Consider the following 144,179-nt stretch of genomic DNA (forward strand, 5'->3'; position numbering starts at 1 on the left):
TTCCAGCTAGACATTGAAAACATTTTCAAACTATATGTAAGATGAACATGGAGCTAGGGCACACTGAGAGCCCTATGTAGGAGAAACAAGGAAATTCATATTATATTCTGATGCAAACTCAATGGAGGTGATTTCTTAGATGAATCATGCTCCCATGATGGCTAATGCCAAATGTACTTTGGAGAAGACTTCCATTCTCATTTCTACATCCTCCCAAAGTTGCAGAAGGTTTACTACAATAGACACACATTCTGTATTTCAAATGCCCATTTCATTCTCACATATATATTAAAATGAGATTCTCTTTCCAAGAGAAAATTGTGTGGAAAAATACTAGCACCATGTGCTTCCTGCTTCCAAGGATCATTATCATTTGCTTGTGTTAGGAATTTTAAAATGGGAAGTAAATATGTCCAACATTTCTCTTCTTTGTTGGAAGACTTTTTCAATTATGATAAAGACAAAATGTCGAGATTATTTTGGTTGTATGTTTAAATATCAGTCTAAAATATAAATTTTTTTACATCCTCCATTAGGTTCTCCAATATTATTGAGAATTATCATTAGCTTTATTTATTATTGTTATTTTAGCTTTGTTCTTCTTTGCATACAAAAGTGTAGTAGTGCATGACAATTTTAACTCTTTTAGTTTATTATTATATATATCTATGAGATGGGATATAAATCTCCATCTATTGTTTACTACTTTCATTTATTATAACATGTCTCCATTGCTTTCACTTAGTGTACTTCATTTTCTTTCAGTTACTATACTAATAGGCTTTTCCTGAGACTTTTTCCTTTCATTAAAAAGTTTGAGATCAAAGATTATTTTTAAATTTGAAATAGTTATAGGTTTTCTTCTCCATTCACAAATAGCTCACATATCTTCTTCACTTTTCTCAATTCTAACATTCAAAACAATAAAGTGCTTTACTCAAACCCCAAAACCTAAACTGGAAACCCACTCTATAGAATGTTGCTTGATTTACCCTCTAAACCTAAAATATTCTATAGATATTTTACAGGGAAAACAATGCAAAGTTCTCTAATATTTCATTTTTATTGATTGCCAAAAACTTACGATCTATGGACTTGACTCCTTTCCCTGCCAATTTGGCCATCTACTCTACAAATCTTTTCTTTCATCATAGCATTTAGCTCACATTGCCAGTAGTTTTAATTTTCCTTCAAATTATTTCTTTCATTTCCAATACAGGTTCTTTGTTTCTATATTATGTTTGTTTCTAGCTTTAAATACATACCATACATGGTATAAGTTAAAATTTTACAAATTTTAGTATTATACCAAAATTTCTCACAAAATCCAGAATAATTTGTAGCATTCAACAAATTGTTTACTTTTACATTTTATATTTGTCTCTCTGAGCACTATACTAGGCATATAATAACAATAAAAGTTTAGTATTCCAATTCTATTTCTTATCAACACTTAGCAATATTTATCTGTCAGATGTTTATTTCTTGAATTCATGTTCCTGTAAATTGACTTCCCTCTATCAAAGTGGTGATAAAATGGGTAGGATTTATTTATTTTTGTGTGTAGCCTGTAGAATGCATAGATTATGTTTAGTTATTTTATAGTTATTAAAGTTGAAAATCTATTATCCTTTATTCTAGCTTGGAAAAAATCAAGGGATAACACATCAAAATTCTTCCATTTACTAGAATAAGTACATTATTGACTAGAATGTTCAAAAATTTTCCCCTTTGAAAAAACAAATAATTTTTTATACTATTGACTACTGTAAATTTTCTTATTGTATGTGGTTTAACAAATAGTGTTATTGAAGAATATTAATTTAAACTAGATTTGTGTTTCAGAGTTTATTTTGGTGAAGTATTCATTCCTCCCTATGTAGAGTCGAAGTATCCCTCTAGTGACTGGGTCTTTTCTTATGCAAATATTATTAATCATTCAATTTTATGAAGTAGTATTAGAGTCAATTATTTCTAATCACTAGCTTCCACTTTGTTGAATATTGTACTTCACTTCTATATCTATTGTGAGTTGATGGTTGTAACATGATTTCTTCAAAAGTTGAATGGCATGTTGTTATTTGTGTGTTTTATTCTCATTGAATCTTATGCTTTTAATCTTTAGTAAGCACTTGGATTTTAAGTCATGTTGCTTTTTATTAGACTTGTATTTTAAGTCATGTCATATTACTGCACCATGATGAGTATAGGAATATGCCTACTCTCCTTTTCAATCTAGTGGGATTCTTCCATATCATCCACTGTTCTCCTATAATGTCCACGACAAATGCATTGGGAACTTATTCAACACTTTGATTCATCTAGAAGGTTATATTAAGTTTCTTCATACAAAACAACTTTTCATAGCATCTCATGCCATTTCTTAAGACACCTTGCCACTGACTGCACCTACATCTGTACAATCCATTTAATCAAACTTTTGCTTCTATGCACTTATTGTCCCCATTAATTGATAAAATCTTTTGAGACATTGACTAATGACCATAAATCACATCTTCATTCAAACCATTATAAGCTTCTCACCTAATATTCCAACCTATGGACAACATTATAATACAATAAATAAAGCATCAACAATACAATGACTGAATTTGTTCTATCTATTGTCAAGCTCTATGCATATCATGGGAAAACTAATATCAGTGCTATAATAAACTAAACTAGAGAGGCATGTGATAGATGGAGAAATCTATGAACCTATAAACAAAGATATGGTACAATTAACAATTGACAAATTCTTGCATGATAATAACATGTTTAGACTCAAATCATTAACATACAATGTGGGTGATTTCTTTTTTGACTCTTTCCATATCTTATATTCCATATGTGATATAGCTCAACAAAAATACATAATGGTATCATCGACCATTTCTTGCATTACCTTGAAAATAATTATTGTGAGGCTTTTTTTTCTTACAATTACAAACTAGACTCACAAAACTTGTATGAATTGCATGGCCTAACTTGTATAAGTCTATGTCTAGTCATCTACAAGAAAGTCAAAGTACTTGCACTTCAATGATGGTTTCAAGAGCAATGCATATTCTATTCTATTCCTGATCAAGACCCTCTACATGGACACTTTGAACCACTAATCCAAAAATGCCAATTTCTCCTCCACCAAGGCACTTACTTGTCTACAAATCCTTCACTTCCTCCTCCATTCACCAATATTTTTTCAAAGACTTGTTAAACTTCTCAGTTTTCTTTGTGCAAAAATGCATCTTCAATATCATATTGTGGTGGTAGTCTTTTCAATGCAATTTCCATTTTGATGGGCAATGAGTTTGATCATCATCATCTTCGATGATACATGGCACAATCATTTTGCAAGATGATTCTGAGTAGTGACAAGACAACATTGGAATGCAAAGAAACATGTATTCAATACAATCTTGGCATGAGTTGTGGTGTTGCAAACTAGGAAACATTCATTGCACAAATTGGATCCCCACATGAACAAAGTAGGATTAAAGCAGCCAACTTTTATTTTGAATGACTCTCCTATATATTGTAAGTGATGATAAGAACTTGGTAAAAAATTGATGTTACATGGATCCCAGAATATTGTAAGTGTAAACAACCATCAAAGGTATTCAATATTATGTTGCACAAGATCAACTATTTACACACACACACACTATAGTGCACAAGGAGTGGAGCCTATATTGCAAAATGCTAAAAGCACCCAACATTTGTCAACTATAGCATTGGAAAAGAAAACTCCAAGAGTCAACATGGATGGTATTAAGTGAACCATCCAAGCTAGTACACATGTGCATGATACTTCCTATATACTAGCAATAGAAGCTTCAAATAAAGGTTTTACCGAAAAAGACAACATGCAACCAGATGGACTAAAGAAATCTCTTACAACCATTAATAAAATCTCACACAAATCACTATGCAAAATCAAACAACAAATATGTGTAGTTGGTACAATCACAAGAGACTAAGGTAGAAGAAGAAAATGAAATGTCCCCTTTTGGGACATTAGGGTTTATATCCTTACTGTAAATATATTTTCTCCTTTTTGCTCTCAAATTTTGGATCATTCCTCTTTTTTTCTCTTCATATTTTTCCTTACTTATGATATATCCCTCAATGTTAAAATTTCTCTATGTATATAGTTTTCATTCCTAGGAGTCACATATTTTCATTAATTATATTAATAATAATAATAATATAATATTAATTATATACTTATATTAATAAGCTTGATATATTATATTAATAATAATTGTATTATAATACACACTATTCTAATAAAATATCAACTATAAATTATATTACTATATTGTAATACTTTATTTTAATAGTATCATATCTTAATCATATTATTATTTATTTATAATTATATTAGATTATCATTTTATTAATTTCATAATTCTACATTGCTATTATAATGCGAGGATATTATATATAATTTTACACATAAAATATTATTACTTTAATATTTTTGTTAGTAACACTTTATATATAATGGTTTATTTATTATTTATATTACATGTTAGAATGAGGACATTACAAAAAACCACAAATAACAATCACTTCTTGCCTTGAACAGATTTAGGACACACCAAAACATAAATGTGCAATTTTTGCACAACTTAATTTTAAGAAAGGTATGAGAGACATTAGACCAAATACATGGTATAGATATTCCCTATTACTCACACAAAGAAAGACTTCATCAAAAGGTCAGATATGCAAGTTCTATACTAAGCAATTACAATAGTCCAAAAGGCCATCCTATTCATCCCTAGAGAACATTCGAACAAATAGGCCTCTACAACATACAACTATGCTTTAAGAACTAGAAGAAAGACTAGCTTCATTGCAAATTACATTTACATAGATATGGTAGCTAGGACACAAAAGATCTCAATACAGTTTAACTGGAATAATTATCAATGTACCAATGGTAATTAATCTAATACAAAGTGTATTGCCACACCCAATAAATGACATGTGGACAATTTCTATTGCATTAAATAGCCATTCAGAGTATACAAATGCATATTAGAAATGAATAGTATGACCAAATGCCATTTTCAATGCACTTCAAGAGCTATACAACACAACACTATACAAAATAAAAAATGTACAGATTAATAGAACTTGGGAAGATCACTTGACACCTTCTGAAGATCAAGTACTAGAAAATACTCCCTCATCAAATCATGATGACATTGATGTTGACAGTTCCTTAGAAATTGAAATAGATACCTTAGTGTATGGGTTTACTAAAGTGAGAACCATTCATGCCTTGCAAGATAAAGTAATAGAGGTAGCACCGACAAAAGGTAAGCAACCACTAGGAATATTCCAAGATGAGCATGTAGAAGAGATGACCTTTCCCACACTATTTTTTAGTGAACCACATGATAAAGAAATTGAGAAAGGATTTTCGTACCAAAATATATCACAATGGGAATTACAAAATTCAAATCAAGCCTTCGCATATCATACAACAAAATTGTTCTTCAAAATTGTCAAAATACTAATAGCTCAAGTTTTCTCAACAATATGCATAAGAATTTGCAAAGGAAAACTAAATAGTACAACACCAAAGGAAAAGGATCTCAAATGTTAGCCAAACCTTGAAAAAATCCTACAATTAGACATTGGCTATATGGATTTCAAGAAAATTAGAAACTCCCCATACTATTTTCATCATTTGAAAAAGAAAGTGTTTGCAATGATACAAAAATTAGGTCCTCCAAAATTCTTCATTAAATTCACCAGTGTCGAGCAAAACTAGTCTCTACTAACCATAACACTAAACCAAGTATACTAGACAAACTATATAGATTCCAATGAAAAAGGAGCTCAAAGACCTAATGACACTGACTTTTCTGCACTAATAAAAAATGACCAAGTCACTCGCACCTGGTAGTACAAGAATGAAATCAATTTAATGAATCAATTTCTCTATTCCAATGATACATTCTTCGAAGAAATAACTGACTACTTTTCAGTAGTTCAAAATCTCAAAATTGAGGAAACAAACATGATCATTTCATGCTATGGGTTAAGAATGCTCCAATCTTTAGAAAAAACCCTAATGCTAGCATTGAACACTTTGTTGACAAGTCTGTAACATACAACTCAGATTTCTTAGATGAAAAAATCTCCAAGCTACATAGACATCACCATACTAGACAATGTAGGAAAACAAAAAAGAGGAGTTTTCGCTTCAATTTCTAGCAACAGCCAATGAGAAGAACAACAATACTTGAGCCATGTAGTGGAGATACAGAAAAAAATCATCTTGTTGAACAACTAAGATGCACCCTAGAAACCTCAACCTTTGATAGTACTATGTCCTTTACAACTTTTTTGAAAGCCTTGCATCTAATCAAGACTAAATATATCTTGACAATACGGTCCACCTTGTTAAGACGAACAATTTTTTTGAAAAGGATCCATGCACACATTTGGAACAATTTTTTCTCACATCAAATCCCACTATTATGGTAAGCAAATACAGATGCCTAATTTGTTCTAAATAACTATGTTGTAATAATGTATTGTAGCTCATACATGACAAAGGGTAATAACTCAATGACAAATGCATTCAACAAGATTTGAACAGACCATAGACAACATAATGCTGATGCTATAAATATGATGAAAGGACTAGGTAATGCCTTGCTAAACTTGCAATAGATGACATCTCAACAAACATATCGTTCTTCGCCTCCCTCTTAACTATAGCTCACGAAAATGTACATTCATAGACACTTCTTGCACCAATAATCACACATTCATTTTAGAGCCACAAAAACTTCTTGATAGTGAACCAGATGAGTCACACAATATTTCTTGGAAAAGATTGATTGATCACTACATTGCACACCCATTGTTAATGGCCACTATTTTTCTAGCACAATTTGTTCCTGAATATACACTAGTAGAAGGCAAATGCACTCGATGAACTAGACCACAAATTATAATATCCATAAGATATAACAAAGAAGTTGATCTTGAAAATTACTATATAGAGAAGCTTATGATTTATGTACCATTTTCCATCGATGAGAAAATGTTGAAACATACTTACAACATATGGAAAGATGCTTTCATTGCCAATGAACAAACAATACAAATTAATGAAAGAAAGTATACATACAGTATAAATGAGAATTAGGGGGGGATGGAAAATGCTATTAATGATGTCAAAATTGCAAATGGAAATAGCCAAGACATAAATGACATAAATATTTGGAATCATGTAATGAAATAAGAGTACCACTTACAACTAGATTTGGAGATAGTGCACCCGAAGTTATGCATGAGGAATCTCAAAAGGCAATTTGAAATTTTGTCAAACTAACTCTTTCTTAACAACACAAAATACTAAAGCCTTCAGAGGAACCTTAATAAAGAAAATAAAAGCCATTGTAAAAGGCATACTATTGAGGAAAAAATATATAGATACAATAATACTACATCTATTCCTAATGAAAGGTGTAGGAACTGGAAAGACCTTTATTGCAAAGGCAATATACCAAGGGTTCCTTCGTATATACAAAAACACAATCAAAAGTGACTCAGACAAAATAAAGGGCCTATTATTTGCATATATAGGAAAAAAAACCTATAATCTAGGATGGCACAACTTTGCACTCTACACTACTCATTCCATTTAACAAATCTGTTGCCAATCCACTAAGTTCTAAAAGATTGGACATGTTAACAAAACAATATAGTCAATTGTAAATCATTGTCATTGATGAGGTCTCCTTGGATAGAGCAAGGTTGCTACACTACATAGATAAAAGATTTCATGACATAATACAAGTGCCTACTAGATACTTTGGTGGTTTAGAAATCATTTTCTGTGGTGACTTCTACCAAGCAAAACCTAAACATGACTGCCCAATATTCCAAAGTCTAATAGATAAAAATGACCTATTATCTTAAAATTTTTGGAAGCTAAATGTAAAACTCTACAACCTATATACAAAAGTGAGACAAAAAGACCACACATTTATCAATATTCTAAATCACATTCGCACTAGATCCCAAACAACTGATGACATATCATTCTTGAATTGAAAATGCTTGTGCCCACCACCCATCAACCCAACATTTTCATTTTCATTTATAGAAGAAAGGATGTCAATGTACACAACCAAAGGATACTATTCTCTCTCCTTGGAGAACTACTTACGATTATTGCAATTGATGAACATGCTTGCTCTATTGCAATAAACCATTCGCACTAGAAAACAATACCTTTGGCCAAACAAATACAATTAAAATAAGAGATTAACATCGAAATCTATACTAGAAACCATGACATTCAAGATGATATTATTTATTAATTAATGGAAAGTTCAAAGCATACTCAAAAGATACTGATCTAGACATTATTTGGCTACAATTCAATGACTCATGCATTGGTAGATCCCAAGCCAGTCGATTGAAAAATCTTACCCAAACATACATAAATAATGGATGGGTGCTAATTATTTGACTTGAAAAATCACTCCAAAATTAATTTAATACTATGTACAAAACCACTATTAAAAAATAATTTTTGATACAATTAGCATGCACTCGCACCATTCATAGAGCACAAGGACTCACTATGCACAACCTTAAATTTGACCCTCTAGGATTGCACCACCATGGCCTAACATACCTAACCCTATCTCAAACAACAACCATTAACTCACTATTCTTGATCAACCCCTCTCACAATAAAAAACTTCAAGGTGAAATCAAAAGTGATAGAAGAAATGATGCGTTTGACAAAAGGTGTTGCTTGGTTGCTTAATAGCCCCCATTGGGCCCTCAAAAATATACCCTCTATTACAATATCTACACTGAATACTCATTATTTCCAACCACATTTAGAGGACATCCTACATGAAAAAAATCTAATGTCATCAACCATTATTTTTCTACAAGAAACACATCTAAAGATGCTACAAGTCAACAATCCATTGCCAAAATACAATTGTTTCACAACACACCAAGTCTATGGCATAATGAAATGCATTGATCAGATAGTACATGTGTTAAGCTATACACTACTAAGTGTTGTCAATGTAGAGGCCCTAGTTATCTCCTTACTCCTAAACAACCAAACAATATTCCTTTGCAATATCTATGCAAGACCAACTACTACACTCACAAATACTGTTACAGCTATCAACAAAGTAATGACCCTTGTTTCCACCCAAAGCCTTATCTACATTGTTGGAGACTTCAACATTGACATCTCTACAAAGTCAAAAAATACCAATTTGTTAAAAGATACTATGCATTCATAAAATTTGCACTTGTTGCAAGAAAAACTAGTGCCTTTGCCAAGTATAATAACAAATCACTTCTGACCAAACACTTACTCATCTACACCACTAGTTCAAAGATTAGAAGCACACTCGACTGATCATGATATTCTAGTGACTTCCATTGCTACTATTCTCTAGGCACCATATGTAGTAAGCAAAATCAAATTGTCCAGCACACTTATACTTTGTGCACTTCACATAGTGCACATTGACATAGGCCCAGACAGAAACAACTTGTCATTTATGCATGATAATTCCAATTACATTCTCATATTGTAAAATCTAATAAAGAAAGCAAAAAAATTATAGGCTCTTGTTAATCATGAGTGCAACACAACATACATCATTCACATTGGTCTCCTTGAAGCCATACTTTGAAGAAGACATGCACTAGTTAAGTATGAAGAGTACATTGTAACCTCCTACATAAATCTATCACTCACACTTGCTTTTGTAAATCACCTTCTACCTAACCTCCTTAATCAGTATTCTAACATAATCTCTCCATTCTATTGTAGCCAACTAGGCATTACTGAGCAAGACAAACACGGTCTTCAGAGCATCTATACAGGAAGGAGACAAGCAAAACAAAGGTATAGCTACCAAAGCCCATATCTATAACTTATGCAATTGATATCCATTCTAGTGAGCTTATGAAAAAATAAATCATGAATTCTAACCTTTGTTTAAATTAACTTGCTTTGACTCTACTATATTTTCTTTGCTTACATGCATGGGTACTCCAAAACCATCACCTCAATGCCACATGGTTTTCATACAACACTAAAATTAGCATCTAAACGGTAAAGTAAATGAATCTTACTAAAAACTAGCATACCTAGATATGTTGTAAATTTATGTTCCACATAATGTTCTTACCATTTAGCTCTATTATCTATTGTCCTCTACACACTAATATTCAAGCTTTCTCTTTGTTCTATAGATGCACAACAAAGAAGGATAGAAATAGTCAAGTAAGTAGCCCCCTACAAGAACCCCTTCTAAAATGGTAACAAAAAATATTATAAAAGTGTCTCTTAGCAAGCTCTTTCCTTCCTATTCATAGTACCATTATGTTGTTTCTTTTTTGCCCACCATTATCCATACTAATGTGCAATTTTACATTGTCTTGTTCCCCTCATTTTGTAGCTACACTAAATACAAAGAAACTAATTCCCATACAAATAGGGATGCAACTGACTCTTTTGAAACCTAGTAAGAGCTCATAGTTTTGCTGTCCACTTCAGGTTTCATTTAATCTCTACAAACTCTAGTGCTTATACTTTAATATTCTCTTATGTCATAGACAATTAAGCATGGCAACCCCACACAATGAGCCTATTAGACCATCTCCACTAAATAGCTACATGGAGAAATGGTATTAATTTAAAACATTTTCTACCTATACTAACCAAAACATTATTTCCTCATTTTATATAGTCATTATTGCTTTCTCCATTCTACTTTCTATCTAACAAATAACTCCATAGGAGAAGGCCATGCACCATATCCCTTGGACCCTAAAAATGAATCAATGATACAATGATAGTCTACTCATTCTTGTTGTGGTTCCACAACACACGCCCCATTCCCTCAGAATGGGGACCCCCTACTTTTCAGACTCTCAAACTCATAGTTCAAGATTCGAAAAAATGTTAGAGTCACAAAATCATAAAAGATCAAAAAAATTGAAAAGTCAAAAAAACCAAAAAATCAAAAATCAAAAAATTCCAAAAAATTGAAAAATAAAAATGTCATAAAATATATAATTTTTTAAAAAAAATATTAAAAATTATAAAATTCAAAAAAAAAGTGCACACCACATAAGGCGCACGTACATGCCACCCACAAGGTTCGTGGCATGCACTTGCGCACCTTGTGGGTGGGTGGCGGTTATAAAAACCCCTACCTCCCCTTCCAAACCTTCATTCTCAAATACATTACAAATCATCGAGTGCACTCTAGTGTAATTAAGGTAAGTGTGCTAAGCATTTCCACTACACCAAACATCTCCTGCACTTCGACAGTGTGTGCCATGTTGTGCCACATGCAAAATGTCACTCATTGAAAACATGCCAAGCACTGTGCGCACCGTATGCTGTGCACATTTCACCTCCCATGCTTCAACCATGCACTCCATGTTGCACCACACGCGAAACATCGCTCGTCGCAACATGCACCACCGTGCATGTTGCATCACATGGAAAACATCACTTGTCGCAACATGCACCACCGTGCACGTTTAATCTCCATATGCCCACTTCACATAATGCACATACTTTAACCATCACCCTAGTGCAATGCATCGCTTATGTCCACACATGCACATGTATTTCATGCTTCGCAACTCATGCTCATGCTTGTGCCTACATGTGCTCTCTTGTGCCTCACGTGCTCAACATAAAACCCTAACCGCCTCACACTCCCAAGCGTGTCGTACCCACCTTCAAGCCATGCTGCGTGGGCTTCATGCCAAAATTTGATCCACATCATTTTAATGAACCATAATATATATAATATATATAATAATAAATAAATAAATAGAAAGGAAACTTAGTATCATTTTTAAAACAAATTTCGCTAACAATTAATTCGAGAAGAAATTTAATGCTTTTACTATTTTTATTATTATTTTCAAGTGTTCATTAGTTTGAACTAATGAACACTTTTCCTCATGTCGTGCAGATATTATGGTATCCACTTGTGGAGAGAAAATGGCACCCAAGCCTATTGTATTCAAATTCCAAGGCATGCTGTCAAAGTTGAGATTTCATGAAAATCATGCAAAAATCAGGGACATCAATTTGGGGCACACAGATTTGGGAGAATTCCTTAGGATCTAGAATAAACTGATAGAGAGATCAGCACTAATATCTGCCTTTATTCCTTTCAATTTGGTAAGTGCAACTTTGCATCTCGTATTAGTGCAATCAGTGGAGTTGATTATGGCACTTGCACAACATTTTGTTTCTGAAGAAAGAGTGGTAAAAAATGTAACTAGAGAAGTTGTATTAGACATGTGACCTGACAACATTGAGAGGGTGTTCCACCTCCCAAGGGTAGACCAATTAATTAAACTTTCCTATGAAGTAGTAGAGAGATGGTATAGGGAGCACCAGAAAGAGGCGACCAAAATTATCCAATCATCTTATCTCATTGAGAAGCATCCTCGGGGCAGGATCGTAGGAAAGGTGGACATGACTAGGGGATACATGAAGGACAACATTGGATATTCCATCATCCTTTTGAGAAGAGTCATGGGTTTACCACCAGTTGGCCACCTTAGTGCCTTCATGGTTAATTTCATTAAGATAGTCAAGATGACAAGGATGCCTCTAGACTGGGCTACCACACTAAGTGAGAACTTGTGTGAGTAGTTGGGTGCAGTTAACGAGAAGAAGAAGTTCTATATGACTTCTTACATGGTTTATCTTCTTGTACTAGGGGTGAAAAACTACCCAGGTTTGTACAAGAGAGGTAGTATGCATGATCCTAATGCCTGGCCCTATATTGTTTACCCTCAGTTGGTGAGGAAGAAGCTCTCAGCACAAAGCAAGGAGTATAGAATCGTGAATGATGCATTCATTTTCGCAGTCATTCAATTCATTGAAGGTGATTATCCAAAGAGGATATCTAAAGAGGCAAAAGCATAGGTAACAACTCTTAGTGCCTACTTCATCCAATTCAAGATATTCACATATCTACAAGTAGCTAGTGCCACTATCAACCCCAAGAAGGTCCCCAAATATCCTAGTGAAAAACTGGTGCTATTGGAGATTTCTTGGCAAATTGAATCTGCATATGAGAGGGTGAAGAGACAAAGGAGACCCTATTGGGCATGGCCCCCTAATCATTGGACTGTATCAGGTCAAACAAAAGCAAAATATTCTATCTTTTGAGTGGGAATGGGATAATTATTCCCTCGAGGAGTAAAACTCCCCTAGGCTCTATTCTGATAATATCGGGAGAGTGGAGAGTTTGGTTGGCAAGGAGTTCCATCATGAAGAAGAGGAGATAGATGAAGAAGAGCAGCCACCCTTGCAGAAAAGAACTCAGCTAGCCAGAGCTACTAAGCAAGAAAAAGAAGTACCAGGACAAATTTCCATCCACCCTAGTAGGACCCTTAGAAGTATCTTCTTATGAAGATGAAGTACAATAGTGGGTGGATGAGTAGGATGAAGAGGGTGATGACATTTTTCAAATGTTAGATTTTGATTTTATGCTCATCGGTACAAAACTAGTTGGGGATAAGATTAGGCATACCCTTACAGATGAACCTCAACAAGAAGACTAGATGTAGATGTCACCAGATTCATAGGGTCTTGATCTTACTCCCCCATCTCCACCACAAGTCATGGTGGTAGATAAGGGCTCGATTACTCCTCCACCCCAAAGTTCAAAAGAGGAACCAATTTAGAAGGAACCATCATGGGAAGAGGAACCAGAACAAAGGGCCACTGATGAAGTGTCAAGGGAGGAACAAATGGTGGAATATTCTCAACCACCTTCTCTCAAGACACTGTGGTCCAAACTACTGGGTCCACTAAAATAGAGGTCACAGAAGAGGAGCCTTCATAATAGGAGACAACTCTGAGGAGGAGTGATAAGGGGAAGGAGGTAGTAGAACACACCCCTTCATCCTCAAGAAGAAGGTCTTTAGATAAGGGCATCCCAAGGTGGCTCCAAAAGGAAGTAATGGAGAGTACTAGGCCTAAATTTTGTGCTTTAGAGGAAGAAATTTTTGAGATTGCAGAGATTTTGAATAAACCTGAGTCTACATCACATGAGGCAATACCGTTGGCATTTGTCACTAGTTCATAGAACCAGGATTTGTTTGTAGAAGTAGCTATCCCTCCTAAAGACATAGATAGAGAAAGTCTTGGTCCTAATGATTATTAGTTCAAAGAGACCATGCTTGGGAGACCTACATGGGATATAGTCCGATTAATTATGAGCATGGGGATAAAAGAAATCTTAAAGAGCATGGGGTAGGATGAGGTCAAACTCCAAACACTTCAAATGTAGATTGAGATCCTAAAGGGATATTTGGCCAAAGTGGTTGGTCCTCTTGATCTTGAGCACCCTGAGGACACATTGAATATTGTTCTTAAAGAGGTGGGAGCGGTGCATATGGATCCATTTTTTAAAGCCTATCAGCAGTGGTGGGAAATTATTGAGGAGAAAGGTATTTTGATTATCATAGGAAATTTGAATTTACTGCATGCTACGCAGGGGAACATGAATAAAATTGTAGAAATTTTGTAGCAAGACTTTAGCATCATGGATGAAGTAAGGGCCTGGAGTAAGGATTTAAAAACTTTCCAAGCTATAAAGGGACAAAGTTATAGTATTTTGATTGATGTATATATAGGAGAAGAGTTAGATATGATCGATGATTGGATAGAAAAAATAGTGGATAGCAATAAAGTAATGGAAACATTACATGAAGAGATTCATCGGCTCAAGGACCAAGCCCAAGAGCAAATTTTGGAAGTAGAGAAACACTATAGCAATGCATGCTTGGATATTTTTGAAGATGAGGAATGAGAAAAATTGTTACCTATAGAGATAGTGGTAGATAATTTTAGGAAGATTTTTGTGAAAGCTGTTGATGATGAGGACATTCGACAAGCCTTCAGGACTGAAGAAGCATTGTTAGAATTGGATACCAAACTCAAGGATTTTGTTGACACCCAAATTGAGGTAGACAATTATAGACAAAAGGTCAAGGACAAATATGAGGCTTTGGATTTACAAGATGCAGCTAAAATTACTGATATTATAGAGAAATTAAAGGACAAACATCAAAACATAGCTTTGGGATGAAGAAGAACAAAACCTAGATGCCAGAATTTCAATTTTGACACTTAGTAAAATTTTGAAATTTTGGACCATTTTGAGGTGCGTAGGTCCACAGGTCTATAGCTTTGTAGGTGAGCATGTTTTAAAAAGTTCTACCAACAATTAACTGCTAGTTCCAAAAATAGAGCTTTCCATACATCGAAAACACATTCTAATGACAATTTAACTCCTATAAACAGCTTGTGAAGGATCAACTTCCAATTTTGGCACTTCCAGACACTTCCACTTCGCCTCAAAGCTTTCTCTCTCATATTTCTTTTTTTTTAAACATGTAAAAGGCTCATGCATCTAATTAATGAATAAAATATGGATGGAGTCCTTCTTAGCACCTATTAGATTGTAGTTTGTTTATAATTAGATTTTTTTTTAATTAAAAGCATTTTATTGATGGAAGAATACCTCTAACTCTCAACACAAATTGAGGAGACAATTTCTTATAAATACCCCATTGTAATATGTAATGAGGGCTACTATTATTTTGCAATAAAAAATATGCTTTTGTGCTCACATTTCAAGTGTAGTAATTCTTGCCTGAGTGTGTCATTGTTTTGTGGATTTATTTTCATGAAATTGTGATTGAGCCAAAGGTTTATTGCTTTTTTTTTGGTTGTGCATTTCATTAGTTGTGGTGTTTATTATGGTATTGACAAATTCTGCTACATAATTAGGTTGAGAATAAATCATAGAATTGTGCTTACGTAAATTTTCATTTCACATGAGCGCACTTTCCATGGCCTTGTGATCTGATGAAGGGTGAAACATCATATGCTCATTAAGTTTCTCATTGATGATTGCATCAGTGGAATTAGGGAAGCACTATTACTTCTTTCATTAGAATTAAGGAATTTCAATTTCATGTTATTTGCTTTGCTAACCCCCTTCTTAGTGTAGGAATTCATACTAGTTGCATTGTTAGATTGCATTCATAAAAAACATAAAAAATACAAAAACATAGCTCTTTTTGTGCATTATTTTGAAGTAGCGTGTAGATTCTTCATCTCATTCCAAAATCAAAATGAACTAGCAAAGGCCTCTTTTTGAACAATCAAATTTATCTTCAACTAAATGGATTCTAGAAGATTGCAAGATCAACCCAGAACCTTGGAGTTGATTCACAAAATCAGCTTTTCAAGAGAGGAGGGCCACACTTTTGATTCTCAAAAGAGGAAGGAAAATTTGCCAAAGTTTCAAAATTTTGAACCTTTTTGAAAAATTCTACACTTCACACAAGTCTAGAAGATTTTTTGAGTTTTGTAAAATTCAGGTGTGCAAGTGTGCAGGTCTATAGGAACGTAGATTCACAACTACGTAGGTGCATAGGTGCGCAAAATTCTATGGTGTATAAAATTTAGCAGTGTGAGAAAGTGTACTTTTGCAGAGGTGTGCTTTTTCTAGAATTGATGCAAACTGGAGGGTTCCAATCTAGAATTCCCTTTTCAACAAGCATTAAGGTCTTCACCAAGGGGACATGAGTTTCTTCAGTTGACCCACTTCCACAAACCACATAGTGATAAGGGAGTACCCTGAATTCAACCACTTCGATTCAAATTTTCATCACCTTCTTCAAGTCCACCTCCACTCCAACCACCTAGTGGACCACCACATACTTGCATAGTTCCACCTCCATAGCACTCACCTTTAGGTCCGCCAAATCCTCTGATGACCTTCTTCACAAATGTAGTAGACTTACCAATAAACTTGAGAGGTGCAAGTTCCATGACCTCCCTAAGAATTCCAAGAAGTTTTGTCCAAGGTTCATCTATGGTGAAACTCAAACTGCTGAAGACCACATTAAAGTGTTTGAAGAAATTTACAACTAAAAGTAGATTTCCAATGAGGATGTGGTCCTTCATTTATTCCCATACTCTTTGGGGAAAGTTTCTTATAATTGGTATGTCAATTTTCCACCTAGACGTATCAAGGATTGGAATACTTTCAAAAAATTGTTCCTGGAGCAATTCAAAATATTCATCAACCTAGCTATGATGCATCAACAATTCATATCAATCAAAAGGGACCCAACTAAGATAGTTTCCCATTTCAACCATCACTTCCATATTGCATATCACAAGCTAGAGGTACCATACACTATACCAGTTGAAGCAGCTATTCAAATTTATCTGAATGCCATGGACCCACTTACAACTATCTTTCTAAGAAGACTTCCTACAGTAGATATTGACACATTAGAAAAGGTTTTCCTGGAAGTAATAACTTTTACCAAGCAAGCCAATTATAACAGAGGAGGATTGATGCTTCCACCCCAAGCTATTATGGCAATGCCAACATACCCCATTAGAGCATCTACTATGCCTAGTCAATTCATACCATAAAATATGGTTCCACTACACTAGGCACTTGCTCCATAGAACCTTCCATTAACTTATCCAAGGCATGAGCCTCCTAAGACCGCTTTCTTCAAGAAGGCAATGTTTCCTGTAGAAATAGACAATAACTTCATTTCAGAATTTGATCACATGAAAAAGACTATGTCACAAATGAACAATGAATTGACTCATCTTAGGTTACCACAAGGACCAAATAAAAACTTTCAAAGAATTAATGCCCATCCCTACAACAACTATGGTCAAAGTTACAACAGGAACTTTAACAAAAACAAAAACAATGTGAGAAACAATAATGGGGGAAACAGCTTCAATCCTCCTGATCATAACAACAGCTTTCAGAGACAGAACCATCAGTGGAACACATGTCCAAATAATGGAAGTATTCCTGCTAACAACAACAACAACAACATTTAGTATGTGGATGTTAATCAGTATGATGACGATCACAATGCACGTAGCAATGACATTTCACACTATAATGGGAATCTAGAAATGACTCAAAGCTCTCAAGAAAGTGATAATTCTACTCCCATGCAACTTAATGCCATGTTTTTGGAATCCTATGACCCCACACAAAAGTTGCAGGTAGAAGAATCGGTCAGTGAAGAATTCTCATTTCCATTCAACCAAGAACCTGACTTTCAACATGAAGAAATGTTTGCCTTTTGTAGCGATAATCAGAATATGCACAACCTAAGAAGTAGAAAGGAACCTTTGATAGATGGAATTCCTCTAACACTACAACCAACTCCTCCTAATCTAATGGCAAGTAATAACCCAGTCCTGGTTAAACTACCAACTAGGGGGCAACAAAATCAAAACCAAGCCAATGTACCAACAATATTGAAAAACCTTGCTTGGTCTACCGAGAGGTATAGTGTGGTGGAAGACTTGAAACAAAAAAAAGCCAATATGTCTATGTTTAATATGTTACAAAATTGTCGACAACAATGAGAGGCACTCATGAAGACTTTGGACCATATGAAGACTTTCCACAATGTGAATACTACCCCTCAAAAGTTGGTGTCACAACAAGTTAATGCTGCAAAGGCATTTCCCACCATGTTCAAAGACAAGGTGGAGGTGATGCCATTTTTGTTCAGTATAAGGATATACAGGAAAAAAATTCATAATTTCCTTATTGATTTAGGAGCTTTGTGAAATGTCATGCTGTTATCTATAGCACAAAAGCTAGGGGTTACCCTTCAACCCACTAACTGGGTAGTGACACAGTTGGACAAAATAGAGGTCAAAGTCATAGGTGTATTGAAAGATGTACATATATAGTTGATAGTCAACCCTTGAATTCAAGATGTCATTGATATACATGTGGTTGATATTTTAGAAACGTACGAGTTGCTCCTTAGTAGAGAATGGACAAAGTGTCCAAGGGGGTGGTTTTCCACAGATTTCACCCAGCTTTGGTTGCCATGGAAAGGTTTGAACAATCAAATCAAGATAGATGTGGAGCCCAAGTTAAAAAAGATGATCACTAATTACAATGCCCCTAATGACATAGCCTTCTTGCAAATAGATCTAGGCTCCTACAAGGTCATGGTTTTCAATACTATGTCAATCGAAAAAGCAAATGACCAAGATATGGACTTCACAATTTCAGCCCCAAAAGATGAGGTCATAGCATAATTCATAGACTATATGATGGCTAACCTACAATGTTTAGGAGAAGAGGCTGATCCCAATATTCTCCTCCTTCTGAGATTTTGTCGATTACATAAAGTTAGTCATTCTGAGTTTGAATGTTCATCATGTGAAGAAGCAATTGCTAGAGTGTTGACCCAAATGGTCAAAGTAAAGAAAGTTGATGATCCACAAAAGGAACCTACCAAAAATCATACTCCTATAAATGTGTCTAATACTATTGAAGAGATTGAAGGGGAAACTAAAGATTTGAATGCATCATATAGTGATACCTCTTTAGATGGTGGAGGTTTGTCTTCTTTCTCCTGGAATGATTAAAGTATAGAGAAGAAGGAGATACATAAAAGGCCAGGGACGAACTTTAGTGGTTATTCATCCTTTGGAAAAATTTGAAGAAATTCAAGAACTAATAGGGGAAATTCAGGACAACTAGGAAACATGCACACCTCCTCTATTGGGTATTCACAATCAAGAGTCATCAAGTCCGCCTCTTGGAAAATTACAATGGTTTCCGAAGAAACAATCCTTTAAAGCTCAAATAAAAAAGAAGTTAAGAACAAGCAAACACAAGGTTAGAAAACCCCAAGAAAGCTCAATTTGGACTCTTTTCTTTGATAGTTCCAAGTGCAAATCAAGAGCTGGTGTAGCTATTGAGCTAGTTCCCCCAAAGGGTAAATCTTTCTATGCAACATACTAATTGAATTTAGATGCACTAAAAATATTGTGGGATATGAAGCCTTGATTTGAGGACTTCTCTTTGCACTTGAGAAAGGAGTTACAACTCTCATCATTGAAGGAGATTCTCAATTGGTCATCTGAAAGGTAAAATCGTTGTACTCTTGCAATGATAAGAGATTGATTGCTTATAGAAAAAGGGTATGGGACTTGTTAGATGACTTCCAAGCTTTGAACATAAAGTCTATTCCAAGAAGAAATAACATGGTAGCTAATGCCCTTGCTATCTTAGCAAGCACGTTGCAACCCAATGAAGGAACAAAGTTGAAACAGTTTTTTGTCGAACTAGTCACTGCTCCATCTATTCTGGACAATGTCACAAACTTTCAAGTTTTTCAAGATGGTCAAGATATACTAGAGTTTATCATGTGTAGTGGTCACTTTAAGGGACAAGAAATAGATGACATCCCTGATGATGAATCAGAGGATACTGAAATTCAAGATGAAGATGGAATCTTGAACCTAAAGACCAATACTATTCCAAAGGGGATGGTTGAATTAGAATGTATCTTTGATTGTGATGAATGGGCACTCAACAGAAGAGTTCTAGAAGAAAATGGGACTAATGAATGTGATTCATACAATTTAGGATCATACAATTTAGGAACAAACAATGATCCCAAGATGATAAAGATTGGGAAAGCATGCAATTTGCAAGAAAGGGAAGACATGCTCAAATTACTCACTAAATATAAGGATATCATTGGTTAGAGCTATGAAGATCGGAAGATGTATGATCCTCAAATAATTATGCATGATATTCCCCTCAAACCAGATGCCAAACCTTTCCAAAAAAGGTAGAGACCAGTTAATCCCATCCTCGAACCTCTAATACTGAAGGAAGTCAAGAAATTGTTGGATGCAAAATTTATCTTCCTTGTACATTACTCCACATGGGTGGCTAATCTAGTTATTGTACATAAAATGACCAGAGAGATTTGACTTTGTGTAGATTTTTTTAAATTGAAATTAGCCTCTCAGATGGACAATTACCCATTGCCCTCATTAGATGAGGTCTTACAGATTGTGAATGGTTCAAAAATGATGTCTTTCTTGGATGGGTATTCGGGTTACAATTAGGTCATGGTTGAAGAGGAAGACAGACTGAAGACCACCTTTACAACCAAATGGGGAACCTTTTCCTATAGGAGAATGCCATTCAGATTGATTAATGCAGGAGCTATATTTCAACATGCCATGGATGAAGCATTCAAGGGATTGATCAATAGATGTATAGTTATTTACATGTATGATTTTACTATCTTTTCAAAATATCAAACTACACACATTGCTGAATTGAGACAAGTGTTCAATAGGTGTCTTAAATATGACATATCTCTCAATCCCAAAAAGTGTTCATTTGGGGTCACTAAAGGAAAACTCCTAGGTCATATCATTTTGGAAGCTAGCATCTCCATTGATCTTGATAGAGTTGAGGCCATTTTAAAGTTGTCACCCCCAAATAGTCGGAAGGAACTAAAGTCTTTCTTTGGAAAGATAAATTTTGTTCAAAAATTCATAAGTGGATTTACAGAGGTTGTGTGTCCACTTAATAATTTTCTTAAGAAAGGAACTAAAATGAAATGGGCCAATCAAGTTAAGAGATCATTCGAGGATATTAAGGTAGCCATTTCCACGGCTCCAGTATTGGTCAGTCTTGATTACAACCTTCCCTTCAAGATATATTGCTTTGCTTTAGAACATTCGTGCATAGGGGTTTTGACTCAAAAGAAGGAGAAGGAAGATGAAAGACCTATTTCTTTTATGAGTTGCCCACTGAGGAATGCTTGGTTGAATTATTCTAACCTCGACAAATAGTCTTTTGCCTTGGTCAAAGCAGTGAAGAAATTTTTCTATTACATATTGAGAAGTAAGGTGTATGCTATTGTACCTGACCCAACAATGAAGACATTGTTGATGCAAAATGATCTTGGTGAAAGAAGGGGAAAATGGGTGGCGACAGTTCAAGAGTTTGACCTTGAGATCCAACCTATGAAATTAGTCAGAGGTTGAGGATTATCAAGGATGATAGCTAATAACCAAGGCGGGAATGAAAAGGAGTTCAAGTTTGACAATAAAACAAATGAGGATGACTAGAAGAAAATGATAGTATCTCAAATCAATGTTGGCCAAGTTGTGGTGATATACGTTTGATACCAAGATATAATCTATTACCTTCTACAGAATCAATGCCCAAGTTGGATGAATAGTTCATAGGGCAAAGGACTTAAAATGAAATGTGATTCCTATATGCTCAAGACAACAAATTGTACAAAAGGAACTATGAAGGGATCGACTTAAAATGCTTAGGACGTGAAGAAGTGAAAGAAGTCCTAGAACAATTCCATGACAAATATGGTATAGGGCATGGTTCGGCAAAAGCAATGACTCATATGATTTTGAGGTCAGGATACTTTTTTCCCACATTGTTTAAGAATACTTTTGAGCACGTCCACTCTTGTCATGTCTATCAAACAAGTGCTAATAAAGAAAAACACCCAACAATGCTATTACAACCTATGTATGAGATATGTCCTTTCGCAAAGTGGGGGATAGATTTCATTGGTCTGATTAACCCATCATCATCAACTGGACACATCTACATTCTTACAGCCACTGATTATTGCACAAGATAGACAATAGTAGAAACTTATAGGAATTGCACTGCCAAAGTGGTAATAGACTTCGTGGAGGAGCACATTGTCACCAGATTTGGAATGCCATTCACTCTCGTGTGTGATAATGGATCTACTTTTGCATCAATATTTATGACTCAATGGGCATTTGAGAATAAAGTTATCATTAAATTCTCTTCAATTTACTACCCACAAGGAAATGGAGTAGCAGAATCTACAAACAAGAACTTGATCATAGTAATAAAGAGATTGTTGAAGGCGTAATATGCCTTATGAATGGACTGAATAAGGGTCAAGAATGCTTTGGGAACTTCCTTGTATTTTCTTGTCTATGGATAGGAGCCCATATTTCCACTTAACCTTAGAATTCTTATTCTGAAGTTGATGAGTGGTTATGCTAGAGATGCTGACTGAGTACAAATTATATTGATGAGTCTTCTAGAGATGGATGAAAAATGCACAGTTGCACTAGAACACCTAGCTAAACATCAAGCTATTGTGAAGAGATGGTTTGACAAGAGGGCCATGACGAAGTCATTCAGGATTTTTGACCTTTTCCTATTATGGGATAAGGTGAAAGAAAAGCTGGGAAGTCATACCAAGTTTCAATGCTTGTGGACTGGTCCTTATTGGATCACGAAAATCCTCGGAGAAAACATTTTTAGGCTCAGTTCCTTATAGAGGGAATTTCTTCCCTTGCCTGTAAAAGGGAAAATTTTGAGCATTATTTTGAAGCCTAAAAGGAAAAAAATTAGCTAGATTTTATTTTTGCATTTAGCTTAGATTTTTATTTCTACAAGTGTGCTTATTTTCTGCAAATGTGTTTTACTTTCATGTTGTGTGTTTGCTTTCAGTCGCATGTTAATTTTTGTAGTTGTGTCAGTCCTAGGGGGTAAGGTGTGCTTGAGATTTTATCTTGAGATATTTCATTAACCACTCTTTGGTTCCAATTTTAGGGAGAGGTATTTCTTTGTCAAAATATTTGGATGATTGTGTGTTTTATACCAACTAAGCAACAAACATTTCTTTTGGTAATAGGAGACTTTCAGTTCTAAGTTCAAGATTCCTAAACCAATGAGCTCTTGACACTCTACAAACTTAAGAATCGATCATCTTGGCTATTGTCCAATTAAGTTTGAAGGAAACAAGGGATGATTGAAACTATAAGTGTTTCATACAGGAAGGGTCTTCTCGAAGGGTTACTAAGATTATTGTTTGGCATGAGAGTTTCTAAAAGTTCTAAAAGAAGAATGCAAGGGATGTTCACAAAAGATCGAACCCAAGAAATGACACCAATATCTTGGCTACACAGTCTAAGCATAGTTAGGATATAGAAGGAAAAAAAGAAGAAGAAAAAAACCAAAAAAAAGGAAAACAAAAAATAAGAACGATGTTAAAATTGAAGGATTCTTAAAAATTTGACACGACAAAGGATGTGTTTTTAAAATAACATATCTTGTATCTAAAATATTGCTTTATCAAAGAGCGACATTGTGAACTATATGGAACGATTATTCAAAAATTTCCCAAAGTGTAAAAGAAGGTGGCATTTTGCTAAGAGCCCTCAAACTGATTCTCTGATCTAGTCAAGCGGTGATTGATAAACAACCTTTTTGAAGTTTCTAAATGGATGAGCCAGGAGGAGTCGAAGATTATTTCTGAGTTGTCCATAAACTTTGATAGATTGCATCTTAAGGTGTCAAAAGAAATGAATACACTAATCACACACTGAGCTTGAAGGTTTTGAATTTTGGAGTTTTGATTGCAAGGTCATCCAAAATACACTCGAGATGTTTGAAGTTTGGTTGATGTTTAACACATGTTGAAAGGGTGTTTGCTAATAAAGAAATGCATTTTTCATTTTCTTCCTTATATCAAGGCTATTTGTTGTGGTTCCACATACGAGACCCCTACTTTTTAGATTCTTGAACTCACAGTTTGAGAGTTGAGAAAATGTTAGAGTCACAAAATCATAAAAGATTAAAAGAATTGTAAAGTAAAAAAAACCAAAAAATCAAAAATTCAAAAAAATTGGAAAATCAAAAAGTCATAAACAATATAAAATTTTAAAAAATATTTAAAATTATAAAATTCAAAAAAAATAAAAATAAAATAAAATAAAATAAAAAAAAGTGTGCACCACATGAGGTGTGCGTGAGCGCCACCCGCAAGGTCCGTGGTGCGCACTTTCTCACCTGCATAGAGGTGCATTGCACACCCTGTGGGTGGGCGAGGGTTATAAAAACCCCTACCTCCCATTCCAAACCTTCATTTTCAAATACTTTTCAAATCATTGAGTGTGCTCTAGTGCAATTAAGGTAACTGCGCTAAGTATTTTGACTACGCCAAACATCTCCCACGCTTCGGTCATGTGTACCATGTTGTAGCGTGCACAAAAGGTCACTCTCCTTGAGCATGCCAAGTGTTGCATGCACCATATACCACGCACATTTCACCTCCCATGGTTTGGCCAGATGTGCCATGTTGTGCTGTGTGTAAAATGTCACTCGTCGCTACGCACGCCGTGCGCATTTCATCTCTATGTGCCCACTTTGCACAATGCACATACTTCAACCTTTTCCTCAACATAATGCATTGCTCATGTCTATGCTTGTGCACACATTTTGTGCTATGCAATGTGTGCTCACGCTTAAACCCTCATACGCTATAAGCCATGCACACTCAACATAACACCCTATCTACCTCACACTCTCGAGTGCGTCGTGTGCATGTGTGTGACCACCTCCGAGCAGTGTCGCGTGTGCCAAACTTTGATCCACATCTTTTAATAAAACCTTAAAAAAAATTTAAAAAATAAAAATAATAATAAATAATAATAAATAAATAGAAAGGCAACTTAGTTTCATTTTTAAAATTTTTTGTTAACAATTAATTGGAGAAGAAATTTAATACTTTTACATTATTATTATTTTCTAGTGTTCATTATTTTGAACTAATGAACAATTTTCCTCATGTCATATAGACATTATGGCATCCACTTTTTGAGAGAAAATGACACTCAAGCTCGTTGTATTCAAATTCCAATGCGTGCCATCAAAGTCAAGATTTCATGACGATCATGCAAAAATCAAGGACACCGACTTGGGGCACATAGATTTAGGACAATTCCTCAAGATCTGCAATAAACCCATTGAGAGATCAACACTGGTATTCACCTTGATTCATTCTAGTTTGGTAAGCGTAGATTCGAATCCCATATCTGCGCAATCAACAGAATTGATTATGGCGCTTGCACAACATTTTCTTTCTCAAGAAATAGTGGTCAAAAGCATAATTGGAGAAGTTGTATTAGACCTATGACCTAAAAATATTGAGAGGGTCTTCCACCTCCCAAGGGAAAACCAATTCATTAGACTTTCCTATGAAGCAGTGGAGAGATGGTATAGGGAGCACGAAAAAGAGGCGATCGAAATTATCTAATCATCTTACCTCATTAAGATGCCTCCTTGGGGCAAGATCATAGGAAAGCGGACATGACTAGGGGATACATGAAGGATGACATTGGATATTCCATCATCCTTTTGATTAGAGTCACAGGTTTACCAACATCTGACCACCTTAGTGCCTTCATGGTTAATTTCATTGAGATAGTCAAGACGACAAGGATGCCTCTAGACTGGGCCACCACACTAAGTGAGAACTTGTGTGAGTAGTTGGGTGCAGTTAATGAGAAGAAGAAGTTCTATATGAATTCTTACATGGTTTATCTTCTTTAGCAAGGGTGACAAACTACCTTGGTTTGTACAAGAGAGGTAGTATGTAGAATCCTAATGCCTGACCCTATATTGTTTACCCTCAATTGGTGAGGAATAAGATCTCAACACAAAGCAAGGAGTATAGAATTGTGAATGACGCATTCATTTTTGCAGTCATTCGATTCATTGAAGGTGATTATGCAAAGAGGTTATCTGAAGAGGCAAAAGCACAGGTAACAACTCTCAGTGCCTACTTCATCCAATTCAAGACATTCACATATCTATGGGTAGCTAGTGCTACTATCAACCCCAAGAAGCTCTCTAGATATCCTAGTGACGAATTGGTGCTATTGGAGATTTCTCGGTAGATTAAATCTGCATATGAGAGGGTGAAGAGATAAAGGAGACCCTATTGGGCATGACCCCTAGTTATTGGACCATATCAAGTCAAACAAAAGAAAGATATTTTGTCTTTTGAGTGAGAATGAGAGAATTATCCCCTCGAGGAGTACAACTCCCCTAGGTACTATTTTGATAATATTAGGAGAGTGGAGAGTTTGGCTAGCAAAGAGTTCCATCATGAAGATGCCATAGAAGATCATTGGATGAATGCCACAAATGACTATGTTGTCTGCATAAGGGATTATTGTAGGATGAATTTGTATCTAGCAGAAAAGGCTCTCAAGCTCAACATTCTAGAGGAAGTAAGGCAACAGGATTCATGGGAGCTATTGCACCCCCTATTCAACTTAGACAAAATAGGAGAGAGACCCATCATGAACACCAAGGTTGACAATGAAGAGGGCAATGATATTAATCATCGGGCAAGGCATGTAGTCAGAATGACCAAGGGTTGGATCAAGAAGCCCTTTCAACTTGATCCAATACCTGATACTATTATCTTTCATGCTCAATCCTACCTTGAGAGAGGTAAAGGGAGGAAAGTGACAATTCCTACCTTTGCAACCTAGTCTCCCATTAGGCCAGAGACAAGATACCAACAATGATCGCCTAGTTGGGTACTATCATCCTCTAGAGAGGAAGTGAAAGAAAAAAAGGAAGAGGGCCTACCCTAAGAGGATTCAAATAGAACATGGTGAAGCGCAAGTACCTCACTAGCAATAGGAAAAGAGTGTACAAGAGTCTGAGGATATTGGTGCTTCTCAAGTCTAGGATGACCCTCAATTGCCTCCTTTTGTGTCTAGTCAATCAGAAGAGGGAGAGAGTCAACAAGTTTCCATTCCTCCTTTGTAAGAAGAGCCAACATCCCCTTTGCCTCCACAAAAAGAAAGAGTATCAAGATCTGAATGAAGAAAAGGCAAAGGGTGACTAGGAGAATGGTGCCTTTTCCATTTTTTCTTGAGACCATTTTAGAAGGGGAAGAGGAGGAAGAAGAGGATACAGATGAAGAAGAGTAGCTACCATTGCAGAAAAGAACTTGGCTAGCCAGAGCCACCAAATAAGAAAGAAGAAGAAGTACCATGGGAAAATTGCTATCCACCATAGCAGGACCCTTGGAAGTCTCTTCTTCAAAAGATGAAGTACAATAGTGGGTGGATGAGCAGGATGAAGAGGGCGATGATGTTTTCAAAATGTTAGATTTTGATTTTATGCCCGTTAGTATGTGAACTAGTTGGAGATAAGAGCAAGCATACCCCTACAAGTGAACCTCAACAAGAACACTAGACGTAGATGCCACTAGATTCATGGGGTCCTGATCTTACTCTCCCATCTCCACCACAAGTCATGATGGTAGATAAGGGATCAGTTACTCCTCCACCCCAAAGTTTGAAAGAGGAACTGGTTCAGAAGGAACCATCATAGGCTAAGGAATCAAAATAAAGGGCTACCGATGAAGTGTCAAGAAAGGAACAAATGGTGGAATATTCGCAACCACCTTCTCAAGACACTAAGGTGAAAACTACTAGGTCTACTAAAATAGAGGTCGCATAAGAGGAGCCCTCGCAATAGGGGACAACTTTGAGGAGGAGTGATAAGGGGAAGGAGGTAGTAGAACACACCCCTTCATCCTTGAGAAGAAGATCTTCAGATGAGCACATCCCAAGGTGGCTCCAAAAGGAAGTAATGAGGAGTACTAGGCCTAAATTTTGTGCTTCAAAGGAAGAAATTTTTGAGATTGCGAAGATTTTGAATAAACTTGAGTCCCCATCACATGAGGCAATACAGTTGGTGTTTGTCACCAGTACAAAGAACTAGGAATTATTTGCACAAGTGGTTGTCTCTCCTGAAGATGCATACATAGAAATCCTTGGTCCCAAGGATTATTAGCTCAAAGAGACCATGCTTGGGAGACCTACATGGGATACAGCCTGATTAATGGTGACCATGGGGATAAAAGAAGTCTTAAAGAGCATGGGCTAGGATGAGGTCAAACTCTGAACACTTCGAAGGTAGATTGAGTTCCTAAAGGGATATTTTGTTTAAGTGGTTGGTCCTCTTGATCCTAAGCACCCTAAGGATACATTGAATACCATTCTTAAAGAAGGGGGAGTGGTGCATATGGATCCATTTTTGAAAACCTATCAATAGTGGTGGGAAAGTTTTGAGGAGAAAGGTATTTTTATTATCATGGGAAATTTGAAGTTACTGCATGCTACGCAGGGGAATGTGAATACAATTGTAGCAATTTTGAAGCAAGAACTTGACATCATGGATGAAGTAAGGGCCTAGAGTAAGGATTTACAAACTTTGCAAGTTATAAAGAGGCAAAGGTATTAGATTTTGATTGATGTATATACAGGAGAAGAATTAGATATGATTAATAATTGGATAGAAAAAATAGTGGATAGCAATAAACTAATGGAAACATTACATGAAGAGATTCATCGGCTCAAGGACCAAGCCCAAGAGTGAATTTTGGAAGCAGAGAAATACTATAGCGATGCATGCTTGGATATTTTTGAAGATGAGGAACAAGAAATATTGTTACCTATAGAGATAGTGGTAGAGAATTTTAGGAATATTTTTGTGGAAGCTACTGATGATGAGGACATCCAACAAGCCTTTAGGACTGAAGAAGCATTGTTAGAATTAAATACCAAACCCAAGGATTTTGCTAACACCTGAATTGAGGTAGAAAATTATAGAAAAAAGGTCAAGGACAAATATGAGGCTTTGGATTTACCAGATGCAGCTAAAATTACTAATATTATAGAGAAATTCAAGTGCAAACATCCAAACATAGCTTTGGGATGAAGAAGAACAAAACCTAGATTCCAGAATTTCAATTTTGACACTTAGTAAAATTTTGAAATGTTGGGCCATTTTGAGGTGCGCAGGTCCACAAGTGCACATTTTCGAAAAAGTTTTGCCGACAGTTAACTACCAATTCCAAAAATAGAGCTTTCCATGCATCAAAAATGCATTTTGACAACAATTTAACTCCTACAAACACCCTGTGAAGGATCAGATTCCAATTTTGGCACTTCCAAACACTTCGACTTTGACTCAGAGCTTTCTCTCTCATATTTCTTTGTTTTTAAACATTTAAAAAGCTCATGCATCCAATTAATGAATAAACTATGGATGGAGTCCTTCTTAGCACCAATTAGATTGTAGTTTGTATATAATTAGTTTATTTTGTTAATTAAAAGCATTTTATTGCATGAAGAATATCTCTCACTCTCAACAAAAATTGAGGAGACAATTTCTTATAAATACCCCATTGTAATATGTAATGAGGGCCACCATTATTTTGCAATAAAATTATGCTTTTGGTGCTCACATTTGGAGTGTAGTAATTCTTGCCTGTATGTGTCATTTTTTTGTGGATTTATTTTTATGAAATTGTGATTGAGCCAAAGGTTTATTGATTTGTTTCTAGTTGTCCATTTCATTAGTTCTAGTGTTTATTATGGTATTGATGAATTCTGCTGTGTAACTATCTTGAGAAGAAATCATAGAATTGTGCTTACATAACTTTTCGTCTCACATGAGCAGACTTTCCGTGGTCTTGTGATCTGATGAAGGGTGAAACATTATATGCTCATTAAGTTTCTCATCGACGATTACATTAGTGGAATCAGGGAAGTGTTTCTCCTTCTTTCATTGGTTATTTACTAATCTCTTTGAAAGCTTAATTTGCAGGTATGTCATTTTCCATAATTTATGTCCATTAGGAATTTCAATTTCATGTTATTTGCTTTCAAGTTTTGTTATTTTCTTTTCTAACCCCCTTGTTAGTGCAGGAATTCATACTAGTTGCACTGTTAGATTGCATTCATAAAAAACATAAAAAATACAAAAACATAGCTCTTTTTGTGCATTATTTTGAAGCAATGTGCAAATTCTTCATCTCATTCTGAAATTAAAATGAACAAGCAAAGGTCTCCTTCGTGAAAAATCACATTTATCTTCAACTGAATGGATTCTACTAGATTGCAAGATCAACCTGGAACCTTGGAGTTGATTCACAAAATCAGCTTTTCAAGAGAGGAGTTCACAAGAATTCCTTCCATTTAGCATCATGCATAATGACAGCTTAACAATTCTCTCTTCACCCTCACCTATCTTATAGTTTGTTTCCTCCACAATTCCCTAACTTTATAGACATTCTTACATGCTTACTTTCACTCTTCTATGCATTTTTCTTAAGACCATGGACACAAACAATTGGGAGAGAGTCAGTTCACAACTTGTTTCTCAATAGTAAGATAGTTAAGTTATATTGCCCCTTGAAGATCTCTATCACATTCAACAAACTTTATTGTTCTCCATACCTATGCTTTGCGACAATTCTAAGAAGCTAGAAACGAAAAGCCTATAAAGTGTGGTAGCCCAACCTTGACCCAAATGTTATGCCATTTTAGACTCAATTAGTAATACAAACATGTAACATAGTCAACTACCTTCATTGATTATAGTTTACTAACTTCTATTTTGACAAGGACCTAACAAACACAAGGCCATGCATCCAACACCCTACACCACACATTGAAGATAGCCACACAATACAAAGGTATTTATTCAAAAAATGATGAAATGTCATCTTAAAGAGATAGTACATCAGCTCTGCTTCCTTCTTCCAAAGTGTAATATCTGACCTAAAAAGGCATTCACAAGTAGGATACATTAATTTAGAATTATAAGAGCATAAATCTTCAAATACTTTCCTAGGATAGATGTTTAGAATAAAAGATGCACTATCACTACTTGTTCGATAAGACAACGCATTATAAATTGGTTGTATTTTTTCACTGTACTAATCAAATATCAAATAGATTAAAATATTCCTTGTCTATACTTTTATGTTTCCTCTCTAATGTATGGTCTAAGCTACATATTTTTATAATCCACCTAAGAGGCAATTTACTATGCACCGCATCCTTTAAATACATTGATGTATTCCTATTTAATGTATGCACAAGGAGAGATAATGAACTTTCACATACTTATAGGTTTATCCATATTAGTTTTTTGGCACTTTAAAATCATTGAATGTAGATGCACTAAATATCTAGGGCTACAACTTTTGTATAAACCAATGAGCTTAGACATTACATGTTTAGTATCTATACTCTAAATGCTAATTTAATGTTTCTGAGACTATTCCATTAATTTATGGATGCTAAATATGATAAAATCTGTTAAAAATATATACGCACTTATCTACAAATCCTCTGATTTATTAAATTTTGGTGTTGTTCAATTTGATTCTTATTATTTTGGAGTCTCACTAGTGAACTTAAGTTTATGTAAAATATTTGTTAAAAAAAATTTAATTATTTTAAATCTACAACAGTTTCGCACACAGTGAAATCACAAAACTAGGAAATCTATGAATTTGCATACTTAAATTTTCCCAAGTTTGTAATAGGAAGAGTTGGATTGAAATTCCAACAAAATGACTTATAAATTTCATCAAAATATTCTTGAAGTGTTTTTGCCAATGTGACCCTTCTTTAGACACACAAATGATAGGCTTAGCACCTACACCACACAACTTCAACCTACACTAGAAAGAGAATTGTTTAGGTTGAGGATATTCTAAATTCAAGAAAGTATCAACACTCTTCTAAATTAGTTCAGTAGATCGTTTTCTCCTCTACAATTTATTCCTCAAAATGAGGTTTTATAAGATACAACCTTGTCATGTATGAATCATCCAACTTATATCAAAGTAGCCAGATTACTATCATAAATCATTTATTTGGACTACATGTTATTCTTGGTGACTCAAAGCTTCAACATAACTCATAGATTTTCTATGATCTTGACTCCATTCCATTGCAAATCAATAGCTCTATATTTTTATTGATAAATCATTACTAAGAATCATCTCCATTTCTCAAATAAGATGACTAGTTAAAATATAAGTTAGGGCTAGATTCTTGGTTCAACACATTGGACTTTGAATATAAAAGAAAGTGCCTTAGCTAGATTCAAAACTACTATGATTACTCTTTAAAGCCTAGATAAAATCCTCAAACTCTCAATTGGTAAAATTTTATGCCTCTCAATCTCTTGATTAGAAGTTGCATATTCTAGATTTGGCATTAGCAACTAGATGGTTCTAATTTTCCTAGTTAGTATACCTATGCATTCACAGTTCTGATAGTCATTAATATGTTTAGAAATATAATTATTACAAGATCATTTTTTATATTTTTCTCATTCATATTAAATTTTCTCCCAATCATCTTATATTTTGTTATAGTTAATGTGTGCCTAAGGCATAACTTATAGATGGTAATGTTGACTTTGTTTTCTATCCTTGCATTTCCACTTGAAGATAAACTTATAGTAGTCATTTATCCTATTATACTATCCCTAATGAAATAAATATTGGTTCCATAAAGTGGGACAACTTGAAGCAACCATGAAAACTTTGCTATCGTGTAGGCAATATGGTTTCCCTGCTAGTAGAATTATATGCTTGAGTCAATATTTTTGTGTTGGCTTTACAGTAAATTCTTTTGATGTGAAGTTAACTTTAATATGTTTGATACTCATACAATGTTTGAAATTATAATAACTAGAACAATTTTAATGTAATATGACTAAATGAATTTTTAATATATGTTTTAATTTTAATTTTGATGGACCTTAAGCTCTGCTTAAGTTTTTTCACTATTCTAGCTTCCCTCCAAGGGGTCAATTCAAAAGACAAAGTTTGTTCATTTCCTCTTATTGTTGCTCCTTTTTGAATTGTAGATGGGTACTTCTACTTTCATGATGCCAAATACTATAAATCTAGTTTCAAATTCCATGTAGTGATAACATTAGCATAAATTTTCTTCCTCTCCTTCTCATGTTGTAGATTGACCTTAGTATTCAACAGCCAAGCTCAATTTGGGATCTTTGCAGAAATTGGGTTGGCTTAGTTTTTGAAGGTGAAGTCTTGGTGATCTATGAACTAACAACAAACAAAAACCAAGAGACATAGAGTAAAGTAGAAATTGTGCATGTCGATCTTGTTGATGCAAATGGCCAAATGAAAATTACAATGAACATTAGTAATACTTTGATAGACAACTTCTTGTCACTGTTAACAATTGGTTCCAACATTCAAATTACTAAGTTTACTGTGCAAAGAAAATCACAGTTTGAATGAGGAGATGTAGCCTACTCTATTGCCTTTAGAAGCAAAAACAACCTGACCACTATAAATCCTATTTACAAGTGCCACCGCTTCACACCTGACATGATAATTTCTCACTTGTGAGACCTTGAACTATGTATCATGTAGGCTCCTTTAGGGCTATTTCCATAAGCTACCACAATAACAGAGGACACCTAGAGTTACATGTCAAAGATGGTGATTCTCAGTATGCCATGGCCACAGTAAATGTCTACCTATTTTTTTATTCAAATTTACTTCCCAACCTCTTACTATGGACTAACTACTTCTTACCTTGTTCCTATTCACTAACTTTGACATTTGCAAGTTCATGTGGCAAGCATCTATACAAATTTGTGGGCTTCTCTGATTCTATTGATCTCAACATTAGACATGCCCGTAGTCTTCTTCTAAAATTTTGTGTGTAATGTTGCACAGGGTTCACCAATCATCTAACCATCACAATCTTCATTCATTGAACAAATTAATGATGAATGGCCCAAAAACCACATCATAATTCTTGCCACGTCCAATCTGTAGGCAAGTATAAAATCCACATTCTTTTCGCCTCCAACTATCTTCAGACTTTCCCATACTTGAAACAACTAATGCTATTGCCCTTTCTTTTTTAGGTTGTAGTACATGTCATCATCCCTTGACATTTGATAGCTCTGTCGACAGTACACACTATCAGAAACTAGCAAAGCCTATATGCCACCACAATTTGTTATGCGCATTACACAAACAAGAAGGAACCATTGACTGCACTTTACATGGTCATCTCCTAAAGAAACACTTTCCAGAGATTGTTGCCATAACATATGAGGAGTACCAAAAAAACATTTCACAAATGGTATATGCTCTATGGAAGATACAACTATATGGCACATTCATACTATCTATCAAAACCACTATTGTCAAGATTGTTAAGCAGTGACTTGCAGCTGCAATAATGCATTAACTTGTACTTGGAAAGAACCCATCTTCCTACAATTCACAACTACGACTTCTATATTTTGCTGAGCAATCTGCTGCTCAAAAGATTTCACCTTTAGTTTTGTATAGCACAACAAGCACTAGTTTTGTGTGTCATCACTAACAACAAAATGTATATTTAGCTGATATTTAAAAGCATTTCATTTTTTATTATTATAGACACAAACCCATGACTTATTCTAAACCACACTTACATTTTTCTATATAGGGGTACTTATTCTATACAATTTGATAGTATATGAGTTTTAAAACCCCTAAAACTTTTAAATCACCTGTTCAATCTATGCATACAAATGTTTCGTATATTTGAAATTTGGTTGCTCAATTGTTTTGCTTCTTCAAATGACTTATATGTATCATTTTTCCTACTTTTACAACTTGCACTTATTAATTTAGTTGGAACTTACTTTATGTTTCCTCTTCTCCAACTTGCTATTTTTTTCAAATAATGTTAACTTTTAATATCAGATCTCCCTTATGTTTCATATACGTCTTGGTATTTTCATGTTTCACAACAAACACTAGTTTTGTGTATCGTTACAAACAACAATATGTATATTTACTTAATATTTAAAAACATTGCATGCTACTTATTATAGACACAAACCCATGACTTATTCTAAATTATGCTTGCATTTTGCTGTATAGGGGTACTTATTCTCTACAATTTGATAGTATATGAGTTTTAAAACCCTTGAAACTTTTAAAATCCTTGTTCAATCTATGCATACAAATGTTTCCTATATTTGAAATCTGGTCTCTCAATTGTTTTGCTTCTTCAAATGACTTCTACATATTGTGTTTCCTACTTTTACAACTTGCACTTATTAATTTAGTTGGAATGGACTTTTTGTTTCCTCTTGTTCAACTTGCTGCTTTTTTCAAATAATGTTAACCTTTAATATCATATCTCCCATATGTTTCAGATATGTCTTGGTATTTTCATGTTTCACATCCCCCTTTCATATATATCTTGGTATTCTTATGTTTTAGATCTTCCTTGGGACTTTTATGTTCTGTTTCATAAATGTCTTGGTGCTCTTATGTTTCAGATCTATTTTGGGACTTCTGTGTTAAGCTTTAGACAAATTCGTTTGAACTCTATTGATAGGTCTTCCTATTGTGTTTCAAAAATTTTGTAGGAATTTTTGGGCCTCTTATGCTTCAAATCTATTTTGGGACTTCTCTGTTAAGTTTTAAAAAAATTGGCCTAAACTCTACTAATAGATCTTCTCATTCTATTTCAGATTTCTCTTAGGAATTACACATGGTAGATTAATCCATAGTGACTGTCTAAGAGCCTTGGTTGTCTTATTATTTCATCAAATTTGTGCTAGGAATCATATACTATTTTAAGTTGTGCAGACTACTCTCTTTTGTTGGTTATGTCTATGTATTGTGATGTTCAACTTCAACACAGTTTAAACGGGCCCCTCTGCCCTTTGATTCTCTTACAAACTAACTCAAAGCCACTTAGCCATTCCTTCCTCTAGCTCAACATTGCCTTTTCCTACCCTCACTTGGAAGGAACTCAACTACCTTATAGCCTTTGTTATTTAAAAGTCTAGAGGAAAATATCAAACATGCTTATGAAGAAAATCTTTGACACTGAAAAGGAGAAGTTTCAGAGTCTTGAGTAAGTTCAATAATGGTCTTCAATCTTACAATCCTTATTTTCTCACTTTTTCTCTTAAATTCCATCTCTGGCTTCTCCAATAGGTGGAAAGAATTCCCAGAGATGGCAATAGTTGATGAAGTAATGAAGATACTCATGCAATACAACGATGTCCTGGGTGCCCAATTAGTTGTGGCAAAAGATGAATAGCTAAATTACTCTAAAGCCTTTAGAGTAGCATATAAAGAAACTAGAGAACTCATATGTAGAGACAACATATTGATATTTAATAGAATATCTAAAGTCATCATAAGGACCAAAAGTTTTAAATAATCAAAGTTGACTTTTTTCCCCAAGCTTAATTCTTCCCTTATTGTGTGATGTTTAAGGGTGGCCCAAACCCCCCAAGGGTGCAACTGTTAATAACTATTTGTTGAATATAATAGAATAGAATATGTTGTGGCACATTGATACTAGAACCTAACATCCACTGACATCAACATTCCTTTCCAATTAGTGATCTTGTACACGACATTTTTTGTATAGTGTTTTAAAATTTTTTTTTGATAATAAGCATTTTAAATTAATAATATAGAAATATTTACATCATTTTTACCCCTACTGGCTACCACCTCCAATGCTAAATGATGTCATTCACTTAATGAAAGCATTGATATTGTATTGTAAGCCTGATGAGGTGACAAAATATTCCAACTTCTATTACATTGTCCTCGGGTGGGTGGTCGACATGTGACCAACATGCCTTATAGGCATTATGTTGATGAGAATATTCTTGCTCTGTTGGGAATCTAGGGCATAGAACAGGGGCACACATAGTAGCAAAAAAGGGTGGAGAAGGAATTTTTGTTCTACAGTGTTAATAGAGAAGACCATCTCTAGGTTTCCATATTTCTAAGCAAAGGCTTCGATAATATGAGCTATGGCATTTAAGACCTTTTGACATAGAAGAGAATTATTCAATGAGACACAATATTACAAACAATGATTCAATAAGACATCCCTAACCCTTATAATTACATCTAGTTTTCTCTACTTTACAAATTTTACATTGCTTGCCCCCCCTAAAATACTGACAAAATTATCATATTTGGGAGCTAAAAGTATTATTAGGGGCATTGTTGATAAATGAAATAATGATTTGGTGAACATAACATGTATTACACATTGATAAAAATCTCATATTTTATCACAAAGGTTATGACTTAGGCGAAAACTCTTGTTGTTTTTTTAACGGGACAAGTATTATGATATATAATTTATTTTATGTCTACATTTTTCTAATATTTGATATTAATAGAAGCCAAAACAAGGGGGGTGGCCCTCACTTCATCACCAAGAATTACATTAATAACACATTACTATCCCAAAGATACATGTAACCTATTCTACCATTCACACCAAAAACAAAATAAGCTAACTAGTAACCCCAATTGAGATAATAACCACAAAACCACCTGGTGACATAGGTAAGATCACTAGTGAAACACATACACAACCCATAATTGATATAGCAATGATCAAAATTTATATTGGTAAACCGCATAAAAATGTTAACAACATGAGTACCAACATGAGTGCTATGATACATAAACCTTAAAATTAAGTTGTCACTAAGGCCTACCAACTTGAAGTTAAAATTTAAAGTATATAAGTTGGACAAGACTAGCATAAGAGTTTCAAGAGCATAAAATATACAAAAAAAAAAACTAGGCCTAAATATTAGCCTTCTCTTTTCTTTTATTAGCTATCAAGACCTTGGCCCAGTTGACTACCAAGAAACCATAGAGCTTGGTAGAGTCCTCCACTCCTAGGTTGTTCTCTTTATTTTTCTATTGTAGAAGTTGCACGGTGATAGCAACAACATGAGTGAACTTGAGTGAGAATTTTGAGAGGGTAGTGAAAATATTTTCTAGGGCATCAAACTGATCCTTAAGGGCCACCATCTCCTACTTAATATCTTTGACATTTCCAATAAACTCTTGGCAACTAGCACAGTTTCCCTTCTCCTCCTTGAAGCTTTAACTTGCACAAACATGCAATTAGTAGAAACAATTTTCTTAATTTTCTTGTGCACATGACCAAGGGAGGTCGCCATCATTGGTGATTCATCTTTCCATTTTCCTAGGGAGGGTGCCACTCATGAGGTAAAGTACATCACATTCATGGTAAAGATAGCCAAAACATGGGTAATTTCTTGACTAGTTATCTTCTTCTTTTTTCTATTCCTAAGCTCCTCTAAGGTTGAGCTAGTTTCTTCAGTCCCTATATCTTCTATCTCTTCACCTTTTCCCATTCTCTTCTTTGATTTTTCATCTTCCTTCTCACCAGTTTTAGATTCTATTTCCTCATTATTTTCCCAATTCCTAGCAAATTTTTGCTTCATCTTAGTCCTGCTTTTGGCAAGTCTCCAAGACTTCCTTCTCCCCCGTTCATTTTCTTCTTCAGAACCAACTAAATCATTTTCCTCACTCTTTTCAACTTTTGATTTTTTAATCTTTAATATTCTTAAAAATAAAAAAGATTTTTGTAATAGTCTTCTTTAGAGATTTGGTTAGCATTTAAAATATCTATTGGAGGGTATGTGAGAATTCAACATCATCTTAGCCATTTGCAGTTTCAAAATTGTAGGTTGCCAAAGGTCATGAATGTGATCCATAAATCTAACCACATCGGTGGCATTTCCTTTCCAACCTACGAACGAGTCAAGATTTCTTAATCTACAATGCTATAGGCACCATTGATGTACCCTTTAAACAAAAATATGAAGATCGGGAGGTTGTCCATGCTGTCAAAACCATGAAGTGGATCTCATTTTTTGCCAGATGGTCTTATGGTGATTCTGCCAATCTTAGCCTTGTTAGAACCAATGGAATGAAAATATGTGTCTGCATGTACTCCCCAAATTTCATTCCACATACCTTCTCAATAACTCTTGCAAGAAAGATGTAACCAAAATTGGAGTATTACATCAAAATCTAAAGCCATGCCCTTCATTCAACAAATAGGATTGTAGACCTAGAGAGTTGATGAATTCGAACATGAGAATATAGGAGGAAAAAATAGATTACACAAATATATGAAAAGACATATATTTCAAACACAAACACTCTATATCTTCATTGACATCTCATTCTAATTACATAATGTAGGCTTTCATAACCATTACATTATGCAGTCTTTAATAGAGATCGTAGCCTCTAATCATATCTCCAAAAAAAAGACTTGCACTAGTGTAAACTAAATTTAAAATAATTAATAACTATGACTTAACAAATCCATAAATTGCATGGCACTAAATGTGCCACCTAATAGTGCATGAAAATCTATTCAATTTAAGCAATGGTGAACTACATTATTTAAAATAGAAAAAAAAACAAGAGGCTCGAGGCAATGGAGGTAGGAGGATTTCCATCATCTTGAGCTAGCTTCTCACTGATAGATGATTGGGTAAAAGTACAAACATGTGTCACCCTTTTACAAATGAAAAGGCTAACATAAAAAAAAGTGTTAAACTTCAACAATGTAAGTGTCATATTTTTGTTTTCAATTTTTAGTTGATGTAAAATGATGAAATGTGAATAAAAGGATGAATTTTATGTCTATTATTTAAAATAAGTAAATTAAAAATTAAAATAGTATGTTTTTTTATAATTTTCAATGACCTGCTTTGAGAGTGTTGAAAATCCAGCAAATTAGAGGTTATAGTTCCCATCATAGAAATAACTTCAAATAAATTTGAAGTATGTTGTTGATGATATATGTACCTAGAAGTATCAAAAAGGAATTTTAAAAAATATTGTATATTTTGTCTCTTATAGCTATTTTAAGTTGAACTTTTCATAATTTAACAATTTTTCGTTCCCACCATCTTTTCCTTAGTAAATCCATGTTAACCATTACAAATGTTATATATTATCAAAGAGCATTCTCTCCTATACAAAAATTCATCATTTAAAATTTTTTTTGGTACCATCTACTATTTTTAAAATATTTTTTCTAATGTGCATCATCTTCAATGTTCAAGTACCTATCTGCATTATTTTGCAATTATTGCAATCAATATTGTATCACCTATAAAAATAAATTATATTGGAATAATTTTGACTACAAGCTCTATCCAGTGGTTTTTTTTTTTTTGAAACCCTAATTTTGATGATGAAATTGGCCTCTGAAGTGTGAAGTTCTTCAGAATTGTAAAAACATGAAAGAAAGTGCCACATTGGATGACATAGATAGTTTTGGCCAGATTTGATCCAGTTGAATGAGATCCAATTAGATTGGTATGACCCAAAAGTCGCCCGCACAAGGTCACATGCGATAGTCTAAAAATTTTATTTTGTTTAAACAATAAAATAAGTATTTTATTTTAAATGCTAATTTTTATTTTTAAAATTGATATATTTAATGATATTTGCATTTGTAGTATTAAAAAAGTTAAGTTTTATGAAATTTTATTGAAGAAATATTTGGAAATTAGTTTTTTTTGTTCTTTTTGTATTGAAATTGATTAATTAAATTTATTGTTTATTTTAAATTTAATGTTTATTTTAAATTAATTAATTAATTTGATTTAAATCAATTATTAGAATTAATTTAGGTGTTTTAAAATATTACAAAAACTATTAAAATTATTAAATAGTTAAATACTTTAATTTATTTAATATATTTAATAAATTACTTAATTTAAATTTAGCAATGCTTTAATGCAACTAGTTGTCTTAAGATTTTCTACTCATATAGATAGTCAAATATAATAAGCTTCTAAAGTTGATTTTTTTTTTCTATATTGTCTATGATCGACTGTTATTTATGCAATTGCATTTGGAAGTCTTTTGTATGCAGGTGATTTCAAGCTCTCTATTTAGGCTTTTGTGCAATGGGGAATAAAGCAAAAAGAGCAAAAAGATATGATCAAGTAAGAGATGACTAGAAGAAAGGATGGACAAAAAATAATATGGAGCCACCAATTGAAGATCCATTGATTGAAGTTGAAGAAGATCATGTTGAAGTTCCAGAAAGTAGTAGGACATTTCAAAAATATGGTTTATAGTTGGAAAATTTTCTTGGAGATGGACAAAAGCTCTCTATTTAGAGAAATTGAATGATCTAAACACATGATACCTAAAAGTACAATTAAGATACATTTGAAAAATATGTGGGAGGAATTTTTTGAAAATAAATCTCAGATTGGTAAAGGATAATTATTTGTTGAATTATATAGGAAAAGAGAAATGGGTCTTGTTTTAGAGTTGTTAGGTGTGAAGAATTAGAAAAGCTTAGAAGATAATGTCAAGGCAACAATAGTTTAGAATTTTAAAGATGCATTAAATTCTATTGATAACAGTAGTCAAGTAGCTCATTTAAGTGCTACATGGAAAGCATTGACGACTATGATTACAAAAAATGACTTGTCACTTAAAAAAAAAAGTTTGAACAATTTCTAAAATGCTCAATCTATCTAGAAGAATTGTTCAAAGATACATAAAAAATGATAAACTTTCTTGATGAGAACATTGAAAATAACTGGGTTATTATCTTTCATCTTCCTCAAAAGGATAGAATTTCTAAAGATGTTAGAAGATAGGGTGTTGAATATCAGACCAGCTAGTCATGTGTTTCTTCCAATAGAAGAGACATTATATAGATCAAAGATGAAAAGAAAAGTATGAAAATAGAACATCCAAAACACTTCGTAGACACAACAAAAAGTGAATTTTTTAAAGCTTTCAAAAAAGAATTTGCAAATGTAATTTCCCAAAGAATGTTCGAGAGGTTGCACCCATATTTTGTACACATAAATAAGGTATGTGAAATTTTTTGTCAAAATAATGTTGAATTTCATCTTTATTTGCAATCTTTTAGAAGAGCTATGACAACACTTAAGCTAGATGTGATAATTCCTAGAAGCACAACACAATTTTTAAGTCTTTTTTATGTGATAACTCTGAAGAGTCGGATGAATTCAATATACAATGCATAAAAATGCATGTACAAGTTGTGAAGAGTTGTAAAAATTTCCATATGAAATAGACAATATTGATGTGTTGACGCTAGTTGAGTGGAACAGATTTGAGTATGAGACATATTGAACAAAGAATGGAGAAGAATTTTTAAAAATGGCTTTGAAGGAGAGAAATTTTCCATATCCGTGAGTTAATTGATAAATTTAGAACTATGATTTATCCACACATCCAACATTTTCATGGTGCAAGATGGCAAGCGCAATAGTTTCGAGATTCAAAAAATTATTTCCCAGTAAGATGTATTCTATCAATTGTAGACTTCTCTGAAAACTCCACTTTTTCCCCTCAATCTGAAATTCAAGCTAAATATTATCACTCAAATCAAGTTGCAATTTTTGTACAAGTTTCCTATAGACATGCACAATTTTGAGGTGGATGGGGTAAGAAGTATCGATCCAAATGAACACATTATCATCAAGGAGGTCTATTTTTATCTTAGTGATGATAGGGTTCATGATAGGAGCTATGTAGCTCATTGTTTTGTAATTTTCTTTGATGATCTCATTAATCACAAGATAAATGCTTTAGAACATTGGATTTGATCTAATGGTTGTGCTGGTATGTGTATTTGAAAGTTATACTTTAAAATTTCATACACATATTTAATTAACGAAACAATTAATTATACATAGATTTGATTACTCATAAAAAAATTATTATTTTTTCATAGGGAAATTTAAGTCTACAAAAGCATTGAATTGGCTTACAACACAACATGCGAGATGAAATGCTAAGTTTCTTTGGAACTTCTTTGAAAGTTGTCATGGAAAGGAGAGCATGATGAAGCAGGAGCATGTGTAAAGTGTGCACTTCACCAACATGAACTTTTAGGTATAATATTGTTATGTACTAATCAAATTTGATGTATATGACCATCTACAAAATAATTATTTTATATTTTGTTAACATTCATATAATTTTCTTTCCTATATAGATACAAAGATAGAAAAAGAAAATTAAGTTGTTGAATGGTGCAAATCTCATTCTTCTCTTCGTGATACAACATATAATAATAAAAATTCAGGTTGTGAAAGGTAAACATTCCATTTTTCTTTGATATGATTACTTTAATACTTTTTATTATTGACATAGATACTTTCCAATTTAATGTGTTACAGATATTGATCTCTCAAATCCTTACAATTGTCAACTCATTGTTGGAATTAGAAGATTGCATCAATTGATGACTACTAGACATCACAAACCTCTAGCAATTCAGGTAAGAGAAAAATCATGTTTTTGTGATGTCTGCATTCAAAACAATGCAATGGGTCAATGCGAGAATATTGTGAATGGGTATGTCTATGAATGGACATTGACAGACATAATCAAAAGTACCCCTTATGAAGAAGATGACAATGACATAGACATTCATAATCCTATGTATTCAATTGATTATGAACATGTTTTTGATTTGGTTATTCTTGGTGAGTTTCTACAAACATGTTTCATTTTTATATTGAATTATCTGCATATTTATTTATAGGTTTTATTATTTTTGTATATTTTTAGGTGACATCTTTTATGTGTATACAGATCCTCAAAATGTGGAAGGTGTAGATTATTATTTACTTAGATGCACACAAGCAAAAATCAAGTTGACTGAACCCTATACAGATGATGATAACCAGTCATATTCAACTGGTTTAGTTGTTATAAAAGGTACATATTATGCCCTTAGAAGATCTATATAAGTACAAATCTTATTTTGTAGGCACCTATTATCATCAAAAGAAAATTGACCACAATGGTGTTCAATTTGTTGAATGCATGCCTGTCCAAAAAGTTTTTCATTACAACCACTTGGGTTTAGCCACAAAGATTCAGTTTGACATTGTTCCAAAAAGAGGATGTAGCAAACCAAAGTGGAGGTTAGACATTGAGGAGAATGAAAAGTTGTTGGAGATTATTAAAGATAGAGAGGATCTTGACCATATGTATCAACAACTTTCTGATTGATAGATAGGTTTAATAATTCATAAAATATTTCAAATTTATATATACATAATTTTTTTTTTGTTTACATTGCTCTAAGTTTTTTTCCAATATTTATACATGTTTTTTTCTACATTTCTTTAAATTTCTAAATAAAAATAATGTAATTATTTCTATTTACATTTACATTTTCTATACACTTTTACAACACACCTAGAAAATTATGTAAAACACATTTTCATTAATTTATAGAACATGTAAATTTACTACACATTAACAATTATCTAAAAAATAATGTCTAGAGATTTCAAAAACATGTTGCCACATGTATCTAAAAGATATTCTATAAATGTAAATATCAAATGTATCAACTACCTATAAACATGGTCATGTAACTCATGAGAATATCAAGTATATCAACTATAAATGTAAATAGTCAAATAACTCATGAAAATAGCATATATGTCTACTATAAATGCAAATGGTCGGATAACTCAAGCAAATATGAAATATGTCAAATTATATGAGCATGCTATAAATGTAAAATGTCCCATAGCTATAAATAAATAATAACATACATATAATTAAATTTACCTGTGACTCGTGATGACTAGGGTGGACAACTATCTCTCCATCTCCACCCTCAAGAGCTATAGATGTAGTTTGTATGCAATAGAAGAAACAAATATGTCACAAGTTATAGTTTACTAAATTAAATTTAATATGATATGTAAAAATAAATAGAAGATCTATAGACAATTAAGCAAACATGTTTGTAAAGTTTTACCTTTGTCTCCTGTTGCACATGATGTGTAGGTGTCTGCAAGTCTACATATTCCACCATTGTTGAAAATATATTTCTACTTATCTCACTCAGGTCTATATCACTAAAGGTCATATCTTCGATGTCAAGCATAGGATCCATGAGCATATCTATGAACAATGAATGTCTGGTGGGTAAGAACTTGCCTCCATAGGGGGGTTGCATCCTCCTCAACTATAGTCTACAGTGGAGTTGTAGTTACAACATGTATGTCCTCCCATCCCTGACCACCCAATGCCTCTGATGTACCTCTCATGATACCACTCCCATATGATGGCACCACACTAAAAGTAGATCTATAGAAAAACACATATTGATAGCCCTCAAATGGTCTACTGAAGACTCCATGAAGACTTCTACTGGAGATGGGATGTCAACCTTATGATACATATCATTAGCTGAAGATGAAGATCATGAGCATGTCATGTAGCTATGCACTCAATTAGAAGATATCTCATGCACTTGGATAGCAGTAGTAGGAATCCTATCATACACATCTCTACATGTATCATTTATTACTCTATCTCCAGCTGTAGCTAACTCCAAACATTTTGGCATCACCAAAAGGTTTGGACCAATGAATGCCCACTTATCAATGGGTTTAGGAGCATCTAAGCATTTGAATTTATTCGATAACCAACCCTAACCCTACCCATCATGCCTTGGAATATCTGTGTAATCAACATCTCGATGTAGATAAAATTTTGCAAATAATTATTTGTAGAAATATAAGGGGAACTCATCCTTTTGGGACCACATGTGATGTACAGCCAACCAATGAGGATAAATGAAAGGTGCCACTAATGGATCACTACATCTCATAGCATGGTACCCTCTAACCTTTTTGAAAGGTTGATAATATGGGAACATGCTCTTCACACTCTCCACTAACACCATCTCATATATCTCCATTCACCTCAAACCACCACTAATAGTATGGGATAGAGAGCTATAAAATGTGTCCAAACTGACACTATCATAAGGGTTAAAATCCTCAATAGTGTGCATCCTACTGATCAACTCATCTCTAATCACAGTCACCTTATCCCTATGTTGTAGGGTAGGTGAAGCTTGTAAGCTCTGATAAATAACATCAAGTGCACTCTATAAGAGTTGAATAGTCTTAGTGAACAATGTCTTCTTATCTTAGGTACTAGTAGTGGATCTACACAATGAACCACTATGAGGACGACCATGCAAATTGGCCTCTCTAGAATCACTACCCCAAAATTGCATAATGATGAAATATATAATTAAATAATACAAGATAGTTGATAATATATATAAACATTATTGTAAAAATTAATTAAATCAAAACACACTAAATGAATCTTGCTAAACAAACCTATTGCACAACATATAAAGAAATGTTAACTAAATTACATTTTGATTTTAGTAAAAGGTACAAATCAAATTTAGATAACAAGTTTACAGATTACTATGTTAAAGAGAAGTTTAGGGTTTAGATAGATGAGGTTTAGGAATTAGAGAGTGAGATGAGGTTAGGGTTGGGAGAGATGAAGCTATGTAAGTTAGAGATAGAGAGCGGGAGAGAAATAAGCTTACTGATTATGGGGTTAGAGAGAGGTTTATGGTTTAGAGAGATGGGGTATAGGAGTTAGAGAGAGATAGAGGGTTAAGCTTTAGGGTTTAGGTCAACATATTTGGATTTAAGATTCAATATAGGAGTTAGAGTATAATTTGGGTCAATGTGAGAGTTTTAGTTAGAGTTTGATTAGGTTTAATGTTGTGGTTTAATGACATTCAATGTTAAGTTCCACTTCTGCCTATAATTTATAAGGTTCAATGTTAAGGTTTCAATTAAAATTTAATTGGGTTCATGGTAAGAGGTAGAGTCTGATTTAATTCAATCTAATGGTTTTAGTTACTAGTTTCATTTGCTTCAATAATATATTTTTACTTATACTAGGAAAAAAATTGTACTATTTAAAAAAAAAGTATTTTTATCTAACATTTCGAGTAGTAGTTTCTAAACTTTTACCTTTAGAATAATTTCTAATGATTTCTAATAAAAATAAAATAAAAATATTTAAATTCTCTAATATTATATCCAACTAATTTTCTATATACTTAATAAAAAAATTCTGTTGTTTTCTAAAGTTTCTAATTTTTTTATTATTTTCTAAATTTTCTAATATTTTCTTTATAATTTTCTATGATTTTCTATAAATAATATTTTACAATTAATCTAAATTTTCTAATAATGTCTAAACTTTACTAAATTTCAATATTATTTTCTAATATTACACTAATTAAAAATATAAATGTATAATAATAATAAAAATTGAACCTAAGGAAATGTTAAACATAAAAAATACACATTAAAAGCTATATTTTTACCTAAGGAAATTAAAACTTAAAATATATTAAAAAATGGAAAAAAATGTTGACATGCCTAATTCGATCAAATGACTACTGTAGCTCTTCCCACAATTCTGGCAAGCTCATTTCATCCAAATGAGCAACGAGTTTGATTATTTGTGGATTACATAATTTTTTTGGTTTTGGTCAGATTCAATTTTTTGCGAATAATAGAATTTTTCTAGTTCCAGTCTAGTCAAATCCGTTCTAGCCGGATCCCTATGGAGGTGTTCACACCATGTGGCATCCACTCAGTACCACATGGATTCGAGTAGATCTGATCCCACCGAAAGCTATCTAGCCAGATTCGGTCCCATCAAATAAATAAAGTTAGCCCCAAGGTGACATAGATCTATTCTTTGACTTGATTATTTTTTGAGAAGAAACTATTAGTGTCCCTAAAAAGATATGGCTTGGCAGATTTGTCCCTAAAGAGAAGAGGGGCCTCTGTTTACATGTGTCCTTGAAGAAAGGAGGGGGCTTGGCAGCATGATTGTCCTTCCACAAAGCAAGGGGGTACAAGATTTGAAGAAGATTTGTCAAGCACTTGAGGATGTGGTAGACACACTCAGAGGAGATGTGCACTTTTAGAGGAAAGATTTCCATGTGCAGACATATCATTTGTGATTGTTTCTATGACACTTGAAGAGGTATTAGACTCGACGGATATGTGAATTTTAAGAGGAAAGGTGTCTCATGTGCAAGACTACAGGAGGCATTAGACACACTCAGAGGAGATATGGAATTTTAGAAGAAATATGTCTCATTGTGCAGTGGAGGTGGGAACACTCAAATTGTAAATGCAAATTCAAGTTTTGTGGTTAGGAGATCCACTGATGTGATCAAATTGGTGTTTTCTAAACTAGCAAGGAGGATTGGTGAAGGCACTTCATCAAAGTCTCTAGAGGATTGGGTTAAAACCCGTGCAACATCCACTCTTGTTCATATTACTGTAATAAGGGGGGATTGTTGGAGTATTTCATTAATCATTTCGTATTAGGTTAGATTAAAATAAAATAACAAATACAGTAACATGGTTAGTTGGGAAGTTACAATCTCATAAGTGGTTATGCACTAGCATAAATAGCTTTATAAAGCCAATTTTGTTTGCGGTATTGATCATCAAGTTTTCAATATATATATCAATCGCATTGCATTGTCTTTTTTGATTTCAAAAATTGTGTATTGCATTAAAAATAAATAATTAAAAGAAAATATAAAATACAAGCATATCTAAAATATTATACAAGATTTCCTATGGATTTAAATTTTGTATTAAAAAGTAAATTAAGTAATATGTATTGCATATGCATGAGATTATATATTGCTAGATTTTATTTTGTAGAGCTTGCATAATCTATACAAAATTGTTTTGTTGAGATGACAATATGAACTTTAAAGTAATCCTTGAAACAACATTAGCTCAAGTATTGCAATTATTGTATGATATGCACAAGATGAACTTTTGAAATAACTTTAGAGACATCCAAGAAAATATTGTTGGCAAGTATAAGCTAGATTCGTGCCAATGATAAAATAGGAACCTTGGGATGCAGTAAGGATATCCATTAAAGTAATATGAAAAGTAAAATTTTGTTAGGTATAAATGGAAATGCTTTGGTACATATGTTATATGTAAAAAGTGGAATCACAAAGATGGCATGTAGACTTTTTGAAATGGTAGAGAATGATTGAATGAGACATAATATTACATACAATGATTCAAGAAGACATCCCTAACATTCCCTTATACTTGCATCTAGTTTTGTCTACTTTAGATTTGTATGTTGCTTGATACCCAAAAAGATAGAGCTGTCAGTTAAGAGAGCTAAAAGCATTATTACAACATCATTAATAAATGAAAGGATGAGCTGGTGAGCATAACATGACTTAAAAATTGGAAAAAATCTTAGATTTAATAGAGGTTGGGACTCAAGCTATACCACAACTCTTGTTTTGTCTTGAATGGGACAAATATTACAATATATTATTGGTGTAGAGAAAATCACCACTATCCCAAATTTCACCTTCGTCCAACTAATCTCATTAGAGATTCTACAATATCTTGCCTCAATAGATGATCATCATTTTATATCTCGCCACCTTTGCTCATTCGAGACTAAACCATTCCACCACCCTCACCATTGTGAGAGAATCTCGAAACATCTTTCATGCATCAAGTTGTACCTTAACACTTTGATGGCAACCCACATTCTGCAAATCTCCATTACTAATTCTTTCCTCACTAGTTATTACATGCCTCACTACTTCTTTATGAATTATGGATATACTCACCACCCTTGCCTTGGTAGCAATTTGGCTCCTACTATATTAACCCCCCAATTCTTGTTTTGTTGAATGTTGTCTCTTCCTGTCCATTACCACTCTCCTCATCCTACATGTCACTCCTCTTCACTTCATAAACCTATACTATTCCCCTTCACATGTTATTGGGATCCTTAATTGTATTTTGTGCCCACATCTCAATTGGCTTGTTGCATATTGGGTTCTTCTCTCAATACTAAGCACTCCGCTCTATCGAATGGCTTCTCTATTAATGAATAACCTCCTTCAAAGCATCCATTCTTTACATATCAATGTATTCTTTGCCAAATCATCATGCATTTGGCATGCTATTATCGGGTCCCTTTTTTTTTCACTAGCCAGCCAAGACAAGATCTCGTTGTTACTTATCAAGTTTGTACCTGTCACGTTGTTCATTTTTGTCATCGGGTTTGGGTGAGGAAGTTGCCACCCTTCCCATTCTCAAACAACTCATCTCCTTTATAGAGCTATCAATTTTTAACTTCCAAACACTGAATCTATTCCTTCTCCCATTATCGATTCAGAACAAGGACTAGTTTATTGCTTGTTATCAATTTTCATAATTGATTCTTCCTCTTTTTTGTAAACCACTAAAAAAACCAATAGTCATGGGGGATTATGAAGGAATAAAAATTATAACATCAAACACTCACATAGAGATTGAAGGATAGACACCAAACCAAAACACTAATTTCATTAATTGTAACATTCAACTCAAAATATCTACATGCATGACTCTCTGGCCAAAGGCCAGAGAGCTGATCCTTTTCTTCTTACTTGTACACCGATGAGGAGATAACAAGGACAAAGCCTATAATAGGCTCAATATTGGATGGAAAGAAGAAACTAAAAAACAAAACTATAGGGAAAATACCAAATATGAACAGCACCTTACATGTTACATCTGTTCATTCATGGCAAGCACATAGGGATGTTGCCTTACCAAACACATGTTTCTTCAAACTGTAGCCCATTCTTGCAAATGGCCATAAAGAGAGTAATGTGCATTCCTCCTACCCACTCTCCACCACACTCAGGCCACTTTACATGGTGTTCACGCGAGCAAGAGGCATTTTTGCCCAAATAAACTTCCAGAGGTTCTTGTGTGAGTCTGGCTTCCTACAACAATAACTTTTAAACCAAAAAAAACAATTCTACTTCTACTTTATTCAGAAACCCATAGATATGATATGCATCCCTAATCAATTTGCAGAGTGAACAAAATAAAACCAAAACCAAGTAGCAAGAAAGCACTACAAATATTATTTATTCCATCTATTTAGGACTGGATAATAATCTTCTCAATATCTCAGTCCTTCTTCACACATAAAAGAAAATCTCAAATCATACTCTCCCAAAAGATTTTAGAGAGAATTTATAAACAAAGCCAAACAGTTAAGAATTGGTTTTGGCAACCACCAAACCTGTCAAGGTTTTGTTTAAACCTTTACTAAAGTTATAAAAAAATATTAAATTAAGCCCTAAAATTAAACACCACCCCAAATGCAATGCAAACCCTAAAATTTAATAATAACAAAAAAATATTTAAACACCATCACAATTGCAAACCAAAAATTCCTGTGCCCAACACTTGCTCCTGTAGCATACTCCTGCGGGTGAATTTTGTCTCAAGTCGTCTTGGAGACCAATTGTTGTATATCCCCACCTTGCCTTATAATTTTTGTTTCCGGCAACCAAGTAGCTTCAGAATCTGGAAGGCCCTTCCACTTAACCAAATACTCCATGTGTACTTTGTGTCTTGTCCTCATTGCTTCGTTGCTGTTGATGATACTTTCCATTTGGGGTATCTCTTAAGAAGGAAATTCTTGAATCCAGGCATTTGATTCATGTGATGTTGCTTTTGTACCAACTTCTTTGTTTGAACCTTTATACAATGTCAGATCTAAGACATTAAATATAGGTAAAATAGCTACATCTGGAGGCAATGCCACTTTGTAAGCATTTTCTCCATACTTTTCTAAAATTTCAAACGGTCCAATCTTCTTCATCATCAACTTTGTATGGCTGCCCTAAGGTAACCAATCTTTGTTCAAGTGAACCATAACCATGTTTCAAACTTGGAACTGTATATTTCTTCTTTTCAAATCTACTTTAGCCTTCACCTTTAGGTTATTCTATTGTAGATTTTTCCTCACATGCTCATGTACTTCCACCATTGCTTCAGCAAAGTCTTCTGCATGTCCACTCCTTTTCTCCAAACCATCCATATTTCTAAGTTCCAAAACTCCCCTTGGATATCTCCCATAAACAACTTCAAAAGGACTCATGCCTGTGCTACTATTCACTGAGTCATTATATGCAAACTCTGCTTGAGGTATGATAGCATCCCAACTACCTCCATGTTCTCGTGTCAAGCACCTCAAAAGGTTTCCCAAGGATCTATTAACCACCTCAGTTTGCCCATCCGTTTGACGATGATAGGCTGAACTAAAAGATAAATTTGTGCCCAACTTCTTCCATAGGGTTCTCCAAAAGTGACCCACAAACTTTCTGTCCCTTTCAGATACAATGCTCAATGGCAAACCATGAATATGAACTATTTCCTTAAAGAATAGTCCTGCAATATAACTAGCATCATTAGTGGTTCTACATGGAATAAAGTGAGCCATTTTATTGAATCTATCAACAACCACAAATATGCTATCATAACTTGTCTTTTTCCTTGGTAATCCCATTACAAAATCCATACTCAAACACTCCCAAGGTCTGTTTGGTATGGGTAAAGGATGATAAAGTCCAGCATTTGTTGATACTCCCTTTGCCCTTTGACATACCAGACAACCTTCCACAAACTTCTTAATGTTTGTTTGCATCTTAGGCCAATAATAAAATCTTTGTACCAATTCTAATGTCTTGTTGAGTCCAAAATGACCACTAAGACCTCCACAATGTTTTTCTTTAATAACATTTTCCCGCATAGAGCATTTGGGAATACATAGTTGGCTGCCCTTAAACAATAGTCTATCTTGAACAATAAATTTAGAAAAATTAGAATGAAAACTGTCTTCCAATTTAGTGCAAACCTCGTATGCTTTGCTAAAATCTCTATCTTTCGCATACATTCCCTTCAATGCATCTACACCCATGCTTTGGATTTGTACTTCTTGCATTGTTAACACTCTTCTACTAAGTGCATCAGCCACCTTATTGGCTTGTTCTTTCTTATGTTTGATTGTGAAAGTATAAGCTTGCAAACTCTCAACCCATTTCATGTGCCTATGCTTGAGTTTTTCCTACCCATTCAAGAAACTAAGAGCATGGTTGTTAGTATACACAATAAACTCTTTAGACAACAAATAGTGCCTCCATTTTTTCAATGCCTGGACCACGACATACAATTCCAAATCATAAGAAGAATATTTCTTCTTTGCCTCATTTAGCTTCTCACTGAAAAATGCAACGGGTCTACCTTCTTGACTAAGAACAACCCCTATTGCAAAGCCACTAGCATCACATTCTACTGTAAAAACTTTATTAAAATTTGGTAAAACAAGAACAGGATATTTGGCTACCTTTTGTTTGAGTTCCTCAAAACTCTTATTTGCTGCATTATTCCATTCGAATTTTGTGTTACCTCCTCCTTTGATGGTGTCTAAAATTGGTGCACAAATGTTGCTAAAGTTCCTTATGAACTTCCTATAGAATGTGGCCAAACCATGAAAACTTTGAACCTCTCCAATAGCCCTTGGTGTTGGCCAATTAATGATGGCCTCCACTTTAGACAGATCCATTTTCAATTCTCCCTTGGATATCAAAAATCCAAGATACACCAACTCTTGTTTCAAAAAGTCACACTTCTCCAAGTTTATCTTCAACTTTTGTTCCTGTAGCCTTTGAAAAACCATCTTCAAATGCTGCAAATGCTCTTCCTTATTCCTGCTATACACCAAAATTTCATCAAGGCAGACAACAACAAACTTCCCGATGAAGTCGTGCAAAACTTCATTCATTAGTCACATAAATGTACTAGGAGCATTAGATAAACCAAATGGCATAACTAGCCATTCATACAACCCTTCATTAGTTTTAAAGGCTATCTTCCATTTGTCCCCTTCTCGTATCCTTATTTGATGATACCCACTTTTGAGATCTATTTTAGAAAAATATGAAGCTCCCCCCAAACAATCCAACAAATCTTCTATTCTAGGAATAGGAAATCTATATCTTATAGTTATCCTATTAATAGCCCTAGAATTAGTACACAACCACCACTTACCAATCCTTCTTTGGAGAAAGAACTAAGGATATGGCACATGGGCTAAGACTTTTCCTTATTAGCCCCTTCTCAAGCAACTCCTGGACTTGCCTGGAAATTTCTTCATTTTGTTGTGGTGTCATCTTATATGTTGCCTTGTTGGGTAGCACTGCTCCAGGAATAAGATCAATCTAGTGACTTATGTCTCTTATTGGTGGCAAAGACTCAGGCATTACCTTAGCAATGATTTCCTTGTATTGGTTCAACAACTCTTCAACTTCTTTCGGGCCTGCTATCCTACACTCCTTCTTCCTATCTTCCTTAGGCTTTAGCACCAATGCAAAGCCTATTCCATCTTCTTCAAGAGTATTAATGAACTCTTTCTCACCCACCATCAACACACTTGGTCCAACTTGACCAACTCCTTTCTCTTCTCCTTCAGAATTCAATCTGTATGTTACTCCATCCTTTTAGAAGTTATAAGAATTCTTCTTACCATCATGGCATGCCTTCCTGTCAAATTGCCAAGGTCTTCCCAGCAAGAGGTGGCAAGCATCCATGGGCAAGACATCACACAATATTTTATCTTTATATTCGCCTATACTAAACTCTACCCAAGCTTGCTCATTCACAACTTCTTGTTGCCCTTTGTTCAACCAACTAACCTTGTATGGACAAGAATGTGGAAATCTCTCTAACTTCAATTTGTTTACAGCTTCAACTGAGATGATGTTATCTGTGGAACCTGAATCAATTATTACTTTGTACAACTTACCTTTCACCTTGCATTGAACTCAAAAAAGAGCCCTCCTTTGAGTAGTATCTTCTTTTAGCGGTTCCTTAAGAAGTGTCCTCCTTAACATGAGTATTTCTCCCTAAGCGTCTTTCATCAATTGAAATTCTAGTGAGTTCATACTCACATTATCTTCCTACACATAAGTGACTCTCCTTTCATCATTTTGAGAAGTAGATGCCCTTTGTGGATACTTATATTTTGGGTGCCCTATCTGACCACAACTGTAGCACTTCATTCCTAAGAACCTGGATCCTCTACCTGATCCATCTTACCTTCCTCCATTAGATCCCCTTCCATCGTAGCCTCCTTTGCTACTTGAGTCACCCGCTTGCTCCTTAGGGTTAGACTCGCCTTGGGACCTCTAGCCTTGTCCTCTATTGTTGAAGTTTGTTTTACCTTGATCATTCCTTCCACTTCTCCCTCCTTGTTGTTGATCACTCTTCCTCTTCAACTTCTCTTCAACCTTAAGAGCAAGTTGAAAACACTTCCCCAATGTATCTGGGGCCAAGAGGCTGATCTCCTCTTGTATGTTCATTCTCAGACCATTTAAATATCTAGCCACTCTTTCTGGTTCCTCCTCTAGTTTCTTTGCCCTAAGAGTTAACCTATGGAACTCCTTTGTATAGGTATTCATGTCCATCTCTCACTACCTCAAGCTTTGTAGCTTTTTGAACAACTACACTTCCTGATCTGCAGGCAAAAATTGTGCCTTAATTTTTGCCTTCATTACTTCCTATGAAGAAATCATACTTTTATTATTTTGTATCCTTTCTCCTTGAATATAATTCCACCATGACAGAGCAGATCCTCTCAGTTTTCCTTTTGCAATCCTTACTCTATCATTCTTTGGAACTTCATTCAACTCAAAGTGATTGGTGATTGCTTCAATCCATTCAATCACTTCCTCACTATTGAGACTACCTCCATATGTAGGTAGCTTGTCAGCAACATCTCCTCTTATTGACTTTAAAGCATCAATGAATGCCTTTTGATTTGCAGGCAATTCCTTGGGTAGATCTTGGTGTTGTTCTCCTTCTTCATCTCCACCGATACCTTCTTCCACCTCATTCTCCTTATCCTTGTTACTAGACTCCTTGAACTCCTTGAAATTCTCTTCCAGAAGTTCCTCCATCATCTTTTTGATGGCATCTGGAGTCATACTTTCCGGAGGCATGGTGTGAGCCTCAGCTTTAGCCTGTGATTCTTCTGCAGACATACACTTCCCAGCAAGATCTTGTCTCATTCTAATACCAATATGATGAGGAGATAACAAGGATAAAGCCTATAATAGGCTCAATATTGGATGGAAAGAAGAAACTAAAAAAAAAACTATAGGGAAAATACAAAATATGAACAACACCTTACAGGTTACATGTGTTCATTCATGGCAAGCACATAGGGATGCTACCTTAGCAAACACATGTTTCTTCAAATTGTAGCCCATTCGTGCAAATGGCCATAAAGATAGCAATGTACATTCATCCTACCCGCTCTCCACCACACTCAGGCCACTTCACATGGTGTTCACGCGAGCAAGAGGCATTTTTACCCAAATAAACTTCCAGAGGTTCTTGTGTGAGTCGGGCTTCCTACAACAATAACTTTTAAACCAAAAAAAAACAATGCTACTTCTCCTTTATTCAGAAACCCATAGATATGATATTCATCCCTAATCAATTTGCAGAGTGAACAAAATAAAACCAAAACCAAGTAGCAAGAAAGCACTACAAATATTATTTATTTCATCTATTTAGGACCGGATAATAATCTTCTAAATATCTCAGTCCTTCTTCACACATAAAAGAAAATCTCAAATCATACTCTCCCAAAAGATTTCAGAGAGAATTTATAAACAAAGCCAAATAGTTAAGAATTGGTTTTGGCAACCACCAAACCTGTAAAGGTTTTGTTTAAACCTTTACTAAAGTTATAAAAAAAATATTAAATTAAGTCCTAAAATTAAAGACCACCCCAAATGCAATGCAAACCCTAAAATTTAATAATAACAAAAAAATATTTAAACACCATCACAATTGCAAATCAAAAATTCCTGTGCCTAGCACTTGCTCCTGCAGCATACTCTTGGGGGTGAATTTTGTCTCAAGTCGTCTTGGAGACCAATTGTTGTATATCCCCACCTTGCCTTATAATTTTTGTTTCCGGCAACCAAGTAGCTTCAGAATCTGGAAGGTCCTTCCACTTAACCAAATACTCCATGTGTACTTTGTGTCTTGTCCTCATTGCTTCCTTGTTGTTGATGATACTTTCCATCTGGAGTATCTCTTTAGAAGGAAATTCTTGAATCCAGTCATTTGATTCATGTGTTGTTGCTTTTGTACCAACTTCTTTGTTTGAACCTTTATACAATGTCAGATCTAAGACATTAAATATAGGTGAAATAGCTACATATAGAGGCAATGCCACTTTGTAAGCATTTTCTCCATACTTTTCTAAAATTTCACACGGTCCAATCTTCTTCATCATCAACTTTGTATGGCTACCCTAAGGTAACCAATCTTCGTTCAAGTGAACCATAACCATGTTTCCAACTTGGAACTTTACATTTCTTCTTTTCAAATCTACTTTAGCATTCACCTTTAGGTTATTCTATTGTAGAGTTTTCCTCACGTGCTCATGTACTTCCACCATTGCTTCAGCAAAGTCTTCTGCATGTCCACTCCTTTTCTCCAAACCATCCATATTTCTAAGTTCCAAAACTCCCCTTAGATGTCTCCCATAAACAACTTCAAAAGGACTCATGCCTGTGCTACTATTCACTGATTCATTATATGCAAACTCTGCTTGAGGTATGATAGCATCCCAACTACCTCCATGTTCTCGTGTCAAGCACCTCAAAAGGTTTCCCAAGGATCTATTAACCACCTCAGTTTTCCCATCCGTTTGACGATGATAGGCTGAACTAAAAGATAAATTTGTGCCCAACTTCTTCCATAGGGTTCTCCAAAAGTGACCCACAAACTTTCTGTCCCTTTCAGATACAATGCTCAATGGCAAACCATGAATACGAACTATTTCCTTAAAGAATAGTCCTGCAATATAACTAGCATCATTAGTGGTTCTACATGGAATAAAGTGAGCCATTTTACTGAATCTATCAACAACCACAAATATGCTGTCATAACTTGTCTTTGTCCTTGGTAATCCCATTACAAAATCGATACTCAAACACTCCCAAGGTCTGTTTGGTATGGGTAAAGGATGATAAAGTCCAGCATTTGTTGATGCTCCCTTTGCCCTTTGACATACCAGACAACCTTCCACAAACTTCTTAATGTTTGTTTGCATCTTAGGCCAATAATAAAATCTTTGTACCAATTCTAATGTCTTGTTGAGTCCAAAATGACCACTAAGACCTCCACAATGTTTTTCTTTAATAACATTTTCCCGCATAGAGCATTTGGGAATACATAGTTGGCTATCCTTAAACAATAGTCCATCTTGCACAATAAATTTAGAAAAATTAGAATGAAAACTATCTTCCAATTTAGTGCAAACCTCGTATGCTTTGCTGAAATCTCTATCTTTCGCATACATTCCCTTCAATGCATCTACACCCATGCTTTGGATTTGTACTTCTTGCATTGTTAACACTCTTCTACTAAGTGCATCAGCCACCTTATTGGCTTGTTCTTTCTTATGTTTGATTGTGAAAGTATAAGCTTGCAAACTTTTAACCCATTTCATGTGCCTATGGTTGAGTTTTTCCTACCACTTCAAGAAACTAAGAGCATGGTTGTCAGTATACACAATAAACTCTTTAGGCAACAAATAGTGCCTCCATTTTTTCAATGCCTGGACCACGACATACAATTCCAAATCATAAGAAGAATATTTCTTCTTTGCCTCATTTAGCTTCTCACTGAAAAATACAACGGGTCTACCTTCTTGACTAAGAACAACCCCTATTGCAAAGCCACTAGCATCACATTCTACTGTAAAAACTTTATTAAAATCTGGTAAAACAAGAACAGGATATTTGGCTACCTTTTGTTTGAGTTCCTCAAAACTCTTATTTGCTGCATTATTCCATTCGAATTTTGTGTTACCTCCTCCTTTGATGGTGTCTAAAATTGGTGCACAAATGTTGCTAAAGTTCCTTATGAACTTCCTGTAGAATGTGGCCAAACCATGAAAACTTTGAACCTCTCCAATAGCCCTTGGTGTTGGCCAATTAATGATGGCCTCCACTTTAGATAGATCCATTTTCAATTCTCCCTTGGATATCAAAAATCCAAGATACACCAACTCTTGTTTCAAAAAGTCACACTTCTCCAAGTTTATCTTCAACTTTTGTTCCTGTAGCCTTTGAAAAACCATCTTCAAATGCTGCAAATGCTCTTCCTTATTCCTGCTATACACCAAAATGTCATCAAGGCAAACAACAACAAACTTCCCAATGAAGTCATGCAAAACTTCATTCATTAGTCACATAAATGTACTAGGAGCATTAGATAAACCGAATGGCATAACTAGCCATTCATACAACCCTTCATTAGTTTTAAAGGCTATCTTCCATTTGTCCCCTTCTCGTATCCTTATTTGATGATACCCACTTTTGAGATCTATTTTAGAAAAATATGAAGCTCCCCCCAAACAATCCAACAAATCTTCTATTCTAGGAATAGGAAATCTATATCTTATAGTTATCCGATTAATAGCCCTAGAATTAGTACACAACCACCACTTACCATCCTTCGTTGGAGCAAGAACTAAGGATATGGCACATGGGCTAAGACTTTTCCTTATCAGCCCCTTCTCAAGCAACTCCTGGACTTGCCTGGAAATCTCTTCATTTTGTTGTGGTGTCATCTTATATGTTGCCTTGTTGGGTAGCACTGCTCCAGGAATAAGATCAATCTGGTGACTTATGTCTCTTATTGGTGGCAAAGACTCGGGCATTACCTTAGCAATGATTTCCTTGTACTGGTTCAAGAACTCTTCAACTTCTTTCGGGCCTGCTATCCTACGCTCCTTCTTCCTATCTTCCTTAGGCTTTAGCACCAATGCAAAGCCTATTCCATCTTCTTCAAGAGTATTAATGAACTCTTTCTCACCCACCATCAACACACTTGGTCCAACTTGACCAACCCCTTTCTCTTCTTCTTCATAATTCAATCTGTATGTTACTCCATCCTTTTAGAAGTTATAAGAATTCTTCTTACCATCATGGCATGCCTTCCTGTCAAATTGCCGAGGTCTTCCCAGCAAGAGGTGGCAAGCATCCATGGGCAAGACATCACACAATATTTTATCTTTATATTCGCCTATACTAAACTCTACCCAAGCTTTCTCATTCACAACTTCTTGTTGCCCTTTGTTCAACCAACTAACCTTGTATGGACAAGAATGTGGAAGTCTCTCTAACTTCAATTTGTTTATAGCTTCAACTGAGATGATGTTATCTGTGGAACCTGAATCAATTATTACTTTGCACAACTTACCTTTCACCTTGCATTGAACTCAAAAAAGAGCCCTCCTTTGAGTAGTATCTTCTTTTAGCGGTTCCTTAAGAAGTGTCCTCCTTAACATGAGACTTTCTCCCTAAGCGTCTTTCATCAATTGAAATTTTGGTGAGTTCATACTCACATTATCTTCCTGCACATAAGTGACTCTCCTTTCACCATTTTGAGAAGTAGATGCCCTTTGTGGATACTTATATTTTGGTTGCCCTATCTGACCACAACTATAGCACTTCATTCCTAAGAACCTGGATCCTCTACCTAATCCATCTGACCTTCCTCCATTAGATCCCCTTCCACCGTAACCTCCTTTGCTACTTGAGTCACCCGCTTGCTCCTTAGGGTTAGACTCGCCTTGGGACCTTTAGCCTTGTCCTCTATTGTTGAAGTTTGTTTTACCTTGATCATTCCTTCCACTTCTCCCTCCTTGCTGTTGATCACTCTTCCTCTTCAACTTCTCTTCAACCTTAAGAGCAAGTTGAAAACACTTCCCCAATGTATCTGGGGCCAAGAGGCTGATCTCCTCTTGTATGTTCATTCTCAGACCATTTAAATATCTAGCCACTCTTTCTGGTTCCTCCTCTAGTTTCTTTGCCCTAAGAGTTAACCTATGGAACTCCTTTGTATAGGTATTCACGTCCATCTCTCACTGCCTCAAGCTTTGTAGCTTTTTGAACAACTACACTTCCTGATCTGCAGGCAAAAATTGTGCCTTAATTTTTTCCTTCATTACTTCCCATGAAGAAATCATACTTTTATTATTTTTTATCCTTTCTCCTTGAGTATAATTCCACCATGACAGAGCAGATCCTCTCAGTTTTCCTTTTGCAATCCTTACTCTATCATTCTTTGGAACTTCATTCAACTCAAAGTGATTGGTGATTGCTTCAATCCATTCAATCACTTCCTCACTATTGAGACTACCTCCATATGTAGGTAGCTTGTCAGCAACATCTCCTCTTATTGACTTTAAAGCATCAACGAATGCCTTTTGATCTGCAGGCAATTCCTTTGGTAGATCTTGGTGCTGTTCTCCTTCTTCATCTCCACCAGTACCTTCTTCCACCTCATTCTCCTTATCCTTGTTACTAGACTCCTTGAACTTCTCTTCCAGAAGTTCCTCCATCATCTTTTTGATGGCATCTGGAGTCATACTTTTGGGAGGCATGGTGTGAGCCTCAGCTTCAGCCTGTGATTCTTCTACAGACATACACTTCCCAGCAAGATCTTGTCTCGCTCTAATACCAATATGATGAGGAGATAACAAGGATAAAGCCTATAATAGGCTCAATATTGGATGGAAAGAAGAAACTAAGGAAAAAAACTACAGGGAAAATACCAAATATGAACAACACTTTACAGGTTACATGTGTTCATTCATGGCAAGCACATAGGGATGCTACCTTAGCAAACACATGTTTCTTCAAACTGTAGCCCATTCTTTCAAATGACCATAAAGAGAGTAATGTACATTCCTCCTACTCGCTCTCCACCACACTCAGGCCACTTCACATGGTGTTCACGCGAGCAAGAGGCATTTTTGCCCAAATAAACTTCCAGAGGTTCTTGCGTGAGCCTGGCTTCCTACAACAATAACTTTTAAACCAAAAAAAACAATGCTACTTCTCCTTTATTCAGAAACCCATAGATATGATATGCATCCCTAATCAATTTGCAGAGTGAACAAAATAAAACCAAAACCAAGTAGCAAGAAAGCACTACAAATATTATTTATTTCATCTGTTCAGGGCCAGATAATAATCTTCTCAATATCTCAGTCCTTCTTCACACATAAAAGAAAATCTCAAATCATACTCTCCCAAAAGATTTCAGAAAGAATTTATAAACAAAGCCAAACAGTTAAGAACTGGTTTTGGCAACCACTAGACCCGTAAAGGTTTTGTTTAAACCTTTACTAAAGTTATAACAAAATATTAAATTAAGCCCTAAAATTAAACACCAGCCCAAATGCAATGCAAACCCTAAAATTTAATAATAACAAAAAAATATTTAAACACCATCACAATTGCAAACCAAAAATTCTTGTGCCTAACACTTGCTCCTGCAGCACACACCAAGGAGAATCACTCTTCGTAACTTCCCTCTATCCTTTCGATTCCATTCAATTACTTTGGTGCCTTCTTTTAAAACAAGAGCTTCTTTCAGGGCTGTTATAATACTGCCCACTTACCCGGTAGACATCCATTACATTTTGTATGTAATACAATGTTTAAACTATTTCGAAGAATACATGAATGTTAATTTCAATTAATTTAACCATTACAATTTATGGTCTCCCATAAATTTAAACGTCCTCATGATGAAAACATGTCCTTAGATTGAAATTTGTCGTAATCTTCAAAATATCGAGATGCCTCTAGTTCAATTATTTATTTTATGTGTGCATGTTTCTTATCTTTGATATAAAAACGAAAAAGAATTTTATAATAGTCTTCTTTAAAGATTCCTTTCGCATATCACTCATTCTATTTACAATTTAACATTAAAATATTGTAACAACAAAATATCTAATTATAAAATATAAAACCAAATAGAAACTAAAATTCACAAAATATCTTATTATAAAATATAAAACCAAATGGAAACCAAAATTCATTCAAACATACAACCGAAAAAATTCTTTCGCCTTATCGAGGAAAGGCCCTAAGAAAGCAATGCATTTGATTTCGGAGAGAGAAAATTTGTGCTGTAGTAACCATTTTCCACTGAATTGAAAAGATTCCCAATATTGTGCGGTATCCCTGGATTAATGCTTTTATACGAGAGCGGTGAGATCTGCTAACGACTTTTACTTTGTCCTCTTTGAAAAAAAAGAAGTACGATAAACGACAGATAAAAGATCATGTTCCTGGAAAGAGAGGTAGGGACCGGCCCCAATAATTATATCCCAACTATTACGCGTGAAGGGGTTTTTAAATAAATTTGAAATGAGCGAGCCCTTTCTTAAAATCAATGGTTCAGAATTAAAAAAGCAGTTCATCCATTGATCTTTTCTTCCTTTTCCTATTATTGTTTGTTTCCTTCAGCATCATCGAAAGCAGGATACAAATTACGACATAATTTTCTAAGCGGACGAGGTTAAGCGTGGACCCAATATGGAGTATAACTCTTGGGTAAAATTCTGCTGAATTTAACTATAACCTATTCAATTATAATGTTGAAATATCGTAACGCATTATCAATATTAATATTAATAATAATATTGTAGCAATGGAGACATTTTCGTTATTTAAAGGTGCACATGAGAATATCAAACAGGTTTATGAAGAAAATCATCCACACATAGAAAAGGAGAAGTTTCAGAATCTTGAGTAAGTTCAACAATGGTCTTCGATCTCACAATCCTTATTTTCTCACTTTTTTTGTTAAATTCCATCTCTGTACTCTCTGACGGGCAGAAAGTGAAGGAGGTGGATAGAGTGGATCAAAGATAAACATGAATGCAATGATAAACATTCAAATCAATAAGCAAAACACAAAGACATGAAGTTGTGCTACAACACTTCATACTCATTAACATATCTGAACTCTATTATAAATTCATAGAATGCTACAGCATTTCATCCAGTCATGATCCACCATGAGAAACCCAAAATGGACTCTACTGATCCACCATGATCAGATAAATATCTGATACTCAAATCTTTACATAATGCCTCTATTTATAGAGGTCTGAGAACTCTCTAGAATATCAAACACATGTATTGCATGATATATAATATTAATATATATCAATTAATATATGCAACTACTGATAGTTGAAGACTGATTATGAAATGATCTTGGGCGGCTGTATGCGGCTGTTTGTCTGTGGCTGTGGACGGCTCTGCAGCTGTGGATGGTGGGAGAAATTAATACTGCCAACAGAAAGATTTCCCAGACATGGCAAAATTCGACGAAGTAATGAAGAAGCTGATGCAATACAGCAACGTCCCGGGTGCCCAATTGGCCGTGGCAAAAGACAGCCAGCTGAAATACTCCAAAGCCTTCGGAGTAGCCAACAGAGAAACCGGAGAACTGTCCGCACAGACAGCGTAATGAGATTCAACAGCATCTCCAAAGTCATCACTGGAACTGCCATAATGAAGCTCATTCAGGAAGGAAAGCTCAGTCTCAACAACAAGCCCTTCAGTTTTCTCCACCATCTCGAACCCCCAAAGGGCGCCGCCGCCGATAGTCGGTTGCTGAACATCACGATACAGAACCTGCTGCAGCACACCGCTGGCTGGAACCGGACCTCCACCGGCATCGACATTCCTTCGGAGCCGGCGACCTTGTACGCGGCTCAAGCCCTAAACCGGCCGCCGCCTCCCACACCGGAGGACGCCATTCGCTTCATGAAAGACTTCCGCTCGTTTTTGAGCCCGGCTCGGCGACGGAATATTCCAACTTCGGTTACATCGTCCTCGGGCGGGTGGTCGAGCATGTGACCGGCGTGCCTTACGGGCGTTACGTTGAGGAGAATATTCTTGCTCCGTTGGGAATCAGGGGCATAAAATTGGGACACGCCCAGTTGCAACGAAGGGCGGAGAAGGAGGTTTTGTACTACGGCGTCAACGGAGAAGACCGTCTCTGGGTTTCCATATTTCCCGGCGAGGGGTTCGTTAACACGAGCTATGGCATTCAGGACTATGACAGTCTCGATTCCGTTGCCGGATGGATCGGAAGCGCGGGAGAAATTGTGAGATTTGTCGACCATACTGACGGCCTCCGACAGCCGGCTATTTTGGAGGAGAGTGTGGTTTACACGACGCTAAATGCAGCAAGGCCAGGGAGTAAAACAAAGGGAGTGTTCGTGTTTGTTAGCGTGGATGAAGAGGGAAGAACAAAGGAGTTTTGGCACAGTGGAGGGGCCCCAGGTGCGCATTCCCTTTTCATGCGATTGATGGCGGAGAACATCACGTGGGCGTATGTGCTCAACACTCTGCCTTCGCAGGAGAGGGAGTTTGCGAATATTGCAGCTCGTAATATTAGCGAGGTCGCCAGGAGCATCCAGAATTGGCCTCGTTATGACTTGCCGGCTGTCTAAAGTCGGGTGTGGGTCTCTCACTATTGAAGTATAATAAATTGAATTGTTGTCTCTGCGCTTTAGAGTCCGTATTCAACGATTTCAAGTGTAAAATGATGTATCATTTATATTATAAAAGGTTTATAATTAGCTTATATATATATTCTATATATATAAAATAAGCTGAGAGATATCCTTTGAATATATATAAGCTAGTAGCATTCTCCATACAATCTATTTAGCACAATAGATTCATTTGACATTAAAGCAATTTGTATCTTGTATATAGGATAAATAATTTAGAAATATAATGGAATAGAAAAATTAAGATTATTAAGATTCTATTTTATATTGTGACTGTAAATGGACGTCAAATTTTAAAAAAATGAAAAATGTTTACATTGAAGATTGTTGCCACTGTAGAAAGCCTCTCGGCTTAACAAGTAAATGAACGTCAATTTTTTTTTTTAAAAAGAAAAATGTTTACATTGAAGATTGCTGCCACTATAGAAAGCCTCTCGACTTAATAATGCATGCAAAAGATTTCTAAAATATAGTAATTATGTATTTCAATTTTGGACCACTTCAAATTATGACTATTACAATAGATTTTTTATAATTAATTTATTGTTGATTTATTATTTAAATTAATATTCTATATTTATATGATTATTTTATCTAGTAAGTCAAAATTAGTTAGATCTATAAGTTTGCGTTAAGTTCTTTAAGATTAGGGTTAAAATAAAAGTCTTAAAGTTTGCTTATAAAATTAAAGTATATGCATTAAGTTGTACTTTGTAAGGGCATGCACAAGATACGAAGTAAGTCTAATATGTATATTTATTCAATTATTAGTAATAATAGTAAATCTAATAGGTTTGAATTCATAACTAATAATTATTAAGAATATGGTTCTTGAACCTACATATTCTTCGAAATATTAAAAACTTGATCATTTTTCTTACTTTTTATTTGTATTTAACTATATAATTTGAGAACCATATTCAGCTTAAATATACTCATTTAGATTTGAAAAACATTATAATACATTCTTTTCAATCTCCACTCTATTTTACTACTAGATTATTAAAAGAACATTTTTCTTAATCAACTAGGTATTATGAAAACAATTATGTGATTAAAATAAGCTTTTCAATTAAAATATTCATTAACTATAGGCCTTCTTAATAGATTTTGAAATAAAATCTATGTTTCAACTAAAATAATATTATTGCATTTTAAAAATTACAAAGTGTAGTAAATAAAATATGTAATATGATTGCATTAAGCCAAAGTTCTTGTATAAATATTAAGTTTTAGAAATAAACAAGAGCAGTAGTTCCTACTTGTTATGGCAAGTAGAAGGAAGTAGTTTATTAGAATGACTAATCTACAGAGATATTTTATCAAAATACTAATTTCAAAAACTAGTACACACTACTAGTGATAATTGTGTATCAATGATGACCATTTATATCTAATTCAAAAACAAAAAAGAACTCAACATTGGCAAGAATTATATACCAGCACATACCATTCCTACCAAAGCATTGTGTGGTTGTAAATAAACTAACTAATATATATTGTATATTTAAAATACGTTGAGATACATCGAGGTGTTGAATTTTTTTATGTATATTAAAGGTTTATGATGAAAAAATTCAATGCCTCAATGTATCTCAATATATTTTACATATAGAGTATATATATTAGCTAGTAGCAATGATAGCTTGCATAACAATTAAGTTAATTAATTTGATTAGAGTTAAAATTTAGTATTACAATTTATATCATAGTTAGGGTTAGCATTATGGTTAGATTTGGTTTGGATTTATTGTTATGACTAGGTTTATGGCTTACTGCTAAAGTTAATTTTATGGTTATGTTTACAACTAGAATTATGGCAAGTGTTAGGGATAGGTTAAGGATTTGGATTATAATTATCAAATGATAGTAAGGTTAGGAATTTGGTTTTGATTAGTTTCAAGGGAAAGGTTGGAAATACCATTAGGTTTGGGATTAAAAACTAATGAGGTGAATGGTAATGATTTAGATTTGATCAAGACTATTTGTTTTGGTTAGGGTTAGGGTCAAGGTTAGAATATAATTAGGATTTGGTTTAAATTTATGAGTATGGTTTGGGTTATTGAATAAAATCATGGCCGTGGTTGATATTAGGGCTAAAAACTAGTGCTAAGGCTTAGTGTTATATGTTGGATAAATTAGCATTCATATTAATATCATTTATATCATGGTTAGCATTAAAGGTTTATGATTTACCACTTATGATTATGTTTTAGTATTTATGATCATGTTTTATCATTAAACTTGAGTATGACAATGGTTAGGGGTAGGGTTTAGACTTATGGTTACAATTAAAGTTAGATATAGGATTCAATGTCAAGGTTTAATTATATGGTAAAGATCATGGTTACATTGATGGTTACGGTTAGGATCATTATTATTATTATTATTAATGAACTTAGGGTTATAGATATGACTATTGTTAGAATTATAGAGTTTAACATTATGGTTATGATTAGGCTAGAGATCAAGGATTAGGGTTAGGGTGAGAATTGTGATTTAATATAAGATATAGGTTATAGGGTTTAATGTTAAGATTATGGTTGGGGTAAGAGCATACGTTGAAAATAGTATTATGGTAAGATTAGGGTTTTAAATATAGTTGTGGTGTACAATTAGTATTATAGTTGATATTGGGGTTAGGTTTAGGATTATGGTTAAAGAAAAGGTTTAAATCATGGTTAGTGTTGGGGTTCTAATTACGGTTGGGATTAGTTCTCAAGATTAAAATTATCACGAGGATTGGGGTATATATCATGGTCAATATCATAGTTAGGGTTATAGTTTTGATTAGGGATGATATTAGATATTAGGATTAGGATTATAGTTAGGGTTAGCATTATGATTTAGGCTTATGATAAGGGTTCATCATAACCAAACCCTAGTTCCATAGTTAAAATTTAAGATTAGGACCATAATCCTTACCTTAAACTCTAACCTTACTAACAAATTATATACTCTAACCAAAATAAAACCCTATATTAGAATTATCATGAAGGTTAGGGTTTATATCATGGAAACATTATGGTTAGGGTTGTAGTTTTGATTAGGGTTAAGATTATAGCTTAGGATTATGATTATTCGTTAAGGCTATTGTTTATGTCATGGTCAATATTAGAGGTTGGGGTTAGGATAAAGGTTTATGTTAATGGAATGGTTAAAGTTATGACTATATCTAGAGTTAATGTTAGGATTAAGGTTTAACATCTAGGCGCGAAGATAGGTTTGGGATTATGGCTAAAATGATTGTTAATTTCATGGTTTGTATTATGGTTATGACTAAAATATTGATTAGGGTTGAGATTAGGGCATATAATTAAAGGATTATCATTAGGGTTAGGGTTTACATTATTTTTAGTATTATTATTAGCATTAGTGTAGTGCCCACCCATGGTTTACCTTTTGGTTATGTGTCTTGAACTCTTTTAGGCATATTTTCATGCATGTGTTAGTTTCAGATATAATTGATTTACAGTTATATGACATTTTCCATGACTTGATTTTATGGCTAGATTGAATACTCTCATAATGATGATGCTTTAACGACTTCTAGTTAGTAATTGCAATTGCTTTCATGATGATGTATTACAATGTGTCTTTAAACAATGATCATTGTGTATTCATGAATATGAATATTTATATAGAAGTATGATGTTCCTTTTACTTGTGATTAATTATGGTACATACCCCATACTTGCATGTGTATGGTGCACATGTCTATTTTAATCTTCTGTTTAACATGTTTGATGTGGTTAAGGGAGGGAGTCATAGTCACCTGCTAGTCAGGATCTACATTATGTACCATTTCTTTGTGTGTGTGTGTGTGTGTGTGTGTGTGTGTGTGTGTGCGTGTGTGCACATGCACATCCTCATCTTTTATGCAGGATGCAACTACCGAGCATCAAATTCCTTGAATTGCCAAGATGAGCATGTCCTATTACAATACTCAAATGGTGAGAATGGGAAGATAATGATCAAGTCTAATCCCAACCATAGCCTAAAACACTTGCTCTGTAAGGAGGAATCATAATTAACTATCAACCCTTTTTGAAAGCCATAAGTCTTTTGTGTATATGTGGTTTGATTATTGCTTTGTTTGTTCTTCCTTATGCATTTCTTGAGGTTTGACTTGGTGATTTGTTTGTTAGACTAATTATTTTTAATTCTTGGATCGATTGATGATATTGATTTATCAAACGTTATTTAATTTAAAAGTGAAAATTCTTTAAAATAGGATGATCTTGCATTTTTAGAATTATAGTGATTAAATGGATTTTTAATTAAATTAAAACATTTAATTTAAAATTCATAATTTTATAAAACTATGAAAATCAAATATTAAATATTAAACTTAATTTTGGTGTAGCATTATTATTTAATTAATAAAGATTTAAATTTAGTAGCATTTAAGTAATGCACTTAAATGATCTTTATTAATTACATAATAAATAATAATAATCAAATTATGAAATTACTTTAAATAATAAAGTTGAGAAATAAATAAATAATAATAATAAAATATTTTAATTAAAAGTGAATTAATTGTGCATGAAATGAATAATAAAATAAAATAATTGCAATTTAGAACTAGTGGAGACAAAACCTCTAAAAAGGTAATTAGAGCTCTATATTAGAGGGTTTTCAGGTCATTATTGCACACACATGTTTTGGAGAGCAACTCTTAGGGTTTGGAAAAGAAAGAAATTTTCATGGCTTGAAGGATTTTGCTTGCACTAGGAATTTCATTTGGCTATCAAATTTAGCATCAGTGTGAGGTAGGGTTTGAAATCTCATGAATGCATTCTCAATTTGGAAAATATCTATTTGGGTTGTGCTTGTTTGCATGTTTGGAATTTTGTTTGTCTTTTTAATCATTTCTCTAGATTTGATTGTAAGAATATTAGTTTATTGGTGTTTTACAGAAGAAAATTTAGAAAGAACAAATTTGTCTAGCTAGGATTGATTGGGATCAAATTTAGATAAATTCTACAATTTTTTCTTTTCAAAACCTACAAATTTTTTTTTAAAAACATAGATTTAATTTACAATTTGGATATATTCTTTCTTTATATAGATATATGTATGTATTCATTATACACATTTATTTTAAAGAATAATAATAAAGAAAATTATGCTTTCTAGAAAATTAGTAGGCATGTACCTATAGAGAGTACAAAAATACTTTAATATAATTAAAAATAAATAAATGAAATACAAAACATAAATAGTAATCAAGAATTTATTTCTAGAACAATTAAAATATGTAATATATTAAATCATAATATGAAAAGTACCCAATTTGCATGATTGGCAATAAAAGATAGATTTGCTAATTTTGTGGAAAAAGTTGCCACTAATTTGTGTGGGCCAAACATAATATTAATATTCTACTTTATGGAGTTGGCTTAACATGTACCTTTTTCCTATCAAGTCGCCTACAAATAAGGGGTTTGACTATTAGTTATGTTTGTCCTTTATAAATTATTTCTAAATCAAATTTAATGGTCTTTTCCTTCACATATGACTCTTTGTGTTTGATTTAAGAAATTCCTATTTTAAAGGAAGAGTATGCATGCAAGTATTAGTTATAATTTAGTCCATTATTAGTCCCTGCCGCCTATAGGCGAGGACTAATGTTTTCACTGCACTATTCAATTAGTCTCTGCCTTGGGAGTCAGCAAAAGTCTCATAATAATCCCATTGAAATCATCTTTGTAGCTGCATTTCCATTTTCTATTATTCTCACTACAATTTCCCTCTGTTACTATTGGCTAGGGATGATTTTCCTTGGTAGTCTTTTTATTTTGTTGCGTTGAAAATTAACATTAAATTGGCATGCATTCCACTTATTATTCTTGCAACAGGATGTGCCTCATACATGCATGGCTGACATTCCTAGATCTCCTTTTACCATGGCTTCTCCTTGTTTTATTGGAGTTCATTTTTATAATAAGATTTCTTTATTATCGCAAACTTGACTTCATCGCTGCACAAAATTTCTTCCCCTCCCTACAGCTGGGCAGTTGGTCATTAGGTATGCATTTCTGTCATTTCTAATTTAATCTTCTCTGCGCCTTAACCTGGATTACTATAGTTAAAATGGCCAACGTTTGTCCAGTACGAAAGCTATTTTCTTCTTTACCGTCAAAAATTTTGAACAATTTGAATCCTTAAGAAACCATTGTCTCTCCAGCTAAGGTTCTTGTAAATTGTCTTCTCATTTGAAATCGCTCCATATAGAACAATACAATCTATCATAGGCCACATGTTGAGGAATGTGCTGCAATATGCATTTCAATATAGTTTTCCGTGTCATTCCAAATCCTCTGCAATTTTGCTCAAGGGATTCAACAAATTACTCTAAGAAGACAAAGTGGATTTTGAAAATTGCTTCTAGGATGACAATACAGACCACCTTAATCTGAATGTATGATATAGTAGAACAACCTACATATCAGTAACCATGTGGAAATCACATGTAGTCTGAAGTTACCATCAATGTGCACCCTCAGGAACCTGTAGATGTAGAAGAGTTTTTAATTATCCCATTCAATGATATTATCAGCTCTGGTCATGTATACAAGGGGTCTTTCTCCTGCTTCCTTAATTTCCAATCCACCCATCGCTCTGCAGTACTTGGAAGTCATTATCTGCCCTAACCCCTCTCTTAGGAAAATTAATGTGTCACCATATTTCAACTGCATACCTATTTAGTCAACATTTTCCTCCTTCCCTGATGATTACCCCCTCTTTGCTGAAAGAAATATGCAAGATCAAATAGTTTCATTATTGTGATTTAGTTTTGTAATTTTCACTCGCAAACTACACCCATTTTCCTATTTTTCATCGTCTTTCTTCACTTTGCAATTTGTGCAAAGGGTTGGCTTCATTTAGAAATACTATTTACCTTAACTTGGGCAGGAATGTTTAACTAACCTTGCATCCATGCTTTGGTATTTAGGGTTTTCCTGTCTATTGTGATTTTAGATGTTTATATAGGTTCTTTCAATTTTTGACATTTCTTTTCCTTCCATCAAAATGTGCTCCTTCAAATCTTCTTTTTCTGCATTACCTCTCCTAACTCTCATTTATGGAAAACGTTTCTATTATTTATATAGTTTTCTGACATATTTCCCTTGAGAACATGAATTGAAGCCTCAATGAATTTTCCTAATTCTCTGACATCATTTTTCTAATTATGTCTAGTTTCTTAGAAGACACACAATGTTTTAGCAATGAAGTGAATGTGCAAATGCTTAACTAATAATTGATTTAAAACGAAATTTCCCATCTCGGGTTCCCTAGGACTTTTGCAACCGATTAATAAATAAAAGGGAGATTTAGGTTTGACATGACGAAAAAGAATGCATTTGTGTGCTTTGTGTAGATTATATTTGCTTATCTAATACTAAGGCTAGTGGGGAGTTAGAAAACTTGCCTCCTATTCGACATTCTTGGCTATAGTTTTGAGGATAGAATCGATGTTTTGTTTCAAACAAATTCTTTGACTCTTTCTTAAAGACTATGGAGTGACCTCTGATTTGGCTATGTTTCTATTTTCACTCATAGTATCTTCTTTTTCACTATTCCAAGGCCATAGAACCATTACAAGGCCTCATCTCCCTCAGGCAGGTATGCCCTACCCGTCTGCTCGTAATCTTCATTCATGCAGCGCTAAAGTGTCATTGCAGTAGAAGCTACAAAGTATTCCCTTTTGATTTCTGGAAAGCATCTATCTATGAAAAAACTCATGAGAACTTCATGCATCCCATTGCATAACGTGTCTGTAAACTTGAAGTATCTAAGTGCATTCTTCTTACAATGAAATGTCTAGATAATTAGACAGCCCATTTTATCTTTCACTATCTTGTGCACTTAAACAGTACTCTACTTCTCTCTGGTCTCTACGTCTTCAAATTTTCTCTTGACACATCAATATCATATTCATCCGTCCAATCCATCCAATCCAATAGACCTCTCGCCTTGTAGGGACTGGTGTTGCACGCAACCCTTGTTCTTATATTTTTCATTTGTTGTAGAAAATTTATAATAGGTGATTTTGAATATATATATATTTCTTTTGCTTTTAAATTATTTATTTTTAATAAGTAAATGTCTATGGATTAAATTGATTGTTCTATATTAATAAACTATAATTATTAATTATTATTTAGTCATATTTATAGTTATATTTAATATTAGTTAAATTTATATGTAATGAATAATTCGGTTATTATGATAACTTTTAGCTTAAATATAAATAAAATTTATGTGTAAGATTAATTCTTATCATTTATTTTAATTGTATAATATTTATTCTACGATAGTTTTATTTTGAACTTTATGGTTATAGTTATTTCATTTTGGTTTTCCTATGAGTTGTTTAGATCGACCAACTAGGATGTACGCCAGAGGTTGACTTTTGTGATTCATTTATGATGTTCTCCATTCCAAATATTATGATGAGTTTTGTGATTTATATTGAATATTTCATTTATGAGATTTTCTATGTGGTGCATGTATGTTTACTTGGGTTGGGAGAACCAACTTATTTTTGGGTTGCTTGTTAAGGAACCAAGTATGATTATGATGGGTGTTATGGTATGGGACACAACTATGTTTTATGTGCTTAGGGAAGGTTTTCTATGTACATGTCTTTGGGAGTGGCTTGCAGTAGGGGTCTGGGACCCAAAGAGGTCAGTGCTAGGGCAACCTATTGTAAGTTATGTAATAAGTGATAATCTAGTAATGGTAAACACAATAAAAAGATAAGTTAGAGATATTTTCCTTCCCATGCCTTGAGTGCTTGTACAGACTAAGGATGAGAATGAGATGACAGTATGATTGGTTTGCCTCATCTTCTTAAGAGGGTTTTCTAGTTTTGCATGTGTCACATTGAGGGTCTAGGATTTAGAGTAACAAGTCCAAGGTAGCTCAATGCTTGAGGGTTTGAGATCTATTGAGAGGTCAGTCTAAGGTAACTCAAGAAGTTTGACCATGTGATGACACTCCCTAGTATGTAGCCTAAGTCTCCTTTATATTTCTATTTGTACCTCTGGTGGTGTACTTATTGTTTGCAAAAAAAGGGGTAAATTTTTATTAAGACAGAAAGGAATACAACAAGGAGAGCTCAACAAGGAGCTTGATCCTGAGCAACAAGATCATCAAATTCTTGCACCATCTCAAAGGACAGTTGCCTCCTATCCCTAATATTCCAACCCGGATCATGACTAGATGCCCATTTGGCTAAACAATCAGCAGTTCTATTCCATTCATGAGGAATATACGTGAACCTAATGAACTGAAAAGAGGAAGAGAAGAAAAGAATTTGCTTAACAACAGTGGCCAGTTGCCAACTAACATCCTCAAGCTCTTGCGAAGAAAGCATGTTCATGAGGTTATTTACTTTCATTGATGATGATTGGTGATTTATGGATGATGTACTTTTGACATGTGGTTCTTTACTTGAGCTGGATATCTTTCGTTGACTTTATCTTATGATTTTGGTGATTTGATCTATTCCTGGTATATGAATGATGTTTTGTTATGCAGTGTTGTTATTGGATTGAGTATTCTTTCTTTTGGAGTATCTTATCTTCTTGAGTAGTATGTGTTACCTTTGAGGTAGTTTTGGCCAGTAGGATTTCCTTGCCTAGGATTGTTTCTTGATTGATTAGCTGTATGTGGATCACTCTTTATCTTCCCTACATGGTGGGAGTGGAAGCTTGACTAGGTGACCATGTGGTCGGGAGGTAGTTTCTTTTTACCACTTAGGTCCCCCTCACATTGCCATTTGTTGGATGTTTATTGTAGGAGATGTACCTTTATCATTCTTATTCCTACCTTTAAGACTTCTTTTTAGTTGATGTATTTATGTTATCATGAATTTTGATGCTTTGTATCTATTCTCACATACCCTATGACATGTGCAATGGATGTACTTTCATTGTATTAATTATCCATTTTATTAAGTGATTATGTATTTGTTACTTCTTTATGGTCATGTGACATTGTACATGAGACTTTTTAAACATATTAATATAACTTCTTAATGTAACTCAACATAAAGGAACCCTTGAGGAATTAAAATTGTATATGTAATGGCCTATATGTATTTGATGTGTATATTCATATTGCTTTAGTATTAATGTTATCTTGACGTTGTCTAAACTTTTTTAAAAAATGTTCAGCAAACATTGTAATATAATATGTTTATGTCTCTTGGGTTCCTGAGTGGGGCATTACAATTAGGATAAAGATCTTAAGTTTATGGTATTGTTTGCATCAATGTAATATTTAGGGTTAATGTTACAAATATAAGTTAACATAATTTAGGGGTTAATATTCAAGTTCATGGTTAATCATTTAGGATGAGATTTTAGCATATATGTTTATGATTTAATTCAAGATTAGGGCTTGGGGTTTAATATTTATAATAAGGGTTTAGAAATTAATTTACGATCAAGGTTGAGCTTTAAGATCCATGGGTATAGTTAGGTTAATGTTTGTGTATGTGTTTACAATAAGTAGTTAGTATTATAGTTGCACTTAAGGTTGTGATTTAGGGTTAGGGTTAATATTAGGGATTAAGGTTTATAAATATGTTTAGGATTAAGATTTATCAATTGTAGGATTATAATTAGGTAAAGGGTTTAGGGTAAGTTTTTGAAATAGGATTAGAGCTAGGGTGTACATCATGGTTAGGGATAGGGATAGGGTTATCATAAGGGTTAGGGTTAGTCATATTATTAGGATGAGGGTTATAATTATGGTTAGTGTATTAATTATGATGAAGTTTAGGACTAAGGGTATTATTCTAACTATGATTTGGTTATGATTCAAATATGGCTTTTATTAGGATTAAAATTAGGGTATGGTTATCATGAATGTTGAGGTTGGGTTAAATGCTATGGTTATTCTTTAGATTAAATTATTGTTAAGGTTAAAATAGGGATATATTAGTTTAAATAATGTTATTATTTAAGAAAAATTAAGGTTAGAGTTAAGGTTAGCTTAGGGTTAGGTGCAATTCAAAGGGAGAATCTTTGATTTATAGTTAGAGCTGAAGATAACTTGAAAGTTAAGGGTTTGGTTATGGATAGATTTAATTTATTATTAGGGCTTTGTTATACATAGGGGAGTATTAGAGTTTAATTAGGCTAATAAGTTAATTACATTACTCTTAGGTTTAAGTTTAAGTCTAGGTTTCAAGTTGAGTTACATATCATTTAAAATTAGGGTCATGCTTCAAGTATTTGCATGTGTTTATGTATGCATGTATCTATTAAACTTAATATTATAGTTTAGGATTATGGTAAAGTTGTTTTAATTTTAGTATGTAACTTAGGCTTCAATTAGGTTTTGAAATTTAGGGTTCTAGTGTAAGGGTTATAATTAGGCCAGTTAGATTGAGGGTTTAATTTAACAAGTGACCCCTTTTTATCCTAGGATATAAAATAAGATTAAAATTTACTTAAGATCTTAAAAAAAAAAACTAATCTATTAGAAGTTAATGAGGCACTTATCATATTATGAATAACTTTAAAACTAATTTTTATATGTTAATATGTTCTTTCTATTTTTTAACATATTTAAACAATGTTTTGGTTGCATTTAAATCAACTTAAGTTCATGAACTAATATTGTTTCATTTATTAGTGACTTTTAAAGTAAAATTTTGAATTTAACAGATTTTTAATTATTATTTTTTACATATTTGAAAAATACAATTGCTAAATAGAAAATAGAAATATATGCATGTTTAAATAATAATAATCATGATCCAACTTTAAGAAAAAAATTGAGCTAAGAAAAAATATGGATTAAAATATAATTTTTTTATACACATTCAAATCTTTCTATGATTTTTAAATATTTAATAATTATTTATATTCTAATCTTTAATATATATTTTTTAAATCTATATTTTAATAGAAAATTTCATAATTTTTAATATGTTTTAAATATTTTTAATCTTTTCAAATCTAAATATAAGTTACTAAATAACAAATAGAAACATTTCAATGTTTTAGAAACATGTCTATTCTTTTTAAATTTAAATTACTAAGATAAAAAAAAAAAAAATAGAAAATGATTTAAGTGTGTATTTCTTTAAAAGATCCAGTATTTTTCACAAAATTCAAATTGCTAAATATCAAATACATCCTGTGTATATAATGATTTTAATAAGAAAATAAACATAACTAATGGAGAAAAGTAAACAATGGCCTCTGTGTAGAGCATTGGTGAGGAAGAGGATTTTAGAGTGTGCCATCTTCAAGTAATCACTTGTCATGTAGAAAGTTGTGTTTGAAAGAATAATTACTAGAGTCTTCAATTGATAGACTATAGTATGGATTTGTGTTCCAATGTTATTGAATAAAGGGGAAATGCCATGGCTTTCTTTGAAAAAGGGTACCCTAACTCTTCCTATAATGTTTGATGGGTTTATTATTGAAATGTTAATGAACTAGTACAATACACCATCGTATTCTATTGGCATCAAAGATGTATAATTTCCTCATATATTAACCACTTCTAGAATGGTGGGTCTGAGAACATTAAGTCATCTTCATTAAAATAGTACCTCCAATACACACAGTAACCCAAATCTAATATTTAAAAGACTCATTCGTATTTGGGTTGTGATCTTGCTCAAACCATACCCTAACTCTTATTTTTCCAAAACATCTTCATACTAAAGAGAGAAGACAACAAAGCTTTATCAATTATGATATATTATTGTTTTAAAGGTCTACAACATCCATTATGAACAAACTTATTGTGAAATTGAACAAAAATCAACGACCGTGCGAAATAATGGGAGAGGTTTTCCCATTGATTAAATGATTAGTATTACTCTCTAAATTCTAACCTTTAAACAATACAATAAAAAATCTAAAATTTTAGCGAAATCTCTAATGATTAAATACAATAAAAAACTCTAAATGATCCATCACCCTCTACATGAGTCTATTTTCCTCTTAGTGGCACGTATCAAAATTCTCCGAGAAGCAACTATGAAAAATATTCAGCCCGCTCATATGATTAGCCTGATAAATTTAAATGTCATCTATATCCCAATTTTTACTTAATAGTTGGAAATATATATTTCTAAAAATGAAAATAAATATCTATCATCTATAGACACACTTGCAGAATTTAAACATGAATTTTTTTCTAAAAATATAACTTTTATTACAACTCTTCTAAAAAGGATTACAACTACTTGAATATAAAGAATTCATACCTAGAGGAAAAAATGAGTGAAAAACTAGATACATATGTATATATACATGGTTTTCTTGCAAGAGAGTAAAACTAAAAACAAATAAAACTAAATCCTATATATATATATATATATATATATATATATATTTCACACATTCTTTATTTGCATAAAAACTAAAAAGCTCACTAAAATCTTCCTAAGAGATAACTTCTATTTTTTCCAACATCATCATCAATTATCAACATACTTCCCATTGATGTTGAGTGTTCTCATGATCTGATCATGTTGAGTGTGCTCACAATCTGATCCATTTGTATCAAAGCACAAATCTTCATCACTAGAGTCTAATAAACTCACATAATACTTGTTAGAGTAATAAAGTATTTTCTTATTAATTAAATCATATTGATTTAAATATTTTATCATTTATTATCTCTAGTTTACCTAAGCTAAAATTTGGGCATAAAATATTAATTCTTTTATTAATTATAATCATGCAAATTATGTTAGTTACCTATTAGGGTATTGATCTCCTTTTATAAGGATTGATCTCTCTGTAATTTATTCATTCACTTTTTTAAAAAATTAATAATAGAGAAACCAAAAAATGAGAAATACACAATACAAAGATACCTCAGGAAGTAGGGCCTCACACCCAGCATATCAATGTACCACCAAAGTTCACATAAAATCAGCTACTACAAAGTTCTAAATACATCACAATAACAAAAGATACAATAAAGAACAATAGAAGAAGGCAAGGCCAGTGCATCAAGTGTGAGTAAGATTGAGCCCATATAGTCCACCCTTTCAGGCCTTCCATCCAAACAGTACCCATTCTATCCTGAATTTGATCAAGCATAAGGATCTTATCAAAAGTCCTATTATTATTTTTTATCTCCTAGTTAAGCTTCTTGACTATAGCTTCAAAGGCATCAAGGTTGTCAATGGTCCTACTACACTCATATCCATTCTTTATCTTGAGCATGGACATTGTCGAATGACCAACTTTAAGGAATCTTTTGAGCTTCTCATGATCTATCATCAAGGTTACCATAACCTGTGAAGACATTTTAAAATAACAGTGTCTTCAAAAGGACTCAACTTTTGATAATAACAATCTCTTTTTTTGTTGATCAAGAATGTCTCATCTGTGGATCTGGAAATTCTAGGCTCCATAGCTTTTAATTCTCTCTTTCTCTAGTAGGTGTTTGCATAGAGGTCATTCTTGGGAGCTTTGGGGTTGATCTTTTATCAACTTCAACATGGTATCAGAGCTCCAGATCTCCATGCCCAAATTCTATTTTTGAGAGATTTGGCATCAATTTTTAGATCTATGGCTTTTAGAGGATTTTTGTTTTAAATATGAGCAATCACTAATTTTTGGTGCACTTTGAGCCCAAACTAACATCGTCGTTGAGCTTAGAGCGCCCAAAAACCCATGTTTTCTTGTAAAATTTATCAAGTTTGGACACAATTGGAATTTGAGGCAAAATAATATTGCTTCTAGATTGGGCACATTTTCTGAGGCAACAATTTTCTGATTTTCAACATGAAAATCGAGATTTTTTAGCTAGAAAAATTGAAATTTTTTGGCACACAAATTGAGATTTTTCAAATTGAAAATCAAGATTTTTAGCATGCAAATAAAGATTTCTGGCACAAAATTTGAGATTTTGGGTACAAAAATCAAGAATTTTTGTCACACAAATTGAGATTTTTTGGCATGTAAATTCAGATTTTTCACCTGCAAATTGAGGTTTTTAGCACATGAACCAAAATATTTGTATGCAAATTAAGATAGTTTTGGTACAAAATGGTTACGCTTCGTGAGGTAATTTATGATACTGGTAGGCATGTTTTCTAAGACATTTTAGCATAGATCCCAAGGTGGTAAAAATATATTTTTCCCTTCCAGCACTTTTTTGACCTACATGTGGTTTTTTGGCCATAACTTGCTCATCCAAACTCTATTTTTTGCAAATGAGATATCATCGGAAAGCTCATTCTAAGCCCGTCATAATGGTGAAGGTCATTTGGAGTTTTGATGTTGTTTTATTTCTATTTTATGCAGCGAATTTCAAAGGTTCTATTTTGCACTCTGAGAAACATATCTTGAGACATTCCATTTTCTAGATTTTGCTCCAGGCACACCCCATTCATTTTTTTGCTTTTTTTGCATTCTGGTAGATATCTTGGTTGATTCAAGTCGAAGGATCAATTTTTTTTCTTCAGATATTTTTCATGGGTTGTGTTATCTCTTGTATCAGCCTAATGTCTCTTTTTTATCTTTATTGACATCCTTTTGTAGTATTTTTGCAAATGCATTGATATAAAGTGCCACTCTATTGCATTTCAAAATATTTTACATCTTTATATTTTTTTGTACTCACACTACATTATAAAGTGCCTCAAGGGGTTTCATGTTGGCCATATTCACCATCTTCATTTGTCAAGTGAGTGCTCCTTCCATGACACTAATGTCATGATGTGTCAATGACACATGCCATTATAGGTGTTTGTAATTCTTTTGCACTCTCTATTTTCTTGTATCTTATTTTTGCAGGAGATATTTCATTTAGTTTCAATGTTCATGTCTTACCTCTCAATATTATAGGGGGGTTATCTTGGTTCTATTGCTTTCTTGGTTTGATGGAGTGAGTTATGTATTCAATAATTTATCCTATGTATTAGGCAATTGTAGTGGTTGGATACCTATGCATTCTAGTGAGATGGATCATTTACCATTTAGACATCTTTCATTCTTATTTTTGGAGGCCATGATGATAGCTTCCATCTTCTATTGATCATCTTTTTAGACTTAGTCTTCTCTACTTGTCATGTTCTATACAGTGGAGGTTCCGTAGATCAACACTTTTGCAGTGTTTGTAGCTTCATGGTTTAGTGGCGTTCTCCATGATCAGCAGCTTCATGGTTTAGTGGCATTCTCCATGATCATCTTGTGTTCCTATCATCTGGGACATTCCCTAGTTTGGAGGCTTCTTTAGTCCTTCACTAGTTCTTTCAACATTATTTCCATCTCTTTTTGGAGTAGGGTTTTCCCATATGGTTTTCTCTATTTCTCCTCATTTTAGAGATTTGGTTGTGCTTGGGTACCTCATCAATCTTTGTTGTTGGGACACAAATTTACTTTCAGTAGTAGTTTCTAGGTTTTTAGCTACTCCCTAAGTTTATCTTAAGGGGGGTGTTAGAGTAATAAAGAATTTTCTTATTAATTAAATCATATTGATTTAATTATTAAGTCACTTATTATCTTTAGTTTACTTAATCTAAACTTTGGGCATATAATAATTAATTCTTTTATTAATTATTTTCATGCAACCTAGGTTAGTTACCTATTAGGGTTTTGATCTCCTTTTATAAGCATTGATCTCTTTGTAATTTATTCATTCACTTTTGATATTATATATATATATATATATATATATATATATATATATATATATATCAAGAATATCTCTTCTATGGATCTAAGAATTACAACCTCCATAGTTTTTTCTTCTCTCTTTCTATGATAGGTGTTTTTGGTGCAAGTAGGGAAGAAATAATTAGGGCCAAGTGCACACCCAACTATCCAAACCACCTTGTAGAGTAAACACAATAGAAGAAAACAATAGAGAACAACACCAAGGAGAGAGAGAGAACAAAATACTTTATTGATTCATCAAGTAATAAACATATATGCCCAACTGTAAGGCCTATTGGGTTATGACCAAATACAAAATACATTCAAGATCCACAATCTAGCTTCAAATTTGAATTTTCAGACACATGCATTGCACTTAAAAAACCCTCTACGTTCTACCATTAACCTAAACCTAAGAACTCTATTTATACTTGCCAAAATGGCTTACAAAAGATTCTAGAACATTATGTCAAAGAAAGGTTGACCTCAAAATGGTCAACACTCATCCCTAGACAAGGTCCTATCATTAAATTCATGAACCAAATTAAATATGAAAGTCAGTTCCAACTAAGAACCAAAACACAGACAACTCGGTAAAAGAATGACCCAAGCATCAACAAATATCATGTTCACTCGACACATGAAGGAACACTCGGCCAATATTGGACAACTCAACATCAGCTAGAACTCAATAGTAACTAGAACTTGGTGGTAATTGAAACTCGGTAGCAACTAGAACTCAGTAGCAACTAGAACTCAATACCAACTAGAACTCGACAATAATAGGAAGAATAAAAAAAAAGTGTAGGATTACAATTTAAACCAAGATGCTCCTACATCAAACAACCAGGGTTGAAAAAAATGATTCTTCTAAATTATTAAGATGTCACAATTTGAGCTGAATCCAACTTAGATCAAGAAATCCATGAAGCATCTTCAATTGGCCCATTCTTCCACTTCACTAAATATTCATAATAATATTGTCCTCTTGCGCTCTTGCCAACTCTCTAATCCAATATCTGTTCAACTTCTTCAATCTGCTTCTTAGGATAATCTTCTGATACAACAACTTCATCATCTAACTCATGATACTAATACAAATCAACAATAATGAATATAGGAGATATATCCATTTCATTAGGAAACTCAACATCATAAGCATTACCATTATCAAATTTCCTCAAGATCTTACAAGGTCCAAACTTCTTCATCTTCAGCTTATTGTATGTTCCAACAAGAAATCTCCCTTTCTTCAAATGAACCATCACCTCATCACCAACTTTAAAAACATGATATTTTCTAAACTTATCAACATTCTCTTTATACTTTTGATTACTTTGCTCCATCCTCAATTTTACTTCCTTATGCAAAGACTCCATAAAATCAACAAATTCTTTCCATGCAACACTTCTCTTTTCTTCACTAGAAACATCCCTCAAATCTAATACTCCTCTAGGTTGCATTCTTGTAACAATCTCAAAAGGTGTTTTCCCTATACTCCTATTCATAAAATTATTATATGCAAACTTAGCTTGTGCCAATTTTACTTCCTAATTACTTGGCTTATATCCAACTAAATATCTTATCAAATTACCCAAGATTCTATTCACAACCTCTATTTTTCCATCTTTTTGTGGATGGAATGTAGAACTAAACTTCAACTCAATACCCATCTTCTTCCACAAAGTCTTCCAAAAATAACCAAAAAACTTGTTGTCTTTGTTAGAAATAATACTTCTTGATAATCCATGCAATCTCATAATCTCTTTGAAAGAAAGTTCAACAACATGCTCAACATCTGATATCTTCTTACATGGTATGAAATGAACCATCTTAGAAAATCTATCCACAACAAAAAATATAAAATCATACCCCTTCACTATTTTAGGCAATCCAAGAAGAAAATCCAAATTAATGTCACTCCAATGTTTCTTAGGAACAATAATAGGTGTATACAAACCAATATTTTGACTTACTCCTTTTGCAACTTGACAAACTCTACAACTTCTTACAAATTTTTGAACACCCTTATACATTTGTGGCTAGTAATACTTATCCTTCAACAAACTCAATGCCTTGTCAATTCAAAAATATCTAGCCAATCCACCACTATGCTTTTCTTTAATCAAATTCACTCTCATAGAACTTCTAAGGATAAACAACTAAATTCCTTTGAATAACATATCTTCTTGAATGAAATATTCATTATTCTTACTTATGTGATTTGTTAGATTTGGTGTTCTACACTCTCTCCACACCTTAGAAAAATTAGGGTCAGTATCATACAACTCTTTCATTTCATAAAAACCAAGAACTTCAACCTTCATCTCTATCAATAAAAAATTGTCTTCGATCCAATGCATCAACAATTATGTTCGTAACTCCACCCTTATGCTTGATAAAAAATGTAAAACTCTAAAAGTACTCAACCTACTTCATATGTATTTGATTTAATTTATGTTGACTTCCCAAGTATTGTAAGGCTTTATGATCACTATACAACACAAACTCCTTAGGAATCAAATAATGTCTCCACTTCTTCAAATCTTGAACAATAGTATAAAATTCTTGATCATACACAAAATACTTCCTTTTAGAATCATTCAATTTCTCACTAAAGAAAGCAACATGTTTACCTTCTTCACTCAATACAACTCCTATTGCACTACCACTTGCATCACATTCAACTTGAAATACCTTATTAAAATTAGGCAAAGACAATAGAGGAAACTCAGCAACCTTTTGTTTCAAAGTCTCAAAACTCTCATCAGCTCCATGTGTCCACTTGAATTCCTTTTAAATCTCCTCCCATTGTCTCAATTATAGCATTACAAATAGAACTGAAATTTCTTATGAATCTTCTATAAAAATTAGCCAAACAATGAAATGATCTTACCTCACCCACATTCTTAGGTGTAGGCCATTCCAAAATTTCTTTTACCTTCTCAAGATCCATGTTAAACCATCAACTAAAATCACAAATCCCAAACACACAATCTCTTCTTGCATAAAATAACACTTCTTTAGATTAATCATCAACTTATCCTCTTTCAATTTCTACAATACTTGTCTAACATGCTCAATATGTTCTTCCTTAGTCTTACAGAATATCAAACTATCATCCAAATAAACAACCACAAACTTACCCAAGAATATTTTTAGTACTTCATTCATTAATCTCATGAAAGTACTAGGTGCATTAGTCAAACCAAAAGGCATAACCAACAATTCATACAAACCATCTTTTGTCTTAAAAGAAGTCTTCCATTCATCACCTTCTCTAATTCTAATCTGATGATAGCCACTCTCCAAATTAATCTAAGTAAAATAATTTTCTCCACTCAAACAATCCATTATGTTATCCATCCTTGCAATAGGAAACTTATATTTTACTGTGATCTTGTTAATAGCTTTGGAATTAGTACACATTCTCCATTCTCCATTCTTTTAAGGTGCTAATATAATAGGTCATTCACATGGACTCAAACTTTCTCTAATCAAACCTTTCTATAAAAACTCATGGACTTATCTATTAATTTCTTCATTCTCTGTAGGTGTCAATCTATATGTTTCTTTATTTAGAAAACTAGCTCTAAGAATCAGATCCATAAAATGACTTATACTCCTCATTGGTGGTAAACCATCAGGTATATCCTTTGCAACAATATCTTTATACTCATTCAACAAGTTTTCAATTTCTATTGGTACTCACTCTCTACCAATTTCTACTATCACTCGATCATTACCAGCTTCTATCGTCACTTGGTCATTACTAGCTTCAGTTACTTGGTCATTACTACCAAAACTCGATCCTCTAGGAATTATAAAACAAACTTGGTTCCTTTTCATTTCTTTTTCAAATTATTTCCCATTGACCATGCAAATTTTCATAGTAGTACAATTAACCTCATCTGGACTTTCAATCAAAGGTAGCAATATTTTCTTTTTCCCATTTACCCAAAGAGTATATTGATTCAATCTTCCATCATGTATAGCATATCTATCATATTTCTAAGGTCTACCCAATAGAATATGACAAAAATCCATAGGCATAATATCACACAAAACTTCATCAAAGTAATGTCCAATCTTGAACTTCACAATACATCGTTCACTTACCAATATCTTATACTCATCCTTGATCCATGAAACATGATAGGGTTTAGGATGCTTCAACCTTTGCAACTACAACTTTGTAACCAACTCTTTTGATGCCAAATTTTTAGAACTTCCACTGTCAATGATTACCTTGCAAAATTTTCCAACTATCTTAGATTTGACTTTGAAAAGACTTCTCCTTAGAACAAGTTCCTCATCACTTCCCTTATTACATAAGGTTCTTCTCACCATCAAATTTTCTCTAGCCTCAAGTCCACTTGGTGAACCGTTAGTGTCTCCTTGAATCACAACATTTATGTTACCTTGTCCACTTTTAGAAGATCTACATTTAAAGGATATATGCCCTTCTTTACTACATCTTAAACAATTACCATGAAATACACCTCTAGAATGCGAATCACCACCTTTCCACTTGATCTTGTCTTTGTCATCATCCTTCCATTTAGATTTCCCTTTATCTTTTATAGAACTGTTAGATTTCCACCTTCTCCATAAGATCTACATTGGCCTTTCTAGAATCTACCACCTCTACCTTTTTGTCTTTGTTCATGCTTCTTTGTTAAGATCTCCTCGGCTTTCAAGGCATATTGGTACGCTTCTTCCACACTTTCTAGTTTCACAAAACTTATCTCATTTTGAATTCTAGATCTCAATCCATTTATGTACCTTAAAATTTTCTCAACATCATCATCCACATGTCCAGATCTAATGTCCAATTTATTGAATTCCTTAGTATACTTCTTCATAGTCAGGTCTCTTTGTCTCAAATTTTCCATCTTTCTCAACAAGCTAACTTGGTAATCAATAGGAAAGAATTTCTTCTTTACCTTGTTCACCATTTTCACCCAAGTTCTGATCTTCTTCTCTCCTCTCCTTTGTCTATCAATTTTTCATACTCAAAGAACTTCTCCATTTCAGAGATCCAATCTAACACAACATTGGTATCAAATTTTCCATCATAAGGAACAACTTCTACAATAGGCTTTGAATTTTCTCTAGACAATACCCTCAACAATCTTACCTTATTGTCATCTTCTTCAAGTTTTGGATTAGGGTTTAGCACTACTGCTTCATCATCACTCACATCATCAAGATGTGCTCCTCTCCTTTGGGTGGTCTCTATAGTATCTAATCTAGTTGCAATCTATCTCAATGTATCTAATACTGCACTATCAATATTTCCTCTACCTTGAAATATCTTTACAAATCAAGTTCCTACAAGATTGTGACCCTTTGCAAGTTGTAGGTCAAATCCTCAGATTTGTTACCCCACAACCTAATTCATGTAGGGTTCTACACAATTTGATCCCAACATTTAAAGACTCTTGTAATGGGAGTAGCTCCCATTACAAGGGTGATGATCCCAACATTTATCTACTAAATGTCTTTCCCTATAAAAAATCAAAACAATACACTCTTTCAACTAATTTCTTTGAACTTTTCATACAAGAAACATCATATTTCTCTCTTTTATCAAATCCCAGACCTTCAAATTTTGGCCTCCAAACAGATTGGATGGGCTCTTTCACATCTTACCCATATTTTCCTAATCCACTTCCTTGAAATCTCATTTGCTGCATAATCTTCAACCCAATAATATTTTTTAAAATATCCATTTTTATCATCATAACTGTAAGCATACTTTCACAACCAACTTTTTAAAATTTGGGAATCAGCCTAGTGGGAAAAGATTCTAAAATTGTTTAATTTTCTCATTGGTTTTTTTTACTGCTGATGCATTTGTAAAGTTTGATATATAAAGAAGCAGTGTTCTATGCCCCTATTAAATTTGAACTTGAATCCAAAAGTTCAATAGTTCAAATTTTAAAGATTGAAATGTAGATTCATTGGTTCAAGAGTTTAGATTCAAAGTTTAGAGTTTACGATCCACTAATATAGGTTCAAGGTTCAAAACATGCGAATAGGTTTAGAGGTGCAAATTGTAAAATTGCATAGTTCAAAGTACAAATTAGGAACTCAAGCTCACATGTTTAGACTCAAATATTCAAATGTCTGAAATTGATGCTATGTTTTGATTATATTATTGGTTTCCTAGTAGTATAATGAAGAAATAAAGTTGGCCTAGTTTAGTCATGGATTCATAGTTTGAGAAATTAAATGAGGCATTGACTGCAAGACAATGATTGTAATGTCAATGATTACTCATGGGATTAGACAAAACACAATTCAACACTTGGGAGCTACTCCTTTTTAAAGACTCTTGTAATGGGATTCAGACATTATAAAACATCCAAATGTAGGAGAGGGATGAATCATACACAAATTTTGTAATCATAAGCTTGGCATGGATACCTCAATCCTACCTATGGGTAGATTCGAGCTTTGAGTTGGGAATCCCATAAAGATAGTGACATGGAATTGAATAGGCACAATGTCCACCAATTGTTTGATAGATTTCCAATATGTTCATAATAGTTCATCTACGATATGGAGAATTTGACATGAATTCTAAGCGGTTATAGCCAGCAATCAACACTCATATAAAAAAGAATCATGCTATGATTGATGTGTTTCCATCCCACAGTCAACTAGTTTCAACATGGAATTAATTTTTGACAACAAATTACTCGATCTAATTACTATCTAGAAAGTATTCAATGATTAATGTAGAATAGAGTGAATTAGTTTCATTAATTTTGGAGCTATAGACATAGGGAGTATGTACAAAATTCTTGCCAAAATGTTGGCGATAGTGTGTTGTAGCTATATATAAATCATGGATCCAGAAGGGGAACATGTAATCAACACAACATAATGCTTGTTACCACATTTTGTTTGCCCCGCCAAATTTCAAAATTCAAATGTTACCCCGCCCAACGGTCACCTCCCCAATTAGTAATATTTTAATACCCATGGGAATATTAAATACCAAATTTTGAACCTTATAACATATGTTTTGCAGCTCGCAAGTTCTCTGCCGTCAGATCAAGGCAGATCAATAGATGGCACCATCGCGCTATGGGGAAGGTGTACGGGATTTACGATGGAGACATAGTGCCTTGACGACACGTTGCGTTGGTGGGTCCACATTTAGCGAACACGTCCCAGTGTTCAGCGGGTTGAAAAAGTTTCACGATGGATCGAAAAGTGTTCATGGCGGCAGGCGAGCATGTTCTGACGGCCGGAAGTCTCAAAAAGCGGTAAGGCACCATGTTGCCAACAGAAACCCATGAGTTTTCCGTTGGCGACATAGCGCCCAAATGAAAGATCAGATCGACGGCAAGAGCGATCAGATAGTTGGGTCCCATTTGTACCTCATTTGCACAGTCAGAAGCCTGACGCTATGGTGGCAAATCAAAGGAAGCCACGTGCAAATCAGAGGACATGTCATCAGTTAGGCGCTATGGCACTATGGGAATTTGACCTCGATTTTCTCATAGCGACATGGTGCCTATTTGACACGTGGCCACTCCATGGGGTCAAGTCTAGGATCTGCTAGGTCGGTGCTTCAAATGGCCAGCAGGGAGGTGCCAAGTGTACGTGTCAGACCACAACATTTCATGGGCCCAACAATTTTTAGAGGAAATGATGTGCAAAGTGCAATGTGGTTCTGATCGTCAGATTGAAACAGATCTACGGTGGGCGCCATCACGCTATGAGGAACTGCTCGGGAGATAACATTGGCGACATAGCGCCCTGGCACCATGTGTCCTGGTGGGGCCATATTTCCATGCAGCCAGTGCAGTAAAGAGGGATAGATCTTTCGTGGCCATCAGATCAAGACGATCGATGGCAGGCGCCATCGCGCTATGAAGAAGCTGCACGATGTATATGTTGGTGATATAGCGCCCTGATGACACATGTCTCACTGGCCTGGTCAAGATTAACGATCGGCTGGCAGTTAGTGTAACCGTCACAGTTAGCGATAACAGTTCTAGGGTGGCGCAGTTAGTTCAATGACGGGAGGTCAACCACAGAGGACTTCCCAGGTGGTAGAACGAAAAGAAGCAATTGGCTCATGTAGCCTAGTTGGCTTGTGGAACTAGGTTGACTCTCTGACCCCCTACTGATTCATGAACCTAAGGGGCGAAGGTGATCGATTTCATCTTGTGATCTGATCTTCATGATCAATCCTGACCTACCAAAACTGAATGTGAAACATAGGGAGACACTCCACCGTCTTAGTCGATCCATCTACCTGGTTAGAGCCCAGTTATGGCGCCATTCTATCTTCTCCAGGCTCTTTCTCAAAGGAATATCAGATTTTGGTACTCGAGACCACTAGGTCTTTGATTGGATTTTCAGGGTGAGAAGTTATTGCCAGTAGTTGAGAAGTAAATGTAATGCAAAAAATCTTTAGTTATGCCTGAGCTATAAAGGCAATTTTGTGATCTTTTTTGAGGGGATTCCTTTTCTGATTTCTCTGCTATTGCTCCCAGGTATGCAGTGTAAAATTCCCTTTGTCTCTGAGCTGTATAACATTCTGTATCATCTCCTTCAGCCATAAATGTGTATGTGCATCCATCTTGCCTCTCATTGGTGTATTGTTGAGATCTATGGCTTGCATACTGTGTCTATTTTTGGCCTATTGGATAATATATAAGTGAATCCTTTTCCTTTTGTTATTCAGTTGGTTCCCTGATCTATATGTGGTTATTGATTGACATAAGTCTGGGTGTGTATGTCTTTTGGATGTTATCTTGGTTTTGTAGTGCATATATGGGTAGAAAAGAAGTCTGAACACTCTATTTTGGTGCATCAGCTCCTTAGATTAGACTAGGTAGATTTGCTTTCATGCTCTCTTTCTCCCTTTTCCTCTCCAAGAGTAGTTAGGTGCACCCTGATAGTAAGAGGAAGCCGGCCTTCTCCAGAGACTCAACCTCGCAGTTCAAGTCCCATAGCTTGGAGGTTGTTTCCATGTTTCAGTAGGTTGTCCTTGCGCATAGGCTTTGGACAAGGGTGCAAACCTAAGTGACAACAGTTTTTGGCACGCCCGGTGGGACTATTTTCAAACAAAATTTAAAGTCTACAGGTGTCAAAGAAGAAAGAGTTTCAGAGATTAATGTTGAAGAGGTAGTGTTGGCTTCAATATTCAAGCCTTCAAGAGGCTAATTCTTCAAGGTACTTGGCGACTTTGAACATCACCAAATCTGGTTCTAGGCCAAAGTTGCAGAAATTCATACCCAAAGCTGAAACAAGGGCATCTTCTAGAGGTAAATTTCAATATCAAGAGCTTTCTCTTTCAAATCCTAGAAGAAGGAGGACTAGAACTTCATTATCACCAGTTAGGGGTGTAATAACAGTTAATATACCTGTAAGATCTATCTCTACTCCTCCTGTTGCTCAAACTCAGCCTAGATTGCCATCAACACTCATCAATAGAACACTTGTTTACATGGCACAGCCAAGAGTTCATGATTTTTCCACCTTTAATGGTGGAAGTCCTCTGTTGTTAGCCCAAAAACATGATATACCAGTATCTGCACTAAAAAGTATACCCAATTTTACTAGTGAAACTTCCATCTCCCCTTTAGAGCATATCCAAGAGGTAGCAAATGTCTATAATATTCATGGTATTACAGAGGATGATGTTGTTGTCAGACTTCTAGCCTCATCTTTAAAAGGAAAAGCATTACAGTGGTATAGAGGCTTAGCTCATGGTTCTATAACTAATTGGGATGGACTAGGAGCAGGATTATGCAAACATTTTGAGGATAAGAGTGACCATTTGTCACTTTTAGAGCAGTTGACTATAATAAAAAGAGCCCCCCATGAATGTATGACTGATTTTAATTATAGATTTCAAAAGACATGGGATAGGATACCCACTATAGTGAAACCTACCCCTGGTAATGCCTTCTTGCATTACCTTAGAGCTTTTAACAGTGATATTGCCACTACAATCCAAACTATGGGAGGAGATACCTTGCTTAATGCTTATGAGATAGCCATAAAAGCTGAGAACATCCTAATACAAGGAGGAAAATTGGCTCCAAGGCCCCCTATGCCTTTCTTTCCTGATGTTCCCAACCACCAACTAGCAATGACCCCTCTTCCTACAACTTCTCCATCACAAGCCCTTCCTCCAGTTCCTCAAGCTTCCACATCCTCAAATGGGATAGATGAACTCAAAGAGATGCTCCAAGGTCTAGTGCTGAATACAGATAAAAGAGAGAAGACCCTAGATAAAAAATTGCAAGAGCAAGGGAGGGAGTTGAAGGACCAAGGAAAAAGATTAGAGGATAGTCTCTCTATGATACAAAAAATGAGTAACAAAGTGGTGGCCTTAGAAAGACAACAAGCTCAAGGTGGCAAGCCTCCCCAATTGCAATATCAAGCTCCAAATGGTGGTAGGTCTCCTAATCAGTGGAATAGCTCTTTTGATTAGGGTAGGCAAAATAGTCATGCTTCTGCTTCAAGCTCAAATCATAACAGAGCTATAGTCCCTCAAAATAACTTGGCCCAAGATCAAGATTTATGTCCTTCCTCCAACTATTCTTATACCTATTGCATGTGCCAGAAGGCAGAATCTTATTTAGCCCTAACTGCCCAAGAACCTGCAGCAAAGCAATTGTACAAGGAGGATCATTCTAAGGAGGCCTCATATATTCAAGGACATGATGATTTCTCTTTCATGAATCATCAGATTGGGGAGCATTGTAATGTAAACCAGGATTCTGTTGCTCATAACACAAGAAGTAAGAAGAGAGCTATGGAACATACTGCCCCTCCTTCTCCTAAGAAGGCCTCAACTTCAAGTGTTTCACCTCATGCACGTATAGCAAATGAACAAAAAAGTACTTCACAACAGTAAAAGCAAGATTCTAGAAAGAAGGATGCAGGTGATCCTTATGTTGCTCCATCTCAACCTCTTATAAGTGCAGCTCCCAAAGTTTCTACCAAAATTCCTAATACACCATTCAGTGTGATAGAGAAAATGAAGAAGACCAATGTGAATATTTCTATGTGGGATGTTGTTGTTATCATACCAATGCAGAAGAGGATGTTGCAGCAAGAATTAGAGAAGATTGAACCCAAGGATCAGCCATCTATCATGGAGAGTGCCACAAGTGTATTGCAACCAACAGGGGATGTGGAGACAAATAAAAAGGTTAGACCTCCTCCATTCTATGTTTCTCTGATTATAGGGGGCAAATTAGTCCACAATTGCATGATAGATTTAGGGGCTAGTAGCTCAGTAATGCCTAGGTGTGTTGCTGATGCTTTAGGAATGAAATATGAGCCCATTGTTAGGGATGTGTTACAATTAGATGGTAGTACTATCAAAACTGTAGGTATCCTTAGGAATGTGGAAATGGCCCTACATGCATGGCCTGGTTGCACTATGGTTCAAGACATATCTATTGCTGAAGTCAAGCCTTATTTCATCATCTGTCTTTGAAGAGACTTCACTGCTCAAATTGGTGGATTCATATCTGCTGATTGGTCATATATGTCATTTAAGACCTAATATGGAGCCAATGCCTCAATCAGAGCAGAACCTCAAGCCCTTCATCATAGTGAATCCTACACCCCCAATCCCATCAACATGAATTGCCCTATTCTAGAGATGGATGAAAATGACATAGTAAATGAGCCTGCTACTTGTATAGCAGAGATTCCTGATTTCTTCTTGGACGAGTGGGCAAATGCATATCAGTTTGAGCCTATGTTAAAGACTCTTGAGATAGGCCTTAGTACATATTGCATAATAGAGAAAGATGCTCAAATTCCTAACCTTGTTAGGACTAATGATGATATGAATGGAACATGGAGTATGTACTTTGATGGCTCGAGGAATAGAAATGGATCAGGGGCTGGTGTTATGCTGATCTCTCCTGCACAAATAAGATACTACTTCTCCTTTAGACTCCAATTTAGTTGCACCAATAATGTGGCCGAGTATGAATCTTTGATTCAAGGTCTCTTAGTTTCCCAAAAGAGAGGAATTCAAGCCTTGAGAGTATATGGGGATAGTGAGTTGGTAGTTAACCAAGTGACAAACCAAAATATCACCAAAAATGGCTTGCTCAAGTCTTACAAACACAGAGTCTGGGATTTTCTTGAGGGCTTCAATGCATTTAATATTCAGAGCATCCCTGGGAAAGAAAATAAACATGCTGATAGACTTGCAATAGTGGGTGCAGCTTATGATGTACCAAGGAATCTTGAGGAAAAGAAGAAGCAACAAATAAGGGTGGTAGTGAGGCCTACCATCCCTGACAACAACACTCATTGGCAGGTGTTTGATTCCAATGAGAAAATTGTGAGTTTCTTGCAGAATGAGGCAGAATTCTCAGATAGAAATCAGTCAAGACTACAAGATCACTATGGTGATTAGATCATTCATCTCAATTATAACAAGTTTCCCAAGGGTCTCATAACCTTGGAGAGTGTCTTTAATCCTGATGATCAAACAAGAGGCAAAGGAATGAATCTAGCTGCAGAGAAGGATGATTATGCCCCAGTTACAATTGCTGATGGAAAATCTCTAAATATGGGGAAGGTATGTTCTGAAACTGAGCAAGAAAACTTCATTCAATTATGTCAAGAATTTAATGATGTATTTATGATGACTTAAAAGGGTTTGACCCTAGTTTGTTTCAGCATACCATAGATTTAATTGATAAGGCCAAACTAGTAAGGCAAAAACAGAGACCAGTAAATCCTAAGACTGAGCCCCCAATGAGAAAAGAACTATCCAAGTTGATAGAGGCTAATATAATATTTCCTATCAAACACTCATCATGGGTAGCTAACATTTTCCCTGTAAGGAAGAAGAATGGATAAATCAGACTGTGTGTGGACTTTAGAGACCTTAATCAGGCTTCTCTTAAAGATCACCATCCTCTCCCTTCCATGGAGCATATTTTGTCCAAGGTCAGTGGTTCAAGGAGATTCTCTTTTCTTGATGGATTCTCTGGTTATAACCAAGTGTTAGTTAAGGAATCTGACAGATAGAAGACTGCATTTACTACTAAGTGGGGCACCTATGCTTATTGCAAGATGCCATTTGGGCTAACAAATGCAGGTGCCACATTTTAGAAGGCAATGGAGATGGCCTTCAAAAAATTAATTGACAAGTTTGTCTTAGTACACCTTGATGATATAACTGTATATTCAAAGAATGTAGAAGATCATTTTGATCATCTAAGACAGGTATTTCTAAGATGTAGAGAGTTTGGGGTTTCCCTCAACCCAGCCAAGTGTGTCTTTGCTACAAGCCAAGGAAAATTATTGGGACACATTGTATCTGAGGATGGGCTGACCATTGATCCAGAAAGAACAAAGGCAATACTTGCCCTTCCTCTTCCTAAACACAAGAAGGGGCTGCAAAGATTCATTGGTAGAATAAATTTTGTGATAAGGTTTATTCCTAATCTTGCTACCATGGTGAAACCTCTTACAGCTATGCTTAAGAAAGGTATGGTCTTCTCATGGACCAAGGAAGGGAAGGAGAGTTTTGAAGAGATCAAGGCAGCCATAGCCTTAGCCCCTACTCTCATGAACCCAAATTTTGAAAAAGATTTCATCCTCTACACTTTAGGTGGTGAGTCAAGTATCTCTACTGTCTTGACTCAAACAAATGACAAGGATGAGGAGCAGCCCATAGCTTTCTTTAGTGAAGGGCTCAAGGAATATGAGGATAAGTACAGCTTTGTTGAGAAGTAGGCCCTTGCGGTCATCAAAGCCTTGAAGAAATTCAAACACCTCCTATCCCACAATAAGATCCATTTGTTGGTGCCCCATGCCAGTGTAAAAGACTTCCTGTTAAGCAAGGATATTAGTGAAAAGAGAGCTGGATGGATCACTAGGGTAATGGAATATGATGTCGATATTCAGATTACCAAGCTGGTAAGGCGAAGAGGATTGTGCAAAGAAATGTTATTAGGCCAGGATTCAGATGAAGAGGCTGCTATGGTAATAACAGAGCAGCAGGGGGAAAGAAGTGCTAATGGTCCAAGGAGCTGGATAAGTGATATGAAGAGCTTCTTATCAGGGAATGGATACCCTCAGGGATTGGACAGAACCAAAAGGAGATAATATAGACTGTTGTCCATCCCCTATGTTGTAATTGATGGTATCCTATTCAGGAAGGATTTTAATGGGACCCTGTTGAGATGCATTGAAAAGGATCAGGCTAAAAGGATGATTAAGGAACTTCATGATGGCCCTGATGGTGGCCATTTCTCTGCAAGAACAACTACCATGAAGATCATGAGGGCTGGTTATTATTGTCCATCTCTGTTCAATGATTGTTATAGATATGTGAGAAAATGTGAGAAGTGTGCTTTCTTTTCAGGAAAACAGAGGCTTGCAGCTCTCCACCTTCGTCCTATTCAGGTGGATCAGCCCTTTACCCAGTGGAGGTTGGATTTTATAGGCCCCATTAATCCTCCATCTAGTGCAGGTCATCAATGGATTTTGGCTGCTACTGATTATTTCACTAGATGGACAGAGGCAGTTGCCTTGAAGGATGCCACAGAACCATCAGTTGTTGAATTCCTTGATGGAATTGTATCTAGGTTTGGTGCTCCTTCTACTATCATTTCGGACAATGCTAGGTCTTTTGTTGGGACCCAAATTTGTGCATGGGTAATGAATCACAATATCTACCTGAGCACATCATAAAATTACTATCCCCAGGGCAATAGTTTGGCTGAGTCTTCCAACAAGAATCTAATCAGAATCATGAAGAGGACAATAGAAGACAATTAGAGGGTCTGGCATAAGAAATTAAGGACTACTCTATGGGCTGATAGGATAACACCCAAGAGATCTATTGGGAATTCACCTTTTGTGCTAGTATATGGTAGGGAGGCTAGACTCCCAATTTCATTGGAATTCCCATCCTTGGAGTTGGCTCATCAGCTGGAACTGATTGAAGATAATGCCATGTCAGTAAGAATGGCCGAGTTGATTGAACTAGAAGAAAAGAGAAATAAGGCTATGCAAACCCTAGAGATACATCAGCAGCAAATGAAAAGGAGTTTTGATAAGAAAACTAGGGTTAGGACCTTCAGAGAAGGAGATTTAGTTCTAAAGTGGGATTCTAATAGAGCAAAACTAGGAAGACATTCCAAGTTTGACCCACTATGGAGTGGCCCCTATCTGATTGCCAGTTGCAAACAGGCTAATGCATTTCAGTTGAGCAGGCCAAATGGAGAGATTTTGCCCATTCCAGTCAATGGGATCTATCTGAAGCCCTGTTTCTAAAAATTTATGGATCCATGTACATAAGTAGTTTAGTTTCTTTTCTGTTATTTCCTGCTTTTCAAGAAGTGCATGGACACAGCCGTCTCCCTGTGAGGTAGCAGTTTTTAAGGTGTCTCAGGTTGCAGAGGAAGTTTTGTTTTTTGTTTCCAGTTGTAGTTGTAGAGCTAGGGTTTTCAATGTTTTGTTCTCCTCACAAACAAGTTAGGGTTTTTCAGTTCTTAGGTTCATATTTTTTGACTCCATAGCCCAATGGATTTTTCACAAGCACTGATCTAATGCATAGCAGGCTTGCATCCCCTGTGAGTCGCCAGAATGTTACCACATTTTGTTTGCCTCGCCAAATTTCAAAATTCAAATGTTACCCCGCCCAATGGTCACCTCCCCAATTAGTAATATTTTAATACCCATGAGAATATTAAATACCAAGTCCTGAACCTTATAACATATGTTTTGTGGCCCGCAAGTTCTCTGCTATCGGATCAAGGCAAATCAACAAATGGCACCATCGTGCTATGGGGAAGCTCTGCAAGATTTATGATGGCGACATAGCGCCTTGACAACACATTGCGTTGGTGGGTCCACATTCAGCGAACACGTCCCAATGTTCGACGGGTCAGAAAAGTTTCACGATGGACCGAAAAGTGTTCACGGTGGTGGGCGAGCATGTTCTAACGGCCGAAAGTCTCAAAAAGTGGTAAGGCGCCATGTCGCCAACAAAAAACCCACGATTTTTCCATTGGTGACATAGTGCCCAAACGAAAGATCAGATCGACGATAGGAGCGATCAGACAGTTGGGTCCTATTTGTACCTCATCTGCATAGTCAAAAGCTCGGCGCCATGGTGGCGAATCAAAGGAAGCCACGTGCAAATCAAAGGACATCTCATCAGTTGGGTGCTATGGCACTATGGGAATTTGACCTCAATTTTCTCATAGTGACATGGTGCCTAGTTGACACATGGCCACTCCGTGGGGTCAAGCCTCAGAACTTCCAGGTCGGTGCTTCAAATGGCCAGCATGGAGGTGCCAAGTGTACATGTCAGAGCATAGTGTTTCACAGGCCCAATGGTTTTAAGAGGAAATGATGTGCAGAGTGTGACGTAGTTCTGATCGTCAGATTGAAACAGATCTACGGTGGGTGCCATTGCGCTATGAGGAACTGCTCGGGAGATAACATTGGCGACATAGTGCCCTAGCACCACGTGTCCTGGTGGGGCCATATTTCCATGCAGCCAGCGCAGTAAAGAGGGATAGATCTTTTGTGGCCGTCAGATCAAGATGATCGATGGTAGGCGCCATCGCACTATGAAGAAGCTACATGATGTATACGTTGGTGACATAGCGCCCTGATGACACATGTCTCACTGGCCCAGTCAGGATTGACGGTCGGTTGGCAGTTAGTGTAACCGTCATAGTTAGAGATAACAGTTCTAGGGTGGTGCGGTTAGTTCAATGATGGGAGGTCAACCACAGAGGACTTTCCAGGTGGCAGAATGAAAAGAAGTGATTGGCCCACGTGGCCCAGTTGGCTTGTGAAACTAGGTTGACTCTCTGACCCCCTGCTGATTCATGAACGTAAGGGGCAAAGGTGATCGATTTTATCTTGTGATCTGATCTTCATGATTGATCCTGACCTACCAGAAATGAATGTGAAACATAGGGAGACACTCCACCATCTCAGTCGATCCATCTACCTAGTCAGAGTGCAGTTATGGCGCCATTCTGTCTTCTCCAGGCTCTTTCTCAGAGGAATATTAGATTTTGGTACTTGAGACCACCAGGTCTTTGATTGGATTTTTAGGGTGAGAAGTTATTGCCAGTAGTTGAGAAGTAAATGTAATGCAAAAAATATTCAGTTATGCCTGAGCTATAAAGGCAATTTTGTGATCTTTTCTGAGGGGATTCCTTTTCTGATTTCTCTTCTATTGCAAATTCCCTTTGTCTCTGAGCTGTATAACATTCTGTATCATCTCCTTCAGCCATCAATGCGTATGTGCATCCATCTTGCCTCTCATTGGTGTATTGTTGAGATCTGTGGCTTGCATACTGTGTCTATTTTTGGCCTATTGGATAATATATAAGTGAATCATTTTCCTTGTGTTATTCAGTTGGTTCTCTGATCTGTATGTGGTTATTGATTGACATAAGTCTGGGTGTGTATGTCTTTTGGATGTTATCTTGGTTTTGTAGTGCATATATGGGCAGAAAAGAAGTCTGAACACTCTATTTTGGTGCATTAGCTCCTTAGATTAGACTAGGTAGATTTTCTTTCATGCTCTCTCTCTCCCTTTTCCTCTCCAAGAGTAGTTAGGTGCACCCTGATAGTAAGAGGAAGCCGGCCTTCTCCGGAGACTCAACCTCGCAGTTCAAGTCCCACAGCTTGGAGGTTGTTTCCATGTTTCACTAGGTTGTCCTCGTGCATAGGCCTTGGACAAGGGTGCAAACCTAAGTGACAACAATGCTATTGACATCTGATCCATGGTCTAAAGGATGATGCCTTTGATTCTCACTAAGATGAACCGTCCGATGGTGTATATATCACAAACATCTTTGAAATAGAGTCTTCTTGAAGCACCATAGTATTCAATACTTGAACCCTAAGATCATCAGCCTTCTTGGTGATTCACCATAATCGATGGTATGGAGATTGTGTGTGAACTATTTGACCAAATGCTGATTGAGGATTGAAATAGTGAACAAAGACTCGAAGGTGTAGATCACTGCAAAATATTTCAAGCCAAGGAGTGTGGTCAAATAGAAAGTCTTGGCATAGATGAAATATGAAAGGGGTAATAGTTAGGTTCCACTTTCTCTATTTCCCCATTAGATGACATCAAATTAACATTAAGGCACATGTTGATCTTGGAAGAGACCATGAGATGTTTGAATATTCTAGGTGTGTTTAGGGTATAAAGAGATGTTTTACATTTGGAAAAATGTTGATATAATTATATAAATGATTTGTTAGCATATGGAATAGTAGTTTCATGACACCATCAACCTGTGAACTGTTATTGAGCTTCCATAGTAGGAATATCCCTAGTGGGATTATAGTGTGAATGTAAATGTGCATTCCACAATCCAAAAGGTGGTGCTCGAGCCAATACTGGAACTATGAAATCAATGCCTATAATGTAACCAAGTCAGAGCTACAGAGAGTCAATCCTTTGGCATATATATTCAAAGCCCCTGACTCATAATATATATCAATCAATGGTCTTCCTATATAATCATGATGAAGCTTGTGTATTATTAGTGGAATATCTCTCTCTTTCCCACTTTGGGGAAAACGTGAACGTGATTTGGCAATATGGCTAGTTAAATGTCTGAAGTATTGTCATTTATGGCAACATGTATTTAGTATTTTATTTATGCAATCATAGTTAGAAAATTGTCTAAGTGTTAGATAGATTGCAAAAATACAAAGATAGATATGACATGTACAAGTGACTAAGTTTGAGTTAGCACATGTGTAGTTAAGGATCAATAGATGACAATGTGATGATGTGTATGTCAGTTCATAGACCTGTATGGATGGTGCAACACAACTTACAGTCAAAATACTAGTTTAGGTATTTAACTAAACACGATAGAGCATATCAAAGAATTAGATTGTATGACTTAAGGAATTATTTTGTTGATAAAATAATTACTAAGTCATGATAGGCCAACATCCTAGATGTTTATCCAAAGTCATTTTTATATTTTCTCAAGCATGTAAAAGCATTAAGGCCAATTGAGCAGAGGTTTATTAGTTTGCAAGATACAAGTAAAGATTTTATATTGCACAGATAAAGTGTGATGTAGATGTTATGTGAATGATTGAGAAGAAATCTTAAATGATATGTGAGCCTTATGTGATGCAAAATATGATGTATGATTAGAGCAAGAGTGAGATACAATATTAAGACAATATTGTTTGAATAAGTTTATCCTTTTGAAAAACTTAATTGTATATTGCATGTTAGGGAAGTGGGTTCTTCTTGCATACATTGTATTTGATCCACCCACTCTTATCATGGTTGAAGCAACTCCTAACAAGGTCGAGGCTTTTAATAGGGCCTAGTCCTCTAAGAAGGATTCAAGACATTATATGTATTTCAAAAACTTCTAACATGGTCAATATCCTTAACAATATTTTTTTGTTTAGTGGATCATCTTGTGGGTATCATCCCCATCAGGGTTTTCCCTTGGCTAGGTTTTCCCTAGTTAACAAATAATGGTGTAATGAGTTCTCTTTGGGCATGGTTATATTTAGTGTTCAACATTGTTGGTTTACTTTCATATGCAAGTTATAAAGTAATTAACAATATTTAGATGTGGTAAAAAGTTTTTAGAATACTGATTCACCCCCCCCTCCCCCCTCTCAGTATTATCTATTTCTAGCATGGGATGCTTCAAAATGCGAACAAATTAGTGAGGTCAAAACTAATTGATTAAGTACAATCAACTATGAAAATTCATGCACTATAAGGCTAGCCCAAGAGTCACATGTCTTAGAAAGTCATAATTAATGGTTGTCATTTCCTCATCAATCATTGTTTCTAGGATGTAAAGGCATCATCAAAGAAGAGAGATATAAATACTTAGGTGATTACAATATCTATATAGGTTTCAGTGAAGTTTTGTTGGTGGTAGTCATATTGTGATAAGATATCATTGTTACACCAAGTAGACGTGATAGCAATCTCAGATGCAATGTTGTGATAGAGGAGCTAAATTAATATAAATTCACTAGTATATGATAAAAAAAAAGATTCTTTTTACTATACAAATAGAGACACCACTAGATGAAGGTAAAAATAGGCATTTTGTCAATGTTGAGGCAATATGTTGTACAATCATCTATGAGTTTGACATGACATGAAGGGAATGGCTTAAACATGACACACTAAGTTTAATTCCTAGATTAAAAGTGTTAAATAGTCAAATTTGAATTTTTTTTTTCTCAAGTTTAATTCTTCCCTTAGTGTTTGATGTTTAAGGGTGGCCAACATGAAGCACTGTTGAAGGTGTTGCCAAAAAACTTCTAATAGATTGAATCAAAGAATCATTTGATAAGGCTTGTGAAAGATAGTGAAGAGGCTATATATAAAGGTTTCTATTTAAAACTTTATAGAATATCAAGAACCGGTTCTATTGATAACTAAATTGTTACAAGGAGAGCTAGGTATTTAATAGGGAACTTGATAACAATGAGGGGTTCTTCTTTCGGGGCAAGACGTGAGGCTGCTAGAAGAGGGAATACATCTTTATGATACTTTTAATAAGGGAAGATATGGAATTTTATATGATGTTTTCTACATTCTTGATTATAGGGACATGATATAGAATGGTCTTGTGATCATTTTGTTATACTTAGAAATAAGGCTAAATATTTTTCATAGGTCATGTGGTCTATAAATTTGTTTTCCTGATTAAGATTAATCATATGGTTCTCTTTTCCATGCTTCTTAATATCTTCCTCCTTGTTGTATCAAGCATGTGTCGTATGTAATCTTGTGGTTTGCATACTCACCTCTTGCAGAATGATATGTCAAACTTCTTTCATCTCCTCTACTATGTAAAGTATTAAATAGAAAATCTTATAATCACATTGATTTAATGCTTATGAATGAATGATAGAAAACCTTTTCATCCTTCACATTAAAGATATGTCCTATCATTTAATTCATTGCAAATATTTCTATAAGGGAGTTCTGCCTTACAATTTAGAGGAGAGTTACCAATCAATGGTAACACATCCTACTTTTGATGTGTTTGTTCTTCCATTTGGGCATCTCTGAGTCATATTCTATATTTATTTTCAAAGGAAAAATATGTTCACCAATAATAACAATTTCCAACTATACCTTCAATAATGTTTTCTTCCCTTCATGTTTATCCTCTTTACCTGAAGAAACTTTGACTATATTATTTGTATTAAGTGGACAAAAATCACTCATATCACATGCAACATTAGATAATAAATGGCTTTGAGTATATAGTTTAGTGTAACTCAATTATGGGAGACTCCCTATTAATAAATCCTATAGATCTCAAGGAGATGGAATTATATATATCAAAGACTAGACTACAATTGGGAGAATTAGAAGTTTTCCAAATTATTGGAATAGGACCAAAATTTGAATTTAAGATGAAATCGTTAAAAATTTTAAAGAATACAACAAAAAACTAGGAGAGGTTGTAGATAATGTACCTAAGGAACTATATGATACTTTATTAGTAAGATAAAACTCGACACATCATAGAGATTAGGAACTAAGAAAATATATCTTAAAAGATTTACTATCAAAGCTATCTGAGAATTATATTGAAATTTGTCTAGAAAGACACAAACGAGCATCCAAAATGATGACATTAGCTATTATGGTTTTATATGACAAGGAGAACATAATACAAAAAAATCCTAAGAATTTATGGAACAAAGTATTACAAGAAGAGTAAAATCAAGCCTACTCAGAGGCAAAAGTGATCCATTTTGATGATACCTTCATAGTATATCAACCAAATTCCAATACACCCACTAGTTTCAATAAGCCATCAAATAGAGAGCACGTAATTGTTGAAGAAGTTATTGATAATCAAAAGAATCTACTACAGAGACAAAGCTCAAGAAGATTTAATTCTTGAGACCATTCTAATAAAGAATATTTTTGTATAGAAATGGTTAAATTTTATCTTGATGAAATTTATGAATAAAGTTTGGAGAATAATTCATTTGAGAAGCAACCCAAATGTTGAAGGAAAGATTATGCAGAGATTGTATGCCAAAATAAAATATGTGAAGAGTGAACTGCACTGGTTCTTTAATTCTTTGAAGGGAATTTTAACTAAGGGAATAACCATGTATACTTGTCTATGTAAATTTTCAATATATTTATTGTTTATGTAGATACAAGGATTATTGGTGTACATAGTGAATTAACAAGTCACATCAAAAGCTTAGCACCTTCTAGATCAAATTTTGTGGAGCATTCACTGAAATGCATGATTTCATGTCAAGAGAACAAGAACACATAGCTAGACAACACTCATTATTTTAGAAGTTGTAGAACAAGAAGGTTTAATTACATTGCATATGGATATCATTAGGTGTAATCTTGTTGAAGATGAATGAGTTGGATGGTTACCATAATCATGTCAAGTTGACAACCTTGAGGAACTAGCCTACAATGACATATCATTAGTCTTAAATCTTTAAAAGATAACTAGGATATGGTTTTGTTAAATATATAGGTAATCGATATACTGATAACATAGATAAGTTGTATATAATTTCAATTTTCACATCTCTCTCTCTCTCTCTCTCTCTCTCTCTCTCTCTCTCTATATATATATATATATATATATATATATATATATATATATATATATATAATTTTATATTGTAATTGACATTGACTACCATAAAAAGAGGGAAGAGATGAATTTAATTGAATAAAGAAAGGGGTACATGAATTTATATTTGTAATGAATAAATTGTTTGGAAACAATGAACATAAAAGAACTAGGTTTTGGAATCATGGGATGATTTTTTTTTGAATGATTTTGTTTTTCCATCAATGCTAAAGTGGGAGATTGTTGGCATATGATGTAGATTACTACATAGTTTTTTCATTGCTATAAAAGAAATAGGGAACACACACATAACCTATAAAGAAAAGCACTATTGGTATATATGGTATACTATTAGATAGAAGAAAGGGTTATCCGAATGAGATCATAGCTATCAGTATAATGTGAAGTTATCAAAAAGAAGGAAATATTATCATAATATAAGGAAGTTAGATATCAGATAAAGGAAGGTTCACATAACAATAGATAATAGGGAAATACAACTTATGGTGAATTTTAGAAGGATGAACTCTAGAATCGAATGATGAGATTTCACAAAGAGATCAACATAATTAAGGAGAAAATTTATATAAGAATTAACTACATATTGAACATATACACACATATAGAGAAAAAGTGGAGAGAGAGAGAGAGAGAGAGAGAGAGAGAGAGAGAGAGAGAGAGAGAGAGAGAGAGAGAGAGAGAGAGAGAGAATTGAGAAGTACTAGAATTGAAAGGATCTACCAAGCTTGGAAGGAAGCATAACAACATCAATCATCTTGTATGGAATCCTAACCAATTTTGTACAAGTTATTTTAAATCCTTTAACAAGGTAGTCTCTCACATGACTGTTAAGTTGATGTATGAACTTTTCTAGTTAACAGGGTAAATGCCTCATAGGAAGGATAAAAACTCCTTATAGATATGTCTTAATAGGCCTATAATAAAACTCATATTCTGTTAGTCACTCCTTAATGGGTGAATCACTCAGAAGGTGACAATACTGTAAGCCCTAATAGGAAATCTTTTTCTACAATAGTGAAGAAGTTGTGGGTATAATCCCTAACATAGTTTTTTTCCTTTGGCAAAGGGTTTCTATGTAACCAAAAATTCATGTGTTATGGTTGGGAATTTATTTGTGTATTACTATTATTTAGTTTATTCTTTTAAGTTCCAATATATCGATAATATTGGAATTACTATTAGTGAACAATACAAGAAGTGTTATAAGATAAAAGTAAGATTTTTCAAAACTAATAAGTACCTATTCACCCCCTGCCCACCCTCTCAGTGCTTAACCTTTCCAATCAACATGGATAAGTTGCAATAAGTTGTCTTTCTATACCACTAGTGCTAAAATCAATAAAATCTTCAACAATAAATTCTCTTGCTCTATTAGGTTTTAGGATTTTGAGCAAATCACCACTTTTCATTTCTTCAAAGACATTTATGTTTTAGAGCCATGTAATCTTTTTAAGGATTTCTCTTGATAATACAAACCCATAGTGTGATGTGAATAATTGTCAATAAATATCAATTCTACTTCAGATTTGACCCTTAATGACTGTTCAATTGAAAGTTATATTAATGTTATGTTTTAAAGGCACAACTTGGACAAACTTTTTTTTCATTGATGGAAGTCCTCTCACAATTGTTTTCTTTGAGGCCAACATAGTCCCTTCAAATTTAAATGACCATAATATTGGTGTCATAATCACACAAAAAAATAATTTTCTTAAGGAAAACTAATCTGAAAATATACCTTGATTGAGTAGGTAAGGAATTGAAGTCATACTTCAATGCGACATTTTGTTATCTAAGTGCACCAAGTTGAGCTTACAAGGAGTGTTGTGGACATAAACTTTGGTAAAACAAATGAGAAGAATGACAAATATCTAGAAAAGACTAGACATAAGGGAAAAAGATTGCTTGTGTTACAATTAACGAAAATTTAAAGCATAACAAATTTTAGCAAGCTTTATAATGTTTTTCTATTTTTATACTTATCATATGCGATTGGAAGCCCTTATTTCATTGCAGAGGCCTTCTCAATGACCCTTCCAAGAACGGCGTAATCCAAATTGGAGTAGTACATGGCAGACCCAGGATCGAAATCTAATGCTACACCTTTCATGTAACGAATAGCATCGTGCACAGTTGGAGGAGCAGCTGGCCAAAAGAGTGTGATGCATATAGAGCCCCTCGAAGCATGAAAACATTGTGCTCTGCTAAGCTTTCATTCCACCCTCCACAGTGCTGTAGCAGATGTTGTATTGTGATGTTCATCAATCGCTGATCGACTGCAGCACCTCTTGGAGGTGAGAGATTGTCCAGAAAAAGAAAGGGTTTTTCCTCCAGACTCAGCCGCCCTTCCTGTATTAATAAAAAACCTCAAACCATTAATCAATGTACAGTGTAATTTGAGTATAAATTATAAGTAAGTTGCAACTCATGTTAATTAATATACTACTCAATTGATGTTAGAGTGACCTGAATGAGTTTGAGAATGGTGGCCCCTGTGATGACTTTGGAGATGCTGTTGAATCTCATGATGTGGCGGGTAGTGAGTAACACTCCATTTTGAAGATTGGCGGCTCCAAAAGCTTTGAAATATTTGAGACGACCATATTTGGCAATGGCCAACTGAGCTCCTGGAACGTTACCGTAGGCCAAGAGCTTTTCCATCAACTGATCGAACTTTTGTATTTCAGTTGAGGATGATAACGTTGCCTTCCACGCAAGGATCACAAGAAATAGTAACATGTACCTTTTGAACGGGCTTGGCATTGATGAAATGTACCATGCCATCTTCTTAACTGCTGATTTTGCTTGGGATTGTTTAATTAGCCCCCTCAGAGATCAAGGTATTTTGTAATGAAGTGCTTCACTTGGTCAATCCACTATTTGGAGTGTGGACAGAGCAAACTCAGTACTCCTCATAGATTAGCTTGAAATAAAACACACAATGTTTTCAAAGATTGACCATCCGCCGTCAAAGCTTTGGCGCTTATCACATCTATGTTTGTTTATTTTGATACTAACATTATATTATGTTGTTAAGCTTCAGGGTTTCAACGGCACGGGTATGACCGTTCGGCACAGATTTGATGTTTTGCTCTTTATTCTATTCTTTCTTCTGGAATCTCGTGTAATGTAACCTTTATTTTGACTGATTGGAAGTTAAAAGTATTTCTTTAAAGGAGAGTCTATATATGGAATTATTAGTCCCTGGAAATAAATGTTTTCATTTGACTTCTATTAATTTGCAAGGACTAATTTTAAGGAGCTAAACTTTAGTGGCAAATATTTTTAAAAATAATTAGAACAAAGAAATTCCTATTTTCTGATTGGTGGCTAGCTAATTCCCTGGGTTTAAACTCTATTTTTCAAATTAGAAAAAGTAACAAAAAGATGTGGATAAGATCAAATTAATTATATAAATAAATGCATGATGGGACAACTCATACAGCAGCAAAGAAAGGTCTGTTGTCGAATAATTAAAATATAAATAAATGCATCCTCCATTTGGACATTAAGAAGAAAGGGTGTCCATTCATCATTAATACAAACGAATTTAACTTCAATCAATTGTTGTCTTTGTTAAGATAAATTTGAGATACTGTATTTCCTTTCAATTAGAGAAATTGCAATGTGGACTAATAACAATATTAAATGTGTAGATTTCCTCACCTCTTATTTTTTATTTGACATCATTCTCGTCACTCGTTGGCTAATTTATGATGAACACTAAATGTGAGAAATAATGCGAGAGAGGAATTAGAATCTTATGAGAATGAGCAATAAGATTTTGTGAAAGAGGATTTAGCTAATTTTTTCTCTTGTTTTGATTGATAAGATTTTATCATTTATCAGTAAATAACATAATCAAAATTTAAAAAATTTACTTTTTACATTTTCAATTGGATTTTACTTTAAATTAAAAAAATTATTTTACTTTTATTAAATTTTTATAATTTACCTTTTTGACATTCTATTTTATTACAATTTTACATTTTCTAATTTTATTTATGTTTAAATATTTATAAATTTAATATTTAATTTATCTTTCTTAAACATTGTTTTGTAATATATTCTAGATATATCATTATTTCTTTTTAATATTATATTTCATAACTTAGATAATATCATTTATAATTGTTGGACTTATTTAAACTTTTTCATGGATTTCATATTTTGCTTATATTTTCACTTTTTTAATGTTGCTTAAATCCATGAAAAACATTTATCATGATGATGAAGCTATGTTTTAAACATTTGCAACTTCATCACACCTCTTATCAATATTTTACTACACGGTATTCAATGGTGTTCTTCAAATTGCGAATATGATGAATAAGGGGAAACTATATGCATAGTGCACTTCAAAGCAACAAAGAAGAAAGATATCTTTGTGTGCTTGCAACAACTATTCTAAACTCATGTTATGTTACTGTCATCTTGAATCCACATAAACATTTTTAGGATTCCAAAAGCCAAGGACTCTAGTTCACAAAGAGCTCTTGTTTTTAGCACAAATTCATGATGTTCATATTGTTGTCTTAAATCAAATGTGTCAAATAACCTTATTGTGTGCCAAGTTTTAACCCTACACTTAGATCTCTAATATTTATTATATATTTTACATATTTCAATGGGGAAACTCTATTAAGGATTCCAAATCTTGTTCTTCTAAACTTTTATTAGCATTAACTCCAATAAAGGGTTTTTTTCTAACATTTGAATGGTGTAAGTGAAGGCATCTTCACCATGTGTCATGATTGTTTATTCATAGAAAACAATGTAAATTACTACATTTAATATATGTATATTGTAGTTTTTTGGTTGGTTTTAATTTCACTTTAGTGTTTGATTGACATTTGATGCATTGGTTTGAACTATTTTTTGTGTTATGTGATGCTAAGATGAAAGAACTTGCAGTTACTTGTGCTAGGTAGACTATGTCTATTTTATATAATTTCCAATTTTGAATGAATCTAATTTACCATCTTGTGTGCATTCATTGATGGTTTTGCTATTCCCCACATTTGATATTTCTCAACATAGTGTTGTTAGTAAGTAATTATGTCAATTTTTCTTGTCTTAAAATGTTCTTGTTCTGAATATTGAATAATGAAGTATTTCCTTTGAATAGGTTAACTTCCATCATAATTAATATCTGACATATCCTAAATATGAAATTTACAAGTTTCCCTTAAATTAGGTTTGACCATGTGTAATTTAGAATTATACTTATTAATTTTCTTGGTTGATAGAAAACTTAGGAAAGGTTAGTTTTGTATTAAAAATACAAACAAGAGCTCTGATTGAGCTTTAGTCCTTGACTTGTGTGGGGAGAGTGAAGGAGGTGTTGATGTGGAGTGAGGTGTGTGGTTTTGCTAGTGGATATGGAAAGTTATTCTATGTCTACATTGATGGTGATTGAATTTGCAATGTTGACAATCATGTCTAAGAAGTTTGTTAAGCAAGGTTAATGATATCTTTAGTGAAATAATGAATTGTTAAAGAATGTTGTAAATAGCAATCAAGCACAAAATATGTCTATTGTAATCAAAGCATAAGTTGATTTTAATCTGAAACATAATCAATCACAGAATAGTAGTGAAAACTTCCTTTCATTCATTCATTCAAAATCAGCTCTCTTCAAATAATTTGATTCATTCAGAATCATTAGTCTTGAAATAGTAAATTATTGAACATATGCTTATTGATGAAGTATGCAATTACAATTACTATTATCCATTATTCTTGTGCAAAAATTTATAGATTTGTTACAAATAGCATATAAATATCTATATGAAACCATGGACACAAAAAGATATATAAATCCTTTCACAATTACTGTAAGTATTAATATATACTATGCAACAATTATAAATTGCCTAATAAACTATTTTCTTCCTAAAAATTCATGCTGATTGAATGAAAGGGAAAAATAATAAATCGGTGAACATATGCTAATTGATGAAGTATGCAAGTACAGTGACTATTGTCCATTATTCTTGTGCAAAAAATTATAGATTTGTTGCAAATAGCATATAAATACCAATATGAAACTATGGACACAAAAAGATATATAAATCCTTTCGCAATTACTTTAAGTCTTAATATATACTGTGCAACAATTATAAGTCACCTAATAAACTATTTTCTTCCTGAAAATTTATGCTATAATCCTAACATGTGGCTTTGCAAGGTAGTTTTCGCATGCCTCCAAAATGAACCAACCAGTTCCATTGCATGTATAGATCCAGCTGGTGAGGTAAAGTTTAAGTGTATTCTGATACAAAATGCTTTTGTAGATTGCAGCCTATTACCAAAAAGAAACATTTCTCATTGTCCATAGTTTCCAGTAATTGAATATAATTCATTCTATTCAGAACTATTATAGCTACATTTACATAATTTGCTGAGAGTAAAACATATTGAAAGTGATCGTGAAAGCACGATTTTGGAAACGGTGCTGGCTATTTCAAAATTCATTCTTTGTATTGTGCAAGTAACCTAGAAATAGAGCAGATGTTTCAATAAGTTAGGAATAGTTTTTGGCTGTAATAAATGGAGGCTGCATACAGTTTTGTCAGTACAAAAAGATCAGTGGAAGCTGTCATGCGTACCTTTGCTCTAATTGTATGCTGGTGGAAAATTATGTTGTCATATATTTGTTTCCTGCTAGGTGCTCTACAATTTGTAAAGAAGTAATTATACATTAGTATTTTGTGTTGACAATGGTATCCAGTCAATGGATAAATGGGAAATGTAAGTGGATAGTTTCTTACTATAGTGGGTTCACTCATGACATCAACAATTGAATTGTTCATTGCGATGATGAAAGTTCCTTGCAGCTCAAATTGTCGCATGAGGTAGACTGCTAATGACATGTCCTTTGTGTAAGTGTGAAATGGTATTGCAGTAAGCTCTGGAAAGTGTTATTGTAGAAGTCGTCTATGCAAGTTGCATTCAAGTAGCTTGTCTTCAGTCTCAAGTATGCATTGTAGATAAGGTTGATAGGTGAATGACATGGTTCATGCACATTTGGTGCAATGGGTATTGTTATCATTTGTATTTTCTGATGGGCAAACATTTTGGTGGCATATGTTACAGACAGGCTGGTACGGTGAGAGATGAACATTTTTTGTCCTTAGTGTGCATGTTGCCTTTTATTGGCATATGCATATAGATCTGAATTAGTTGATCATTTTGTGTTGCATTAATTTAATAAGTGCAAAGAGGGGGTAGTTATTTTATTACCTATACATTTATTGAGTCCACTTCTGTGAGTGATTTTTCTATTGCTACATCATGCAAAATGTCAATGAAGGTAGATAGGCCTGATTGTATGATTCCAGAGCCTCATGGTCCCTAACATATTACATTTTTCAAAAGTAGAAATAGTGGGTTTGGAATTGTGCAGGTTGCAAATATTTTTTCTAGGCTTGTGTAGGGTCCAACATGATCCTTTATAACTGTGAGCTACATAGAGGTGGAATTATGGTTGTCAAAAATGATGAGTTCATTTTAACAGTTTTTGTTCTAAGCTTTTACAAAGAAGAAATTATGAGTTTGAAGAGTTGCATGCAGTAGCAACATCTGAAGGAAGTGGTCCATCTCTAATTTGCAAATAGAATTCATTTGTCTCGTGCTTGTAGGATGGTACAAGTATGCCAAGGCTCCCAATTGGATATGTCTTTGGTGAGTGGACTAGCTGCTATATTTTTGTATCTGATATGAGTCATTGTGTGCAAACTAGATGAATAGTTGTGATTTTTGTTTCAGCTATCAGCTATAAGTAATATTTGGCATCACCCCTTTCAAATTAGTTTTTTTTTTTTTTTTTTCTGATTTTAAACTTCTCCAAACAAACACTTGTCCCAAGTTGGAATGATGGTAGGAGTTTTTGTATTAATTTATTTGTAATATTTGTTGTAATTGTCATCTAGCCTTAGTTATCAATGAGGTCAACATGTGCAATGGATGCTTTTTGGTTAGTTGTTGAGCTTGTCTTGCATGCTAGGCCATATGTGACTAGAACATGACCCTCAAATGCTTATGCTGATTATGTTTTACATATGTCAAGTATGGTAGATGGGTGGACTATTTGCAACTTGGGCCTACAATGAATGAGCTCATATTAGTTTGGAGAAAAAGTACTGAATATTTTTTGTGTTTATATGTCTAGCATTTTACTTTTTAAATGTATAAATGTACTTTCCTTTCTTGTTGTTGCAGATCATTTTCTGGTTCATTCTCTTAGATGCTGCTATGGTGTGTAGTGTGTTCATGTTGTGTTGAATCAATAGTGTCAATTTCTGCTTTGTCTTTGACCTTGTCAGTTATAGTAGCCATGATCTAAGATGGGTGGAAAAATATAATATGTTTAGTATAGTTAGAGGCACAATGCTATTGCAAAATGATCTATCCAATAGGTGTTTAATATAGTGAATGTAACTGGTGCATTGTCAATGACGTGTATCCAAAAATTGCCAATTATTGTTAATGCATGTGTCATTGGTTTATTGACTACAAAGTGCAAATTGTGTTGTTCCATGAAGTCTATGAGAATTGTTTTTTGTTTTGTTGAGCTAAGCATGTCTATATTGAAGTCTCCTACAATAATAAATTGTGAATTTTGTGGTACTAAATTGGTAATGTTTTCAAGGAAAGTGAGTAATTCAGCAATAGGGGCATTTGGTCTCAGGTACATATTTGTGATGCGTAGGGAACTTTGTAAATGCAAGATGTCAATTTTCATTGTTTCAAAGTCCTTTGTTGTAAAGGTCTACAATTTTTTTACTACATTGTGCTTTGTCCAACATGTGAGTAGACCATGTCTATGAAAGTAGGGGTAGCAATTGAAGTTTTTGGTTAGTAGTGTCATATGAGATGTGCATTCCTTGTTTCTTGAAGGCAAAAGACAGTTGCTGTAAGTAATGTGTGATCATGAGCTATGTCTTCTTTATGTAGTGGCAAGCTACATGTGTTCAAAGAGCATATAATGTGTGTAGTTTCCAATACAGTAGGAATGTTGTAATTCATTATCCATTGTGTTTTTGTGTAGAGGCATTGCATCTCATTTTTTACTTTGTGGGAGATTTTGAAGTTGGTATGTTGCAATTTATGAGTCAACTATAGTGATTTGATTCATTGTACACAAGATAGAGTAGTGTATGCAAGTCCACATTGATAGACTTTAGATAAGTCAAATGCAACTGCTTCCATTGTGAGTCCTTGTGTCCCATGTATGGTTCGTGTAGATGCCAATTGGATGGGGAATTGTGTTCGTGTTACAATTATATTTATGGCTTTGACTCTTTTAGCAATTCTCAATATTGGTGTCCATGTAATGGGAATCAAGTTAGTGTACAAGCTTTGCATTTGTTGGCAGCGAGATTTGCCAATTGTTGGATCATTGAACTGTACCTAGACAATGTCTTGCTTGTTTGTTGTGTATAATTGGAATATGCCATCTGCACCATTGACTAGACCATATTTGGTGTCTAGATTACCTGCTATGAGTTCTACTAAGATGTCTAGTTTGACAAGGATTGTTGTAGGTAGTGATGTCTTCTCATTCTGGTATTTGTTGATGTCAAGTGGTATGTCTTTCTGGTCGATTGCTTTGAGAATATATAGAGTTGTGTGCAAGAAACTAAACATTTTTTGGTTGTGGTGTTGAAAATTTGAGTTTTTTTAAACAAATATGGTAAAGTTGGGTCATCAGGAGGATTCTTGTGGCACATTTTATTCAGGTAGCAAATGTCCTCATTAGTTTGGTTTGAGGTTCTAGTTTGGTTGAGTATGGAGATAAACTATTCATCTATTTGTCATACAACTATATAGAGTTAAAGTATTTGACTGATTCTATCCAGAATATGTAAGGGATTTGATTATTGTTAATTGTGGGTGATTCAAATATCCAATTGTCACAGATAGGTTGTGCTTGGTAGAGAGGTCCCCACATAATATGATGTTGACATTTTCAAATGGTTTTGTTGGTGTGTGCTTTATTTGTTGCAGTATTTGGTCAATGTTATATAGCATTGAAGATCTGACAAGAGATATTTCATCAATTAGGAGGATCTGTAGCTGCTCAAGTTTCTTTCTTAAGCTATCCAATGTGTCAGAATAAAGGGATGACATTTTGGAAAAATTGTAGGGAAGGCGGAAGATAGAGTGTGTAATCATACCTCCTATGTTAAATGCAGCTTTACGTGTTGAGGCGACTATAATGCCTTTTGGCTTAAGTGGGTCACTATATAAGTCATTTTCATATAGGTGAAGCATAGCCTGATATAATACTTTGGCTATGAATGTCTTGTCATTTCCAACACCACCTATTAAGAATAAGTACAATAGTGCCTGTCGTGTTAGTCTCTTGCACATAACTATGTCTTTGAGTATCGCTTGTTGTTCTTTGTTCAATTGTCATCACAAATAGAAGTATTTATTGTTATTGAGTAAATATGGATGTGCTATTTTTGAGAATAGTTTCTTTGAAATCTTGTCTTTGGATTTTTCGGAGTTTGGTTGCATGAGGTCAATAATTATGTCATAGGTTTCTTGTTGGGGTTGTTCTTCAGGTTTTCTATTATCATGGTCAAAGAGTGGTTGTGGAAACTTTTATGTCTCTATTTCTCTTGTAGCTTTGTCTATGTTGCCCCATCTAGGATTAATTTGTGCATTGAAAAATTGCTCATTGCTAGTTAATTTTGTTTTATGTGTAGCGAATGCTTCCATCCATATGTTGTAATTAGCTAGAAGTGTTTGTTCACTTATTCTGAAAGGTAGATACAACATCAGTTTCTCTTGGTAGTAGTTTTCATAATCAATATGGGCATTGTACCTAACATAGCATATGATCTGTGGCTTTCATCTTTTTTTGACATTTGTTCCATTGTTATAATAAAATGCACAATACTTAGCTAGAGATAGGTTTTCCAATTCATTTGGTCATTGTATGTATTTTTCTATTATGGAAGCACACATTTTTTTTTCTAAGTTGTCTTCTTCCTATGCTAATAGCTTTGGGCTTTTCAACATGAAGACTCTACTCTCGAATGTGGCAATGTTACGGAAGACAATTTTTTTGTGAGGACTTTCGTAGGGGCAATGACAAAGCAATATGGACAGCTTGTCTACTAGACATTTGTTGGTAGTTAAGCAATGCATTTCCAAGTTTTCATATAAATTGAATCTTGTTGTCACACGCAAATGTGCTTTCATTTTGCAAGTGAGAGAACACGATGGACATTGTCTTGTCTTATTTTATCATGTATGAACAACAATAAGATACAACAACATATGCATCTAGTATGAACTGTGTGTCTGTGTTGGCATACCACAGAGATGGGACAAGTTTTGCAAATGAATTTGTTCAAATATCTTTTGGTTCTCTTTTTAGAAGCACAATTCTTTTTGCTAATGCAGATTTAAACATTCTAATGTACTCATGTTCATTAAAGTTGAAGTCATCTAAGAAGTTGTCGAATGTGGTTTCTTTTGTAAAGTGCATGTTGTCTAAATATTTGAAGAAGTTTTTTATTTTCTCCTTCAAAGAAATGTCAGTTGTATCCAATGATTCAAGCACTATTGTTGTTCTCATCAGGGGAAGTGGGAAATTGAACTAACAATCTAAGGTTTGATAGTTTTTGCAACTCCTTATGTGATGATGAGTTTGCATTTTTAGCAAGTTCTTATCAAGCAGTGATGAATTAGATGAAATGTATGTGTCTACAAACTATTCAATGTCACTATTTTTGCAGGTTCCATACACTGGAGCATCTTTTATCCACAACATGAAGTGAACATGTTTATTTCCACGACTCTAAAATTCTGTTACAAAATAGTAGTCTTGGACTTTTTCAAATAGCCAATCATTTGCCAGCATTTTTTTTGAAAAGCATTGATTCTATGATTGAAGTATCGGCTACAAAGAATAGGGTTTTGCCTAATTTTGAAATCTATATCCTTGTCTTCAATTATTTTATTATGTTTTCTTTGTTGTGTAGTATATATATGGTCTAATGCCTTGCATACTGGTTGCCAATAATGTTCAACACTAGTTAATGTAGCGAAGAATGTTGGAGGTCCAAGTTGTTGTATCATTGCAAATATATTATTTCTAGTGTTCTCCAAGTAGTCAAGCAATATTTGAATGGTTTTGAGTGATTTGAATCCCAAGGGTGACCATAGTATCTTCTACAAATTCATTCGTCCAAGTACGTCCTTTGCTAGAAGTTTTTGGCCTTTGAGTTTTGTTTTCCTTATGCAAATCCAAGCTAGGGATGATATTTGTTGTATTATGATCTTGATAGCCTTGAAGAAGTTGTCAATGATATGCATTGCAAAGTCATTATCCTGATGCATTAGCTCCCATTTTGTAATTTTTTTGTAGGATAGTCTATTAGATATGTCAGTCAGATGAGGATATCAAAAGAATAATATTGGGAAGTTCATTTCTTCTGAGTATGTGTCTTGGAAAATGTCAAGAGGTTTAATGCCTTTAGAAGGTGCAATTTTAATAATAGTTATCTCAAGGTCTTTAACTGAGTGTGAGTCATTAAACCAATGTATAAGTGATTCAGATATTGGATCTTCATCAGTGTTTGATGTTGCATCATCCATGTCTTCTTTGTTCTGAATGTCTGAGTTCATTTCATGGGCCCTTGTTGCAAGTGACATGTCCCATTTATTATTTATGACAACTTTCTCTATCCTATATAGTGGGGTGGTTTCTAAATTTGCAAGTGCATTCATTATAGAAATAGGATGAACATTACCTTGGGCATATATGCTTTCATATTCTAGCTTACTCTTTAGTTTCACTACCATAGTTTTTGTTTCATTAATTTCTCTAGGAAATGCTACTTGTACTTTGTCAAAGTCTACAAGAACATTGATAATTGTTCCATTTAGTCCAAATTGTGATCTCTTGAAGCCTAATTATCTTAATTGTGCAAAGGCTATCCACAAAGACACAAGTCTTTCTTCTAATGAAGTAAGCATTTCGACTACATTTATGGAAGGATTTCATCTTATGTTCCAAGGTAAAGCAAAGCAAGGCACTTTGCTAAATGATATTGTTGTGAGACATTGCTTGCAAATCAATTTTCCTAGTTCAATTTTCTTTACATCGGTAGTAATGGGTAGCATAGAAAAATTGTTCATGATGTCTTGGTCAATGTGATGGATGCTTTTGCCAAAGTGTAGCATTTCACAAATGGCACATGCTTGTATTGGTGTGTCATTTATCATGCACCGATATGTAGAGATCAATTTTTTGAATCTATTTTTGTTAGTGTGAGTTCATTTAGCTTTTTTGATGTTGGCAATGGTTTGTTGGGATGTTACTTTTTTCATGTATTGCTACTTTGACAGAGCATCAAGAGCAATGGAATTTTGGGTTTGTAGTCACTGTAGTAGATGTTGCAGTATTCAATGACTTTATGCCAAGTGCATTTGTTGTTTGCATTGCTACATTAGTGTAACTAGAATTGAGGTTGTCTTGACTCTAGTCATTTTTTTCAAACATTGACATTGTGTCCATGTAGTTTGTGCATAGAATATCAAGTTTAACATATTTGTTGGTTGACTATTTCAAATTTAACTAAGTCAAGATATAGTTTTTCAATGTGACATGTACGTGTTAGCTTCCAAAACTATGGCAAAGTAACATATTTGTAGTTGCCTTTTGTCTTAATTTTCTATTGGTATAGGATGGGTAAAAATTGGAATAGGAATGGTAAGATTTAATAGTTGAATATTAGATTTATTGGTAAATAACTCACCATCTATCATGAAGAAGTGATAGCTTTGTTACCTCTTTTTTTTTAGCTTCACACGTTGTTGTCCTAATTTGACAACCATATATTGTGATAGGGAAAAGAAATTAGAAAATTGAAATAGGAAAACTTCAATGTACAAGAATGAATGAAAGATAAATTAGAAAATTGAAATAATAGAAGTCGAATGTAGAACAATGAACTAGAAATGATTTGTATACATGACAATAGTAAATGATAATAATAATTAGTAACATAGTTCATGTTCTATGCGAAAGCGACTATCTTATTCTCTTTAAAGTATAAAGATTTAAAATATAATTATGTATCATCAATAAAAATAAGTTGTCTAAAGTCTTGACTATACGTGACAACCAATCTCAAAAAGTATGGAAAATGAACAAAGCCTTTTGACTTTCACGTAAAGCATTTTTGTGACATCAGATGTAAGTATAAAATTACTAATGTTACTATGCTAGTTAGCAGAGTAGAATACCAAAAAAAAAAGACTCTATTTAGCATGCAGAAAGCCTTAAATTCATAATTGTACCACCTTTTTAAAATATTTACTACTATGCTTCAGTCAGTTTGCTAGATGCAATTAAATTTGAAATATTTATCAGAACTCAGTCTATTGAATAAAGATATATATAAAATATTGATCAAGAAAATTTAGTACTCATTCCTTAGAAGATTAACAACTAAATTGGATTCTACATTTGAAGATGAAGATGCAAATGTTAAGCATAGTAACCTACAACACTTCTATATGAGCACAACAAACACAGTTCATGTTGAAGAATTGCAAAAGAATAGTTAACAAAATTAGGCCCCTATCATTAGTAATTTTGAAAGACACCAGTAAACATAGCAAGGCAAGATTCAAACACAAGCAATTGTAAATTTCCTATCTAGCCCATTTTGATCTAGATTATGAGAACTAGAGAGCACGTGACATAAATGATAAATTGTCAGATCCTCAAAGGAAAATGACAAGCTCCAACTATCTGGGCATATTGCCTCTCAAGAGAGAATGTGTTGGGAAAAATCTATCGATTAATCATTTTAGATTCATAAAATTGTATGCTCTCAGGAAATTTTGGTAACAATTTTTGAATCCTAATGCTCAAATTATGGGTTCATATTTATTGTGTACTTTGGGAGCTGTATTTACCTGGATATTTTCTTCTTTCATGTTTAAAAGAAAAATTCTTTCTACAATTTGTATATAGTGTGACTGAACTTTGTTTAATCATGAAGCCCAACCCTGGTTAAATTTTGTTTCATCACGAAGCCCAGCCCTGGTTCATTCTATAGAAAGCCATGTTGTTCTGAGTAATTAATTTTACATAAACTTATATTTCTATAACTGATTTCACCCATAAAAACTTCAAGTTTTTTGAACCTCTATTTTGATAACTTTATGAATATAAATTTATTAGCTACAGATATTAAAGCTCTTTTGAATGCATTTTATTGTTAGCAGTGGCATATTTCATCAGAACCTAGAGATGGAAAAAGAAAAAAAATTGATTAAACTCGTTCAGCATCTATGAGCAAGCTTCTTTTCATTGTTTTTGGTTTTACTTCTTTTGTGGGGAGAAGAAAGAAGTAGGAACAAAGGTGGAGAAAGGAAACAGGAGGGGAATTTTGATTTCACCTACTATGTTGTTTAGTTATTTGCAAAAGACATCTGAAATTAGATTTAGGTATGTTCATGTGGGTTGTGACCTTCACAAGTGGTAGATGCTAAACATGGTTTTAGGCTTAAGAGGCAAACGTGTGCCCTGATATGAATTCCAATAACATCTAGTCAATTGTTCAGCCATGTGGCTATTAGATTCTCTTGGATATGTCACATAGTATATATATATTCTATTAGGAATGACCCACATGTTACATAAAATAACAAAATTTTTGCGAAAAGAAACAATCCAATTAAAACATTATAGATATTAATACACACACATCTTGACAACAATGCTAATTTTTAAAAATATCTCTTTGAATTTTGTAACCCCCACAAGACTAGAAACAAGATCTTTCAACCCATGCCACAGAGAAATGTAAGTTCCAATTTGTATTTTTTTTTCTTAAATGGTATTTGGCAGCTGTTGATTTCTTCTGCACACTATGATTCCTATACTTATGACATACCCATGTGACATATTTTATGTTCGAATAGGACACCTGGGTCTTGGATTTATTTCATGACATCCTTTCCAAATCACTTGGGAATACAATAGTCGTCTGGTAGTATAAGGCCAAGTGGAGGATTATTCCTTCTCAACTCCCAAGCTACAACATCTGTAAATTTTTGCATTTGTAAATCCTCCAATTTTTTTGTTAGGGTTTAAACATGGCATGCCCAGAAGCCCTACATTGGTTTTGTTTGATAATGAGCACCTACAAATAGAGTACAACATTTAATTGAAAGCATATTGGGAAAAAATGTGATTGATCCACATGAATATATATTCTTGGGTTTTACTATATTATGTGTAGAGGAAAAAGCCTCTTATAAATCAACCCAAAAATAATCAAATTTGCCTAAGCAAATAAATCAAAACCGTTGAAGAAAAAAACCCTCAATTTATAAGTTTCTTTCAGTGGAAACAAATAGACAACAGAAAATGTGAAATTACTGATAAGGCATGGCAACTGCTAAAATGCATCAGGTGTGCAAGAATACGCTGGAAATGAAAGATAACTCTTCAGACCTTTGTTGGTCATGAAATACAAGATTAGATTTTGAGTAAGATAGTCAGGGTGGACTCTTTGCAATTTGGGAGCTTTTGGGTTTAATACAATGTAAAGAATGTGGGAAGATATTTAAAATTAAGAGGAAAAAAAGCTTTGGGCACTTCTTTAGTGTAGAAAGAGTCCTTTGCAAAATCATTTCACTATATCAAAAGAAAAAGAAAAAAAACCCAAAATAATGTTATTTGTACCCAAAAAAAAGAGCCAAAACAATGTTATCGGTAAAACAGTTTCATTGATTTTAAATGCAAACTACTGAATCCATATTATTCAATCCATATCATTGAAGATTTTGATCAGATTCAAAATTCTCAAATCCCCTAAAGAATTCATACAATGCACCTGAAGACTTCACACAATGCATTTCCAACCAAATGGGTGCATGAGAATATGGGGTTCTAAACAGGGCAAATGCAATATGAACAAACAATCTGTGTCTTCGTCTTCAACTGTCATTGTCTTCAATCATTGCTTTTTACAATCATCCCTATCACTAAAAATAGCTCCTAAACCGTTGATAGCAATGTTTTAAAACCTTTCGTCTCACACAATAGTCATGAAGATTACATTGTAATCCTATGCAATAAATTCATCACTACCACTTTCTGATAGCTCCACTGCATAATAAATGCTAATAAATCAATACTTATCCGCTTTTTTAATTTCATATGCTTTTTCACAATTTTTTGTCAAAAATTACCCTGATCAAAAATTTGTTCGACCAATACAAAATTAGAATTTTAAAAACATAAAATAATTATTTAATATTTGCATATTCAAACATTAGATCATTAGTCTTCATCTAATTTGCACTAATAGTGTGCCATCACCAAAAGCATTAGTACCTTGCAAGGCAGGGAGTAATAAGTATATTAACATGATTCAAATAGATTTTTTCCCCAAATTTAAATATTTCTATGTTGACTATTCATTTAATATTCTTAAGATTTGTGAATTTCAAGTGCTATTTTTTCTAACAAATATATTTTAAATATTAGCATATAATTTTCTTTAAATTTATAAAAAATAAATGTGAAGGAATTTGTCACCAACTATTTTCTTGAAGCTTAGGATATGTTCCTTCTTATCTAGAATCTCACATTGCTTAGTTATATTCCTAATGGGAAGCTCTAAAAGCAAGTGCAACTATATAGCATTCTCGCACTACCATCACCACACATGGAATAAATATTAACAAAAATTCCCTGATGAATTTAATGAACATAAAAGTTTGTGTTTGTGTGTGTGTGTGTGTGTGTGTGTGTGTGTGTGTGTGTGTGTGTGTGTGTGTGTGTGTGTGTGTGTGTGTGTGTGTGTGTGTGTGTGTGTGTGTGTGTGTGTGAGAGAGAGAGAGAGAGAGAGAGAGAGAGAGATTTTTCATCAAAAATGTATGGATAACATTTTAATTATAAATTTAGTTTGTCCTCATATAAATTCAAAATCATTTACATTTTTAATATTTTAAAAAGCCTTGTGTGTATTTCAAACATATACAATTTTCTTTATATTATGGGTGATAATTTCTTTTTAGATATTTCTACAATAAGAGAATGATAAATAATAAACACTTTAAAAGAACTTCAATATTCTAAGGACACTAAATATTATATTCTATTTTCCCACCAAAATAACAAACATACCATGTACTCACCCATTCATTTTTTTTAAGGTCGTGCAATTTAAGAAAAAAACTACTTATTTAGAAATTATATTCTAGTTAGTAGTAGTCTTATTCTTCTCATATATTTAATTTTGAGCATTATAACATTGAGCTTCTCATTTAATAATTATTTTCTTATACTAATAACATAGTGGTGACATTCAAGGCTATTCTAGTGTTGGATATATACATACACATACATACACACGCATGTGTGTGTGTGTGTGTGTGTGCACGTGCACATGCACCTATTTATATATGCATGGGTGCACGCGCGCACACACACACAACTTTTTTATTGTGTCCCCTTTTTTAATAGAATGATCAACGGAGTGTCAAACATTTGTGAATATAGTGGCAATTGAATGGGAGAGAAGGAAATAATTACTATGCCAGTGCACCAACTTCATTCTTCCTAGTAGGACATAGCGAGATCTATCATAATATCTAGATTCATTTTAATTCTCTGATCGATATATTTAGAATTTATTTTTATCTATTTCATTTGCATGCGTTAGGTTATATATTTGTAGTTGACACAAAATATACAACATGAATATGTGTGGTATGCCTTGTTTAGAGTCAACACAAAACTCTTGGATGCTTTTCTTTTGTATATCCTATGTGTTGTTGATTCTTTAGCCTCATATTAAACTGAATTTGTTCTCTATGATTACATAAAAATGTGAATTCAAGAGTTTGGTATTAAATAGATCTCTTGTAGCCTATTTTAATTTAAAGATTAAGATCATTAATATATCATAACTACCATTTTATGATGTTATATTTTTATTTATTTTTTATTTTTATAGTAATCTAATTTTACTCTCAAATTTATAAAATAGTTGAAGATAAACAAAGATATAAATAATTATTGTATCTTTATACAACACTAAATTATCCACACAAACATGTTTTTCCACATCAAGTATCCCATTCTCCATCCTATTGTGCTTCATAGGGTTGCTTTGAGCAATGGTGACTTTTCATTATTTTGTTGGAAGGTGGTGTGTTAGGTTGCAATGGTTGGTGTTGTGCTTCCTCCTTAATCTTTTGGACTATAGCTTCTTGGTATTTGTCTATTCCAAGGTTTAGGTCCCTCTCCTTGCCTTGTTAATAAAAAAAAGTAAATATATAAAGAAAAAATTATAGATTGTAACTTGATTAAAAATTAAATGTCATTTCTTTGTTTAAAGCCCTTTTCAAATATAATTTATTAAAAGGAAATCAATATATCTGCTATGGACATATAGGATTATCATCTTTACCATATTAAATTGGGTAATTTCCTATAAGCGCAATAGTAATATTTTAATTCTGAACCACATTCCATCCTATTACTCAGGAAACAAGCCTTAGAATATTATTCTATTCCGTCGATTATTAACGTTATTTGCATATAGAGAGCCCTAATGGGCATGGCAACCTTTATTGTCTAGACATTGAGGGCTACTATTAGAAAGATACGTCGACTGGCCAGTCCTTGATGCTGTGAGCAATATTAGTGAGGTTACCTATCGCACCGTACACAAAGTCTCCAAGGGGGCATGTGTTCAACACAAACGCAAACGTAACATTGATATCAACAATTCTCATGACCAGAGACATGGCTCCAACACCTGCGCCGCCGTGCTGAAAACTCTCGACCTCTCCATCTGAACCCACGCTCACATAAACATTCAGCCCCCTCGAATGGTCGAAGTACCGATCTCCTATAAGACTTCTGTTCGACGGCATCGGAGCATTCAACATCGCCTTAACCATATGCGGCTTCAGAATCGCTGGCCGACGAAGCCCGTCAATGTGATCCATAAATATAACCGCGTCTGCAGCGTTTCCCGTCCACCCTGCCGCGGCGTCGAGATTTCTGTAATCCGTAATGCCATAGCTGCCGTTGACGTAACCTTCACCAGGAAAAATGGAGAGCAGGAGGTTATCGACGCCGTTAAAACCATAATAGTGGACCTCATTTTGCGCGAGGCGATCTTCTGGCGATTCTGCCATTCTCAGCCCTCTGAGACCCAGCGGAATGAAAATATGTTTCTGCATGTACTCCCCATATTTCATTCCAGAGACCTTCTCAATTACTCTTCCAAGAACGGCATAACCCAAATTAGAGTAATACATGGCAGACCCGGGATCGAAATCCAGCGCTATGCCCTTCATGTAACGAATGATGTCGTACACTGTCGGAGGCGTTGGGTGGCCAAGAGAGTGTGATGCATACAGAGCACCTGGAACTATGAAAGCATTGCGTTCTGGTAAACTGTCGTTCCATCCCGCACAGTGCTGTAACAGATGTTGTACTGTGATGTCCATTAATCGAGGATCGACTGCAGCACCTTTTGGAGGTGACAAATTGTCCAGAAAAGAAAATGGTTTGTCCTCCAGACTCAGCCGCCCTTCCTGTATTAATAAAAAACCTCAAACTAATCAATGTACTGTGTAATTTGAGTATAAATTTTACGAAAATTGCAACTTATGTAAATTACAAGTCTATTCAGTTTTGGTTAGAGTTACCTGAATAAGTTTGAGAATGGCGACCCCCGTGATGAGTTTGGAGATGCTGTTGAATCTCATGACGTGGCGGGTAGTCAGTAACTCGTCATTCTGCAGATTGGCGACTCCGAAAGCTTTGAAATATTTGAGATGACCATCTTTGGCAACGGCCAACTGAGCTCCTGGAACGTTACCGTAGGCCATCAGCTTTTCCATCAACTGATCAAACCTTTCTATTTCAGTGGCGGAATATGCTGTTGCCTTCCACGTCAGGGTCACAAGAAATAATAAAATCACGTGCGTTTTGAACAGGCCTGGCATTGATGAAATATACCCTGCCATCTTGGTGTCTTCAGATTTTGCTTGAGTTTAATGATAGACTCCTTGAGCAGCAACGTTATTTATAATGACCGTTTCTCTTGCTCAATCAACAACTTGGAGTGTGGACAAAGAAAAGTAAGGAAAGCCCACTTCAATAATTCTGGTTCGATGTTTGTCTGACCTTCATCAATAATCTTTAAAAAAGCATATAATCTCATCAATAATCTTTAAAAAAGCATATAATCTTTTCAAAGATTGACAATCCGCCGACAAAGCTTTCACGCTTATCACGTATATAGTTTTTTAACATTAACATTACATTATGTGTTTAAGCTTCCGGGTTTGACACGGCGCGGCTATCTGGTCGGCTCAGATTTGATGTTTTGTTCTTGCCTTATTTCTGTTGTTTGTTCTGGTGTGGCCTATTCTTTGTTTTGACTGATTGGAAATTGAAGTCTTTCTTTAACGGAGAGTATAGGGATTTATAATCTGTTATGTAGCATATGTGGTTATCCCTTATAATTAAGTGGTGGACATAAAAATATATTAAATTAAAAATGATAATATAGTTCAACAATAGGAAGCACAAATAAATAGGGTCTTAACACATCTTCATCTTATCATTTTTATATAATATAATGTTTAGAAAATTAGTAAATGATTTTAAAATGATATTAGTAAACAAATGTACTGATAACAATCAATAGATGTGTATTTAATCAAATTAAATGGCATTCACATTTACAACTTTACTTGACCTTGTCAACAATCAAGTCTATTGAAGTTTATATGAAGTTATGTCAAGTAAAGTTGTAAATGTGAATGTTTAGAAAGTTAGCAAATGATTTGAAAATGATATTAGTAAAAAAAATTGTATTGATCATATAGACAAAATATAACATCGAGTAAAAGAAATTGTATTGATAACAACCAATAATATATTCATTATATATATATATATATATATATATATATATATATATATATAATTTATAAATCTTAATCTAAAATTACTAAAAAGATAATATTATTTTACACAATTTAATTTTATCAAATTTATTTAATTCTTAATATTTCTTTCTTACACCTTATTCTATATAAAATATACATTTATCACTATTTATTAATTCATTAAAATTTTAATATAAAGTTATTTTGACTGTTATTATTATTTTCAATTTTTCATTAATAAATAAATATTGTCAAAATTTTCACCCTTGCTGTACTGTTTCATTCTTATCTTAAATATTATTTGTTCCGCCTTACAATGCAATATATAATCCACATTTGACAGCATATCTGAATTCATTAGAATATATATATATACACAATTATTTTGCCATACGGTCAAATCTTCCAGCCTAGTTGCACTGCATCAGCAATATTAAAAAATCTCAAGACGCTCATTCCCATCGATATCCTTAATGAACGTTTGCTTTTCTGCATCGAAAAAAGTCAAAACATAGTGTATGGTTACATATAGGTAACGGAGCTTCTGTAAAACTCTGGTTAATATCTATTCACCTCGACCGTATAGGTACGACCATTCCACATTATTATTTATCTTTAAATTGTATTATTATCAACATTACTAATATCGCAGCCCTGCCGGCCACAACTTTGTAATTATGTTTGTCAGGGAACAACCCAAACAGGTTTAGAATGAAAATCCTCAAGTCAGAAAACAGAGGAGATTCAAAATCCTAACCTAGCTCAAAACAAATTCTTTGAGATCGAATACAATGGGATTCGACCGTGCGATTCTTATTTTCGCTCTTTTAATCCTCTCAAACGCCATTTCGGACGCGCAGAAAGATTTCCCAGAGATGGCGAAATTCGACGAAGTGATGAAGAAGCTGATGCAATACAGCAACGTCCCGGGTGCCCAATTGGCCGTGGCAAAAGACGGCCAGCTGAAATACTCCAAAGCCTTCGGAGTAGCCAACAGAGAAACCGGAGAACTCGTCGGCACAGACAGCGTAATGAGATTCAACAGCATATCCAAAGTCATCACTGGAACTGCCATAATGAAGCTCATTCAGGAAGGAAAGCTCAGTCTCAACGATAAGCCCTTCAGTTTTCTCCACCATCTCGAACCCCCAAAGGGCGCCACCCCCGATAGCCGGTTGCTGAACATCACGATACAGAACCTGCTGCAGCACACGGGCGGCTGGGACCGGACTTCGACCGGCATCGACATTCTTTCGCAGCCGGCGACCTTGTACGCCGCTCAGGCCCTCAACCTCACGCCTCCTCCTTCGCCGGAGGACGCCATTCGCTTCATGAAAGCCCTTCCGCTCGATTTTGAGCCTGGATCGGCCATGGAATACTCCAATTTCGGTTACATCGTGCTCGGACGGGTGGTCGAGCATGTAACCGGCGTGCCTTACGGGCGCTACGTTGAGGAGAATATTCTTGATCCTTTGGGAATCTGGGGGATCAAATTGGGGTACACGCAGCTGCAATGGAGGGCGGAGAAGGAGGTTTTGTACTACGGGCGTAATGGAGAAGATGGTCTCTGGGTTTCCATATTTCCCGGCGAGGGTTTCGTAAACGCGAGCTACGGCAACTTGGATTACAGTGGCCTGGATTCCGCTGCCGGCTGGATCGGAAGCGCCGGCGACATTGTCAAATTTGTCGACCATATCGATGGACTCCGGTATCCGGCAGTTTTGCGGGAGGATACGGTGTACGCCATGCTCAATACGGCAATGCCTGAAAAGAGGTATCTTAAAGGAGATGTTCTGTTCGACCACTCGAAGGGATTGTTTGTGTTTGTTAGCGTGGATGAAGAGGGTAGAATTGAAAGTTTTCAGCACAGTGGAGCGGCCACAGGGGCTCATTCTTTTTTCATGCGATTGACGGAGGAGAATATAACGTGGGCGTATGTGCTCAACACTTGGCCTTTGCAAGACGACTTTGTGTATATCGCAGCCGCTAATATCAGCGAGGTCGCCAGGGGCATCCAGAATTGGCCTCTTTATGACTTGACGGCCGTCTAAATTAGTAATGCCATTGTTGTTCTATTGGTTGTATACCAGCATGTAAAACAAAATGGGATTCTCAGCCGTTTCCATTCTGTGTTGTGTAAGGCGTTTAAGCCCTCGGCAAGTTTCGCCAATGCTTAAGCCCATGTGGATTGTTTAAATAGAAGGACACCAATCTTTCTTTGCGGCCGGTTTACTGTAGATGTACTCGATTCAAGTATGCTTAAATGCTTAAATCAGTTTTGATTTGGCGATTATAGTTGGTAATCGATTACACATGCAAACAAACAATGCTTGTGTAACATAGGATGAAACTCCAAATCTGAATACTTAAAACCCCATTATATCCGAATCGTATAACTAGCGCTTGTACCAAAAGTCGGTACAAGGTTAAGCCGATAGAGAATTTTATATATGTTAAATAAATTGTTTAAAGATTAAAAAGTTTATGAATTAAAATAATCTTTATAAATGCTTGTAATTCTAGTAATAGAATATATTGTAATAAGTGGAAAAATAAAAAATAGTAATTAAATACTTTAGCTAAATAACAAGATATATATTTGAATGTTGATATGTAATTAAATATTGGTATGTAGTTAAATATTGATATGTAGTCAAATGGAGTCATTTATATATCAATTAGTGAATTGAGAGCTTTAACAAATTATTGTAAGAAGAAATCTAAGGGGCTTAAGGGGGCTTCTAATGAATGGGTCAATGAGTTTTACTTAAAGGGCTTGAGGGGCTTAAAGCTCATTGTGAAATATGGTTCAATGAGTTTGACTTAAGCTTGAGGGGCTTTCTAATGAATGGTTCATAAGGCACCACACTTCGTGAAGGTTTTGCAAATGGGTTGCGAGTAGAGTGGGTTTAACCATGGAGGAAACTCCATAGTTAAGCACACATGAGCTGGACTAGTACTGGGATAGTTCACCTCTTGGTAAGTCTCGATGCTTCACCCTTGTGAGAATCACCTAGGTCCAATGAGTGCTAAGTGTTCCATTTATTATCATGAGAGATGGATACATGTTGAATCCCTACTCATGAAATATGGGTCAATGAGCTTGACTCAAAAACTACACAGTTAAATCTTGATAGCAATACCATAATTTGACTTGTAATGGAAATTATGTCCTCCTTATCAATTGATGAGCCTAAGGGGCTTTCTAATGAATGGTACATAAGGAACAACACTAGGTGAAGGTTTTGCAAATGGGGTTGCAAGTAGAGTGGGTTCAACCATGGAGGAAACTCCATAGTTAAGCATGCTCGAGTTGGGGTAGTATAGGGATGGGTGACTTCTAGGGAAGCCTTGGTGCTTCACCATTGTGAGCTTCACCTAGATCCAATGAGTGCTAAGTGCTTCATTTATTCTCATAAGAGATGGATTTATGTTGAAGCACTACTCATGGAATTTGGGTCAATGATTTTGACTCAAAAACTAAACAATTAAATCTTGATAGCAATATCATAATAAGATCTTTTATTTTAGACATTAGCATATCACTAAGCTCCACCTAATAACAACTCTTCACTGCCCACCCATGTTGATATAAGAATAGGCAAATTAAATCTTGTAAATATTTATAAAGATTCATACCATAAAGAAAATGTGTAGCTTTATGCTTTTTAATTAAAATGACCTTGTGGAGATGCAAAATATTATGTGTACATATAGAAGTGGCAAGTTAATCCATTCAATAATAGAATATGGTTGTAATGAACTCCCTCATCTTTGGTAGAAAATCTAACTAAATTAGTGGTATGTAAAATCCACTTAATAATTAACAAAAGTGACTAAAAATGATATTTAGAGAGTCTTGAGAGGTATTGTGGTAATTTAGAGATGGTGCTTGAAAGTAACATTTCTTCTTTTATATTATTTAAGGTCATGGGTTGAATGAGGATCAAACTCTACATATCATGACAATAGATTTTCTTGTGATTGGCACTAGTTTGATCCTCATAATTTGTCTCCACAATTCTATATAAATGCAAAAAATAAAAAATAGTAAAAACTTATGTTGATTTAGTTTTTTTGCATTTGTATCTAGAAATATTTGAATTTACATGCTAATTGTTTCCATATGATAAATTATAATATTTTAAATTCTTGTGTTCACAAAGGTTACATGGTTTAACATTTATGGTATAAGATATAGGATGGTGTTAATCTACTAGATTTGAAATTGTGAAAGGTATTATGAGATCTATTTAATTTATTATTTTATGATACACACATATAAGCACATAGAGCATCCACATGCTAATTAATATTATGCAGTCATAAATAGATTCCTATTATAATATACCTTTTATAAATGAATATTACCTTTTTAAAGAACTTGTTTTATAAAGAAGGAAATTAATTAACTGAAGTTCGTCACCTACCATCAAAAGTTTTCTTAATAGATAAAAACATACTATATATAATCTATAGATCACTCATAAAAATGTAGATTACACTATAAAATTTTATTTTCCATTTTCAAAATTATCAAATAAATGGAAAATTTAATTCACTCACACAAACATTGATTTAGAGTTTATGTACTAGTAAATTATCAACAATGACTAATCACCCTACCTCTAAATCATTTAAAAATACATTAATTTAAAAGAATTGAAAAATCTAAAACTAACTAATGAAGTATAACTTTATAAAGCTTTAGGCCTAACATCAACTTATTAATTTGATCAATTAAATATTAATTTATTGATGTGAGCTCCTTCTCAAAGAGGACTCCTTATTGACAACTTTGGACATTAAAAGAATGTGTGGAGAAATTTTCAAAATTCATCTCCTGCCTATAAAATATTTGACGTGGAAAATGATGAAAATGGACAAGAAATCCCATAGTTGCCTATGACACAATCTAATGTGTTGTAAAAATTGTTTGACTTTTATCAATTATCATTCCTTACAAATTTTTCTGGCATCGACTTTTCCTTTTTCCAATTAGTCAACCAACAATGTAATAACTTTTTGGTGGGCTATCACCCAAGGGAAAGCCTCTCAGTTAATAAGCTTTTGTCATTAATGTGATTTCTTTTGTGTCTAGAGTAATGTCTTCTTTGTATCCTATTCTTTACTAAATAATGAAGTGTTTTCTTGACTTCATAGCATGGACAAGAACTATGATCTATTGATATCTAAAGTTTATAGATAGACAAGACAAGAAAATAATAATCATGCCACAATAGCAAACAATTAGCCATATCCCTTGGCGAGATATATTTCACCAAGATCATGTGGGTTGTGCCTTGTGGAGCTATAAATATTTAGTAATTTATGTCCTTATTTTCTTAATTATCTAATGGACTATGAGGCAATGAGAGTTTCCAATGAAGGAGAAAGAGATAGGAAAGTAGAAAAATATGTTAATAAACTATTTGTTAAGAATTTATCTCAAATAAGGCAATATTTTTATTTTTTTTCCCACTTTCAATTAAAAGCATAGACTATTATCCTTTTCTTCTTGTGAAAGGCCTTAATAAAAATTTCATCTTAGCAAATTATATTACTAGTCAAATTCTGAAGAAATCTAGACTCTATCAGGATGGGTAGTTGGCTTAGTTTTAATAGATTTCATTGAAATTGATTTGACATTTTCCTAAATTGAGATAACAATTGTATGAGTTCAATAATTAACTATTTAGTGTTTTGTATGCACAATAATGATATCAGTTTAACAATTAACTCTATCATGTTTTCTTTGCACTACAGAAAGTAAATTACTAAATGAAAAAACTCTCCAATTCTAACAACTATTTTTTCAATACATGATACTTTAATTTTTTTTATTTTCACTATCGTCATCTATTTATTGTAAAAAATTTAACAATAATGATAACTGTAGTTGCAAACTATGCAAAATTGACTATAGCTCTACTCCCATTATTAGAAACTGAAGTAGAGTCATCTTTCATAGAAGACAAAACACATTTATTAGAATCTTGATTACTTTCAACATCTATTCTGTGGTAAATTTGTCCTCATTAAATATTTTGTTTCAAGTTTTCACCCTTCAAATCAAAAACAAGGACTATATCTTAGTTTCCTTTCAGACTCATAAAGGTGGCATTATACCAATTGTTTCTAACTTGCAAAATAGATTTTCTCACAAATAGTTCAATTTTTAAAACAATTCAAAGCATCCCTAATTTATATATTGAATATTTGATTCTTTTAGTGCAAGATCTCCTTCTAAGACATCTTTAATATTGTTAAATAGTAGAAATATCAAAACTACCCAAAACATTATTTTTGGCTATTTCATCTAATTTTATTGTTCATTTCTAATATGATCTCATTGAATCTATAGAAGCTAGAGTGTCCATCTCAAGAAAATAATCCATCAAATCTACATTTGACACATTATTGAGCTTTTCAACTTTACCAACAACCTTTTCTAATTTAATATGGTCTAGCTTTGTAATCAATGTTGAAGACCATGACTCTGCACCACTAGAGTCACTATTATTCCCATATTCAAAGTTGTGAGAAAATAATGGTGGATTGCTTGTGCTTTCATTTATTGATCCTTTAAAATTCAAAAAGAAGCATTCCCTTGTCTTTTCTTCAAAAAGTCCTACTACTTTTCAACATTGGACTATTCTATAGATCTTCTAACACTCATGATACTAGAATCCTTAAGCTCACTTTTTTTCTTTGTGAGTTCATCTTTAGTATCTTATGCTTTGTGAGGACATCTTTTAGAATATTATTAATTTCTTCTATTGGAAATATTTTTCCATTATGGTAATGAATTTTGTTTTGAGAATATTCTTCATGTTTACTTTTTAATGTCACCACTAAAGAATGTGGTAAATTGAAACCCTTATGAAGTGTGTTCCAAAATTTGAGTTACCTAAATTAACTTCCAAATGAATCTAGTTCCAATTTCACTTGAGCTGTTTTAGCAAGCCTTGATAATCATTTTTAAGTAGACCTCTCATTCTCTTACACTTAGTGCCCAACATGGAAACTTTCTTAAATATTTCCTTATGTTTCTCACTGGCAACATGGGAATACTTCTTACTGGTATCCCTTCCATAAAATTATCACACTTCTTTATTAGGTGCATGAAGTTTGTATTTGAGGTCACCATTCTCACTTTATAATATGTCAAGTTCAATTTGAAGAAATTTATCCTTATAATCAACTTGGTTTATCCATACTCTTAGAAATCAATTATGATAATTTCTCTAGTTCCACTATTCTAGGCTTGAACTAAAATTTTGATTTTTCCCATTCTCTAGTCTTTTTAATGATAGCCTCATAAAGTTTATGTTCCTATTCCTTGGTTACATTCCTAAGCTCCCTCATCCATTCTTTTAAAGCCCCATCCAAATGAGAGACTCAATCTTCAAGTGCAAGCTTTTGTCAAGGGTTATAGTGCCAAATTATTTCTTTCATGCCATTTCTTCTTTCTTAGCTTTCTCCCAACTTAAATATATTTTTTAACACAATTAAAATAAGATTAATTCAAAAGAGTATTCTAATGTACTCTTTTTTTTTCACAAGTAGTTGGGAATTAATGTTAACTAACAAAATGTTGAGCTAAAATAATTATAGGTAAGATTCAAATAGATTTTCCACATTTCTTGTAACTTTCCAAATAAATATTGCTTCCTATAATAATAAATAGTTATTGAAAAACATATTCACAAGTCCAAAGAAGCTATGTAATAGGCCACTAATAATTTTTAAAGTAAAAAATACTTACTTGAAATAACTTATTTTGCAAGTTTAGCATGTAATGATTAACTAAATTATCTTTAGCAACATTGTCCAAAAGGCCCAACAATATTGTCAAAAAGGACCTATGATTTCTTCTAATTCTAACTCTTTAAGCTTTCCATTGAAATATGGCATGCCATTATCATGTCATTTTACATTTAAAGGTTCAATTTACACCAGCTTTGGAAGTATCTTGTATGACTCAATTCAAGTAGAGAGTTAAATACACAAAATTCAACTAGTTTTTTTTTCTAAGGTTTTATGCTTGCATATCCACCTAACATTAATCTTATGCTTATTTTATCTTATCTTACTCAAAGATATTTTTTATTCATTTGATATTTCCAAATCAAAATCTACATTATTTTTGCATGAAAGGATTTATAAGTATCAATAACTTCTTTCTTAATTGTGTCTATAAATTGTGTGGGTTCTATTGACACGATTATGGTCTATGTAATGTCAACATTATAATAGTTGTGACCTATCACCTAGGTATAGGCCAACATCACCTAAAAGAGTGGGGAAATGGATTTTCATTACTTCTGAGCTCCTAGTAATCAAGCCTTGATCATTCTTTGCTGGGATAAGTTTGATGAGATGATTATAATATTTAAGGGGCATTGCATGTTATTTTTTTTCATGATGAGGAACTAGATGGAAGATAGGTCTTTAAGTGACTTACGAGATCATGATTTAAAGTAACATGAGAGAAGCTAAAGTTTAGAGATATAATCTAACTATAATCTATTTTCACTATTAGTTCCATCAACAATACATGATTGAAATAGAAGAAAAAATGTAACACATGAATGATCAATGAATCATAACATACATAAGTGTTAGATTGAAATTGTTATTGAGATAAACAATGCCATTGAAAACATTTAAGCCAAGGATATAATTAATAGAAAAATAGGAACATCTCAATGTATTTGAAGATAATGATTCCAGTAGTGAGGCATAATTAGTTTCCCTTATTCCAAACAACAACTACAAAGTCCAATAATTAGTGGTTGAGACAAACAAAATACTACAAAGAAGCATGGGTTTCCATTAATTCCTTCAAAATATTAATATAGTAGTTTGACATCATATGGGTAGTAAAATCATCAACTTTATTGAGCCCTTAAGAGTCATCCTTCTTCCTATTTATTAAAAATTATTTATAATTTGGTTGCTTGGAAAATAAACCTTAACTCTATCTTATCTTTTTACTACCTATTTACAATTACTACATGTAGGTAGCACCTAGGGAGTATATAAAAATATTTTACAATAGTGAAAGGGGTAAAAGGATATAGAAAGAGAGATGAAAGGGACTTCAAGGGAAATCACAATCTTGAGGGTGATCTCCACATACCATTCCTTTCAACATCCATCGGTTATCTTTTTGAACCACCTGCTGGATGATAATATTAATCCATATTTTTAACAATATTAAATACATTCTATGTGCATGGGGGAATGTGTGAGTGTGCAAAGTTTTCTTTCCATTAATAATGCACTTGAACATGTACATCTGACACTATTGGTGTGATGAAGGATGGTCACCTCTACTAAATGTTCAACATATTCTTCTCTAAAAGAATAATAAATGAAAGAATATAGTTTTGGGTCCAAATTTTTTGATACTCGTTGCCAATGAATGAAGAATCTAAAAATGTCTATGGGGAAGAGGAATCCAATCTCTTAGAGCTATCCTTTCTATTTTTAGAAGATTCAAGGATCTCAAAGATTTCTTTCCTATTAAGCTCCTTGAGACCATTTAACCATATTTCATCCTTCTCTAGCTAAAAATTGGCACCATTTATTTACATTTTCAATAAATTATGTTTAGCTTCCATGTTGTGAGACCTGAGCATGAATTGCACCAAATGATTCAAGGTGGCTTCACTAAAATATTGTGATGCTAAGAGCAATTTATTTGCCTACATGTCAAACTAGGCAAGCAAAGAATGAATAGAGGAATGTCTCATATCATCTTATGATTATATCCATGTGACTTCCTTCACATACTTGGATAGTTTCTCTAGGTAGTCTTGAAACTCTGCATTCTAAGGATTTACTATATGTATCTAGGGCCCTAGTATCTTTATCTGGAATCTGGTCAAGGGGAAGGATGTTATGAAGAACTTTGTGTTGTGGTCACCAAAAAAAAAATGTTTCATAAGGATCTCCATACCCTATTCCATCATTTCACTCAATACATCCCTCTCCTATAAGTGTATTTTCTTATCTCTTACCCACTCGATCAAGGTGCCACTAACCTTCAACCCTAAGTCCACTACCTAGTAGAATGTTTTTAAGGACTCAATAAGAAAGTCCCTTATTTTTTGTAGCTAGGCGATGATCCAGCCATCCACCCATGACCAACATTGTATTCTTCATTGTCCTTAAACCTTGAAACTCCCATGATGGTAATGTTGGAAGTCTTAATCATGAAGAAAAGATACTAAGAGGGAGAGAGGAGTGAATCAAGAGCTACAATACTTAAACCTTTTCTCAATATTTTAATGCATTCACCATGTTTACCATCTCATGTCTTATGCATGCATAACATAACAAAGTGTTTTTTTTACTAATCTCAAAGGGGGAGATTGTTGATCTCTAAGCCCAACTTGCCTATTAGTGTCCAATAGTTATTCATTCTGTAGGCATCATTGGTTGATCATAACTATGATCAAGCCATCTAAAGAAGACCGAGCTACAAAGGAATTGTCTACACTTCATTACATGTCGAACAAGTCAAAGGTTACCAAGCACCCTAGTAGAGACCAAGAAAGCATACGTGCTGAGTAAAACAACAAATATTGAGATTTGGTAAAGCTAATTAATGCTGAGTGAATTAGTATATTCCAAGCTTATAGAAGCTAATTGCCAACAACAATGTTAGTTATGACTGAGTGCCATAACTTGTACTTTAAATTCCGTATAGTTAGAAGTTATTGTGTTGAGATTATGATAACTCTTTATTACTACTATGCACTTCATATTTCAATAAAAAAAATATATGCTTTGTTGATGTATATATTTCATTGCATTTAAATGCTAAGTTGCACCTATGCAATTTCAAATTCAAAATTTGAATATTGAGATTTAGCACCTTATTTGATTTATAGACCCAAGTATCTCTATGTCATTTTATCAATTCATGATGTTAGCTCATGCTTTGTATGTTGCACATTATGTCATTTTATTGATTCATGACGTTGGCTCATGCTATGTATGTTGCAATTCTTCACCACTATAATTTGATGCATCTCATCGCTCTATTATTTTATACCCAACTTTTTCTCTTATGGATACTAATGATAGAATGTGTAAAACTACAATGCATAAACTTTGAAAATTTTATAGCCTAGTGAAATGGAAAAAAAAAATATGCTTTCTTTTTTTATTAAATTTACAAATTGATTTCCATTTTTGTTGTTGTTCAAGTTAAACATTGGTACAAGTGACACTTTCATGATGTCATACTTTAGTGGACATTGCTTTTACTTCTACAACCTATCAGTGTACACTTGCACCTTTTCCTGATACAAGTGGTAGTTAGTATAATGTGATTACAATGCTTTTGGAAGATGCTATAAATTGAGTACTGGATAGAAAAAAAAAAAGCTTGCAATCTTATTAGTTCCTATCGAAGGCAAGAAAGTATAGCATTCATTGCAATGCTATTTTTTAATTAAGTTGTCCAATCATGATCATTTATTTTTCAAAAAAAATTCATTCTATATAGTTCTGATGTATATTTAGATTGTACTAATCTTATTATAAAACATTTATGTGTGATGCTATTGGTTGTACCTTGCTACAGTCATGAGGGAGCTTTTATATTTTTGTTAGAAACTAATAAAACTTTCCAAACTTTATAGCTGAAAAGACAATTCATAAAACTAAATGTGCAACAAATTTTTTATTGTTTAGACAAAATGTTCTTCAAAGTGTCAATAGCGTTGTTATTTTTTGACAATTATAAAAATTAAATAAAAAGATGCTTTCTACTGATATAAATGTCACTTTACACTCTTACATTTTTCTAAAATGTTATTTTTACATTCTATGAGGGTGTCATATAGCATGTAATGTTTCCTACATGCAATTGTTTCCCAAGTTGCTCTTATTTATCAAGAATAATATGACTTTATTTGTGTTGTACAAATTAGAGGAAAAAAATGTGTTTTTGTCCAATGATGTTAATTATTCTCTTTGAGTGTTGTTCATAGAATTCATATTTGATTCCCTTTATCAACTTTTCATTAATTGGCTTAGGAATTCTCACATCTCATCCACCCACTAAGTCCACCTATTCTTTACCTTAAAAATGTTTATTAAAATTATTTTCAATTCTATTTTATATATTCAAATTGGTTGTATTTTCATATACCTAAAATTTATCGTAAAAAAGTAAAAAATAATTTTCGTAGATTTGAGTTAATATACTTTAATAAATGGCATTATGTTAGATAATTTCTTGAAGATTTACATGTAACTTTTTGGTTTTTAAAAGAAAAACATAGGAAACATAAAAGTTATTCTAAATGATGTGTGTTTAAACACTAGCACAATATATTTTCCATATTCATACTTGCTACTCTCATGTAATTCTATATAGTCTAGTGTAAAGTATAGTACAAATCATTTAAGTATTTTGTCCATAGTATTGAAATATTTAAAATAACTACTCTAATTTATTTTTTACATTTATTAATGTTGATAGGCATTTTACAATGGCAGAATGGGTGGAGTGGGCTGTGTGTTAACTTTTATTCTACTAGGTTAAATTTGACAACCATCTACATGTCAAAAGTTTAAATCTTATTATAAATAGAATATATTTTTAAAAATAATTTAATAAATACTACATAAAATATTTGTTCAAATTATAATATTTGAGATATAAATCGTCAATTTTTTTAGAAATTAAAATAAAAAGTTCAAGTTAGTAAAAAATTAAATAAATGAAGATAAAGGAAATATAAATAATTTTAGATGTAGTAAATTAAATTATAATTATTTTGTAGTGGATATCTATCAACATTTCTTTAGATAGATTTATTCATGATACTACTATATTCTTTACTTCTGTTGAAATTGATAAGTGCCCACCTCGCAAAGTTTTGAATGACTGGTTTCAAAAAATTTGGAATGTCAAATTAGGGTTTAATATTTCATTTTTGTAGACAGATTTAAAAGGGGTTATTTGTTATATTCTTCGTTAATCATGATGCCCAACAAGAGGTTTTAAAAAGGCAATATTGGACAGTGGGCTCAACCTCCTTCCATGCTTTGGCATGGACCCCTGAAGCCATGCATGAGGAAGTCTTAGCTCTTTCGGCTCCCCGGTGGATTTTGGTTAAAAATGTTCCCCTATTTCTTTGGCATTTCCTTCCTCATTTAATGGAAAACTTTGGCAAAACTATCTGGATGGATGAAACTATTAGATTGGTCCCTCACATGGATGTTAGGGTTCTTATTTCGATTCTCCTAGGCAATGAGATACCTAATGAAATTTATATTAAAGTGTTAAATGAAAATTTTGTTTACCCCATTGAAATCTTAAGAGGATTTAATGCCTATTTTTTGTGTAGGAAGGAAGGTCATCGTAGGAAGGATTTCCCTATCATTAACAAAACCTATTCTAAACCTTCCAGTAGCCCCAACCCTTCCCCAAGGTCCAATCCTCTGATTAACCCTATTGTTGTTTAATCATCTGTTGGTTTATCTACTAAAAACATTTTTGACAACATGATTAACTCCTAGGTTGATCCTAATACTATAGTACAAAGTAACTTGGCTAATGTTGGGGCTTGAATGTGATGAAGGTTTTACTTTGGTTAGTAACCAGAAGAAAGGGAAAAGAATATTTTGGGTCACCCTAAGCCCAATAACCACAACAGTTTGCCTCCATCTTCTTAGCCCGTTATTCCTCCTCCGAGTGTTGACTTGAGCCAATGTCCTACTCCAAATTCGAGAACTATCAAATCCAATTTGATCACTCCTAAATTACCACCAAAAGTCTTTAAGGAAATTGATGAAGGTTATATTTTTGAAATTATTCCAGCTTCTGAGTCAAATCTAAATGAAGTTAATATGGATATGGAGTCTTCTAAATGTGATGTCTCCTCTAGAAAAGGTTCTATGTCTACGAGAAGACGTGGAAGGCCACCAGGGTCAAAAAACAAATATGCTAGAAAGTTAGATGGGGGTACGTCTAGTAGTCCCTTAATGGTTAATGAAAGTGCATGTCAAACTCCTTTTAATGTTTCTCAATGAATTGCCTTTCTTGGAGTGTTAGGGGAATCGAGTCTCTTGATATAAAGTATGTCATTAAGCGGGTTTTAAATTCGTTTCATAATATTGATTTATTCATGCTGCAAGAGATAAAAGCTATTGGTTTCACTCTTGAAACCAACCTTAATGTCATATGGAAGGATTCTATTAAGTTCCACTCTAATCATATTAGGGGTAAAGGGGAAATTGCTATTCTTATCAATCCTAAATGTGGTTCTCTCATTTTTGATAATGGTGTTTATCCCTATAACAGGGTGGTTTGGTTTATTGGTAATATTAATAATAAACATTTTGGTTTTTGTTCCATTTATGCTCCTAATGATGTTAAAACCAGAATCTCTCTCTGGAACTAGTTGTCTACTCTCCCTAATATACCCTAGTTTTTTGGAGGGGATTTTAATATGGTTGAATCAAAAATTGAGAAATCTGGTGGCAATCCTTTTAGCTAGAAAGATCAAGGGTATGTGCATTGGTCTAACTTTACTTAGGCTAAAAATTTGTTTGATCCTCTTGCTAACTCAAAGGATACTTATCCTAGAATTTGGCCTACTTGGTGCAATTTCTAGCAAGGTCATTCTAGGATCTACTCTAGATTAGATTGCTTTTATGGTAATAAGGACTTCTTTTCTTTTCTCCCTAATAATAATAATATCATCATCAAGGTTACTGCTACCACTTTGTCTAATCGTCATCCTATCTTCACCAAGATTAGTATTAATTTTGAGCCTACTCATCAAAAGTTTGCCTATATCAAACTCTTGTTAAACACTAAGCTTTTTCAAGATGATGATGTTCTTTGTGCCATTCATATCATTAGAAACATTAAATTTTATAATCTTAAAGATTGTTCTATGATTGATAAATGGAAGGCTACTCTTCCAGCCTAGAAAAGGTTTATTTAGACCATTGGTCAAAAGTACGCCAAAGACTTTAGATTAAATGAAAAGCTTATATGTTCTAATCTTCAAGAAGCTGAATTTAAGGTTCAAATGGACCCTTCTAATCTAAACCTCCTAAACTAGGTGATTGCTTCAAAAGATGCCTTGAGTAAACACCAACAATCCAAATTCCAAGGAGTTAAAATCCATTCTAGGGCTAACTGGCTCCAACATGGGGATCACAGTTCCAAGTTTTCCTTTCATCTTCTTAAAAAAAAGCAAGTTAAAGAATCTATAGATAGGCTTGTCATTAATAATCAAGAAGTCATGGATCTTGAAAGCATCTCTTTAGCCTTTGCTGATTATTATAGGCAACTTCTCTCCTTTGAAGACTCTAGGGAGGCTGATGAGTTTAGAGCTAACTGTAGGCCCCTTTTTCCCATGAAGTTGGATACTGATGATGTTATGCTTCTTTCCGTCCCAATATCTATTGATGAGATTGAAGGGCCATTAAAGCCCTCAAGGATGATAAAGCCCCCTAGCCTAATGGGCTTCCTATCGAATTCTATAAGGCCAATCTTAGTTGGATTAGCAAAGACATGCTTGATCTTTATAATGAGGCTATATCTTCTAGCTTCTTCGGTCTAGAAATCAATAGGAGTTTTATTAAACTCCTTTTGAAGGAAGGGGATAAATTGGAGACCGATCACTCTCCTTAATGTCTCTTATAAAATTTTAGCTAAAGTGCTTGCTCTTAGACTGGTTCATATTCTCCCTAATTTTGTTAGTATTACTCAAACTGGTTTTCTTAAGGGAAGATACATTCTGGAGAATCTTATTACTACTTGGGAAGCCATGGATTGGGCTAAAAATTCCCACTAGAATGTCACTTTGCTCCTCCTTGATTTTGAAAAAGCCTATGACTGGGTGGAGTGGCAATTCATCATTTTGATGTTACAATCTTTTGGTTTTCCTCCTTATTTTTGTAATGTTGTTCAAACTTTGCTTAAGGATGCTTGTGCTCAAATTGAGATCAATGGATCTGTCTCTGATCCTTTCTCTCGTGGTCAATCCATTAGGCAAGGCTACCCTTTGGCCCTTGCTCTCTTTGTTATTGCTGCTAAAGCCTTATTTTATACTCTTAGAGATAATTCTATTTCTCTGGATATTAGAGGTCTGTACATTCCTAATAATGAAGAGCTCTTAAACAGTCACTTTGCAAATGATATTGCTATTCTGAAGCTCACCGAGTACAATTTTAAAATTTGCGAGTCAAGTTGGATTTATTTTGTACTATCTCAAGTGCTAAAATATCTCAGGCTAAGTCTATCTATTTGGGTTGGGAGGATAAGCCTCCTGATTGGTTTTCTCAATTAAATTTTCAATAGGGAGGCCCAAAAAAAGTTGTCAAGTATCTTGGAATCCCTTACTCTGTTGATCCTTTTCTTAAGGACATGTGGACTTGGGTTAAGGCTAAGATTGAGAATAAGCTTAATAAATGGCATAATAGAGCTTTATCTCTTGCTGGGAGAATTCAAGTTTGTCAAAAGATTTTGTCTTCCTATATTATTTATTACTCTTCTGCATGGATGTTTAATAACTATCAGATCCTTGAAATTCAAATAGCCATTAGGAATTTTCTCTGGTCTAATGGCAAGGGAAAAAGAAAATCCCATGCTGCCAATTGGGATTGGTGTCATACTGATAAATCCCTAGGTGGGCTAGGGATTAAGGACCTCAAATTACAAGGCATCACTCTTTCTGCCAAATTGATCTTTTAGGCTTTAGAAGGTGATGGTCCTTGAAAAGTGCTTGTCAGAAATAACATTGAGAGAGGTTGTCCCAAGGAGGCTAAGTCTTGGAAGAACCTCCCTTTCTGTGACCTTATTACTGGTAAATTTTTAATCATTGTCCAAGGTTCTATCATTTTTAAGTCTATCTAGTGTGCTTGGGATCATGTCCAAAAGTTTATCACTAGTAAGGATTTTTATAATGATAATCAGATTCATGGTGAGAGGTCCATTTGGTGGAATTTGAGTGTGAATAATAACCCTTAGCCCTCTACTAGGGATGTTTAGCCAAGTCTTGGGCTAAAGCCGGTATTACTCAGTTTACTAATTTATTTGAGCATGATGTTCTTATTCCTTGGGATGATCTCAAGAATAAATTTAATCTTCCTCAATCCCAGAAGAAGACTTATAATCTTATCTTGCAAGCTTCTAGAGACTTGCCTTCCATTTGTCATGTGGACTCTTATAGGCATCTTAAATGTAAATGGCCTGATGGTACTGTTTTGGATAAGCTTAAAGCTAAAAAAATTTACAAGGTTATTGATCATAATGAGGATA

At 34.1% G+C, this 144,179-nt stretch overlaps 1 protein-coding gene and 2 pseudogenes across 1 annotated transcript; 1 reads left to right on the top strand and 2 right to left on the bottom strand.

Moving 5' to 3' along the window:
- Nucleotides 1-39,050: 39,050 nt before the first annotated feature.
- Nucleotides 39,051-107,692, bottom strand: LOC149553666 (polyglycine hydrolase-like; annotated as a pseudogene).
- On the top strand, nucleotides 64,383-65,529 carry LOC149553667 (polyglycine hydrolase-like; annotated as a pseudogene).
- A 16,720-nt stretch (nucleotides 107,693-124,412) lies between the features above and the next one.
- On the bottom strand, nucleotides 124,413-125,960 carry LOC149553668 (polyglycine hydrolase-like). The gene is made up of 2 exons (XM_089789933.1): nucleotides 125,624-125,960; nucleotides 124,413-125,509 (listed from the first exon to the last, which is right to left on the bottom strand). Exons 1-2 carry the CDS (start codon nucleotides 125,942-125,944, stop codon nucleotides 124,559-124,561), a joined length of 1,272 nt encoding a protein of 423 aa, XP_089646059.1. The 5' UTR covers nucleotides 125,945-125,960; the 3' UTR covers nucleotides 124,413-124,558.
- Between the last annotated feature and the right edge of the window lie 18,219 nt (nucleotides 125,961-144,179).

Source organism: Cupressus sempervirens, chromosome 6 (assembly GCF_028749045.1).
Source record: "Cupressus sempervirens isolate cs-2001-9-10 chromosome 6, ASM2874904v1, whole genome shotgun sequence".
Classification (NCBI taxonomy): domain Eukaryota; kingdom Viridiplantae; phylum Streptophyta; class Pinopsida; order Cupressales; family Cupressaceae; genus Cupressus; species Cupressus sempervirens.

Bases quoted from the DNA above. Each gene is read 5' to 3' on its own strand.
- LOC149553668 (XM_089789933.1), bottom strand. From the start codon at position 125,944: ATGGCAGGGTATATTTCATCAATGCCAGGCCTGTTCAAAACGCACGTG. The intron at 125,510-125,623 runs GTAACTCTAACC...TTATTAATACAG, and splicing joins CCATTCTCAAACTTATTCAG to GAAGGGCGGCTGAGTCTGGA.